Source organism: Pantherophis guttatus, chromosome 8, assembly GCF_059756535.1.
Source record: "Pantherophis guttatus breed Tessera chromosome 8, ASM5975653v1, whole genome shotgun sequence".
Classification (NCBI taxonomy): Eukaryota; Metazoa; Chordata; class Lepidosauria; order Squamata; family Colubridae; genus Pantherophis; species Pantherophis guttatus.
Genome location: NC_142070.1, coordinates 33,855,961 through 34,000,139, shown reverse-complemented (window position 1 = coordinate 34,000,139; position 144,179 = coordinate 33,855,961). Strand labels below are relative to the sequence as shown.

The 144,179-nt window shown below is 35.5% G+C and overlaps 1 long non-coding RNA gene across 2 annotated transcripts; it reads right to left on the bottom strand.

The window, feature by feature from the left end:
- Positions 1-65,070: 65,070 nt before the first annotated feature.
- Positions 65,071-135,016, bottom strand: LOC117680227 (uncharacterized). 2 transcript variants are annotated; one of them, XR_009621107.2, is made up of 3 exons: positions 134,937-135,016; positions 68,111-68,169; positions 65,071-65,322 (listed from the first exon to the last, which is right to left on the bottom strand). It is a non-coding gene; the product is annotated as an uncharacterized LOC117680227 (long non-coding RNA). The 2 variants fall into 2 exon arrangements; XR_009621106.2 differs by having other exon boundaries at positions 68,111-68,214; positions 134,937-134,995.
- Positions 135,017-144,179: the final 9,163 nt, after the last annotated feature.

Below are 144,179 nucleotides of genomic sequence, written 5' to 3'. Positions count from 1 at the left end.
GAGTGAGAGAGAGAGAGAGATTGTTGTGTATGTTCAGATATTTGTAGGAAATTTTATTTAAAGGTCACAGCTCTTATTATATATTTTAATCCTGAAATAACTCTAAGACAGTTAGTTCCTGCATGTGCCAGTCAACATATTGATCTCATGGTATAAGATCAAAAATTGATAAATACGTCTTTGTAAAACAGTTAACAGTATCTTGACTGATTTTCAATTAGTTTTTCAACCACCACTTGCTATCCTAATCATGGGTATCATTATTGAGTGACTCTGAATGAATAGATGTCTTTTCTTTATTGTAAAATTTACCTTTCTTGTATTAAATAAATAGGTACTGGTGTAGCATTCTATGAATAATGTCAGAATCAATGCTCAATCATTCCAAGTCTTTAAGAAAGGCTACTTGCAAAATAAACAGTAAATTTACTTAATATGAAGTATAACATACTGTAGATAAACCAGAATAATTAAAATATTGTCAATACACAAGCCTCACTCCTTTTGTACATGCACTGAAACATCACACAAACATACAGATCCAGTCCACAGTGCTGCTACTTAGCATGAATTTGTACATATTTTCTCAGAAATAAGAACAGTTGATACAAGCCAGACTTGATCACAAATTATTAAAGTTTTATAGCATAGACTTGAAGGAACAAAAAACAGTTTCCAAAATGAAATTTTTCATCGCTGCTGTAATTAAGAAGCTAGGATTTGAGTTAAGGGGGTGAGGTGGAATGTTAGTTCATTAAATAAAAATTTCCAGTAATGATTCTGTGGTGCTCAGAGGAAAAAATATGCTTCAGAACTGGAGGCTGTGATCAATGTATTGAGTTTTACAGCAAAGTAACCTACACCTGCATGATTGTTGATTGAAAACCATTGTCAATGAAGAAAGTAACTCTGTTCATGTTACTGATTAGTGAATCTGTCGATTTCAGTCTTGTTCATTTTCCCTCTCTCTCTTTCTTGGGAATTAGGCTTTTTTTAAAATTATTCAGTTTCTAATTGTTGTAAACATATCATGATTTGGCTTTCTGAATCTTTTTTTTCACAAAGAAGTTTGCATTTTTTTGGAAATTTATTGTATTTTAAAATAGTACATTTTCACATTTTTCTAAAATGTTTTGTTTTGTTTTTCATGTTACCAAACAAATTCAAGTTTTAGAATTTTGAATACAGTGCATGATTGTGTCATTTACTATAGTTATATAATTATTATATACTTATATAATATTTACTAGAATTGTTCTCTAATGCACTTTTTATTGCCAAACTGCCTTGAAAATTTCTATATTAAATTTCAACTGATAGTTATACTTTTAGTTTATATATTATGAAAATACTATTTAAACTAGATAAATTATTTAATTGTTATAATCCTTTATTTCACCAATAGTCTACGGTGTATCTGATATATAAAAGACTACAAAAGACTAAGAAATACTGTAGATGTTTAACTTTCATTTTGACTGTCAAAATTTTTTATCTAAAGCTCTGGGAATTTCTATGAAAGCAGAATCAGGATTGTATTCAAAGTACTTCTATGGGAAGTGATGTCCTAGGAAAAAAATCATTCATTACTCAACTTTAAATAACAGTAAAAATGTATTAGAACAATTAAATCCACTCTTTTCCTCAAATGTCCTGGCTGGTACAATATTGATTTAGTGAAGTTGCTGATGTGCCCATTGGAAAAGAAGAAATTAAAAATGCTTAATTACTCAGTAGAAATGTCAAGGTGGGGCAAAAAACAAACTTATTTCTCATTAAATGTAATGAAAAATAATTCTCTTTTCTTCTGCTGGCGTCCTTTTAAAAATAATGTACAATTCTACACATTTAGAATATTTGTAATGCAGACATGTATAAATGAGCATATACCCAGATAAATTACTCAGGGTTTTTCTGAATAATATCTTGTTAGTGTGTATGAGAGTTCATGACTGGGAAGACATGGTAACAAGGTCAGCCAATGAATAGGCATAGCAACTAAGTCAGCCAATGAGGGCTGTTTGGAAACTGAAACAGTTTGGAGCCTGGGCGTTTAGCTCTGTAATAAGCTCTGAGCTCTGAAGCTGCAAACTAGTCAGCACTCTGACCTGAAACTGTTCTCTTCTCTTCTCTTTTTTGCTTGTAACTACTACCACGTTGAAAGAACCACTCTTGGTATTGTATATATGTCTCATGTGTTATTATGTATATAAAGAAGAATTGAATCCTGATGAATCAGCTACCTGTGTGTGCTTTCTGGATTTCTGCAACAAACTCTGACATATCTAAATAATATCAAGTAACTCTAATACTATCAGTCCAGTGGAAGATCTTTAATTTAAATTCACAGAAGTCTTCAATTGAGTATGGATCTTTTTATAAATTTATTGCCACAAGTAGTAATTGATTTTTTAAAAACTATTAACCATACTTTTAATCTCCTTTGGGATTTCTTTCTGAGAAAGAAATCTTTCTTTATTAAAACTGGATTTAAACATTCTAAATCAACATGTGCATGACCTATACTAGATTGAAATTATATCATGGCTGCCTGAGGGAATTAGAACTTTTGCTCCTGCTCTAATCATACTCTTAGTTTATCCTAGGGGCATCATGACTCTCCTTTCAAGGAGAAAGATTTAATGGGTTTAGTTTATTTCACTAAAATCAACTATTAAACACTCTCAAATGCATGTAGAAGAGGATCAGCTTAACCCTGCATTACTTAAGGACAAATGAGATATGAAGTAAAAGAAAGGAATGCATACAAAAGGTTGATCAGTAAAACTACGTATATGATCTCAATATTTTCCCAGGAAAGAAACAGGAGTGATGTATTCCTGTCATGGGTGGGATCCAGTGGAAACTGCCAATCAGGGAATTTTTAAGTATTGCCTGGACAAAAGATTGTGTCAAGATTGCTCTGTGAGCAAAACAAATGAAGGATTTGAATCTAGAAAGAGATTTCTGAAGCTGGCTTCTCATTTCCAGATGTTTTGCATACAGGAATCAAACTTAAGGTACAGGAAAGCCATTATTCTTCCAATTGAGGGGTTTAATAATTTGTCCCGAAATGTCCTAACCTTGAAATGTCAGATATTTGTCTCTACAATTAGATTTTGTAGTTTTCAAAGTAAAAGAACATTTTCTTCATTAATAAATTTTGGGGTACTCATATTCTCACAGAATTCTCATTTAAATTGCATGCCTAGCTTCTTAATTATACATTCAACCACCACACTAGTGACAAAAGTAAATATTTCCTATAAACACCTACCTAAAATTTCCCAGTAGGACTAAATTACAGATAATGGCTGTATTATTAATGTCCATCAACTATCCACTGCAAGGGAAAAATTCCATTGTCAAACCCACTTATCATCTTTATGCATATATGTGTTCAATATCTCTATCAAAGAATGCATTCATCTTTTAGATAACAAGTATTCTTATAAACATCTCTACATATAATATATTAAAAGTTAGTAGACCGATCTTTATAAAAACGAAGTATTAAGAAATCTGTCTATAGTAAATTTTACCTGTGATTGTCTTCTCACTGTGTGCCTTAAGTAAACTAAATATTACCAGATCCTTCAACAAGTAGCTTGCCAAGGCAATATTTATGTAGATTTAAGAAATTATTTTCAAAAGAGTTTAAAATTTAATGAAGCAGTCCATTTAAAATATATATTGAATGCATATTTATTTTTTAAAAAAGATTATGAAGATAAGAAGATAAGAAAGAAAAAAATTCTGTTCCAAAATGTAACCAATGTTCCTCATTGATCATAGAGGTCAGAGGGTTTTTTTTTTTTAAATTTAATTTAATTTATATGCCGCCCTTCTCCGGAGACTCAGGGCGGCTTACAATGAGCTAAGCAATAGCCTTCATTCTTTTGTATATTTATACAAAGTCAGCTTATTGCGCCCACAACTGGGTCCTCAATTTACCTATCTTAGAAAGGATGGAAGGCTGAGTCAACCTTGAGCCTTGGCGAGATTCGAACCTGCAGTAATTGCAGGCAGCTGGTCTTAATAACCAGCTTAATAACAGGGTGCCTTAGACCACTGTACTACCAAGGCTCATGAAAGTTCTCATGATGTTCTCTGATGAACTCATCAGAGTTCATGAAATAAAGCAGAGTTCATGAAATAAACATTAAAGAAAGATCTCTTATATAGCTATATAACTAAACTTCACCTGTACCTGTTGAAACTTCTGATGAAGTATTATATTGACTGCTTATGTGCATGCTCACATTTGCGAACCAGTAGGGAAGGTAAGTGAATCCCACCTCTGGGCAGGGCCCTCATAGTACATATGAAAAGTCTTCCCCAAATTGCAAAGGGAGAAAAAAGTAAGCCCATAATTTTGTCTCCAAAAGGAATAAAAGCATATTTCTCTTCTTTCAAATCCCAAACAGCAATCCTAGATGCATAAAGCTAAGGAAAAAGTCCAAAACAAATATTAAAAGTCAGCTTAGAGCTCTTGTGAGGTAAAATGACATGTGGTTTTTCCAATTGCTTTTAAAAAGAACTGCACACTTTTGAATTGATCTGAAGGGATTTTATCTGGTTTAACGACACCATTCAGAGCAATAAAACTGAAGTGAAAATATATGCACAGGAGAGTATTGATGCAGTGCTGAGAAGGGTTTATGCCTTTTTCTGTCCTGACATGTTAGCTCAGGTGGTCATTTGTCTTTTAATGCTGTTGAGAGTCTATGTCTATGCTAGAGATTTTTTTTAAAAAAAGGCTGTCTAACGTACATTTCTAAAGGATTATCTGTCAGAGATTATCTATTAGAGATGATTCTTCAGTAGACAGGACTGAAACTAGAAACCAGCCATTCATTTTATGATGCATTGTTTTCTTTTTCATATTTCTCAGTTTTTTTCTTTCTATCATAGGGCTTGGTACTTGAGAAGACACCTGTAACATTAGCCTAGCTAATTCAATTCTGTGGGATTGGCATGTTTCAGGTTCTTTGATTAAATAATAACATCTCTCAGGACCTTTTCAATAGTAATGCTTTCTCTATGGAAAATTTCCCCTGGAATACAGATAACTTTTGAAAGATCCATGGAGACCTGGCTTTTCACTCAGATCTTCCGCAAGGCAAAATGACACTCTTCACTTCATTTTGCTTGCCATCTTTTATTTTTATTTTTACTTCTTTTTTTTGTAAATTGATTGGACAATCTCAAGACTGTTGAGAATTGTACTACATACACATTTAATAAGTTATTTACTTTATTCATTAAACATGAAACTCAGTCAACTGATTATTCAAAAATGCATCACAAATACCATTGACTGGTGCTAATGGTTGATACGGGTTGCTGCCAGCATCCTAGGTATCAACCAAGTACCTTCTTAATAATAAGTTGTTGTTGTTGTTGTTGTTGTTGTTGTTGCTGCTGCTGCTGCTGCTGCTGCTGCTGCTGCTGCTATTATTATTATTATTATTATTATTATTATTATTATTATTATTATTTACTTTATTCATTAAACATGAAACTCAGTCAACTGAACATTCAAAAATGCATCACAAATACTATTGACTGGTTGATACGGGTTACTGCCAGTGTCCTAGGTATCAACTAAGTACCTTCTTAAGATGTATGATGTTCCTAGCACAGTTTTTTGCAGTTCCGCTGGTGTTATTGTAGGAAGCTGCAATTTGTTGATGTATCTTATAAAATTCTTGGACATGGTACCAAGGGCCCCAATGACAGGGTATCACTGTTACATGTTTCATCCATAGCCATGTAGTTTCAAAGGCCAGGTCGCAATATTTGATGATTTTTTTTCCAGTTCTTTTTCTTTGACTCTGGCATCTCCTGGTACCGCGATGTCAATAAATTGTATGTTTTGGTTTTCGACAACTGTGATATCTGGAGTGTTATTATTATTATTATTGGTTAATCTTTAGTGAGATTCACAGCCTTTGAAGCTGGTTAATAGCTCAGCAGCTCGAGCCCTAACCAAGGACCTAGGAACTGTTAAGGTATTGTCGGAGGATGTAAGCTGTTCTGAGTAAGGTGGTTTTTTGTAGAGTCAAAATGTTCAAGTCTAGCAAATTTAGAATTTCTAAATAGCGGGGTAGCCCTTTGGGTATTGCTCCAAGGGCTCCAATTACAATCGGGAGAACACACGATTTCTTTTTCCACAATCGCTCAACTTCAATTTGCAAGTCCCGGTACTTTGTGATCTTGCTGCTTATCTTCAATCCGTGCATCACCAGGTATTGCAATGTCAATGAACCATACTTTTTTCTTTTCAACTATTGTTATGTTAGGTGTGTTGTGGACCAAGTGCCTGTCAGTCTGAATCCTAAAGTCCCACAAGATCTTGAGTTTCTCATTCTCTAAAACTTTCTCAACCTGATGTCCCCCGTGGTTTTTGCTGTACTCAAATCCAAACTTCTGGCACAATTTCCAGTGAATGATTTTAGCAACATAGTCATGGCATTGTAGGTAGTCAGTTTGTGAAATTTTGCTTCATCCACTGATCAGGTGGTCGACTGTCTCATCTTTCTCTTTGCAGAGGCGGCATTTGCTGTTGGTGGTAACATGTTGAATTTTTGCCTTCATGCAGTTTGTGGCTAGGGCTTGTTCTTGAGCTGCCAAAATAAAGCTTTCTGTTTCTTTTTTCAGTACTCCTGATCTTAACCAGTTCCAAGTTAGTTTCTGGTCAGCTTTGCCTGCAATACTTTTCAAGTATTGGCCATGCAGAGCTTTGCTTTTCCAATTTTCAGCTCGCTGCTCAATTACTTCTTTCTTATATTCCACTTTTGTTTTAGTTGTCTTTAAAAAGCCTTCTTTATTTACTTCCTTAATCATTGGTTCTTCATTTTTCTGGATGTAATCATTCAAGCTGCATTTTTCTTCTTCCACAGTCTGCTTTACTTGTAGGAGTCCTCGACCACCCTCTGCTCTTGGTAAATATAATCGGTCAACATCTCTTTTAGGGTGCAAGGCATGATTCATTGTCATAAGCTTCCTTGTTTTTCTGTCTAAATTGTCTAACTCCATCTGGGTCCAGTCAATTATTCTTGCAGAGTATTGAATCACAGGTATAGCCCAGGTATTTATGGCTTTTATGATGTTTCCTCCACTCAATTTGGACATTAATATCTTACGAATTTGCCGAATGAACTTGGCTGAAGTTGATTCCTTGACTTTATTATGCATTAAGTCAAAGGCTTCTAAAATCCCCAAGTACTTGTAGCCTTCTTCTGATTTTACTGCCTTTATCATTTCTTTATTCTCTAGTTCTATTCCATCCTCTTCTATGATCTTGCCTGCTTTGGTTGCTATTGTTGCACATTTGTCAATCCCAAACTGCATACCGATGTCTTGGCTGAATTCTTTTGTGTTTTCAATTAATAAATTCAGTTCAGCTTTTGTTTTACCAAACAGCTTCAAATCATCCATGTACATCAAGTGCGAGATTTTCAGTCCTTTCTTTGCAAATTCGTATCCACAGGTCATCTTCTTCAAAATGATTGTCAGTGGTAGCATTGAGAGTATAAAAAGTAGGGGTGAAAGGGAATCGCTCTGGAAAATGCCTCGTTTAATTTCAACTTTACCCAGTTCTTCTTCATTAGCCATAAGTTTCGTTTTGCAGAGGTTCATTGAAGATTCCATGAATTTTTGTATGTTGCTGCTGATGCCTAAGATTTCTAGGCATTTCTTGATCCAGCTATGGGGAACTGAATCAAACACTTTCTTATAGTCTGTCCAAGCCATGAACAGGTTGCTTCATCTTTTCTTTGAGTTCTTTAGGATTAGCTTGTCAATTAGCAGTTAATCCTTTGTTCCTCTTAAGTTTTTGCAGCATGCTTTCTGTTCTACAGGAAGCAAGTTATTTCTTTCCAGGTATCCATAGATTTGGTTTGCAATGATACCAGTAAGAAGCTTGTATGTTGTTGGCAAACAGGTGATTGGCCTACAGTTTCCAGTGTCCTTTCTTTTTTCTTTATCTTTTTGGATCAAAAATGTCCTTCCAGTTGTCATCCATTCATCATTTTCAGGAGTTTTTAGGATCTGGATCATCTGGGTTGCCAATCTTTTGTGCACACTTGTAAGTGCCTTTAACCAGAAGCCATGCAGCTCATCCGGTCCAGGTGCACTCCAGTTCTTCACTTTTCTTGACTGTCTTTGCACCATTGCTTTTGTTATTTTCACTTCTTCCATTTTATGCACTTTAATAGAATCCTCAACCTGTTTGATCCATTTTGCATTTCTGTTGTGCTTCTTGTTGTTTTCCCACAAATTCTTCCAGAATTTCAGAGCTTTCTCTTTATCAGGCTTTTCATTTGTTGTTACTCCGTCTTCATTCTCTAAGCTCTTATAAAACGTATGCTGATTTGCTCTGAACTGTGAGTTTTCCTTGAACTGAGTTACTCGGTTTTCATACCTTTTAATCTTTATTATTATTATTATTATTATTATTATTATTATTATTATTATTATTATTATCATCATCATCATCATCATCATCATCATCATCATCATTCATCATCTCTTTTATTCATTAAACATGAAACTCAGTCAACTGAACATTTTAAAATGTATCACAAATATTATTGACTGGTGCTGATGGTTGATATAGGTTGCTGCTAGCATCCTAGGTATCACCAGGTATCTTCTTAAAATGTACGATGTTCCAACTACCACAGTTTTTTGCAGTTTCACTGGTGTTATTGCAGGAAATTGAAATTTCTTGATGTATTTTGTAAAATTCTTGGACATGATACCAAATGCCCCGATTGCAATGGGTATCACTGTTACATGTTTCATCCATAATGATGGTAGCTTTAATGGCCAGGTGATATTTTGTGATTTTTTCCAGTTCGTTTTCTTTGACTGTAGCATCTCCTGGTTCAGTGATATCAATAACTTGTATGCTTCAGTTTTCGACAAGTATGACATCTGGTGTGTTGTGTTCCAAATGATGATATGTCTATTATTATTATTATTATTATTATTATTATTATTATTATTATTATTATTATTATTATTACATAAAACTCAGTCAACTGAACATTCAAAAATGCATCACAAATACCATTGACTGGTGCTAATGGTTGATACGGGTTGCTGCCAGCATCCTAGGTATCAACCAAGTACCTTCTTAAGATGTACAATGTTCCAAGTAGTGCAGTTTTTTGCAGTTCCACTGGTGTTATTGCAGGAAGCTGCAATTTGTTGATGTATCTTATAAAATTCTTGGACATGGTACCAAGTGCCCCAATGGCTATGGGTATCACTGTTATATGTTTCATCCATAGCCGTGTAGTTTCGATGGCCAGGTCGCAATATTTCATGATTTTTTCCAGTTCTTTTTCTTTGACTCTGACATCTCCTGGTTCTGCAATATCAATAAATTATATGTTTCAGTTTTCGACAACAGTGATATCTGGCATGTTGTGTTCTAAGTGACGATCCATCTGTATTCGAAAGTCCCACAAGATCTTCACCTTATCATTTTCTATAACTTTTTCCACTTTATGTTCTCATGACTTTTTGGATACAGGAAAGTCGTATTTTTTACATAATGACCAGTGGATTAATTTAGCAACTTGGTTGTGTCTAGCTTTGTAATCAGTTTGTGTGATTTTGCTGCATTCATCTATTAAATGTGAAACAGTTTCAACTGTATCATCGCAAAGACAGCAGTTTGGATTGTTGGTGGATTTTTGTATCTTTGCTTTCATGGCATTAGTTGGTAGTGCTTGTTCTTGAGCAGCGAGTATTAAACCTTCTGTTTTTTTCTTGATGGTTCCCATCTTAAGCCATGCCCATATAAAGTTGTCATCACATTTTCCTTCAATGTTTTTCAAGTGCTGTCCATGTAAAGCTTTTGTTTCCATATATTTAATCTGTCATCCATATTATTATTATTATTATTATTATTATTATTATTATTATTATTATTATTATTATTATTCCTAATCACAGTCACCATGCCCTAGTTACCTACCTCCCTCTGGAATGCCCTAGTTACCTCCCATCTTGATTATTGCAACACAGTCTACATGTTGCAATAATCAAGATGGGACTGCCCTGGAAAAATATCTAGAAGCTCCAGCTGGTGCAAAATGCAGTGGTCCACATGATTTTGTCCAGACCTCGATGTGTACATATGTCACTTCTCCTACTGGAGCTGCATTGGCTTGGGACCAGGTTAACTGAAAGGACCATCTCTTGCCAGTCACATCAACCCGACCTACTAGAGTGGGGAGGCAAGGAACGTTGCAGGTCCCATCCCTAAGGAGATACATCTGGTGGGACCCAGAAGAAGGGCCTTTTCCATGGTGGCTCCCTCCCTCTGGAACATCATCTCTCTGGAAATTAGACTGGCCCCCACTCTGACACTCTTTCCAAAGGCTCTGAAGACATGGTTCTGTCAGTAGGCCTGGGAAACCCAGAGTAGAATGAAACCCATTAAATGGTGGGTATGAATGAATGTTGTCACCAGGATGGGGGTGGGTGGCTATTATTTTATTATTTTATTATTATTATTATTTATTTCTTTTATATTGTATTTTTATTTCCTGTAAGCTAGTTTGAGTCATTGTGACTCAAATATATTTTGTCCAAATAAATAAACAACAACCTTTGCTTTGTGGCGAAGGTTGTTGAGAATGTGGTTGCGCGACAGCTTTCCCAGTACCTGGATGAAACGGTTTATCTGGATCCGTTCCAGTCGGGCTTCAGGCCTGGGCACAGCACAGAAATGGCATTGGTCGTGTTGGTTGATGATCTCTGAGGAGCCAGTGGATCACAGGTTTTCTCATTTTATATATATATATTATTCATAGCATTCTTGAGAATGATAATGGCCTAACCAGAAGATAAATAATGATATGCTTCAATTGAGAATAAAGTCAGTAGAAACATGATATTTTCAAATATATTCCATGCGCATCAGAAGCTTTCAGGGGAATAGAACATTTTATACTCCTTTATACAACTGGAGAGAAAAATTATCAATTAGTAAAAACAAGCAGAAAGTTGTTTAAAAATCAAGGTCTCTAACTGAAATGCTTTAGTAAATAAAACACAGTAATAGTGATGTAGAGAGCCAGTTTTGTGTAGTGATTAAAGGATCAAGCTAAAAACTGGGAGGCCATGATTTCTAGTCTTAGCTAAGCAGTAAGTCACTAGGTGACTTTAAGCAAGTTATCTGTCTCAGAGTAGGAAGGAGGCAATGCCAAACCACTTCTGAAATTTTGCCAAAAAACACCGCTTGTCTATGCAATCACCAAAAATCAGCACTGATTCAAAGGTACATACCTACAGATACACAGAGAGACATATACCTTGATGTAACAATACCAACCAATAACAAAAGAAACAAAGCATGTTGACGGGAAGATAAGTATTCATCAATAACCTTGGAAAGGTAAGAATATTTATGTCACCAGCTTTTTTTCTTAGACATGCCATAATAAAAGTATGCCTTTGTTTAACAGACCTTGTGACAAGATTTATGCTTCTTGTTGATAATATAGACAATATTACATATATAATTTTTTTCTGCATACTTAGAATATGTAGATTTTTCTTTGAATATGTAGATTGGTAGTTAGGTGATAGAAAAGCCACATAGATCAATTTATACCTAATTACAAGTACTTACTATTTGTACTACAAAGATGAAACGAAAAAAGAAATATGGATGAGTACCCAGAATCATTAAGTTAGAAGGACTCTTACAGACAGATATTCACTTCCCTATAATGATTCTAATTTATTCCTAGATTGTTAGTCATTCAGACTCCTTTACAGAAATATTTTCAAATAATCATAGATGACTTTATTTCTTAACTTTTGTCATATAATTTCTAATCTCTATGTCAGGCTGACACTTTGTCATTGTTGGCCATGGTTTTTTTTATCATTATTATTTATTTATAAAAGCTTTGAACATGTTTGCTTATAAAGGAAGCATTGGGTGAGTTTTAAATGCTTAACAGTAGTACTTTAAAATGATCAATTCTTCTCATTAGACTGGCACATTGTTTCTGTATTTTGTAGCAAAAATATTTTTTCTTGGACCTTTTGAAAGATTGAAAGAATCAAAGGTACTTGGTGCTCTCTGAGATCAGTTGTTTTATTTCAGAAGTTTCATTACTCAAACCAGTGATTGTATTACTTAGTTTGGGTAATATAATGTCTGCAAGAAAACAACCAAAATCAGAAAATACCAAAGACCCTTTGTTTCACATTTGAGCTACAAATATTCTCCTTGATAGGTATGTAAAGAAAGTGTATTCCAAGAGATCCCATTTGCTTTCTGTGGCCTTAAGAAGAACTTCCCCAGATTCTATGACTCAGAAAGTCAAAAAGAAAGAGTCCAGGATTTAAAACTTGGAACAAAGATCTATATAAAAATTGTGATTGCTTTGATTGCACTAAGCAGATCTATTGTAGTTGGTTTCATTCTTCTCCATAATAAAAGATTTATACTGTGCCTGAGAGTTGACTGTTGAGTAAGCCAATTCAGAATAAGAGTGAAAAGGGGACGTTGGCTATGCCTGGTGCGCCCCTTCTCGTTGAGTGGAGACAGCAGCCCTAAATTTAAGCATAAGACATACTTTATTCTTTATATAAGTAGTTTCATACATGAACAATGTAATATCAGAACTATGAACAAAGTAAAACTGTGATTCTTCTTCTGTGAAATGAAAATCATAAGCTACTTTTTCCAGTTCAGTGAAGATGAGCTATTTTTCAGTGAAAAATAGCATTTTACAGGAAATGCACTTGAAATTCTATTGCTCTTATAAGAAGACAATTTGCATGACAGCTTATTTGCAAAAAAACCCCAAAAACCCTGTAATAGAATATATTCTGAGAGTCTATTCAAACATGCCGAAATAGCAAGTGTCTCGCTGGAATGTGCCAATATAAACTGCAAATAAAAGAACAGTATATTTGAGTGACATCCCATGGCAAAAGTTCTCTTCGTAAGGTAAGAAAGTAAGTTAGGGTGAAAGTGTTCAGTGTGGCAAAGCTTCAATACGTCAGATGCTTGAATCATGATTCCATGTGTGTGTTTATTTAAGAAGGAGAAAGCGATAAGTATTTTATTTTCTTTATATTGTTAATTAGACACTGTGCAGAAGGAGGTCAAACATCAATCAAATATAGAATTCAGGTAGTCCTGATTTAAATTTCATTAATGGGGGGACAAATTCTTATAATTAAATCTATAAAATTGCTAATACTGATTATATATAAATAGTATTCTGAACGAGCAGATATATGTAAGTCTTTCTTACATTTCTAAATATGAAGTAGATATGTTAGTAAAAACAAAGAAAAACTATTCTATTTGCATGTTTTTTATTTAATTCAGTCAGTCTAAAGTTAGCTTTTCATAATAGTTATTACAGTTAGGAAAATGTCAAGGAGAAGAGAAAGACCATGTAAGTGACTATGAATATAATCTCCTATATTAGAGATAAGCAACATGATGTCTTAAATAGTACACATAAAATTTTTATTTTTTTCCGTGATTACATGTCCTAAATGAATATGCTGAAAAAAATGTGGGTTTAGAACTTTTTTCACGGCAAAGATAATTTTATAGAAATGTTAATGATCACTGCTTTTTCCTACTGAACATTTCAGATAGTATATTCAAAATGCATCCAATAAATGGTACTAGGGGGAGGTATAATACTAGCGATTGTGATTTTGAAAGGAGGAAGGTAAGATTTGTTAAATGAAATTAGTTAAAGTGTTGAAATGGCTATAAATGTATTTTATTGAAAATATTTTTGATTCAGAAATATTTTTATCCTTCTGTTTTCCTGTGACCTTTTTTTTATTATTTTATTTTAATCAGCCTCAGAAAGAAAACATCTGCTTGTCATAGGCACCTGGGAAAACAGGCATGGGAAAGTAAGGCTGTTTAAGAACATAAAGGGATGCTATTCAAACATAAATTGTCCTGTTAACTGCTTGCCAGTTAATAGTGCAAGCTTCTAGTGCAAACTACTTTGTTAACACTAAGCAGGTGGTATGTGAATGCTAATTGTATCAACAAATCTTCCATTAAAGAGCAATGACATGCTACTTTAAGTTTTGTTTCAGTAAAGTTATGCTGAATTCAGAGACATAAGTGATATTATTCATATATAAAGTGTTATAAAAACATTTTGAGAGACACTTAACTTACAGCATTGCAATGAACAATGGTCTTTTCTAAATGACTCTTCAAATCTTTGCATAAGCCAAATCCTTCAAATCTCATCAGCCCTTTTAAAGTATTGAAGGAATATTTCTGATGTTGTTTGAGGGACGATCATTTTCTAGACAGCTAAGACAAAGAATTTCAGCTTACATCTTTTTTTCTAAGCACTTATTGCCCGTAGAAAGAAATATGATTTTTTAAAAACACTTTATTAAACTTTTATTGCATTAAAAACATAAAAAATTATATCACTCATCAACAGCTATTAGTGGTGTTTTTCTTGTGACAGTAATTCGTGCGTTATTTACAAAAATTAAATTGTGCGTATTTACATTCTTATTTTTTCTATTACTTATACTTAATAACTATCTATCTTTAATCTATCTCCGTTCTATCCAATTATACCACTGTTCCCACACATTGTAAAATATTGATGTCTCTTTATCTTTTAAACTCAGCGTTAATTTGTCCATTTCTGCGCAATTCATGACCTTTTGTATGACAAGTTTCTCTGCGGGCGTGCATGGCTGTTTTCAACATTGAGCAAAGGCAATCCTGGCAGTGGTTAGTATGTGTAGTACTAGATGTTTTGTGTTCTTCACATATTTTTTTTTGAAGATCCCCAATAGGAAGGTCCTATTGGGGATCTTCAGGAAATATGATTTTTATCCCAAAAGAACTTTTAGTAATACTAAGATATACTGTATTTTTCAGCATCAGTGCCATCTCTTGAAAGAAGATCTCCCACAAAACTGCTATGTAGCCTTCATGTATGATTGCAGTATATTAACAATTGATTAGTTTCTAAAGCGTTTATGATGTTCTTTGACTCACCATTTGGTTGAATTTTACTTATGAAGACTATTGTTCTAATACTACCCAACTGTAGAAGTTTGTAATTTGTTTCCATTTTGTAATAAGGAAGTGGATTGATGTTTTAAATATAAACAGTATAGTAAAAAAAGGTATGAACCTGCTGTAGATAAACATTTAAACTAGGTTATAAAGGTAAATTAACATCAGCAATAAACTGAATTGCTTTAATGCTTGCATAAATTATATTTAGAATCAAAGGATGATATGCAAACTCATGCTTTGCCAATAGAAATATGTTTGTCAAAACTGATTTTTTACTACAACAAAAAGCTTTAGATACCATACCCTGAACTTTGTTAAATCTTCCTTTTACATCATTTAACAACTTAAGTTCTATTTCAGCTATTTTATGAGATATATATTTTATGAGACTAAAGCACAGTTAAGTAACACCAGCTGCCTCCAATTACTGCAAGTTCAAATCTCACCAGGCTCAAGGTTGACTCAGCCTTCCATCCTTTTGAGGTAGGTAAAATGAGGACCTGGTTTGTGGGGGCAAAAGCTGACTTTGTATAAAAAAGAACACTGCTTGGGGAGGTGGAGGCGACAGCCCTACTAAGCAGGTATATACAAAAGTATGAAGGCTATTGCTTAACGCATTGTAAGCCGCCCTGAGTCTCTGGAAAAGGGCGGCATATAAATAGAACCAATAAATAAATAAATAAATAAATAAATAAATAAATAAATAAATAAATAAATAAATAAATAAATAAATAAATAAGATATTATTTAAAAAATCTTCTTAATGTCTTTGCATGCTTTCCCAGAGAGAATAACATTGTATTAAGTTGCTTGCCAAGAAAATATTTTAACACTTTAGATTGAAATCAGACTTTAATTAACCAAATAATATAAATTGAAAGATTTTAACAATTTGAAATACAACAATTTGCCCTAATTTGCTCATTTGGATGGCATGAATAAGCGAATATACAGTATGTATATAGAATTGACAAATGCTCTCTTAAAGTACCATTCTTATAAGAAACTGGGAATGTTTGTGTGGAGAGTACATACGTTTATAAACGGCAGAGTGAGGCAAAAAAGAGAGAGTGATAACAGAATCATTTTATTAACATCTATCAATCTTTTTTAAAATAACATTGGAAGTTTTTAAATGAAAACAATTTATATTAGTAAAGACAACTGTACGAACATGAGAAGCAATTGCATTTAAATAAGGACTAATAGGCAGAGGTGTTTGTCATGTACAGAATTATTAGTTATTTGCTAAACGTTGTCCATTTAAAACTCAGCATCCATTATTTATTTTCTCAATGAAATTCTGTGATTGTGCAAAAATGCAATTTGGGGACCATATGTGACAAATCAAATGAGTATTGGACATGAAAAGCTTTTCCTAAGTAGAAATGCTTTAAAACATATTGTGGTCAGACTGCCAAGTATTATTTCATATTTTCAACTTAGTGTATCCATTATCTGTTTATTCAGTAATAGAAGCTAGTTAAAGGAATAAATGCCACATAATAATTGAAGGGAAATTTTTATTTTCAAATCCCTCTCCCTCCTCCCTCCCTCCCTCCCTCCCTCCCTTCTTCTTCTCTCTCTCTTTCTCATAGGTGTGGAAATATATATATTTCCAAGCCCTGTCCAAAAGAAACATAGGTAGTAGGGAACCGTATGGCAGCTGAATCATTCTTGCCAAATAATTCAGCAGAGCACTGCAAACAGTTGTGAAAATGCTCCCAAATAGAGAAGCCAGCACCTCAAGCACTATGTAGCAGCTGGCATTACTTGGCATGGACATCCAGAAACCAGGAGGGAAGTGCAGAGCGGACAAGAAATGGACAAAGAATGTAGAGCAATGTAACTAGGCACAGGGAAAGAGAGAGAGAATATAACAAGGAAAAGAAGTTCTAAAATATTTGACAAGAAAATGAGAATATTTCTATATGAGAGGCAGAGATAAACAGGAATTAATAATAATACCAGGTATTATTATTGGGTGCCATAATAATACACATTGGGTGCCCTATCAAAAAACCTTAACATGGAATTTAGAAAATCTGTGGATTGACAAAATTTCCATTTGTCAACCACAAAAGACCACATTTTTTCAATCTACAGATATATTTCACGGATATATGATGACATTTTACATTCTTGGGATTACGGAAGCAGTGGCTCAGTAATTAAAGATATTGAGTTTGTCAGCTGGAGAGTGGACAGCATGGGTTTGAGACCAGAGCTGCACACAATGGGATGAGCTCCTGTTACTTGTCCCAGCTCCTGCCCACCTAGATGTTCAAAAGCATGCAACTGCAAGTAGATTAACAGGTACATGTTTGGTGGGAACTATAAATAAAATTATAAAAAATAAAACAAAAAATAAAAAATAATTTAATGCTGTAATGTTGATGGCTAATGAGAAGTGTTAGAAATTGAAAAGAAGAAAATCTGGTTCATTGATTGGTATACCGGATGATGGCAGAATTGAGGAAAAAATAATATGAAAAAAAAAAATGAAATACCAGAACTTGCAGATCAGAGCTAAATGCTTATGAAAAAAGAAAGACACATTTGTAGCAATCGTGACTGGAATCCTTGGAACAATTCTAAAGGCCACCTCCAAATGTTGAATTTATCAGATCTGAACATCCTGATTTCCTCAGACATTACCTTAATAATTCTTTGGACTTTGGTTAGGACTTGAATTATTCATTTTACCAGACTGTGAATTTAATTGTAAATTACTGATGGTTTGTTGTAGCCAAGGCTTAGATTGGGTTTTGCATTTTTATCCACATATTGTTTCCTTACAAAGAACATGGGATATTGTTATTTGTTGATGTTAAAAGTATTGTTGCAGAATATAAACTGTTCAACTAAAACTGTGTTTTGCAATTGACTGATGGTGATTTTGTCAATGTCAATTGTCTTCAAGAGATGCTCCAGATGTTTTGGGGATTGCATCCAAGGCATCTATTACTATTGGTACTATCTTTGATTTCGTTTACTTCAGTCATTATTAAGGTTCCAAATTTATCTTTCTGCAGCCCCTTCCCTTGGACTCTGTTATCTTTTCCATAATAACTTTTTCTTTCGTTAACTATCTTGCTATCTTCTCTGTGTTTTCAAGGTCTGGAAATCATGAAATCACGTTCTGCATTGTGATTGGAAATCTCTCTTTTGATAGCTTGATAAACCTATGAAGTCTTGACAGAGATACAGACAAACCTGTTTGCATGGTATTTCTTTATGCAGGTTGTACTATTCAAGCATTGAGGGTCTGAATTATTATAAGTTTTCAATATATATCTGCAGTCTATTCAGTATAAAAGCTATATCTTGTGTGTGTGTGTGTTGCCCTATTAGTCAGGACTTTCGTATATAGGCCCATGGTTGTTTTTGATGGCTTGGAAATTCAGAATAAGTCTATGCAAGTTACTCCTGCAGCACACAAAATAACTTGTAAAAGTATCACCATTAACCCCTGTAGGAGGATTGTATGGACTGTATAGCAGTAAATCTGTTTCAAGATCCCAATAAGTGTTATTAGACTGGTTCACAGAATATATCAGAACAAAATGAGAAATCCTTATAAATCACAGACGCTATAATGTTTTTTTGTTTTAGACTTTCTGTCTGTCCACATGTACTTTGTGCTATATATTTGCTTGAAATTATCCAGGAACTACAGCTCAGTCATTGAATTTTGTTAACTTTAGTTTGGAACCTACTGCCTGAGTTAAGAACAAAAGGTTTGATTGCTATACTTTGTGTATGTCCCTATTCGCAATATAATTTCTCAATGGGCAAGAGAAACTTTTTCACTGATTGAGATTTCTCTAGTGTATGGTAGTTTCCTATTGTTTATCTATTTAATAGTTACATATTATAAGTAAATATAAAAATGAAAATTTAAACTAGTTAGTCCAGAATTGTGATGGGGGAAAATTAATCTAATCACGAACCTTTATTATTATTCTACAAGACCTTGAAGTTTGTGATTGCAACAGAGGCACTGAAATACTCGTGATTGCTTCTTTTGTGTTTGCATGCTATCTTTTGTTAAATAGAAGGGTAATCAAGTAAATCACCAAGCAATAGATACAACTTTACCACTTTGCATATCTCACTGGAAAATGATTTATATGAAATTTGTGGTGGTAATAGTTCTATAATAAAGTAACAAATGTAAAAAAGCTCCACTAAACAACAACTTTTAAAAATGCCTTTAATGATTTACATGCAATAAAATATTTTTGTACAATTTCTGAATTAATTTAAATATGGAGGGAGAAGTATATTTTTAATTTATCTCCATATAAATTTGATTTCAACAGAAATTAAAATAATTCATCTAGAGCTGCATTTCATAGATTGAAATCTTTGCACCAATAGAAAGTGGAACACTTATAAAGAAATTCCAGAAAAAATATTTAATTGTTTTGAGTGATTTAATTATTCTTATGAGCATTTTAAAAAGGAACAAATGTGCAGTTGGATGCTATTGTAAACCACCTCTCTTTTTGTTTTAAATTGCATACCTTTCAATTTTATTCACTAAAATGTGCATATTGCTAAAATTTTAGGAAAGTTGGTCTATCAGAAGATATGCTATTCAAATATTTATTAAGTGGATCATTTTATGGTAAAGTTAATAATAGTATTATTGCAGAGACAATTTCTTAAATGGAAATACAATATTCCCTTATTTAACTTGAATTCATACAATGGAGCTGTTCATATGACCTTATATTATTTTAAAAATGATATTATACAGTAAGTTGCACACTGGTTTTATAAAAAATTCATTGTAGGAATTGTTAGCATACGTAAAACATGTATTTATGAGATTCAAGTCAATACTGATTGAAAGAACAATCAGTTATCTTATGCAGTAGGAGCCAAGCACCATCTAATTTGGGAAAGAAATCCAGATTTTTTTTAAAAAAAAATAACAATATTTTCAACATCTTCTTCCATGGTTTCATCTCTAGCCCAAACCTTGATGGAACTATTACTTAGGCAAAGGGGTGAAACATTTGTTTTTCAGTTCAGAAGAATGAGATAACATTCAGAAGCAGCTCGGGCATGCCTCCCTGAGTCACTGAGTATAAAGCATGCTGAAAAAAAGCACAAGTAGACTTCTAACACTTGATTGAGGATGTGCAAGCAAGTTATTTTCAACTCATGGAGTCTCCGCAGACAGATTTTCTACATGCCAATTTATATCTAACCTGATCTTCTAATCTCCTAATAGTGTACTCATCACTAATGTAACTGTCATTATCCACATACTGCTGGTCTGCATCTGCATTTTCTCCTACCTTTTCCAGCATTAGAGCTTTTTTCCAGAGAGCTTGATCTTTACATAATATGTCCAAAGAAGACATGTAATTTGAACCTGGTCATTTTTCCCTTGAATGAGAAGTCTGGATTGAGTTGTTGGATGAACCATTGGTTTGTTTTCTTGGTTGTCCAAGTATTCTCAGGAGTCTTCTGCATCACCAAAGAATCAATATCCTTCCTATCCTTCTTCTTTAAAGTCCAACTTTTGCTTCCATAGAGTATCACAAGAAATACCATAGCTTGTACAAATCTGATCTTTTTAGGAATAGATACATCACAACATTTTCCAAGGCCTTCATGGCTGCTCTACCAAGTGATAGGCTGTGGTGTATTTTTTTTTTTGTTAAATATTTTTTATTTTTTCCATAAACATAAACATAAAATACATCTTTTAAGAACAATGTTTTGATCCGGTCATTGATAGGTACATCGTTTACAATTTCTTTAACAGCTCTTTCCAATATTTCTTCCATTACTTCTTTCAGTATCAAAATCAAAACACAAATTTTTAACAAATATTCTGGCGTCATTATTTAAACATTTTCCATTATTTTATCATCTAATTTCCAGATAACCCCAACACAGTTTTTATATCCATTTACAAATCCCGTTCTATATATCCTCCTTCATCTCTAAACCCATTTCATCAATTCTATTAATTTTAAGCTCCATTATCTAACATCTAGTTTTTTTGTATTTATCATCTGTTACATTTTCTATTTAACACAGAATCATCATATTCATCTCATTTCATATTAAATAAATTTCTCCTCTCTATATTTCCCTTTATTTATTTGGCTAATACCCAGCATATTTTATTTGACTATTTTCCAGCATTTTTTCCTCCCTTCCTCCTACTGTTATTTAACTAATTCCTAGCATCTTTTATTTTGATTTCCAGCATATTCTCCTCCATACCTCCAACTTTTATTTGGCTGATTACCAGCATTTTCCATTTTGGCTGATTTCCAGCATTTCTCCTCCATACCTCCATACCTCCTACTACTGATTCCCAGCTTCCCAGGATATTTGTTTTGGCTGTTTTACAGCATATTCTCCTCCATATCTCTACCTGTTATTTAGTTGGATCCCAGCATATTTTATTTTAGATATCTTCCACCACCATCGCCTCAGTATTTTCACCTATTGTTTGGCTGATTCTCAGCATATCATGTAAAAAAAAAAAGAGAGAGAGAGAGAGAGAGAGAGAAATCAGTAAGAAAGGGGAAAAGAGATAAGAAATAAGTAAGTTGGAGAAAAAGAGAAAAAATAAAAATAAATAAAAAAATAAAACACATCTCCACCATACTCCTTCTCAGTATTTCCCAGAATCTTCTAATAATAATTAATTCTAACATATGTCAGTCTTATTTTACTGCTTAAATCTGTGTTACTTATTTTGCCTTCCACCCATACATTGAACATTTAGTATTAAAACATATTCCATTCTCTATTTTAGCTACAATATAACATTGAGACACTTTACATCAAATATATCATCTTATATTCATTTATGTTCTTATACTTCTATTAGAAATAACATTTTCCCCACCTTAACAATAATTTTAAATCATCTTGTTTTATTTTCCATCTGCATTATTCTATATGTGCCTCCTGTTTGCGTTCAAAATTTATTTAAACATAGTATTTCCATTTTAATCAAACTATTTTATATTATTATTTCACAATCAAGAATATTTTATTTTTTCACTTTCCTTATCTGTTCATAGACACTCCATTTCAAGTTCAATATTACCAGATTTAAAGTTCTATAAATCTTTTTAATTCTTTAGTTGTTTCTATTCCATGCAAATTCATCAGTTTTTTCTTCTTTTGTTGCTACGCCATTTGCCTTCTTTTGTTTCTATGCCACTTCCGATTTTAAAAACTCCACTTTATTTCTTCTTTCTTTCATCAAATAAAACCACCCATAGACAGAATAGAAAGCTCCAAAACTCAAAGAAATCCCTGTAGTTGTTTTCAAAGTAATCCAAACTAAACGACCAATCACTTTGTTTCTTTTTCAAACGAGAAGCAAATCTTCATGATCAACACTTTCACTTAGTCTCAGCATTCTCCATTTTGTTGCAATATGTAGCAGTTTTTAGCCAGTCATTAACTCTTTCCGCTTCTGAATTATAAAGGTGTTAAGTCTTTTTTCCCTCTTTTCCTTTCTTCAAAAGAAAAAAAAAATCATCTGGTTTCAATTTAAAAAGCGTTTCTCCTAATTTCCAGCATGTCCCAATGTTCAATTATTCCAAATCAGTCTTAAGAAAAAAAATCTCTTAATGGGTCTTTGTTCCTGTTATTACTTTGTTAACTCTTCATGCCCCACTAATCCACAGCTGCTATTTAAGGCTAGGGGTCTTACAGGTAATAATCTATGCTCTATTGTTGTTTCATGCCTGGGTTGGTGTCACTCACCCAGCTTCAAGGCACATTGTTCTTGTCTTCTCTCCTCCTGCACATTTCTTTTTTCGGTTTGTCACTGCTTCGTGGCAGCTGCCATGGCTGCCGCCCCCCGCCGCTGACTCACAGAAGGTTCCCTCTGACCTCCGAGGAACTTGCTTGTTCCTCTCGGTCATCCAAGGTACCCGTCTTCTTCCCCCGTACCTGAAGGATGGGTTCGGTCCAAAGACCCATCGGCGGCGGTTCAGCAGCCGGGGTTTTCGCGGGACTCCTCAGAGCCCGCTATTTCCCCAACTGTCTCGACACGACGTCAAACCGGAAGTCCAGGCTGTGGTGTAATTTTTGACTGCTTGTGTCTTCACTGTTGAAGGTTGATGCTACAAGGCAGAAACTATCCACCCTTTCAATATATTCATATCCAATTCTAAGGCTGGTTGTTCTGTTTGTTGTTATTAATTTAACCTTTTGTGTCTTTAATATTAGTCATATTTTTCACTATATTGTGACTTTTTAAATTGGTAGTAGTATTAATACTTTTAATTAATATTTTAGTATTAATACTTTTAATACCAGGGCTTGCAGATCCTTTGAATTTTTGGTTATCAGGGTAACAGCATCAGCATATCACAAGATATTGGTTTTTCTTCCTCCAATTTAAAACCACGCTCATATTTTTCCAGTCCAACTCCCTTAAAATACATTTAGCATCCATGCAACATATTGCCAATTTGTAACCAATTTCAATAGTTTTAGCTTCATGTTGATTGCTTAGTGTCTGCTACTTAGTGTGGCTGACATAAAACAAACAAAACAAAAAGAAGCAAACAAAAAAGACTATGCAATCTTTCCAAACTAAGATTACGTAGATATCTGATTCTAGTCTTCCCATTTACTTTACTGACTGTTTGGTCTTGATGGAACAATGTCATATGTAATGAAGAGATATTTACATAAGATAATGTAGCTAAATCCATTAATTCTTCCTGAGACATTCTTTTGACAAATCAGTGTGGCAGACATCGGATTTTCAATTATTCATCCACTCTTTTCTGCAACCTCTTTTATTGATCAAAGGAACATGAAAAATGTTCCAAGGCCCTCAGATTGTTAAAAACTCTTTTGATCAGTATTTGAGGAAAGCCATTAGCTGAACCTTTCTCCCTTTTTTTGGTGTCTTTCTTACTTATTTTAATAGTTTTGACCATTCTTTGTCCCTCCACCTCCACTGAGATTTGCAAAAATGAGATAGACTAGAGTCCTCATGTCTATTATTTCAATCAATAATTTAAGGCACTCAGAAGAACTGAAGAGATAAACATGTAGTATTAAGCATTCTTTCATTCCATAAAATAAATCTCTTGGAACCATCAGAAACTAGAACAATGTGACTTGAAGAAGCTGTCAAGCTTGTCTACTGAATTTCATTTGCAGTAAAATGTTGCTGAGTTTTACAGTTGAAATCAAACCTTCAGTATGTTGCCGTATTATATTTTAGAAGCAGTGCCTTTCTGCATCCATGAAATTCATTCTGAAGTAGATTTCATAACCCAAAAGAGCCAGATCAGCTAGATCCAGAGTCAGACAAAGGAGATGTATGTCAGTATCTGCCCAATCAAGTAGTCTGAGTGTCAAGTTCAGGAAGAGCATAGCATAGTTTCAAAAAACCTTTGAACCCATTGAACAATCAAGCCAAAGAGTACTGATAAGTAACTATTGATAAGGACATTTATCCTCTCCAAATGTTGAAAAATCTTTCTAACATTGGCTTTGAGAAGCAGAACTGTATACTGAAGCTGTCCAATACTGAAAAAGAAAGGTGATTCATACTCCCCACCTCTTTCCTCGGTTTCATGTGTGCATGTGCATGTCCATATATCCATCATGTTTTATGATGTTTGTGTGTCTATATTTTTCTTGACTGGATACCGCCTTGAGTCCTACGGGAGAAAGAAATATAGAAATATAATAAATAAATAAATAAATAAATAAATAAATAAATATATTATATTGTTAGATTTTAGTCTCTCTTTGCTATAGTAGGATCCTATAAAATTCTGTATGTCTTTGTTGTGTAAGAATTTCTGTTTGTCCTTTTTAACTCTGGACCCTACAGTATGTAACATGATTCACTTCTGCCATTTTCTGAATTTTGAAATTCTGTTTGATCTTTCTCTTATTGAACTAAAAAATATTATATTTTAAAATATAATATGCATTTATTTCATTAAATTGAATAAAGGGCTAAATTGCACCTGATCACAAGCTGTTATTTTTTTGATTGCTTTATGTAGCAGCCTCAAATATAATTTTTGCTAAATTTACCATATATTGCTAGCTGATGAAAATTTTATTACTCTGTAAATAACAAGCTGTAAATAGTATTTAATAAATCATATTGGTTGACTTAATTGTAGTTTTATTTTTGGACATTTGGAATGCATAAACCTCTCTATAAATTGTTTAAATCTTTCTACACCATCCAGATTCACTATTGTGAGATGGGTGACCATATAAACAAGCAAACACTATTGTTATGATTGCAATAGACAATTTGGGAACATCCTCATAATATCAGATATTTGCCTTATATTTGGATAGAAACTAGACCATGAGTCATCTCTGACTTGAAGCAATGGATGGAAACTAATCAAGGAGGGAACCAACCTAGCAAATAAGGAGAGATTTCCTGACATTTTCCAGAACAATTAATCAGTGGAATGGCTTGTCTTCAGAAGTTGTGGGTGCTCTATCACTGGAAGTTTTTAAGAAAAAACTGGACAGCCATTTGTCTGAAACAAATTAGGGTCTCCTGCTTTTAAAGTGCTTCAGGCTGAGATTTTTAGATAGGAGAGAGTTTATGGGACTTAATATTATGGTCCTGCTAAACTTGTTTTCTGATGAGAAGCAACACAAAAAAGCAGAGCCAGGCACTTCTAGCAATAATAGTCTTGGAGGTGTTGATTACAGAAATTTTGAAGCCAGTAACTTCACTCTGACTGAGGCAGATCTAGCAAGTCTCCAGGATTTCTTGCCTGCACCCACTGACAGCCTTTCAGACAGCCAATAAGCAGGCTGGCAGGAGAACAGACTCCAATGAGTAATGTACCTCAGTTATGCATCTGAGTAGTAGCTGAGCATAGGTTATTTATTGGGCTCACTTTCTGAGAGAAAATGCTGAGAACAACATTTTAAGTCTTAAGCTTTGACATGTTTATCTTGTCATACCCTGCTTTGAACTCCAGTTTCCTTTTCACTATGGCTTCTTAGATTTGTCATATGTTTATTGGATTCCTGATCTTAATCATGCCAAATCCTGATTACTTTGTTTTGTTGCCACCTCAAGCAACTGCAAAAAGGATTCTTTGCTTCTACAAGTTCCACATGAGTTTGCATATCTCTGGACTATGGCAAGTTTCCAGCTTTCTATCATGTATCTGGTAGCCAGCAATGCCAACACAGAAAACTTAAAATGCCATTACTTTGCTTATAAAATCTGTTTGGTTTTCAAAAAGTTGAGGTAAACATTCATCAATGTTTAGATAAATATGAAGTTCCATCCAATGCTCAGCTCACAGAAATGTCTCTGATTTAGTAAAAAAGTGACAAAAATGGAAGGGGGAGCAGAAGGAGAAAGAGTATTTTTACATATTTTCTCTTCTTATAGTGCTCTGTATTGCATATTATACTTCTGTAGTATAGAACATATTTACTTGGAAAGAAGGTATGGAAAGAATAGAAAATCAATTTCTCAATTCTACTCAGATAACTGAAAGACAGTTATCCCTCCATTGATTAAAATTGAGATTATTTATCTAATGTACTTATTTTGGAAAGTTCTCATTTAAGTATTTGAATAAGACTGCTAGTGGCTTTCTTTTTCACACGGAACAATTTGTGGAACTGAATCTTAATATGATTATTTTCATTATTGCAATTACATAGCATTTTTTCACTGCAAGGTACAATAAGGTATATAGGAATATAGTATGACAAGTGCAAAGTATTCTAAAATACTTTCTATTTTATTAGGCTGAACTGAATTGTTTCACAAGCTGTTCCTCTCTACTTGATGATTCAGATACCTGTGGTGATAAATGAGAAAAGATAAGAAAAGGACTGAGCAAGTAATGACCTAGTTTTAAATGCATTCACAGAAGAAACCTTTTATTTTTCCAACTGCTAAATGCAGACAAGAATTTATCTGAAGTATCAGTAAGTCAAACAATTCAATGGTTTGTTCAGCTTTCAAGACAAAGAACTATCCAATAGTATGGCATAAGTTTACAATCTTTTATTTAAATTTATCTATTATTTCTTCCCCTACAGAGGGATCTGTGGGTGTTTGGGGTTTTTTTTTTTCCAAATAAAAGAAAACCAAGTAAAAGACCAAGTTATCTCCATGAAGCATTTTATTCTAACAGCATGTATATGTCAATGATTCTAGTTGATTCAAATCATTGCCATAATGACTTGGAAAATAATGTGGGACTATTATCTAATGTATCAAATGTTGACTAGTTATTATCCATTGTTCTATATGCCCCACAAAACGTGTGAAACAACTTATTAGTAGTGCTGAGGTATATTTGTTGAATCTTTCCATCTATTTGTAAAGCAAGTTCAAATTGGTAAGTGCTGTCTACCAAACCGGAATGGCAGTTTAATAACTAGCAATCTCCAAAAATGTTTGGTTGCTGATACATTTTCCTTGTACTTCTGAAGAGAAACATTTTCCTTTCAATAACTGCTACAGTATATGTTAACAATTTGATGTTAACAAATTTTATAATATAAGGGCTTTTTTTCTTGAAAACTCTGGTTGTTTCATATATTTTATATAAAAAATGTAGACTTTTATCTGTATATATAACAAAATAATGGCTGGCAACACTCCAACATGATGACGGAGTGGAAATCACCACTCTTTCCCTGATCCAGATACTCTCTTCAGTATAGCCAGGTTAACTTAATTAAATATTTCATCAAATTGTACACCAATTTAAGCAGGATGTTAAGATAGAAGAATCTTACACAATTGAAGGGGGATCAAATTTTGTTTTGAAGACCCCCCAAGGCAGTTCAAGAGATACTTCTTCCCAACAATGAAAAGAAGAAATGGAGGAAGAAAGCATTGCCCACAGACATAGACATGTGATATGATCAAGGTATCTCCCATGCTAGATCTGATATAGAGGCAGTTGATCAAAAACTTGGAAGTAGACATCTAGAATAGAGGTCCCCAACCTGCAGGCATTGGACTGGTAGTGGTCCATGTTCAATTAGGAACCAGGCCACAAACATTTATCTGTGCATCTGTGGGATCTAGATTGTAGGGGAAACCATCCCCCATCAGTTCATGGAAAAATTTTGTTCCACAAAACCAATCCCTGATGCCATAAAGATTGGGAATCACTGCTATCGAACATCACCGGTGTTCAAACAGGGACAAACTTGTCCAAAAATAAGTTAGATCTGATATTATAACCTACCTTGTGGTGGTAAGGGTTGCCTTATGGTGGTAAGGGCTGTCTTTAGTGCATCTGCATATCTGGCCCCACAGGTATGTTTAGGTGGCACAAGAGGCCCGAGGATCCTTCTGTTGCAGTGTGTGGAGTTATTTGGTCAGCATCTTAAGTGAATTTCATTGTATGGGTATACTATGTATACACGTACAATGAAAATAAAGTTATTATTATTTTATTTTATTTTATCTGTTGGACAGAATTGCTTGGATTTGATCCCAGTTGGATGCCAATTTCACTGCAGAGAAAGTTGAGTAGAGATTCCTGGGGTGAATGTTGCTGAGTCTTGCTTGATCATCTGGAAATGGTTTAAGCCTATGGTATCTGATGAAACAGAGACTGTTTTTAGGACTGTGAGGTCAGCTATCTGCTTTTAACATCCATGCGCTTCCTGAAAGTGATCTGGAGGTTTCATGTGAGTGAGTTTTGGCAGTGGTTAATTCTACAGTGAAAATTGGTTGTTCCTTTACCTCTTAAAGAGGCCTTGGTTTGTTCCCTTCACTATATGCCATCATTAGACCAAACTAATGTGGCAGTGGGGCTAAAGCTGGATGAAGGAAAGTGGGAGGGAGAGAGCAAGAGATGGTGAGAGGGAAGTAGGAAGAGCTCACTTTTTAGCCTGCCATAGTGGGAAAAGTAGCTACATTGAAACAAGGCATGTGATGGTAGTGGTAGATACCGTTGGGTGGGTGCTCTTCATACTATGAATTGCCTGTGGAGAGATGTCCTATGGTGAGTGATTCAGGGAGAGTTGGCCAGGGCAAGCTGACTGGGTTGACCTGGCCGGGCCGAGCCGGCAGCAGCGAGCCAGATGCCGCAAATTCTCCTAGACCCATTTAGATGACTCCACTATTGAGGTGGATGCACTCACTTTCTCTCTGCTTGGGATTTGCATATATGTTTAGTTTTAATCATTCCATTTTTAATGCTTTAATGCATTTTTTCTATTTTTAAATGTATGCTTTTACAAATGTTTTTATTGAAAATTGTATGCCACCCAGAGTCATTTTTGTGAGATGAGCCACTACATACATTTAATAAATAAATAAATGTACAATTAATAAAACAACTTAAAAAAAGAATTGAAGACAGATTGAGATAAACATGCTGTGGGAACAACTAAAGACTTGGCAGCTATGACTTGGCAAATGAATAAACAATTTAAGGAAATGTCACGGCAAATAGCAGATACAGCTTAGGATGCCAGCAATGCTTATGATATGGCTACAAACTATACTTTAGAGATAGGTAAGGTTCCAAACAGTATTTCTGGTGTAAAGATTAAGTTGGCAGATTTACAGTATTGTAGCAGTAGAAATAATCATCAAAGGACTGTCATAGCAAACTGGAACAACAATTTGACAATAAAATTAATGAGCTGAGTTTTGATTTTGATGTAATTGATAAAGATATTGAATATGCTCATCAGGTTCAGTCTTCTGGGAATACAGAGAAAATAGAGAAATTTGGAAAAGATTTGTAAATTCAAATATAAAAGGTAAAATTATAAGAATCATGAACTGGAGGAGATTAAATGGGATGGTGAAATGATACTCTTCTTCCAAGATACCAGCATAGCTACACTGCAGCCAAAAAAGGAATTCAAATCAATGACGAAAACCTTTCTAACCATGCCATCACTCTGCTAAATACATAATTCTCACAGCACTATCTTATGCCTAAGGATATCTAACCAGGTAGTAGGACTGAGTTACCATTATCCTTCTCACCTTTCCTATAGTATTACCTACGCCTATTAGTTTCTTATGACTACCGGTATCACTTGTTGCTTATTATTCTATTCCATTCTGTTCTATTCCATTCCATTCCATTCTGTTCCATTCCATTCCATTCTATTCTGATTATAAAATGTACAATAAACTGCAGGTAAAGTTATTATAGATTAAATTATTAATATGGATCAATCTGGTTTTATTCCAAACCATTATATATTTATGCCTATCAGGAAATTATTACGTATTATACAAATTAGTAGATTTAATGAATCATCATTGGCTATGTATACTTTAGATATATTTAAAGTGTTTTATTTTCTGGAACTACAATTTTTAAAACTAATATTAATTAAATTTATATTTGGGGCTGGTAAGATGATTGAGCATATTTATGAACCAACTAAAACCTAGTTAAGAGCTTAATTGTTATAATTAAGATCCCATCACAATTTTAAGAGGTACCAAGCAGTGTTGTCCTTTATAACCTTAACTATTAAACCTAGCTATAAAGGTTCTGGCAATGAATTTGACAGATAATCAGATTGATTGAAGACATTGGCATATTATATACTCACAAATATATATGTGCACCAACTCTCTCTTATCACAGACACACACAAAGAAAGTAAACTCATCCAAATAAAAGGCAAGAAATGTTCTGTTCAACTACCATACAATAACCTGCATTCCCACAACATGGAAAGTCCTATCCGGCATCATAACTGCCAAGTACAGGACTAAAAATGAACGCATTTATAGTCCTATAGTACAGGCTAGTAAATGAATTCAGCTTAGAAGGGCATTGACAACCACATCAAGAGCTCATATCATAAATTGTGCATACATGGGCAGTCACCTAAGACTCAAGTGCTACATGGACTGATCACAGCCTGGATTTTATTATTTATTTATTTATTCAATTTATATCCCACCCTTCTCCTAGTGGACTCAGGGCAGTGCACAACCAGAACTAAAACATATATCAATACAAAATTTAAAATTATTAAAAGAATTAAATAACTGTGGCCCCAAAATTTAAAACTAAAATTGAAAACTAAAACCCATTTGACAATTTAAAAAGCTAAAAAAGACTAAAAAAAGGGAGGGGGGGTTTCACGCCAGCCCTGCTTGATGGAAAAGAAAAGTTTTTAGGGCACGGCGAAAAACCCGGAGATCCGATATCCTTCGTATCTCCGGGTGCAAATCATTCCAGAGGGCAGGGAACTGCCACAGAGAAGGCCCTCTCTCTGGGGGTCGCCAGCCAACATTGCCTGGCTGATGGCACCCTGAGGAGTCCCTCTCTGTGGGAGTGTACTGTCGGTGGGAGGCTATTGGCGGCAGAAGGCGGTCCTGCTAATACCCAGGTCCCATGCCATGGAGCGCTTTAAAGGTGGTGACCAACACCTTGAAGCGCACCCAGAAGACCACTGGAAGCCAGTGCAGCTCACGCAGGAGAGGTGTCACATGGGAGCGCCCTCTCGCTCCCATAATCCCCTGCACGGTCGCATTCTGCACCAGTTGGAGCCTCCGGGTGCTCCTCAAGGGGAGCCCCATGTAGAGAGCATTGCAGTAGTCCAGGCGGGAAGTGACGAGCGCCTGAATGACTGTGCGTAAGGAGTCCTGATCCAGAAAGGGACGCAACTGGCGAATCAGGCGGACCTGATAAAAAGCCCCCCTGGCCACGGCCGTCATATGCTCTTCTAAAGACAGCCGTGCATCCAGGAGGACACCCAAGTTGTGAGCCCTATCCTTTATATATATGGCCAATTTTATATTTACAGTATCTATCTCTTTATTTATGGAGATTCTCAGTCATCCAGGTCATGGTTGTCCCAAAGGTGCTTTTTCAAGAGGCAACTGGAGTATGAATGGATTTCCAGAAAAAAATTGCAGACTACAGGAACCATTTGCACTTCAGATGCAGACACACAGACTCATCCCCAACAATCTGCACCTATGTTCAATAGTGAAGGGACAGAGGGCAGAATACGTGCTGCAGAAAGCACAACTTCACAGCACAGTCCTTTCAGCAGTTTCAAGAAGGCTCACACACATTTGCATTACTCAAGTGACCCTGAGGACACAGACAAACATCAAAATGGCCTCAACGACTCTCTAAAATAATGCAAATAACAAGCTGTCTGCAAGGAATATAAATCCTTCCATTCCCCACCATCCAGTCAGAACTGAAGAAGTTTCTTGGATGAGAAGTGAAACATCTTCAAAGAAAAACAAGAAATTCCAGTTGCCTCTTGGGAAAATGTACCTTTGGGACTGTCTCTTTATTCTAATTGCAGTACATCTCTTTTTCTTTGTTTTCTTTGTTTTTTTTCTCTATGTATTCTTGGATTTAGGCTAATGTAGTTACCTGATTGGAAGATATGATGATTCTATGATGGAAGATGCTGAGATTGCTATCTGGAAAGCAGACAGCCTGGATTTGAGACCCAAACATTGCATACGGGGTGAGCCCAGTTCTTTACAATTTTCATGTAAAAATGCTGAATTTTAACTATTTAGCATGATTACTTCTATGTAGACATTTTGCTATAGGGATATATTGATGTCTTAATTGGTGGCCATGAAGGGGAAAAAATAGCTAAAATAACAGCAATATTTAAGGTAGTTATTTCATAGTGAAAATAATGAATATGTGAACAATGAACATGACTATCATGAAGAGAGAAAAACATATAATACATAATCACAGAACATTTTTTCCTAATTTGTTTTTAAATCTCACTTCAAAACTAATATATGCTTATGGCTGCAAATCTTGTCATTGAACACATCTGATTTTTCACAAACATACCTTTTCATTCTCACTAGACTTGTATATAAATACAGGAAATCTATACTGACAAGATAAAGCCATATTTATCCTTCTTAGTTAAAGCCTTTATATAATTATGGATACTGATATTATACATGAAAACCATAAAATTGCAATAACTCAACTTGCATATCATATAGAAGATGAAACTATGTTGCTTCAATAGAAAATGTAAACATGGGTTACAAGAGTAAAACTACATTTACTGAAGTATTCAGTAATTTGCAATCATTGAAGGTAATCGAGATATTGATAAGAATTACTAATGCCATACAGTTACAAATGTCATAAAATTATGCTTTCATTAAGATGACATAATCCAGTGAATTAAGTTGCTGTTGGATTCCTGAAGGAATGTTTTCTCTAACTATAAACTGACAACAGATATTCATCAACTGGTATCTATAATATTATTCTGAAAAATTGTCACAATATGTACATATACTCACACATCTGGGGAAAACAAAGTAAAGCAAAACTAAACTAAACAAAAGCTCAGGCAGGTTCCATTTAAAAAAGCAACCCTCCTAAGTACACAGAAGCAAGCAAACAAAGATACACCTATAAACATATAGATAAAAATCCTTAAGAGCAACTGTATTGTTTGACTTTCATGAGAAAGGAAAAAAAAATCAGAAATTGATTAAATACTCCATGGTTAATATCTGAAAGTTGAGCTGAAAGATGAATTCTAGCTTTTTCAAATGAAAATTAAACATACCTTTCGTTAAAATCAAATGCAAATACAACCATTTTATGTTGCTTTTGCAGATACTTTGGACAGGTTTTTAATCAGATCTAAATTCTTTTAACACCCAAAGCCACCTGAAATAAAATATTACATTTTCTGTAATCCACTACCACTTACTGTTTGCAATACAAGGCCTTGCTTTTTCACCAGAATTTCATTCCTTCCTTTCCTTTCCTTTCCTTTCCTTTCCTTTCCTTTCCTTTCCTTTCCTTTCCTTTCCTTTCCTTTCCTTTCCTTTCCTTTCCTTTCTTTTCCTTTCCTTTCCTTTCCTTTCTTTTCCTTTCCTCCAGACAAATATTGCCAGATATCATCTATAGAAGCAAACATTGGCCAAACTATAGATAAAGAAATATGAAAAAAGTAATAGCAATTGTGACATTATCTCTCACTTTAAACATTTTTAAAGAAATACATTTTATTGTTATCCAGGAGAGGGAAACACAATAATTTTGCTAGAAAAGGGAAAATAATACAGGAATTATTATTTCTTCTAGTTCTTTACCTTGCAAATATAGTTCATATTTCTCAATGGCAATGGCGAGAGGAGTGGCTGTCCTATGAACTTATTGCTTGGTAATTCAGATCATATATGACTTTCCTACTCTTCTTGTCTTTAAAAGTTACTTTACGGAAGTCTTATCTGTATATGTGTATGTTTGTGTGTTAGGAAGAACACACACACACACACACACACTTCTGGCTGAAGTTCTCGGTTTGGTTCTTATGGGCAAACTGTGTGATCGTAACTGACATTTTTCTATGAAAAGAGGCAAAGGTGTATTCTGATTGGTTGACAGTGTTGTTGTATTCTGATTGGCTGATGATGTAGCTGTATTTTGACTGGAATCCAAAAAAATTATTTTAGAAAATATTTAAAAAGGCAGAATATTATATTTCCCCTAAAAGAGAAATAGAAATCTTAAGGGTGACAGAAACTCAGAGCCTCAGCTCCCTGCCCTCAAGCAGATACTAAGCTGAGGGCAGCCTTTAGAAATGCAGATTTGGTAATCCATTAGTCCCAGCAGGAAGGTTGGAACAAAATTAGGATTAGCCCTCAGCCCCTTCATTGCATCAACACACTTCAACCAAACTTGACTTCAAGACAAACATGACCCCACATGGCCCCATGGGAGTCTGACTACAGCCAATAGATACATTTCTTGCACAGGAATAGGAAGTGCAAGTGCAAAGCCCAACAGAGGGTATAAATACCTCTCTCTCTCAACTCCATGTGATCAGCTACCCAGAATCATATGTGATTAGTGATTCTGCTTCACCATTAAACCATCTTTCCAATCAGCCTCCATGTTTCCAGTGTCTTTCTCCCACTGAACTGAAGTGGGACAAAGGCACTGAAAGTGGAACTGAACCAAATGGATATTTCTTCCAACAATAAGTTACACTGAAATATAGAGTACACATATATGGAGAACAAGACAGAAATGTTCTTCACAGAATATATAAGTAATATATAGAATTTGATGTCATATCCACTGATTTAGTAGAAAATTAGACAGATACATGTATTTCTAAATTCATGTATCTCTTGATAGTCATTAATCTCAATGATTATATGCTAAGAGTTTAAATTAACTTATACACATGTATATCCACACTCCAGAACAAACATCTCCCCAGCTTTTGATGGAGAATAAAATGTTTATTTTAGAAGCTAAAATTATTTTTATTGGCTGCTTGGTTAGTCATTGTGAACACAACAGTAGAAACTTTGAATTTGATTTAAATTCATACAGGTGAGGAACACTTGAGACCAATCTAGGCGTGAACTCTTTAACAAACTTTTTTTTCATTCCCAGAAACAAGGGAGTCCTATAAAATGTCATATTTACCAAAATCCAAGGTAAAATAGCTATTTCTTTTTATAACTTTGAATTGTAAAGGTGGTGACATGATAGTGGATGAAAATGGTCTATCTAGAAATGTGACATTTATTGAAAGTGAATAGGGGTCAATTAGTTTTTGGTTTCATGGATGCTAATCATGAAATCTAATAATTCTCTTAACTAATCATGAAATATGTGCCTGAAAACTTTATATCTAAATATATATACATAAGATGATGAGAAACTATATTCAGAACAAGCAGATAATTACACAGTATTAAATGCATATCCTTCTTTTCTTCCATTCTGAAGCTCAAGTGATATATGTAGAATTTAATCAGGCACTGAATATACCCAAACTTTGTTGCCTTACCAGAGTGCTGGTTCACATCGGTTGACATCACAACTGGAGCACAACAAAGCATCCAGACACTAAATTATGAAAATTATAAATAGTGTATACAGCATAAATAAGCATAAATGTTTGCATAGTGGTTAAGGCATCAAGCTAGAAACTGGAAAATCTATGTCCACCATAGGCAAAAAATCAGCAGATTGAACTTGGACCATTCATTGAAGGAGACAATTTGAAACCATTTCTGAATAACTTGTGAAAAAAACTTTCAGGGACTTTTTTCTGGCAACCTCCCAGGGTCAACACTGACTCAAAGGTATACCACAAATATCTGTGGGGAACATATTCTTCACTTCATACTTTTTAAAAAAAACAAAACTTATTGCAGGCTAACAGATGATCTGAAGAGTAGTCCTTTCCACCCAAAAATGCAGGTCTATTAATTACTAATGATGTTTATGTTGGTGGAAATTGCTTATTCCATTTGTTCCAAAGTCCATAATAATTTAGCCTGATGTGTCAAGTTTCACACTGAATTGTATTTCAAAGTCTGTTTTCCCTCTTGTCATTTTATACATTGTCTGTCAAGAAATCAGTTATAAATGAAGTAATGGCAGTGGCATCATAATATGTATCTCAGCCTGTAGCTGTGAAATAATGTCATACTGTCTTTTTTTATTGGCAAAAATCACATGCGAGGCAGGGCCGGATTTTTCTATAGGCTAACTAGGCTTCAGCCTAGGGCCTCAAGATCAAGAGGGGCCTACATTCAAATTGTTAGCAAAATTAAAATTACACTTTCACTATAGGTGAAAGGGCCTCATAAGTGGAATAGCCTAGGACCTCTTTTCATCTAAATCCGGCCCTGATGCTAGGATCAATTAAAAGTGGGGAAGGGTGAAGACTAAAGCACAATAAACATCACAATGCCTCATTAATAACAAGAGAGAAACAAAATAAACCTGAAAAAGCAGAGGAAATTGGTTAAACAGAAAGGTGCTAATTGAAGAAGCTCTGAAATGTTTACTCTATGTTAACATGATGAATTAAGGAGTCAATGAGTTCTTGAAAGTTATACCAACTGAGAGACAAAAGAAGACATTGTAGTGTTTTGTTTTTGTGCATACAACAATAGACAAGGAATAAGAGAAATGTGTTTTGAACAGGATTTAAAGGCTACCGGTAAGACAACAATTTTCTTACTAATTATTTAATTTGTTAAATGTATAGTCTGACTTGCTGCCTAGGATTCAAGATTGCCCATATAGGACATTTCTTTTCCAATTTTATACATTTAGAATGCTTGTTTCCACCAAGAAATGAGTACATAGGAAAACAAAACACTATGTTGGTGTTTTCAAAAAGACACAAAGGTTACATTCTCTATCATTTTGGCTGATTTGTGTGTGGGCTGATTTGTGTGTGTGATATCTTGTCTAAACTGGACAAGATATCATATCAAAACTGATCAGAGAATCATACATCTAGGAGATTAGATAAAACACTTGTTCCTGAGAAACACAAATGCAACTATCTTTCACTTCTGGTATTCTTTTAAACGTTAAAGACCTTAACTTGGGTTTCTTAACAGTTCCTAATATCATATTCATGGCCTATAATTTAAAGCATATCTCCATTCATATAACTGCCAGGAACAAATTGATAAATAAAAATTAGATTTTAATAATTTTGATAAGTTTTTCCTATATGTCAATCAGTGGTGGGTTGCCCCGGTTCGGACTAGTTCGCAAGAACCGGTAGTAAAACTGGTGGGAGGCCCGCCCACCACCCTGGATGTCATCATCAGTGATCTGTGCATGCACAGAAGCAAGGCGTGCGTGCTCGCTTTGCTTGCACGTGCGTGCAATCCTGTTGCGAACTGGTAGTAAAGGTAAGTAGAACCCACCCTGATGTCAATATAATATTAAATGCTTTATTGGTGATGAGAAACAAAAATATATGAAAATAAACTATTTCAAGATCAAACTTTTCTGTACAATTTTTTTGAACATGGAATCAATGCATTTATTTTGAGCAATTATGCTTCAAGAGTTTCAAGTGACTAGCCTGAAATGTTGTCTTGTATCTCACAATTTGTTAAGGAGAAATTCAAGACAGAAACTGTCTTGGCCAGTATTGCCTTTTGTTGTATTGGGCTGAGATGCGTGGTGTGATCAGCAGGACAAAACGCTGCTGAAATAGGATAAACATACTGGTTTATTATGCTGTACAGCATGTTACTGATCAATGTTTAGCACATTACTGATACATGGTTTGACCATTTTGTATTTAACTTTTCCATGAAGGAGTAAAAGACAAGGTCCGAGATTTTATTAATTTATGTGTAGTATTTGTACACTAATCAATCATGAAACTTTGGAAAATGTATCAGAAGTTAGTAAACCTCCAAACCATATATATACCATTAAAACATATATACCAACATAGAGTGCCCATAGTCAATCAATTATGGCCCAAAGAATATTTGAATAGAAGTGTTTTAATTACTTTAAAGTAACTCTAGGAAAAACATTTTGAATGGCACAGGTTCTCTCCACTGCGAAGAGGTTGGATACTAGACATTCTAGTAAAGGTTTAGAAAATCCCTAAAGAAAACAACTGCATCTAACTAAATCTCATGTACTACCCATGGAGATAGATTTCACTGCATAACTCTTTAGATCAGTTGAACAGAATGCCTTTTGGTAAGACAATGCTCAAAGATGCTATGCAACATAGGCCTTTGCAAATAATCATTAATATTTTCCATTGCATTTTCCAAGCAATATTACTTAATTATTAATAATCAGTGGCAGTAGCTTCAAAACTATTGCTATTAGACATCACTGGTGCAATATCCCTACCAGGTGTCTGGATGCTGTCTGGATGATGTGTTTAAGACCAATTGTACTTTCTAAGTACTGGCAAAGACTGCTCCATATTGCAGACTTTGGATTGTCATAATAGTGCATTTGGCAGGAATATAGATAATCTATTTTATCTAGAATCCTTGTAACTGGATTCTTACTTCTTTTTTAACAGTTTTCCCACCAAAGGAAAGGTTAGGTGCTGGGCATTAAGTTGGAATATTTAAAGAACGTACTACCTAATTCATGACAGATTACTTTATCTCCTTTCTCAAAGAAATATTAACAATATCACAGATCCTCCTGGCTAACAGAGCAAAGATCAACCCACAAGTGACAGAATTCAAATCATAGAACCCTTGGCTTCTATATGTTCATAAAAATGTCAGATAACAGAAGTTAACCTGCCTTGCTTATTATCTGCCTAACTGGCATCCAATCCAGAATCAATACAGATGATTTTATTCATCAAGAAATATCCAAATTCAGTATTAATGCATGTTTTTTGCCCCATACATATGTTCCCCATAAGAACTGGATAATTCTTAACAGCTCAGAGACAGAAGTATGTGAAGACAGAGGTAGAACTTTGTGAAGACAATAAGTATAGAGAAGAATTGATGCTTCACTACTTTTGTTGCTACTGTATCAGATCAACCATTGTGCAAATAACTTGTTTTCCAAATACTTCATTTTTCTCCAGTCCTTGGTGATTTAAAGAGATTATTTGGATCAAATTGGTCAGTTTATTTGCATGACTGCATTCTAATGATCAGTCAGGAAGAAGGTGGAACTGGAGTTTCAGAAACTGGTGCACTGAGCAGCGGGGTTGATTCTCCTACCAATAAACAACTGACATTGCTGTTAAAGGTGGTTCTTTTAATAGAAATAACTAGAAACAACCCATACAGATTGTCAGATGACCATGTACTTGCCTGGGAAGAAAAATCCAAAGGATTGCATCTCTCAGTAAGAGCAGCTGGAAAATTGGGTCTCCATCTTTTTCTCTCATTTATTTTTTTTTTAGGCATGCCTCTGTTTTAAAATCACATTTTGAATTTTTCTTGTTTTGGCCTACATTTTTAATTGTTTAATGTCTGCCTGAATATTGATTTACCTTATGCCCCTTGTTCGATTAAAAGGTAAGAGTTCCCCTCACACATATGTGCTAGTCGTTCCCAACTCTAGGGGTGGTGCTCATCTCCGTTTCAAAGCCGAAGAGCCAGCACTATCCAAAGACATCTCTGTGGTCATGTGGCTGGCATGACTAAATGCCAAAGGCGCACAGAGCACCAAAGATAGTCCCTATTTTTTTACTTACATTTTTTATGTGCTTTCGAACTGTTAGGTTGGCAGAAGCTGGGACAAGTAACGGGAGCTCATTCCGTTATGTGGCACAAGGGATTCGAACCACTGAACTGCCAACCTTTTGATCGACAAACTCAACGTCTTAGCCACTGAGCTACCACATCCCTCTCTTTGTTGGATTACGAAAGTGAATTTTTCATCCTTTTACTATAGAGCCAAAAGTTAAACGACACTTTCTCTTTTGCTACGTCAGTCAACAGAAGTCAACAGCATGAAGACTTTGGCGGTAAAAGTGATTGGATTGGAAATAAATTTATATGGCCAAAATTTGAATTAGTAATTAAATTATTACATATAATAATTAATAATAAAACATAAATTATACTTCGGTTATCTTCACTGTTCCTACCTTGTACAAATTATTAGTCAAAATTAATCTGTACGCTGATGATACTCAGCTGTACATCTCCACCCCAGACCACCCCAACGATGCCCTTGATGTGATGTCCCGCTGCCTGGAGGCCGTGCGGGTCTGGATGGGGAGGAACAGGCTCGGACTCAACCCCTCCAAGACCGAGCGGCTGTGGTTTCTGGCGCCCCGATATAGTCAGCAGGTGCCATCGCTGACTATTGGGGATGAATCTTTGCCCCCCACGGAGAGGGCTCACAATCTGGGTGTCCTCCTGGACGCGCGGCTGTCTTTAGAAGAGCATATGACGGCCGTGGCCAGGGGGGCTTTTTATCAGGTCCGCCTGATTCGCCAGTTGCGTCCCTTTCTGGATCAGGACTCCTTACGCACAGTCATTCAGGCGCTCGTCACTTCCCGCCTGGACTACTGCAATGCTCTCTACATGGGGCTCCCCTTGAGGAGCACCCGGAGGCTCCAACTGGTGCAGAATGCGACCGTGCAGGGGATTATGGGAGCGAGAGGGCGCTCCCATGTGACACCTCTCCTGCGTGAGCTGCACTGGCTTCCAGTGTTGGTCACCACCTTTAAAGCGCTCCATGGCATGGGACCTGGGTATTAGCAGGACCGCCTTCTGCCGCCAATAGCCTCCCACCGACAGTACACTCCCACAGAGAGGGACTCCTCAGGGTGCCATCAGCCAGGCAATGTTGGCTGGCGACCCCCAGAGAGAGGGCCTTCTCTGTGGCAGTTCTCTGCCCTCTGGAATGATTTGCACCCGGAAATTCGTAAGATCTCCGACCTCCGGGTGTTTCGCTGCGCATTGAAGACCCTGTTGTTCCGCCAGGCCGGACTATCAACACAATAGTTTTAAATTGGGGTATTTAAATTTATTGGGGTTTTAAATTTGAGCCACTTATTTAATTATTTTAAATTTTATATCATTGTTTTGTCTGTGTTTTTAAATAGGCTGTACACCGCCCTGAGTCCTTCGGGAGAAGGGCGGTATAGAAATAAAATTATTATTATTATTATTATTATTATTATTATTATTATTATTATTATTATTATTATTATTATTATTATTATTATTAATAGATCTAGTCCTTTTGCTTCTCCCTGGATTTGCTGTTACCCAAATTCCAGTTAGCCTCAGGAAAAAAAGAAGAAAAAGAAAGAAAAATCAGCATTTCAGTTTTTCTGGCTTTGGTTTTTTTTATTCATTATCTGAATGTACAAGCCGGCTGGTTTTCCTTTATCCTTTAGTGTGTCTGGATTTTTTGATATATTGAAGTAGAGTGGTATACTGCTTGCTACATATATATAAGCAGATACAAAAATATTATGTACAAGGCCTTTTTCCATTTTTAAACAGTTTGTTCAGTAAATCACCAGAATATACACAGAGTCCCTACACATTTATAAAATCAATAAATCAACTTTGTTGATTTTTTTTTTCTAAACCTGTGATGGGAAAGATGTATTTTAAAGTATTTAAATAGTTCTCATACTTCATTATCATCTTCTATTCTAAAAATACTTTCCAAAATTTTGTGTATTACTAGTGCTGGTATAAGAAATGCAATCAAACTTTTTTTATATACCTAGGAATGAGATGAAATAAGGAAGCTGGGAAAATCTTCAAGAAGCTGAACAGAATAGAATGTTCAAGTAAGGATTAAGTGAACATAAGGCATTTGAAGAAGTCATTGATCCAGTGGAAATGGCTTTATTAATTTTAAAGTCTTACATTTTTTATTCCACAAACTATGCATATTTTGCAATTTGATTGTTCTGATTATTATATTTTTAAAATTGATTCCTCAGATTAACAACAATATCAACATTCTAATAATATGGAAATTATACCATTATTTTGATGATATTAGTAATTGCCCAACAGATTTATTAAATAGAATTGTATTTTACCAAATTCTTTTATCTTTGTTACCCATAATATATGTAGCAAATGAAAGCAAGATGTAGCTATATGATACACATTCAGTCTATGAATTAGCTAGTGAATTAGCTAGTCCATTCAATAATTAGAAATGGTAGTATCTATATAGGAGCTCCCTACAGTGTGTTTTTTCATCTTAGTTAATTAACACTTTTTTTACATCTGTCTTGTAATAAATAATTGAAGCTATCATGTAGGATGTGATTCAAAGATTCAAAAGAAATAGAAAGCACTTCATAAACTAGTCTTTCTTCAAAGATATGCTTTATCTTCTTCACATTTTAGTCAGTCTGAATAATGAGAAGAGACACCACTTTCTAACTTCAAAATCTTTGAAATTCTGTTATCATCTAAACAGCACTCAGCGATAGATAGATAGATAGATAGATAGAGAGAGAGACAGACAGACAGACAGACAGACAGAAACAGACAGACAGACAGACAGACAGACAGACAGATATATATAGATCCAAATGAAAATGAATATGATGAGAGATTTAATTCTGTAGTAATTTCGGCTAGATGGTAAACACTATTGAAAAGTTTGATGGAAACCTTTAGTAACTTCTATGATGTTGGAAACTCAGCTTACATCATTTATAATAAACCTAAATTAAATATGTGGTACTAGTAATATTTATATATTCAGTCACAATTTTGAACATTGTACATGTCTGCTAGATAAATATTTCCAATCTATTGAGAAAATTCCAAGCTTTTTTTCACATTGAGCATTTCAACGAGTAGAAGCAATTTTGCTTAGTTCTACTGTGGGCCAGGAGATAATTCTTTCCAACCCACCCCAATCCTTGCTTGCTTGCTTGTTGTTTGTTTGTTTGTTTGTTTGTTTGTTTGTTTGTTTGTTTCCTAATTTTATTAATTTTACAGTTATGTCAAGGCAGCAAACATATCCAACACACATTCCTCCTTTTATTATCTCCATAACAACAATGCTGTGAACTGGGTTGGGGTGAGAGACTGTTACTACAGATGCCAAACTAAGTTTACTTTAACAATTTATGTAACATTTTTAGATGAAGGACTCTGGGGTTTTTTTTTTTTGTTTTGTTTTTTTGTTTGTTTGTTTGTTTTTCTTGCTGTCAATATTACTAAGTTATGCAATATTGTATTAAAGTTTTTCCTTTTTTAGACAGAAACAAGAATATTTCAATGTTAACAAGCATTATAATTCCAAAGACAAAACATATTTACAACCATATAAATTTTATATAAATATATAATTTTTTCTTCAAATAACTCAGCACATAATGAAATTTAGAGGATTTTTTTGATAGTTTTGATATTTCCAGCTGAGCTCTGGGTGAAGTCTTCCAGTTTTTTCCACTGATTTGTTGTCTAAAGATCCAACCTTTTGTGATGCCGAAGCGTCAATGTTCCAAATTGTTGGGGTAAGCAGCAGTTGGCTCATCAGATATAGAAAGCACTACAATACCACTTTCCTCTATTCTTGATCAGATTGAATCTTTCTCAGATGCTTCACATTTCTAATTAAACCAGAATCAACTAGTCATTCTTTGGACTAGTTCAAAGAAAGATTTAGAGATGTTCCAGCGACTAACATAGCAAACACTATATTTTTAAAAATATATTTTTATTAGTTGCTGTTGTACCATCAATAGAACTTCTGATAATAAGAAGTTTGGTACTTCTCATAATATTCTCAAATAGCTAAATCATCCAACTCCAATTCAAGATAGACACTAGGAAGCTTAGTATGAAGTATCTGAGAAAGAAGCAGATGGCAATTATCTCCTTTGAAGCCCAGTGTGAACAATATGTCATTAAAATTCTAGATAATTACTTTTTTTCTTTCTTTACAATGGATAGCCCACTCTTTTCCAAATACTGATCAAAATATTACTTTGGGGACAGAAAAGAAAAATACACTATATTAAAGGTTGCATTAGAAAGAAATTGAAGCAAAATAACCCACAAATTGTTTGGTATTATCAGAAAACATTTCATAAGCATATCCAAAATGAGCATTGTGAGTAGTTACTCACAATCAGCTTTCATAAATAACCTCTTATAATAAGTGGACACATAATTTTATTCCTATTAAACAATTATAAGATGATTAAAATAGGACATGCAATAGGACGATTAACATTATGATAATAACCCATATTCTTTTGTACAATCCTACTTATCCAGCTATTCAAAGTGACTTGGATTTGGTTCAATGAAGAACTTTCATACCATGGAGGCAATGCATTTCTCATCACTGAGGTGAGAGCCGATTTTCTTGAATCGAGTGTTTCATACAGTCACAATGTTTCCTTTTCTGCTCTTAGTTTTTTCAGAACACGCAAAAATTGACCAGAGGATAACTAAAAATGTCAGAAGAATTTCTGCTTAGAAATCTCTTCTGGGTGTTGAAAGTACTTGAGAACACTACAGAGCAGGTTTTCAGTGTTAAGCAGAGAAGCCAAAGTTAAGACATGCCCTTGACAATCTTACTGTATATGCAGAAGTTGTTCATACAGAATTTGTGCAGAAAGAGCAACTGAGTCCTCTTGTACTTTAAGAGTTCCATCCTGATTCTGAAGTAGAAAAACTAGCATCTTTTCATTTTACTTTCCACTATTTTCATTCTACTTTTTGCATTTTCAACTATTTTCAAAGACTTGTATTACCTCCATACTGCCTGAAAGTAGCATAGCTCTTTCTCAGCTTCTTCCTCTCCTAAATAATCAGGTTCTAAATAATTGGTGTATGTAACCTATAACCAGAGTTTATTGTTTATATTCTATAACAGAGGTTTCAAATATGCATTGTCACAGTGTTGTCACGTGATGTATCATGACTTCCGCCCCTTCGCTAAACTGGATGTGGGCACGGCCAGTGGATGAAGCATCTGCCCATGGGCCACAAGTTTGACACCTGTGTTCTATAACTTTCACATGTTTTTAATACCATCTTTGCTTTGATGGACTATCTTTAAGTTGAAAATAATGTTGCACATTCATCTAATGTGATTGCATTCATCATCATCATCATCATCATCATCATCATCATCATCATCATTACCTATATTTATATTTATATTTATATGCCGCCCACTCTCCAAGGACTCTGGGCGGCTTACACCAAAGACAGTATACTAAATAGCATATTGCCCCCTAACAATCTGGGTCCTCATTTTATCCACCTCGGAAGGATAGAAGTCTAAGTCAACCTTGAGCTGGTGAGATTTGATCCGCTGATCTGCTATATAATAGATATAATATTATCTTATATAACTATGTGGTGATCAAAAAATTTTAAATTAGATCTAGGAGGAAAATGTTGAGAACCAATTTTCAGAAGTTTAATCATAAGTACATATAATTTACACTGTTTGTATAAGATATAGTTTTTGCATGCAAATCATTGAGAGTTGTGAACAGTACGATTTTGGTGAACAATACTATTTTAGTCTATTGATTATTGATTTAGTCAATTGATTAGTGTGATCTATAATGAGAGCCTATTGTTTTCCTGCCTGAGACTTTCTTGATGCCACTCTCTCTTCTATAGTGTCCAATGGAAGAAACTGGATGCTGGATGATAACAAGATTCTTTAATATTCTTCATGTTCTTGATTAACAGGAAAAGCTAATTATTTATATGTTTGTGTAGGGTATTCATTAATTTATACTATAGACTTATAAATAAAGCAAACATCTTAAAATAAACCTAATAATTTCTGTTCATATTTTACATTCTGTGTTTGTATATGTATACCTGTCATAAAGAGCAGTACGTATACATTATTGTGTATTCTTCAAAGATACATCCAATATCTTCTTTAGTTGACTTTCAGTTGCTTATAAAAACCTTGTCTTTCTGACAGAAATGATAAAATGGTAACACTGGTAAAATCGTAAAATTCACATCATTAGCATTCAGACATAATTACAGAAAAAGAGTAAAATGAAAAGATTGTTAAAGAAACTAGGGCAACTTGTCTTTCTTCAGATTTGGGAATCCCCAAATTTATGACCTCTTTCTATGATTGTCAAATTTTTAAGTTTTAAGTTTATTTCCACATTAAAAGTACTGATCCTAAAAATTATTTATTCAGTTTAAACATGTCGTGGCTTAATAGTTATTTTGCACTTTGTAAGCAAAACAAATTTATATTTGACTTTCTTTTACACAGCAGCCATTGAATGCTATGGAAAAGAAAATATTGTCTTCTTCCTAACTTGGAACAGTCACAATTTTTATACTATATAAATATAAAAGTAGATGACATAGAGTATGTAAGAAATATATAAAATGAGTATGAATATTAGAAAATAAGATATGGAGAAAGACAGAGACAGAAACAGAGTGAGACTCAGAACTTGCAAACTTGGAATCCATCTGTGATCCCATAACACTATAGTTGATGTGACATTCAATATAGAATCAAGCATATATTGAAAATATAAAAATTCCTTCCCTTGTCAAGACTGGAAACTCCATGTTGACTCTGAGAAAGAAGTACAAAAAAAGGATGAACATTTTAATATGAAATTAAAGTGGTCTGCCCATGAAGGACAAGCTTGACCTTGACTTAAAATGCTCATGGAATGTTAGGACATATAGTAATTATATAGTAATAATATGAAAAGGACAGAATTGTTTAACATTTTCAATGCCTGTCTTCTCAGAAGAGTGGATACTTGAATGAAGTGTAGCTGTAACTGCCTAATACTACAGGTAGCAAGAAAGTCTAGATTTTTTCTGAATATAAGTTAATATACCACATTTTTTGCAATTCTTGGAGGAAGACAGTAATTATACCTGGTTTTGGATATAACTGGTTGTTTCTAACATTTATCAACAGTACAATAGAAAACAAACACTCTTTTATAACATCTTTTAATAGACTCTGTAGTGTTAAAGAGGGGGAAAAATCCTAGTATAATACAGCATAGGTAGGGCAGGGAAAGAGTGATTGTGAATCTCAGTTTAACTCTGGAATCGTGAAGCATTTTAACTAACCAAATCCTCTCTGATAGCAAAAGGCTGTGTATTAAGAAGACATATCATTAGCTGATTTTTCACTCTACAACCAAAACCAAATAAAGCAAGAGGTGAAAACAAACACAAATGTGTTACACTGACAAAAGCTCTCCATTGGGAAATGGAGATAACTAGAAGCAATGATAATAACATTTGTGTCTGCTTCCATTAGATATGCAGTTGGAGATACACTGAACAATTCAGAAATAATTTAAATTGTTGGGTATGTGACATAATTGCTAGTTTAAAAACATTTTTAACATGTTTTAATAGTAAACAGCATTTACTATTCAGACTATTTATATCAGAATAAGTCACTAGATTTAATGCTTTGTATTCTTCTAACCAACTGGCAAACATTCTTTAAAATAGCATTGTTTTCAAATCAGATTAGAATAATCTTTTTTTTTAAAAAAAGATCCCATCCTATTTTGAAATTCCTATGCATTGTAACAACAACAGTACATGGACACAAAATATTTTCTCCCCAAATGCTACTTCATGTTTTGTTTTTGGTTTTTTGGTATGTTTAAGATATAGAGATAAGTGTTTTTATGAAGTGTTTATTGAATTTAACAGCTCTAAACAATATTTAGTAATTCATTACTGTGTTTATCATTGATGAAAAATATAAATGACAAAGTTAGAAAGTGGAATATTGGGAAGAAAGTATTTTTATCAGGAAGAAAAGGTAGAGGATAATTAAATTAATTAATTTAAAGCTGTGAAACATGTCCAGAAACCCATTTGTGGAATCTTTGTTTTTTTTTTTTGTTTTTTTTAAAATTTTTATTATAGTCCAACATACACAGACAAACACAAACATTTAAACAAACTATACATAAACTAACTATACAATGAAATCAAGTCCTGAGACTTGAGCTTTGAAGTGGAGATACTTCGGTAATTGTATATCAATATATCTGTACATATTATAGTTCATCATATATCAATATTTATATAACGGTATTTCATTTTGTTTCTGTATTTGGATATAGTTGGATGGTATTTCCTTAATTCGTGTCCTTTTTTTCTAACCAGTTATACCATTTTTGCCAAATTAGATGATAGTCTGAGTCTTCTTTTCCCTGAATTTCTTTGGTCAGTTTATCCATTTCCGCACATTCCATTGTTTTTTGTATTACTTTTTCCTGTGTTGGCGTATTTTCCAATTTCCACATCTGTGCAAAAGCGATTCTGGCAGCGGTTAGGATGTGTATAATTAAGTATTGTATCTCTTTTTTATAATCTTTTGTGAGTATTCCTAATAAGTATGTTTCCGGTCTAAGGGGTACTTTTTGGGTGGTGATTTCTTCTAATTGACTTTGAATTGTTTTCCAAAATTTTTTAACTTTTGGACATGACCACCACATGTGGTAGTAAGTCCCCTTCTGTGTTTTACATTTCCAGCAATTTTGATTGGTGTTGGGGAACATCTTTGCCAGCCGTGCAGGGGGGAGATGCCATCTGTAAAACATCTTGTATGTATTTTCCTTGTAGGGCACGGACATTGTCAGTTTAGTATTGACTTTCCACATTTTTTCCTATTTTTCTAGATTAATATTATATCCAAAATTTTTAGCCCAAATAATCATATTTTCCTTCACCACTTCTTCTTCCAGTTTGTATTTAAGCAAATAATTGTATATTTTAGTTATTAATTTGTCATCTGATTGCATTATAATTTTGTCTAATTCATTTCTTTCTTTTTGGATTCCAAATTTTTTCATATCACTTTTATATCTTGATTTTATCTGTAAATACGTCCACCAGTCAATGTCCGTGCCCTGTTGTCTCAGTTCCTCTGTTGTTTTTATATCTCCCTCTGTATTCAGCAATTCGTCGTAGGTCTTCATTTTATTCATATCCATTGTATTCGGGTAGATTTGTGCTTCCATGGTTGATATCCATCTTGGAATTTTATCGTAATGTTTCCTTACGAACACCTTACGGGGGAAACAAAAAAAGGAAAGGAAGAAAAGGAGTCTAGGGAAAAGGAGAGGAGTGAAAGAGAAGGGGCTAGGGGGAAAACACAAATGGTAACAAGAAACACAAGTAAACTCAAACTAACAAAGAAAAACTAAAGGAAATGAGACAAGAGTTGAAATTAATTTCAATTAACATAAATGGCCTTAATCTACCAACCAAAAGAACACACACCTTTAAAAAACTTCAAAAATTAGATACAGACATTATCATTTTACAAGAAGTACATATTAAAAAACAACACAAACAATTATTAGAAAACAGAAAACTTGGATCACTATTTACCTCACTATCAGAACAAAAAAAAAGAGGCATTGCAATATACACTAAAAATCATATTCAGGCAAAACAAATTTACACAGACGGAGATGGTAGGATATTAATGGTCAATATTAAGACGGAGGCCCGAAACATGCTACTAGTATCAATATATGCCCCAAACGGGAACCAAAAAGAATACTTCAAAAAGCTACACGACAAAATTAAAGAATTAGACTACGAACACATATGTATAATAGGGGACTATAATGCAATTGTAGATATGGACTATGACTACCAAAGTAACAAAAAAAACAAATCTAAGAAAAAGACACTACCGGATACTTTCAAGGACATGACTCAAGAGTTACAACTGAAAGATGCCTGGAGAGAATTGAATAAAACCAAAAAACAGTATACATATTATTCAAATCCCCATCAGTCTTGGTCCAGACTAGACATGGCCTGGATGACGGCAGAACTAAGAGAAAGCATAAAAGAAATTGAAATCACACCGAACATATGGGCAGACCACAGTCCTATAACAATAGTCTGGAAGGCCGGTCAAAAAGAGGAAGATGGATGATGGATAGAGAAATTACCAAAGATAAAGAATACATAGAGATGATAAAGAAAGAGATGGAGATATTTTTTCAAATAAACAAAAAGCAACATACATCATTACAAATTCTATGGGATGCCACAAAAGCATATATAAGAGGATTAACAATTTCATTCAAGGTGAAGAAAAACAGAGAGAAACAGCAAAGAAGGAATAACCTAATGACTGAACTCGGAAAACAAGAAGTAGAATTACAGAACAGACCAGATGGGAAAGAGATTAAGGAAAAAATAAATCATATCAAACATGAAATAAACTTAATAACAACAACAGAAATAGCTAGAAAGATTAGAATGGCAAAGCAAAACCAATTTGAATTCGCTAATAAAACAGGACGTTGGTTGGCATATAAGCTAAAGAAAGAAAAGGAGAAAAGACTAATACACCAACTACAAGACGAACAAGGGCAACTACAGCATATGAATGAGGCAAAAAAGCGAATTGTAAGAAATTTCTATCAGGAATTATATACGCAGGAAGAAATCCAATTGGAGAAAGTAAAAGAATATATAAACAAAGCCAATATCCAAGAAATAAAAGAAACTCAAAGAGAACTCTTGAACAGACCAATATCGATATTAGAATTAATTGAAGCGAAGAAGAAGCAGAACAACAATAAAACACCAGGCCCAGATGGCATCCCGGCAGAATTCTACAAAATCGAGAATCAGCCAATGGATGACATTCTATTACAAGTCCTGAACGAAGCGATTTTAGAAGCTAAAATTCCCAAATCATGGGTAGAGACAATCATTACACTGATACCTAAAGAAGACTCAGACCTAACTCAAACCAAAAACTACAGACCCATATCACTTCTAAACGCAGACTATAAATTATTTACATCGATCATGGCTCAGAGAATGAAGAGAATTATTGTGAATTATATCCATCCAGACCAAAATGGTTTTATTCCAAATAGGCAAATCAACAAAAACACAAGAACAATAATTAATATACTGGAATACTATGAACAAAAATCAGATGAAAAGATGGCCTTACTCTTCCTCGACGCACAGAAAGCCTTCGACAATCTTAACTGGGGGTTTTTAACATTGCAACTAGAAAAAATGGGAGCTGGCGAGAAATTCCTTAATATGATTAAAACAATATACTCAGATCAAATTGCAAGAATATGGATAAATGGAGAGACAACAGACCAATTTAAAATATCCAAAGGAGTGAGACAAGGATGTCCCCTCTCTCCCATACTATATATACTAGCACTGGAGCCCCTATTGAACGAAATTAGGAATGATAATGAAATAAAAGGATTAAGAACAAAAAACCAGGAATATAAACTTCAAGCATTCGCGGATGACGTAGTATTCATATTAGAGCAACCGAAACAATCAGGACTGAATTTATTAAGGAAGCTAGAACAATATGGCGAAGTGGCAGGTTTGAAAATTAATAGACAAAAAACTAAATTACTAACCAAAAATTTGACAAAACCCCAGGAGGAAGAGCTGGAAGAGGCACTAGGAATACAAACAACAACTAAAATAAAATACTTAGGAATTTGGCTCACCAATAAAGTATCATCATTAAAAGAAGATAACTACATCAAATTGGTTAAACAGATACAGAAGGACTTAGAGGCATGGAGTAAATTAAAACTATCATTATTAGGCAAAATTGCGTCAATTAAAATGACTATTCTACCAAAAATGTTATATTTATTCAGAACAATACCGATAAATCCGGGGAAAACATATTTTAAAGACCTCGACAAAATGATATCCAAATATATATGGCAGGGGAAGAGAGCCAGGATTAAATTGAAACACTTGCAAGATACCAAAGAAAGAGGTGGCCTGGGATTACCAGATTGGCAAACCTATTACATTGCAACAGCCCTAACCTGGATTAAGGATTGGATGACACTCAAAGATAAACGAATATTAGCTCTAGAAGGATTCGATCTGTTCAAAGGTTGGCACGCATTCCTATGGGAGGAAAAGCCCAGACAGCATGAACACTTTAGGAGACACTACATTAGAGGAGCACTGGCAAAAATTTGGATTGAAATAAGAAGGAAACATGTGGAATCTTTGTTTTAATTATTATTATTGGTACTGCACATATTGGGTTTGAAAAGATTTTGACACTTGTTATTTGGTCTGTGTGTTGGAAGCTTTTTTTTAAAAAAGAAATGATGCCGAAGCCAGACTGATAGACTTATGGTCAAATAATATGGTGATCCTATCTTTAAGTCCAATGGGGAGTTAGAATCAGAAGGACATGCCTGCCATTGGTTACATATTTACAATTGAAAGAAAGATTTAAATCAGACAAAGAGAGTTATGGGTTTGGTTTTGTAAAAAACAAATTGGAAATCCTACTATGTGGTAAGGTAAAGGTTTCCCCCTACATGCATGCTAATCGTTCCCGACTCTAGGGAAGAGGCTCATCTCCATTTCTAAGCCGAAGAGCCAGTGCTGTCCGAAGATGTCTCCATGGTCATGTCTCCGGCATGACTAAATGCCAAAGGAGCACAGAACGCTGTTACCTTCCCACCAAAGAAGGTACCTTCCCTGTTTTTCTACTTGCATTTTTTACGTGCTTTCGAACTGCTAGGTTGGCAGAAGCTGGGACAAGTAACAGGAGCTCACTCAGTTATGCGGCGCTAGGGATTCAAACCACTGAACTGCCAACCTTCTGATCGACAAGCTCAGCATCTTTGCCATTGATCCACCATGTCCCTACCACTATGTGGTAGACATGAACTTATTATTGTTGTTAAGGATATTGTTGTGTTAACAACCAGCAGAGCAAAGGTTCATTAATAAATGACCAACGTGCAACACCCTCTCCAGCTACTTTCATTTTCCAACCATTGGCTAATTTAACATGTTGGTTACCCTTATTCAATTCCACAAAATTATTTCTATTCCTAGTGATAGATTGAGAAGCACCACTATCAACCACCCACCAATCATAATTCATATTTGTAGAACTGGATATAGCTAAATTACAACTCTTTTTGGTTCTATTATTATCCCCAACAGACATTTTCTTCTTCATACAATACTTAGCTATATGCCCTTTAGCCCCACAAACAAAACATTGTTTTACAAAATAGGCAGTTGAATACATTTTTTCTTCTTTTGGTTGTTTCACTCTCAATTGATCTCTTTCTTGTCTTCTTCTGGATTCTTCCAACAACCTACTGGTTAAGCCAGTCAATGTGAGTTCATCTCTGGTCAAAACCTCCAGTGAAGAAACATAGTCATCATAACTATCGTCCAAAGAAGAAAGGATTATATAAACTTGTTGTAGTTCTGAGAAAATAAGTTCCTTTTCATGTAGCTCTTGGAAAATTCTGGTCATGGATTCCAAATGAACCATCATGTCTCCTCCTTTAAGAAAATGTTGTTTAAACAATTTCCGTATGAGATATTTATGAGCACCCACACTATCACGAACATATAAGCTCTTCAATTTGGTCCAACACTAGCAGCAGAATCTTCGCCACGAATGTGGACAAGCTGCTGGTCACTCAGTGTCAGTCCAATTATGCAAAGAGCTCGTTCATTATCTCGGTTAAACTTGGCTAATTTCTTTGCATCTTCATCATCATCAGGATTCCATGCTGTTACATCCGGTGGATTATTAACTACATCCCATAGTCCTTCTCTGTGCAAAAGTAGGTTGCATTTCGTAGACAAGGAAACATAGTTTGTTCCATCCAACCGGATTATCATGGAAATATTTGATGACTGTTCTTGTGCCATCTTCACTTGAATTATATATTATATACAGAAAACTATATTATTCACATTAACTCTCAGTTCACAAGATAACTATATTTACCTCTGAGCAATTCTAGTTGTTCCAGTTAACCTGGCTATTCTGATTATTCTGGGCCCATAACCAATGTTAAGGATATTGTTGTGTTAACAACCAGCAGAGCATAGAGCACATGGAAATGGTGCTGAGAGCAACAATGAATAAAATATATATAAACTGGTTTATCAAAGTTTTTACTTTTAATGAAAAACAATCTCATAGTCTTTAATCAATCCAAGTCTTAGCCAGGCATAATCAGCCCAGAGATACAATATTCTTCTTACCAGTTTGTAGTAAAAGGATCAAACAGGAACAATTTAAATAGTTCTTAAAAACAGAAGAAATAAACCATGATCACATAAGACCATGTAAGAGATCAAGTAGAAATTACAAAACAGAAGTAGGTAATAAATAGTAGCAAGTTGTTGTTTTTTTTAAAATTTGATTTATATGCCGCCCTTCTCCGGAGACTCAGGGCGACTTACAGTGCGTTAAGCAATAGTGCGTTAAGCAATAGCCTTCATACTTTTGTATATTTATATAAAGTCATCTTATTGCCCCCACAAACTGGGTCCTCAATTTACCTACCTTAGAAAGGATGGAAGGCTGAGTCAACCTTGAGCCTGGCGAGATTTGATCTTACTTTAATTGCAGACAGCTGGTGTTAAATTACAGTGCTTCTGTCTGTTGAGCTAAACCAGGCTAGCACTTACATCTTAATACAGAAGATCCTCAGAGTGAATATAAAGATAAAACCAGAAACTTTCTTTTGGGTTTAATGGAAAAAGACTTGGAAAAAAAATTGGAACTTTGATATTATATATGTTGATGGCAGCAAGATTACTGTATGCACAAAAATGGAAGGCACTTTGATTGCCACAATGGATGCATGGTGGTAGAAGTTGATGGAGTTAGCAGAGACGGCTAAACTGACTGGTTTGATTACAGACAAAAACACAATTACTTTTGTTTCTACTTGGAAGCCACTTCTGGCTTGTGCTCAAGGTAGAAAAAAAATGAAACTTTGATTTTGGGTTTTACCAATTAGATAAGTTTGTTGTTATAGAAATGGCTAGTTTATACTATTATGTAAAAGTAAAAAAGTTGAGGTTTGATGTTATTATCTTATTCTACTGCACCAAAAGGAGTCGGAAGTCAACACCTTTTCTTTCTTTTTACCCCCTTTTTTCTACAGTTTCCCCTTCCCTTTCCCCCCCTTCATCTACCATTTTCTTTTGTATTCTTATATCTTATAGTATTAATAAATAAATAAACTAAAAAATAATAATAAAAAAGAAAAAGAGGCTATAACAGGAACTTTCCATATTGAAGTGAGTCAATTGGCACATAATGAAAAGTATTGATCAGCCTGATCAACAAGATGTCTCCAGGTGGTATGTTTCTAACAATATCACTCACAAATTTAATTAAAAATTTAGCTTCAGTATTTCTTTTCCAGAATAACCTTAATTTTCACTTGAAATTTGTAACCTTTCAAGAGAGGACAGGTTTATTTTATTTACTGTACTTATTATTACACACACACACATACACACACACACTATGAACCACAACTCCCAAAGTAATAAAGACATCCAAAAAACTCAAACAACCATAGCAAGAACTACTGATGTCCCAGAGGAAGACATAACCATAGGGTATGTATGCTTCCTAGATCAGGCCACAACTTTCATCTTCTACTCAGACAGAAATTACAGATCCGTAAGGATTTCCAAGTTGTGCACCAGCTCTTTCCAGGCAAATGCTTCTTCCACAAGAGTAAAAGATAACAGTTCATCAGGCAAGTGGGTGTAGGAGGGAAAGAGGGAAATTCTGAGGTTGAACTGAAGCTCATTCTTCCCTAGCCAAACTTTTACACTCTCCAGCCATTGGACCAACTCTGGAACAGCATTGCTTGACTGGCCCAGGATGGAGATGCATAGCTGGGTATTATCAAAATATTGTTGATATTCCACCCCATGTTATGGATAACTTCTCCCAGTGATCTCATGTAGATATTAAAGAAGGGGGGGGGACTATCTGTTCTGCCCTTCCAACACAGGAGGCTTTAATCAGGATGGACATGGGTCCAGAACACACATATAGACCAAGTATCTGTACATATAATTAGACTGGAGAAGTAAGGTGACTTTACTGTTCTTATTATAATGTACATCCTAACAAAGGAGCTCACTATTGTTTAATCATCCTTGCCTTTTGTTTTTCACCAGCAGTACTTTAGGTGTCTCTTCCATTATTCCATCTTCTTCACTTCCTCAAGCAAACTGAGAACAGCTAAAACAAATTAAGAAAATATACCTTTGGACATCTTGAGAGCAAAAAATTGTTAGATCTTTATACATCTAAATCTAAGAGATTTAAAAATTCAAAGGTGAATTTATCATCCTGCTAGACAAAATACATAATCAGCTCTTTAGAATTGATGAATATCAGAGAATTGTGTTGTTTAAGAAAAAAAAATCAGAAGAAATATAGAAAATTATTGACTTGTCATATTAATGACTTGCAGGCAAATTATTAGAAACAGGATCAAAGAAAAAACATTAAGCACATAGCTCACTAAGTCATCTTTAGAGAAAATTATCATACATTCTGCAAAGATAAAGACCAACTAAACAAAATTGCATAGTGCTCTGAGAGTGTCAACAGGCAGCTGAATAAAACTTACCCACTCAATATTGTACCCTTGGATTTTCAAGTAATGTTTGTCACGTTTCCTTATCATAAGCTATTGATAAACATATTGCTTATGAAATAAGTGATCCTATGTTTTATGGATCACTGCCTCATTTATGACAGTCAGTTTGGTGTAGTGGTTAGGGCTAAAAACCAGGGGAGTTTGAGTTCTAGTCCCATTTTAAGCACAAATCTCCATTGATGATCTTGGGCCAGGCACTGTTTTCAGCCCTAGAAGGCAGACAATGGCAAATCACTTCTGAAAAAAAAAATTCCCAAGAAAACTGCAGGGACTTGTCCAGGCAGTCACCAAGAATCAGACATGCTTAACAGAAGGAAAACAAAACCTTCATTTAAATAAATGGAAACTACAAATTAGGAATAAATGGGCAATTTTCTCAGCAGGAAAAAGTAAGTTCATAAATGATCATGGCTTAGGGATAAGCAGTGAGCTGGTTACACCATGCATAATTAACCTGAAGAATTCATTATCACTAGATGTGATAATGGCCACTAGTTGGATGGCTTTAAAAGGGATTGGATCAATTCCTGAACTGTCAAGGATCATTAGTTTAGGAAATGCAATGTTATTTCTGCTTTGGAAGAAACATGCTTCCAAAAACAGCTAGAGGAAAAGAGCAGCAGGAGGGAAGTATGTGTCCATCTCTGACTACAAGGATACCAGAGGCATGTGGTTGGCCACTGTGAAAAACAAAATGCTTAACTGGCCCTTAGATTTATCCAGTAAAACTATTCTTATGCCCTAAGAAGTCAGATTATCCTATGTAGTCAGATTACTTATGTAGAAATATGGAACATTTATTACTTTCTGAATTTCTACTGTTAATAAACGGCAGTCAAACTTTAAAATTACAGAAGTACATTTTACGATTTTTGTATTTCATTGGCATTAGTCAGAAATCCATTAAGTTTTAATTCTTGAAGGTTAATGTGGTTAATGGAACTGTTAAATTTTTGAATGCACAAATGGTATAATTGAAGGAATTGCTTAAAGTAGTGAGAAGTCAATCAACAAAACTCAAGCATAAATACGTAAGATGTACTGTATTTCTAGAAAAGGATTATGGAAGGATTGTCAATCATTTGAATTTCTGTCTGCACTATATTAGGTGGATGTATGCTTGCTATGCAGGAATCAGACATCATTTTGCATTTTGGAAAAATGTAAACAAAAGCAAAACATATTTGTTTTTCATGTATTATCTTCAGTCCACTTGCACAAACAGCAAAATACATTCTCCAATTTGTAGTTCTCTTTGGATGTCCTGAGAAATATTTGTAGTCTAGGGCAATTTCTGATATGAATGCACAATATTTGCTTTTTTGGAAAATGGAAAATATGGATATATGTTACAATGAGAAAAAAATAAGGTGACTTTTGTCACCAGTTTAAATTATACTTGACTAAGACCTAAATAAACAAGAATCTCATTCAAGAGGGGTTTAGTAAAATGTAAGGTTTACTATTTCACTACCATTTGTTAATAAGTTTGAAGGAACAGCTGTTGTGCACTGTTATGCAAAAACCACAGTTCTCAAAGGAGAACTTCATAAAAGTTATGGACTTCCTTTATGTTGACTTTTATAAAGTATATTTTCTTTCAGATGTTGCAAAATGTAGTTCCAGATGTCAGTTTTGACAATACATTCTCCATCACAATACAATCCTTAATTCCTGAGGTATTTATTTTTATTTAATATGAGATTTATAACTTGAATTTACCTATACATTTTGAATTACTTTTTCAGACTTTGTCAAATCTTATTTAATCAAGGAAATAACTGTACAAATCTCTGTGAACGATTTATTTATTTATTTATTTTATCATATTTATATACCGCCCTACTCCCAGGGGGACTCAGGGTGGTGAACAGCCAAGATAAAAATACAGTAACATATAAAAGTTAAAAACTATTAAAAATAGATTAAATAATTTGGGCTCAAGAACAAATCTAAAAACATCCAATTATACAAAACATTTAAAACCCAATTTAAAAGGGAGAGTTAGGCCAGGCCAGCCTGTTGGAATAGGGCACGGCGGAAAGTGCGTAAATCTTGGATCCTCTGTATCTCCGGGGGGAGCTCATTCCAGATGGCAGGTGCTCCCAAAGAGAAGGCTCTCCCCCTGGGGGCCGCCAGTCGATATTGTTTGGCCGACGGCACCCTGAGAAGCCCCTCTCTATGGGAGCAAACTCGTCGGTGAGAGGCTACTGGCGGCAGAAGGCAGTCTCGTAAGTACCCTGGTCCTGAGCTATGGAGCGCTCTAACGGTGGTAACCAAAACCTTGAAGTGCACCCGGAAGACCACTGGGAGCCAGTGCAGCTCGCGCAGGAGGGGAGTCACATGGGAGCACCACGTCGCTCCCATCACCACCCGTGCAGCTGCATTCTGGACCAGTTGGAGCCTCTGGGTGCTCCTCAAGGGGAGCCCCCATGTAGAGAGCATTACAGTAGTCCAGGTGTGAGGTGACAAGGATGTGAGTGACCATGTGTAACGAGTCCTGATCCAGAAAGGGATGCAACTGGTGAATCAGGCAAACCTGATAAAAAGTCATCCCGGCCACGGCCGTCATATGCTCTTCTAAAGACAGCCGTAAGTCCAGGAGGATGCCCAAGTTGCGAACCCAATCTGTGGGGGCCAACAACTTGCCCCCAATAGTCAGTGATGGCACCAGCTGACTATATCAGGACATCAGAAACCACAGCCACTCGGTCTTGGATGGGTTGAGCCTGAGTCTGTTCCTCCCCATCCAGATCCGTACGGCCTCCAGGCACCGGGACATCACTTCGAGGGCATCATTGGGGTGGTCTGGGGTGGAGATGTACAGCTGGGTGTCATCAGCATACTGGTGGTACTTCACCCCAAAACCATGGATGATCTCGCCCAGTGGCTTCACATAAATGTTGAACAGAAAAGGCGAGGGGACCGATCCTTGTGGCACCCCACATACAAGGGGCCTCGGGGTCGACCTCTGCCCCCCTGTCAACACAGACTGCGACCAGTTGGAGAGAAAGGAGGAGAACCACCATAAAACAGTGACCCCCACCCCCAACCCTTCCAACCGGTGCAGCATGATACCATGGTCGATGGTATCAAAAGCCACTGAGAGGTCTAATAGGACCAGGACAGAGGAGCAACCCCTGTCCTGAGCCCTCCAGAAATCATCAACCAATGCGACCAATGCCATCTCCATGTTGTACCCGGCCTGAAGCCCGACTGGAACGGATCTAGATAGGTCGATTCATCCAGGTACTGAGGCAGCTGTCACGCAACCACACTCTCAACAACCTTCGCAACAAAGCAAAGGTTGGAGACAGGACGATAATTTGCTAACACAGCCGGGTCCAGAGAAGGCTTCTTGAGGAGGGGCCTCACCACCGCGGGAAAGACACCCTCACTCAGAGAAGCATTTATAATCCCCTGGAGCCAGCCTCGTGTAACCTCCTGGGAGGCCAGCACCAACCAGGAGGGACACGGGTCCAATAAACACGTGGCCGCATGTATACCAATCTATACCAATTCCATCTCTACTGGAACTTCTCAGTTATCTAAATAAATAACAGAGAAATCATGTTTCTTTTCACTTTTGTGAAGGAACGGTTCTAATATCTAAGTAAAGGAAAACAACATTGAGCCACTGTCCTAGCATTATTTCCAATCACCAAGTTTCATTGAATTTGCAGCATAGGGAGTACTTAACAAATTCCCACTGATATCTAATCCTTTTCTTAGCTGATCAAGGCTTTAAAGTTTAGTTTTGTCTGGCTAAAGCAATTACAGGTAGTTCTTGATTTATGAATGAAATGGACCCTACCATTCCATTCTGAACCTGAAGATTTGTAGGAGTGAATCTCATACCTTGAACGGGATCACTCCCTCCTTTTGCCCATACATTCGCTAATCGAATGTGAGGCTTGTTATGTGTACATGAGATATTTCAGGATGGGGAAGGCTATGGGGAGACCTAGTTATGGAACAGGCTACCTGACTAAGACCACCCAAGATCTCCATGACCCACTGAAATACCTCATGCTCCTCACAATTGCTTTCTCCCCCACCCAACCTGCCATGCCGGGTCACTTACCTTGTGAAGATCTAGCAAGCAGTATCCAGCCTCTCAGACATGTGCATCCCTCTGAAGTTCCGTTCGGGCCTCTGCAGGCCTCACCTGGCACATTGCCAGTCAAAGTGGAGTTTCCAATGGCTGGATCTGCCCCTCTAATGTTCTGTTTGGGCCTCCGTAGGCCCAATGTGCAGGATGAATGTTGCAGAGCCTCTGCACAGGACAAAAACCCAATACTGGGAGGCAAAAATGCGACCCGCAGAGGCGGCAATGGGCTCTGGCAATCCCTGCAGCTTGGAACAGCTGATTGGCAGTATTCCAGGAAGCTGATCCAACGACCAATCAGCTGTTCATGCTAAATCAGATAATGTGTTGAAGCTGACCAGGCAGTTTGCTGTTTGCTGCAAGGATACTAGCCAGATGAGTACCAATGGATGCTGTTAGGAAGAGGTGGAATTTTTTTCTTGTTTTGCTCCCCAAAAATTATTGTGTCTTATACTTGAGAGCATCTTATACTCCCAAAAATAGGTAAATAAATAAATAAATGTCAGTTAAAGAAGTAAACCAATCAGCCAGCATTTAAAGGGCTTATAAAAGATTCAATCATTTTCTACTATTTTACAAAGTGATTGAATTTATTTTATTTTGAGAGCCATACAAGACAAAGTTCTTTTCTACATATCTCATATAATTCCAGGACATTCTTTCATTCTACAACCAATATGAACGAAAAAAGTAAACACCATCTGCTATCCTGTCAATGATATCTTATATATAGACATAACTTGTTGCTGATTGATTAAATCTGAAGAAATCGTTGAGAGAAGCAGGAGACCATTAGATTTTTCTGGCATAGTGTCTGCCCTTTGGAATACCACTGAATCTGAGTTTCAGGAAGTCCTAAATCTACTATCTTTTAAAAGTGCCTTGAAGATCAGGTTCTAGGCTAAAATGGCTTTTGCATCTATTGTACTGTAGATGATGTTTTATACTATGTACATAAATAGGCAAGAGGGTTTTTAAATGCTAAACACATTTTCACTTTGATTAATATATTCATACACTGTTTTTATGGCTCTTCTGCTTACCTGTGCATTAAAGATTAGAGTATGGATTTTCCAGCTTTCTGCATGTATCACACAACTGAGGTCTGTTGTGTGAATGCCAGAGTTTGAACAAGGTATAAAACATATGATGGGAAGAAGGAAAAATAGTGATAGATTATACACAATTCATCATCTAAGAGTGGGTAATAGTTGCTAAATGTTCATTTAAATGTGAGACCTGGTCCATGTTTGAATGGAAATTACACTAGTATTGTCAAATAACTGTTAGGTGATTACATGTCCAAATAGGATAGTTAAAGACTTGCCCAAATAATTATCTTTCAGCCTATCCAATCAGGATTGCAATAAGATACACATTTTAAGTTCCAGATTCTAAACTAGGCTACCTGGTTGAAGATTTTAAGATCTAATATACTAATTTGAACAGTGTGGTAAGACTCATCAATTGATTTTTCACATTTCTACTCCATCGCCACCTACAGGTTCCAGCAGTTTATATGGATTATAAAAGCCAAGGAAAACATCAACAATATAACATCCATAAAATCAGTAAGGTAAAGGTAAAGGTTCCCCTCGCACATATGTGCCAGTCGTTCCTGACTCTAGGGGGCGGTGCTCATCTCTGTTTCAAAGTAAAAAAACCAGTGCTGTCCACAGACGTATCCATGGTCATGTTGACCGGAATGAATAAACACCAAAGGCACACGGAATGCTGTTACCTTCCCAGCAAAGGTGATCCCATTTTTTTCTACTTACATGTTTTAGGTGCTTTTAAATTGCTAGGTTGGCAGAAGCTGGGACAAGTAACGGGAGCTCACCCCATTACACGCCACTAGGGATTCGACCCGCTGAACTGCCTACCTTTTGATCAACAAGTTCAACATCTTAGCCACTGAGCCACCGCGTCCCTTTAATAAAAGCAGTAAAACATTACTGCTCAAACAATTCAAAAGTCAAACTAGAAGCAATAACAATAGAAAGTTGAGGAAGACTGCTCTATGAAAGGTTTCCCTCAAATATTTATAAATCAATCACAAAATGGAAAATGGACCTAAAGTCATCCATCCATATACAGTACATGGAATATAGACTAATATATTGGCTTATTGTGCACAGTCACTCATGCCCTCGTCACCTCTTGCCTTGACTACTGCAATGCTGTCTACATGGGGCTCCCCTTGAAGAGCACCCGGAGGCTCCAACTGGTCCAGAATGCAGCAGCGCGGGTAGTGATGGGAGCAACATGGCGCTCCCATGTAACACCGCTCCTGTGCGAGCTGCACTGGCTCCCGGTGGTCTTTTGGGTGCACTTCAAGGTGTTGGTCATCATCTTTAAAGCGCTCCATGGCATAGGGCCTAGCTATCTGCGAGACCGCCTGCTGCTACCGACGACCTCCCATCGACCCGTGCGCTCCCAAGAGAGGGCCTCCTCAGGGTGGCATCAGCCAAACAATGTAGGCTGGTGACCCCCAGGGGGAGGGCCTTCTCTGTGGGGGCTCCTACCCTCTGGAATCAGTTGCCCCCTGAGATAAGGAGAATCTATGAACTCAGTGTCTTCTGTCGTGCCCTTAAAACCCATCTTTTCCAGCAAGCCGGGCTGGCTTAAGAAGAAATTTTTTAAATTCTTTTAATCGGTTTGTGATTTCTTAAATTTTGGGCCAAATTTATATATATATATTTTAACTGTTTTTTAATATTTATATTCTATGTTCTTATTTTGGTCTGTACACCGCCCTGAGTCCTCAGGGAGAAGGGCGGTATATAAATTGGAAATTAAATTAAATTAAATTAAATTAAATTAAATTAAATTAAATTAAATTAAATTAAATTAAATTAAATTAAATTAAATTAAATTAAATTAAATTAAATTAAATTAAATTAAATTAAATTAAATTAAATTAAATTATTCGTGTCTTATTCTAATGTGTGTCCTTCTTTATTGTGTGCATATGGTATATTTGTATGATAACATTTCCCTTTTTTTCATGATGTCACAACAGGAACTGAAGCATGGCTTTTACTTGAGTTGAAACACATCTGCTAACAGCCACATCACAGAAGTATTCAATTATACAAAAGGGAATTAGTTTTAAATAATGCCAGAAGTGAGTCTGCAGGCTTGTTTAAATCTGAAGCCAACATCATGTCTTAATTGGCCCAGTTTAAAATGTTAGTACACAGTATTGTGATGTATGTTGCATAAACAGAGGGCTTCCTCACCTCTTTTTTACATGCACTAATGACCTTAATAGCTTTTACTAATTGTGGCCTTAGGCTGAATGGAACCCAAGATTTTTGAATCCTGAAAGTTTCTCCTTTGAAGAAAAGTCTACAGCTGTTTAATAACAGTGGAACAACCACTGGGCAGTTAGAGAATCTAACATACTATAGAAAAGATTTCTTTTCCTAGCAGTAAGTGCTTGGGAAATTAAATAGCTAGCCTGTCATTATTCACTTGGAATTTGGCCACCTACATTTCCAAAGCTTATAGATAAGTTTTAATCATTGTTCCAGCTCAAACAAAATTGAAATAATAGTACTGATACAGTGGAAATATAACATTGGCTAAAGTGGGCATGAGTTAAGGTAAATGTCCAACTGCATCATTTATCAAGGAATAAAGCTTTATCACTTCTTTCAATAAAAGTACCAACTTCCACTTAAAAATAGGTTTGTATTGCTTTTCTATGACAGAAGATACCGTAATAAAACTAATCCATTGTAGAACATGGCTAATAAAAGATATTATTAAAAATAACTTAAGGCAATATTTTTCATTAGAAAAAAGGTATAAAAGTAAAAGTGAAGCAGTGATTTGATTTATATATAAATGCCATGACATTTTATTCATTATAATGTGTTGTTTCCTTGGCAGATATATTAATATTTTGAGGTAATGCATCTTGGAGCTTGGTTTGGGGTATTTTGATTACTGAGAAATTAGGGGAAAAACAATTTATTCTTAATTTGTTTCAAGCAAGGAATAATCTGGTCTCCCCCTTCCAACTTGGGACTTTTCTGAACTGCAGACTTAAACAGCTTGATTCCACGCATTATATCAGCAGGAAAAAATAGCAGTCTTAAGAGGAAAGTGGCCAATGACCACAGTGTAGGAGGCATTTCCTATAATAACTCACAAAAGCAAATAGAGGTGGAAGTGTTTATTTACAATGAAATGAACTATAACAGGCAAGCCCTACAGTATAGGATATGCTGCCATAAGTCAGAAAATACTATTTTTGGTGCATAGTAGGAAAAAGCAGGAGGAAGTGTAAATATAGGACAAAGTCTTTTTATCCATTCAGGATCCAGTAATATTCCAGCATTAACTCTCAATTGCGTGGCACTTCTCCTCTGAAGTCTTGTTGTCAACGGAAGGTTTCTTGGACAATCAGCTCCTGTTAAAAGAGCAAGTGACAGCTGTGGGATTTTGCAAAAACAAAACACCTCAGGATTAGATTATTTTAATAGGATCTGTGTGAGTCTGCATTTAAAGTTCATGTGGAAGATACAGTTGATCTACAATGCAACAGTATGGGCAGATGCCGGCATCCTGGGATCTGGAGGTTCCATCCTTAATGATCGGAGGTGAAACCCTTGGTCCCTCCGATAGGGTCCGCAACTTGGGTGTCCTCCTGGATTCTCGGCTGTCTTTAGATGACCATCTGACGGCCGTAACCAGGGGGGCCTTCACACAGGTCCATCTTGTGTGCCAGTTGCGCCCGTTCCTAGACCGGGATGCCCTCGCCACGGTCACTCACGCCCTTGTTACCTCTAGGTTGGACTACTGTAACACCCTCTACATGGGGCTGCCCTTGGGATGTGTCCGGAGGCTTCAGCTAGTCCAAAATGCAGCTGCGCGGGTAGTTACTGGGGCGTCTAGATACTCCCATGTAACACCTCTCCTGCGTGAGCTGCACTGGCTACCGGTGGCACTCCGGATACGTTTCAAGGTGCTGGTGCTCACTTATAAAGCCCTTCATGGCTTAGGCCCGGGGTACTTGCAGGACCATCTCCAGCCGTTCTCCCATCGTCCTGTGCGCTCTCACAGAGTCGGCCTCCTCAGGGTGCCGTCGGCCAAACAATGTCGGCTGATGACCCCCAGGGGGAGGGCATTCTCTGTGGGAGCCCCGACTCTCTGGAATGGATTGCCCACTGAGCTCAGGACAGCCCCCGACCTTCTTTCCTTCCGTCGCGAGCTGAAGACGTGGCTCTTCCACCAATTAAACTGATCCGTTTGGGGGTACACTGGTATAATTTTAAATCATTTTTTAATTGGGTTACTGATTTTAATTTGGTATTGTATTGTGATTTGTATTGAAGTTGTCATTTTGTAAGCCGCCTTGAGTCCCTAGGGAGAAAGGCGGCATATAAATCGCAATAAATAAATAAATAAATAAATAAATAAATAAATAAATAAATAAATAAATAAATTGGGGCCAAAAATATTTAATTATTTTAAATTGCTTTTAAATTTTGTTTGTCCTTTTTTTATTTTGGCTGTTCACTGCCCTGAGTCATATTGGAGAAGGGCGGTATACAAATTGAAACAAACAAACAACAAACAAACAAACAACAAACAAACAAATGCATTATGCTCCAATGACCCTGTTGCTTTATGAGCATTGGTGACCAGTTAGCTTTGAGCTACATTTCAAATGTTGGTTATCTCTGTTAAAGTCTTGTATGGCATTGGGGCTGGTAATCCGTAGTACCACTTATCTCCAGTTGCTTCCCCAATCTGGGGAGATCAAGCAGAGTGAGCACACTTTAGATCTCGTCCATCAAATGGCATAATTTACTGGAGTTGGTTTGTTCTCCTGGTTTACCCTTTGAAGGTAAGCAGAAATAAAAATGACAATTTGGGGAAGGAGTAGTAACATTATGGAAAATGTTTGTTTTGGGAGGAGGTGGTTTGCATCAAATATTTTTCTTCAGAGTCTTCTCATTAGCTGGCTGTCTAGTTACTTTTTGTTTCCAGGCACAAGTTCAGACCAAACATGTCATTTATCTTGAAAACATGCTCTGGTTAGACTTTGTTACCCACATAGAGGAAAAACAATATGCAAATTGGTACTGTCTAAATTGTGCAGCTAGTAGTTAATAAACAACTATAAAAATGTCCTTAATTAGAACTGTTGTGTAATGTACTGTAAAAATGTGGAACCTCTATAAAGATGAAATTCCATTGTAGACTAGATCCCAGAAAAGTGCTATAAAATTCGCCAGCTTTGGAGTACCTCCACTGTCACTCATGTTTGAGAAAGGAGTTCTTGAAGCAAAATACTTTATCTATTTATTAATGAGATTTATATGCCGCCCTATCTCCAGCCGGACTCAGGGCAGCTCACAACAGTTACGAAATATCTAATAAAAAGTTAAAAAATTAAATACAAATTTCATAATTTAACAGTTAAAAGTACAATTAAGACTAATAAATTAAAATTAAATTAGAATTAAAATCCCATCAGTCCAGGCTGGCCAAATGAAACAGCCATATTTTCAGGTCGCGGCGGAAAGAGCGGAGATCGGGGGCCACCCGGAGCTCCAGGGGCAGTTGATTCCAAAGGGTAGGTGCACCCACAGAGAAAGCCCTCCCCCTGGGGGTCGCCAGCCAACACTGTCTGGCCAACGGCACCCTGAGGAGGCCCTCTCTGTGGGAACGCACCGGGCGATGGGAAGCTGTTGCTGGCTGCAGATGATCCCCTAAATATCCCAGGCCTAAGCCATGTAGGGCCTTATAGGTAATCACCAGCACCTTGAATCTCACTCAGAGGGCAACCAGCAACCAATGCAAGTCACGTAGGAGAGGTGTAACATGGGAGTGTCAGGATATTTCCATCATAACCCGCGCAGCCGCATTCAGCGTATCAGTAAAGTTATTTTATCTTTATATTTTTCCTTCAACACATTATTTAATTGATCATTATTACTTTTGCCTTTGTTTATTAAATAAATGCCTTTGGCTTTCATCTCATTTATGCTGCCACCAAATTGAAAATTTACAACTGATAGTCCTCATGGCAAAACAGGATTTGGAGAATGGAAAAGCTGAAGGTTATGATTATAAAACAGAGCTTATTTGTTGTGTGTGAAATATAACATGTTTTGTCCTGAGCTGTGAATGGTGCTTGGTCATCCTAGAAGAATGGGATGAACATGTACTCTCATAACTCTAGCACTTACTTTATTCTGTTTGCTCCAGTGAAGAATATTAAGTGTTGGGTAGAATGAGTAATGCAGCACTGGTAAAAGAGATAAAATTGGTTGATTGATTGGAATAGCAAACACTGGGATGGAGAAAGAAGAAACCAGAAGAAAGAACATTAGTCTATTAAGAAGCAGTTTATAATCTACCTGTAAATGTTGTATATTGTATGCATTAATCCTACACTCATTAGAGAGAAATAATCCAATTGAACTTTTCGTATACATGTAAAGAACTTTTCGTATACATGTAAAGAGCCTTGGTACTACAGTGGTTTAAAGCACCCTGTTATTAACACAGCTGCCTGCAATTTACTGCTGGTTCGAATCTCTCCAAGGCTCAAGGTTGACTCAGCCTTCCATCCTTTCTAAGGTAGGTTAAATGAGGACCCAGTTTGTGGGGGCAATAAGCTGACTTTGTATAAATATACAAAAGTATGAAGGCTATTGCTTAACGCACTGTAAGCCGCCCTGAGTCTCCGGAGAAGGGCGGCATATAAATCAAATTAAAAAAAAAAAAAAAAAAAAAGTCAATAGAGCTATGGAGTTTAATTCACTGAGTTTAATATCTGAGTAAATATGTTTCATAATATATATGGATGCTGAAATGAACTCCAAGTCTCAGTCATAATGCAAATGCAGAATAAAGAAGTAAAACTTGATTCCTATCACTGGTGATATAGATAGATCAATCTTAGATAAGAAAATGAAATTTTACAAGGAAAATTATAGTAGAATTGCTACTGCAAATTATTGAGAAACAACATAAGATTTTGTGCCATCACTCAAATTTACAAGGCTGCATAGCTATAGGCACTATTGATTTGTACATATTGCTGTCTTTCAATTTATGAACATTTGTATAAATCAGCAGAGATCTTTCTAAAAATGGAATCTCTAGAGATGGTTTTGAAGGAGTTGTATTTAGAGTCAAAACTCATATTGTTCATTTTCTCATCTTTTACAGATTCTCACAATTTAATTAGAATGCTCAAATATTGGGAAAAAGACCTTGCTAATCTACATGTGTAAAATGTGTACATATGGTTTGCTTTAGTTTATAATACAAACTCTTAAGCACATCTGCACTACCATCTACTGGAAAGGTGAGTAATTATATAGAAGCAGTCTGTTTTCCTTCATTTTGCCTATGTTATGATGAATATCAAGAAAAATGTCTTGTATGTCTAAAAAATATAGAGCTTTATTTTTACCTTTATTATTAAAAGTTTATTTCCAGACCATTCATAAATAAAGTTTTGGTAAGACTTTATTTGTTTTCACACATATATTTTATGAATAAAATAATTCTTACACAACCACTAATCTATTTGCTTTGCCACTCTTTGTTTCTGAAGATCTTTAGAACTCCTTCTCAATTTATGACAATAAAAGAAGCCATTATATCTTTGTTAAACTATATGGGACTTACTTCTAATATATTAGATGTATTCTTGCCAAAAGCATTAAATTGGAGCTAGGCAAGGCAGAATGCCTACTTTTGATTATTCTTAATTGTAACTGGAAACATTCTGAGTTAAAAGCTTCAGGAATTCACATTTCTGGTATTGTCTTCTAAAGTACTTTAGAAAGTATCTTTATCCTCAACAGTTCAAACAATTCCAAATAGACTCTATTTCAATTTTTGAAAGGTAATTCTATGAATCGTCCATAATCTCTATGTTTTTAAGATAGATTTAATATTAGCGAGAACATATGGTTTGATCTGTGTTTTCATTTTTTATTAGTAAAATGTTTTAAAAAATAATGTTGCTTACATGTATTTGTATACTTCTTTGGCTAAAATGTGTTAGATTGTGACAAAAGTTTACATACATGAAAATCCGAATGTAACAGCAAGGTTACTGATATTGTTAAGGTTGAAATAAAAATAAAATACTGATATCAAACTGAATTTATCATTACAATATAAAACTTTTTAAAAAAAAATTTAGTGAATTAATTCAATTTGTGCCCAGCACTATCCATATGATTCTCATATGGATTCTAAATGGTTGGTTCTAAACCCAAAAAAATTCAGTAACCACTCTTTTTTCCATGATTTATAGAAACATATAAAATACATCATATATTATGTGGGTCTAGATAGCACAAAGTAATGCAAGACAACCAAACTAAATCCGTAAAAGCGGGGTGTGCAACCTGAAACTCCAGGACCACAAAACAACATAGAAAGCTTTGTTTAAGATCACACTAAGAACAACAATGTGTTGCAAACAAATTGTAATTATTAATTCTATGGAAGGTAATCATATTAATTATATAAATTTTTATTTGAATTATATTGAATCGGATCAAGATTTAATTTTGACCTAGCTCTGCTTACTTTTTCTTAAGTTTACCTACTTTGTGAAAGTAGGGACTCTTGTAGCCTTTCAAAGTCTAAATGTTGCACTTGACCATGGAACATAAAATTTCAGAATCAATATCAAACATCCTTAAAACTATATTCTTCTAACCAGTCTCAGCTTTTGTTGATTACAATGGTCTGCCCATGAAGTTTTATTTACTGACTCCCAGACATAGACATGTCTTATATGCAGAGGTGAAATGTAAAATTTGTTACTACCGGTTCTGTGGGCATGGCTTGATGGTGGTGGGGTAATGTGACTGGGTGGGCGTGGCCAACTTTTTTAAAAAAAAAACTTTTCAAAGCATTTTTTCTGCAAATGCAAAAAAATACTTTGAAAAGGCTCTGGCAATCAGGTAACACAGCTGGGATCGTCAGAGCCTTTTCAAAGCATTTTTTTAACCACCTCTTCCACTGAAGAGGTTGCAGAAAAAAATTGCTTTAAAAGTCTCTCTGATGATCCCAGCTGAGTTGCTTGATTGTCAGAGAGACTTATAAAGCATTTTTTCCTGCAACCTCTTCTGGGGAAGAGGTGGTTAAAAAAATGCTTTGAAAAGGCTCTGCTGATCAGGCAACACAGCTGGGATCGTCAGAGAGACTTTTAAAGCATTTTTTTCTGCAACCTCTTCTGGGGAAGAGGTGGTTAAAAAATGCTTAGAAAAGGCTCTGATGATCCCAGCTGTGTTGCCTGATTGGCAGAGCCTTTTTAAAGCATTTTTTTAACCACCTCTTCCCCAGAAGAGGTTGCAGGAAAAAATGCTCTGAAAAGCTTCTGACGATCCCAGCTGAGTCGGGCGATCATCAGAGGCTTTTTTTTTTTTACTTTTAAAAGCATTTTTTCAGTGGAAGAAGTTATCGAAAAAATGCTTTTAAAAGTAAAAAAAAAAAGCCTCTGATGATCTTGCGGCTCAGCTGGGCATGGTGGGGTGGGGGCGCACAGGGATTTCTGCTACTGGTTCTCCAAATCACCCACCGCCAGCATTACCGAATTGGGCGATCCAGTCCGAAGCTGAAGCATTTCATCCCTGCTTATAGGGCTATTTTTTAAAAAGTGGGTGGGGGAACAAAAGCAAAGAGTGCAGAAACAGATTGTCATCATCTTTGCTTTCCACTCCTTAGTCTTGTTTTTAAACTTCTAAATCCAAATTCCAATTCTGTACTGCCAAATTGTCTCTAATCCAAATATTGACCAACCCAACCCTACTTAATTTCCAAGCTCACCCAAGTTAAGCAATGTTGTGCCACTTGCCTGGTCAAAATAAATCAATAGGAAAAAAATCATATATAATGCCTATTTTATACCAAAGACATATTCCTTGTGTGTCCAATCACACTTGGCCAATAAAGAATTCTATCCTATCCTATCCTATCCTATCCTATCCTATCCTATCCTATCCTATCCTATCCTATCCTATCCTATCCTATTCTTAGCTGATTCTGTCATAGTATAATAGATGTAAAATGTATTCTGCCATCTCTATTATTCTACAAGATTCATCCAAAACATTAGAACAAGGTTGTTGTTTTTTCTTTATTACAGGTAGCAACCTTGTCAGTTAATTTTATTAGATAAGAAATTTGAAAAGCAGTTTTCTCTAATAATGCTCTAATAACAAATCAAGGATGAGTAAAGATACAGAACAAGCAAATTTGTAGATTCAGGTTCAGTGTTCTGCTATGTGCTTAGCTTCACACTCTGTGGATTTAACCCATGGACTAAGATACCTGTCTTGGATTCTTTAGCAGTTGCAAATCTGTAAAAAAATATTACTGTTCTTAGGAAGAATGCCTTTCTACATGTTGAGGCATAGATTCCACAGAAGTCAGTTATATATCTCTTACAGCTGAAGTAATAGACACAGCACAGTTACCATATGCTCCTTCAGATTATTTTTAAAAGCTGGGTAGAACATAAGGAGCTGCATGAATCACTTCCAGCTCTGACAAATGGATATCAGTGTGTGCCTGGCGGAAGCAAATGTCAGTAAGAGCAACGTGCATAAATTCAGCACACTAAGTTCATGATTTGTAATAGAAGAACTATATTGTTGCTTTCCTTTCACTAGAAACCTTTTCAGAGGTTACTAAATCAGCAACCCAGTGAGTTCTCAGACTCTAGCAAATTATACAGAATTAAGTGAGGTTTGTGTGATGTGTTAATGGTACTTCTGACTTAAAAGGCTGCTATCATTTCCATATTTATTGGAAGTAAGTTTCGCTGGACCTCTCTAAACATGAATAAAACTGTGCCTTTATAATAAATTTCAGTGGTTAAACAGTGTATCGTGTTGCAGTGTCTAACCAAATTGCTCATATTTTCAAAATTGTGCTTCAGACTTTGTCCAAGTACAGCAGCTCTCTGTTTTTAGAATTACTTAACTTTTTAAGATTACCATCCAAGTCTGAAAAATAATGTCATTGGTTTAAAGAATTCCCCAATTAAAGATGATGAAACTATAAATTTGTCTTTTTTAGATGACCAATTGTCCAAAACTTGATCAGCTTTAATTATCAGGACCAGTAGTGGGTTTCAAATCCCGGCGCTACTGGTTTGCTATCGGTAGTACGGGGGCATGCTCGCTTGCTTTGCGCAGAGTGCAAAGCTTGTATGCGCAGAGTGTTTTTGATGATGTCCGAGTGAGTGAGCGGAGCCTCCCACCACCGCTACCAGTTTGTCCGAACCTGGGCGAACCAGGAGCAACCCACCACTGATCAGGACTGCCACTCAGTTTTATCTAAAACAAAATCTGGAATAACTCATGGCAATTTAATTTTTTTACTTGATATTTCCAAAGAATTTCAGAGAAATAGAAATAATTTTAATCAAATAAATACCAAATGTATTTCCCTCTGAAAATTGCTCTGTTTAAACATTAAAAAAAATATAACTGTGAAAGAAGTATGTATCCTATTGGTTCTGCTATGTCTTTTCTCAATTTCTACATGTTAACAGGAATGGGAAGGACAGAAATGAAACTAATCATGTGAAAATCAATTACAGTTCAGGAATTCTAATAGAAATCAAGGCTATTTTTCACATAAAACACTAACTGCATTCACTGCACACTAATCCAGTTTGATTTTTCCAGTCTTCATGAAAAAAAAAAACTGAGAGAAATGGAGATATTTCCCTTTACTACTTGAAATATCTGCCTCTCAGTTATAATTCAAGTGACTGTATATTTATCTAATTTATCCATCTTAATAGTATGCTCATTCTTAGAATATACATATGTTTCAAAAATTGTTAAATAGCAACTAACTTGAATTAGGAGTATAGTTTTTCCTTAAAAATCATTTTAAAATGATTTTCTCTGACCGGGTTAAAGCCAGAGTCATTCCTAAAATGTCAAATTCTATACTTTAGGACTTTAATACTTCATATCATAGTTAAGCTATGGTTCCTGGAAGGTTTAAGTTTAGCCTTAGCAACAGATGTTTAATGACATACGTGAGGCTAGACACATTTTCTCCCAGCTTCATCTACCTCACAGATTCTTATTGTGAGGAAAAAATAGTAATGGTGTATCAATTTAAACTAATTAAAGGAATTTAGGTATTTTAAGTAATAATTATCTAAAACTGTTGGTTTCAGGGATAGCCTATTCAGGAGGGGTGCACCAGTGCCTCATTTCAAAGCAGAGGATACCACTCTCTCCCTCAGAGATGCTAACCCACACAATAGATCCAATCACAGTTTACATCCCTATCTGCTCTCATGACTCAAGAGATGCCCTGGATCCAATTAACATGTGATTGAACTTATAGTACAAATGAACATAAATAATGGATTTTCTTCATGATAAGGACCTTGAAACATGCTTATTTTACTTCTTTTATGGCATCTTCCAAGTGTTGGCATTGACCTTGCTTAGGATAAACTCTTCCTTCTTAGGTAAGTAGGAACTACAGAATTCCTTACAAGCCACTGTGAAGAATACATTCAGCATTGGATGGACAAAGTTACATGGTTTCATTTGGAGTTGAATTTATGACCTTATACTGTTACCTGGGAGAAGTTTAAACATGTTAGTCCTGAAAAAATGGATAAGATCCTTGGTACTGTTTTGGTTAACAAGTCCTCTGGAAGATTTAGGATGGGAGAATTGCATATATTCTGACTCTACTTCTCTCTCACTGTCCGCCAATACTCCCAACTATAGTAACATTGGGGATTCACTTAGAAGTGGGAAACATTGTGCTATGGTGGTTTTCTTTGTTTCAGGGCTGGTTGCAATCAGTGCTGTTGATCTCAAGAATCAATCTAACCCTATATTCCAGCTTGGATGGGTACCTTCAGAGCTCTACTCTCTCCTCATTCCTTTTAACATCTACAGGATGGCAGTGGCAGAGATAATTCAGTGACATAGGATGTTGTATTATTAATAATTTCTCCTCTAAAAGAACAAGTGAAGCTATTTTATTCCAGTGCCTGGACGCTGTGAATGTCTGGATGGGGGGTGGGGCTGCTTTAATTCAACCCTATCAAGAGTTAATGCTGTAAGCTTGAAGTTTCCTGGATCACAGAATTGGATATTTTCCATTCTTGGTTCTGTATGGAATGCACTTTCTCACACAGACCTAGGGTACAATCTGGGGATTCTCTCAAGTCTTGCTCAAAGAGCAGGTGGTCATAGATATTAGGTTTTGTACAATTTTGTATTGTGCATTATTTCGCTGGATTAGGACATCTTGCTTGTTGTGATTCATGTACTCATCACCTCTTAATACACTCTACATGGAACTGCCTTGAACCTCATGAAAACTACAACTTGATCTGAATGCAATAGTGCAGGTAATTACAAGTGCACCTCAGCTAATATAACATTGCTACTTTGCAAGCTATACATTCCAAGTGTAATTCAAGTTGATATATCCTTCATAGAACAGGACTGGATTATTTGCATGGCTTCATCTCTGTAAGGACTTTTGTTGTCCTACCCTAATAAGATGAGCATGGTTTGGGTTCCATATCTGAAACAGTGACATCTAATGGGACTCATGTAGTGTTCCTTCTCAGTGTCAGTACCAGTGCCTTTCTTTCAGAATGCTCTCTAGCCCATTCCTATCCTATCTACCAATATTGACTTAGCTCCAACCTTCCTGGCTTTTAAGAAGACTATAAAAATGTGGCAATTTCCACAGGCATTGGAACCAAGATGAGTAATATTGTAAGCCACCCGGAGTTATCTTATGTAAGATGAGCAGCTAATAAATTTTACAAATAAATAAATATCCATCAGATAACAGGGGAGATATATATATATATATATATATATATATATATATATATATATATATATATATATATATATATATATATATATATATATATATATATATATATATATTATATATTATATTAATATATATATTATTAGTAATTGTTGCTATTACTCTTTCTGGTGACTTAATTTGCATTGTTTTTAAGCCTTCCACCACCACATAGTTTGAGATGGGTAGTCATGTAAATAAATAAATTTATGTTTGTGAATTAAATAGAAAAAAAGTCTATATAGACATAGACTTCTAATTCTAGATAACAAGATATATTGAATCAATTAAAATAAATTTTATTCTTTGATATTAATTAAAAGTCCATTTTTATCCAGTTCTTCTTAAGAGTGTTCTCTCTTTACTCAGAAAACAACACAACCTGTCTTTTAATACAACATGCATTGTTATTTCAACTATTGAAGGTCTTACTGACCTTTTCCTCTTAGAAGCACAGACTGATAATATGCAAACAGACAGGATGGAACATTTTTTAAAATTTCTATGTGCTTGGATGAACATGTCCTATGCAGGTCTATTAGGAAAACAATGGGAATGGAGGAGGGATTTCTCCAGATAATAATGTGAAGGGACACAAACAGAGGAACAAGAAAACTCAATATGAAAAAAGTAGAGAGAGGTAAGTCAAATGAATATTACGTCCAAGAAAATTTTTAAAAAGTCCTGGTTTTATAGAGTTATATACTAATACATGCACAGGATTAATCTCCACCCCAGGCCCCCCCAACGATGCCCTTGAAGTTATGTCCCAGTACCTGGAGGCTGTGCGGATCTGGATGGGGAGGAACAGGCTCAAGCTCAACCTTTCCAAGACTGAGTGGCTGTGGCTCCCGGCATCCTGATATAGTCAGTTGACTCCATCACTGACTATTGGGGCGAGTCGTTGGCCCCCACAGAGAAGGCTCACAATCTGGGAGTCCTCCTGGATATGCAGCTGTCCTTGGAGGAACATCTGACGGCTGTAACCAGGGGGACCTTATGTCAGGTTCGCCTGATTCGCCAGTTGCGGCCCTTTCTTGATCGGGATTCCCTGTGCACAGTCACTCATGCCCTCGTCACCTCTCGCCTTGACTACTGCAACGCTCTCTACATGGGGCTCCCCTTGAGGAGCACCCAGAGGCTCCAGCTGGTCCAGAATGCAGCAGCGCGGGTAGTGATGGGAGCAACATTGCGCTCCCATGTAACACCGCTCCTGCATGAGCTGCACTGGCTTCCGGTGGTCTTCCGGGTGCGCTTCAAGGTGTTGGTTATCACCTTTAAAGCGCTCCATGGCATAGGTCCTAGCTATCTTCGAGACCGCCTGCTGCTACCGATGACCTCCCATCGACCCGTGCGCTCCCACAGAGAGGGCCTCCTCAGGGTGCCATCAGCCAAACAGTGCAGGCTGGTGACCCCCAGGGGGAGGGCCTTCTCTGTGGGGGCACCTACCCTCTGGAATCAGCTGCCCCCAGAGATAAGGAGAATCCAAGACCTCAGTGCCTTCCGTCGTGCCCTTAAAACCCATTTTTTCAAGCAAGCCAGGCTGGATTAAGAAGAAATTTTTAAATGTTTTAATTAGTAGTGAGTTTTAATTGGGCCAAATTTATATATCTTTTAATTGTTTTAAATATTTGTACTGCATGTTTTTTAATTTTGGCTGTACACCGCCCGGAGTCCTCAGGGAGAAGGGCGGTATAGAAATTTAAAAATAAATAAATAAATAAATAAATAAATAAATAAATAAATAAATAAATAAATAAATAAATGGGATTGTAGACATACACCATGCAATAGGTTCAGTTCCCTCAGCTGTACAGCTACTTGGAAAGATGTTTGATTTATTATAGTTCTAAGTTGTATAATTTATTATAGTTCTAAGCACAACTGGAAACCTTTGCCTTATCAAGATCTCCAACCATGAGTAAAATAGTAAATCAAAATCAAAACAAATCAAACCTTTATTGTCAATGCAGAACATGTGTACAATGAAATTGAATTTTATATCAATTGGTTAATATCTTTGGTTGATAAAAGCACACAACTGGATAATTAGCCTTAGCTAATTATTTTACTTAGGATATTTTACTACTTATCAAAACTATGGAAATCCTTTAGAGCAGGGCTGTAAAACTCCCGGCTGTGGGCCAGATGTGTCACGCGCTGGTCATGCCCATGTCCGGTTTAGTGAAGGGGGAAAAGTCCCGATATGTCATATGACGCCATCATGATAATGAGAGTTTGGCACCCCTGCTTTAGAGAGCCTGGCAACACACAGCAGCACAGCTGAAGCAGTTGCCTTTGAATCATTAAAATAACAATGTCTTTTCCAAATTTATTTCTTAAACTGTGCTCAGTTGCATTTGCCTGTGTTGTAAATGTATGCACTACTAATGCAGTACCTTTTATTAGGAAACCTATAAAAACAGCACAGTTGCACCTTATGAAGCACTGCATGAGTCTGGAAAAAGATAAGTATACTTTAATCATTCATAGAGAAATATATGTGATGCACTTTTTGAAGGATTTATACACATCTTATTTTTTTTTCCTTCTGAAACTCAACTTGTGTTATAAAAAAAAAACCTATGATATAGTGCTGCATAATACACAGAACGGATGATGTGACTTTGAATCACGCTATCAAAGCAGATTCATAAAAGTTGATTAGGAATGGGAGCTGCTTCAAAGTAATGAATTGAACCAGTTGACACCAAATCCCTTTGGAGATGTGATGACTTTCCTGTTGCTTGTAAAATTTTTGCAAACAATTTTTCGATATTGCAATTTCAATCCTAAAGAATAAAATCATGGGGGTAGGGATATTGAGTGGGTTCTCTGACATTGGCATGAGAAGCCAATCATGAGATTTATCACCTTCTTAAATATTCTAGAAGAATTGTTTGAGGTTAAAATTAGTTTAGTATTTATCTACTTTTCCAGCTCTTACTTTTTTCATGTGGCCTCATATAAACACTGAGTTTATTCTCTCTTATGCTAATGCAACATTTTCATGCTGCTCCTTCAGATACAGCTGGAGTTTTAGTTCTCAATATTCTAAATACAGGTTCAAGGTTGAGCTTTGTAATTCATTATAATGGGGCAGGTTGAATACTCTTGGCAATGAATGGATGCCAGGCTAATATCTTCAGACACTGATCAAAACTTTTACAGCTCTAAAAACTGAAGTGGGCTGCTAAGGCTATAAGTGTTATTATAAGTGTTATTTTTACTGTATCAATCTTTTTATCAAAGATAATTTGTGCAACTTCAGAATAAAATATGGCTTTTAAATGTTTGACTAAATATAAAGAAGATATTCTCCTTTTCCCTTTGCCAGCTTACATTCAAGCTCTCTTCTGAAAATTGTCTTTCATAAGGAGAGACTTAAAGAAGCTTAAATGCTTCTCATTTCTATGTGTTTATAAATATCTAAGAGAGGGAAAATAAGTCTCAATATTTGAGAGTTATAGGTTTGCAGGTCTGTCATCAGCCTTTTTGAAACTACAGAAAGCCACCTAGTTACAAGATACTGTCCTTTAAAGCAGAGTTCCCCAACCTTTCTGGCTTTGTGGATTGATGGGATGGGAAGAGTAGATAGTTCTGCATGAGTGGCGGGCAAGCACACACAGGTGCTCAGCTTCATTTGCATGAGTGGTGGTCACGGAGTCCAGCTGCTTGTGCAAATGGAGCATGCATGCATGTGTTTGCCCATTGCTTGCACAATTGCGATGTGAGCCAGTGATGGGTTTTTACTGGTTCACCCCATTTCGGGTGAATCGGTAGTTGCAGCAGCAGGAGACTCCGCCCACCCACCCGGACGTCATCACAGACACTCTGTGCATGCGCAGAAGATACTGTGCATGTGCAGAAGCGCCGCACGCAAGCAAAGCAAACGCACACACGCTCCCAGTTCTGAACTGGTTGTGAAGGTAAGTGAAAACCACTACTGATGTGAACCTGTGTGCATGCATTGACCCAACATTTTGGTGGCTTGCTTCCGACTTGTTCAAGGCTGGGTAGTGAGTCACGACCAGGGGGTTGGTGACCCCTGCTTTAAAAGGTACAAAAATGTTTGTTTTAGCATTTGTTTTTAAAATTAGGGAGAGAAGGGAGAAAGTGGGGATAGGAATAATATATATTCCACAAGATTCCTCTGATTCTAGCCATAAAACCCAGTAAGTGGGGCAACTACAAACGGGGTGCTCTACAAACTTGTGTGAACTGGGTGGACACCCGAGTTTAAACTTAAAAGTTTAATGTAGGGCAGGCTTCCCTAGTGTAAGGAATAGTTCAGATATATTGAACTAGGACTCATTATACCAATCAAGCAAAATCAAATAAGCAGGAGGAACACCACACAGGGCAACAGAAAAGTACAGTTTGTCAAAATCAACCAGATCCCAAAAGGCAACCATAGAGAAAACTTTTCTTCCCTGCTTATTAGTAAGTGCAAGTACTATGGAACAATTCAGTATTATTTTCATAATAAATTCATACATTTTTATTTACCTGAAAAATTACAGGAAATGTTCTCTTGCAAACATATTTGTCATTAAATATTTAAAAAGGAGATTCATTTTAAAAACACCATTAGCTTGCCATCCCCTCATTTTAATTAAAATTGATTCTGAAAACAATATTAAGTTTTACTGCCCATTTTAATCATGCTTTCTTTTATATTTATTTCTACCAAGACTAATATGCTTACATGATATAATCGCTATACTCAAATGTAAAAGGCTGCCCTCTCCTTTCTCGCTGCACTTTGTCTCTTAAATTGTTTCTAAATATCTCAAGAGACGCATGTTGTGCAAGATTATAACACTGGATGTTTTTTTTGTAAGGTAATTATATTTCTTTGAAGGAACGTTAACGGGAACCTTTTTGAAGGTTACATCCTAAAAAGCTTAAGGAAGAAAAGGCATTTCAAAGTCTTTCAGCTTAAACATGAGGAACATAAGCCTGTCAAACATAAACTAGGATGCTAGCCTCCCTTTGTGAACCGCAAATCAATTTTTCACTTAATATATTTGCTTTTGGTTGACTAAAAGATGTCTCTACCAGAAGCATTAACAACTCTGCAATTTGCTGGCGTCAGCCAGGTCTATAGCCTAGTGAGTCTGGGCCTCCTTAAATTATGCTATCAGCTTTCAAAACCTTATTAGGCAGAGCCCATTTAGGTGCCACTAGTTTCTCGGAACTACCAATATATCTCTAATCAGAAAACCGCAGAGCAGCCAACCTGCCACTATCAGAAACCTCAATATGAGTTTGTATATTAATATTTTAGAAAGCATGTGGGAACACATCTCCCTGCTGAGCACTACAACCAGCCAAGAAACAGAAACAGCAGAAGCCAGTCACCAGTAAAAACCAGCCAGATATACTTAGTGCCATCTCTTGTCTGGTTTAGAACCTGGTAACCAAAGATGACAACATGCAATGACTTCTCCTATTTGAGCTGTGATGAATAAATTTATAATGAGATGACATTCCAGGATTATAAATAAAGTTATAGGAACAAAGAAATTCCTAGACTTTTAAATGTATCTTTTTTGTCTTCACATTTGATAGGTTTCTTTATACAATGCAAGAATATACAGAGAAGATTCTCCCCCCGCCTTTATTTTCATAAATAACAAAGATTCATCAAATCTATTTCAAACTAAAATAAAATGATAGCAAACTGAAAGTACTGACAGTAGATTTGGGAATCAGGCATTCTGTTTTTGTTCTGATTGCCTGTATCTTCATACATTTTTTGGGAGGAAAGAATGAAACAAAACAGATATCCAGCAAAGCAGAGCACATGAGCACAATCAAATATGGCTATCAATGAAAAATTCTGGAATGTATCAGGAATGCTAATGTATGAGGCAGCAAAAGCTTTTGCTCATTGAACAGGCAAATTAATGAATGTCAGCATATCATCAAGAAAAGAATTAAACATAATCCTTTCAGTGAAATCAAACAGAGTTTCCTCAGATGAAATTGTTTCACCAGGAGAAGCTGGTAACAAGTTATTGTCCTACTCCTACTCTCTTTTGGGAAGCAAATTTACTTGCTAAGGAAAATATTAAATTTCTTTTATGCCATTATTTGAATGTAACCCCGAAAAGACCCAGTGCCTTCCTCCTTAGCATCCTAAGTAGATGGTGATGATGATGATGATGATGATGATGATGATTAATCGCACAGTCAGTTTGGCATTTTTGTCTACCTATCGAGTCCTGGGATAGGCAAATCTGGATGTTTAAAGGTGTTACAGATATCATCGCAGGATGGAAGCTGTTCCAAATGAAGCCGCCTTCTGCAATTGACTGATGGCAAATTTGTCAATCCCTATGGTGTTCAAGTGGTGCTGCAGTTGTTTTGGGACTGCACCCAAGGGACATATTGCTATTGGTACTCTTGCTTGCCTTTGCCATAGTCTTTCTATTTCTATTTCTATTATTTCTATTATTCTTATTATTATCTCTTTATTATCTCTTTTATTCATTAAACATGAAACTCAGTCAACTGGACATTTAAAAATGTGTCACAAATATCATTGACTGGTGCTAATGGTTGCTGCAAGTGTCCTAGGTATCAACCAAGTATTTTCTTAAAATATATGATGTTCCGAGTTCCACAAGACCTTCACCATCTCATTTTTGGTAACTTTTTCCACTTTATGTTCCCATGACTTTTAGGATACAGGTAGCCTGTATTTTTGACATAATGACCAGTGAACTAATTTAGCAATTTGATCATGTCTAGCTTTGTAATCAGTTCCACGATTTTGCTGCATTCACATATTAAATGTGAAAGTTTCAACTTTGTTGTTGCAAAGTCAGCAGTTTGGATTGTCAGTGGATTTTTGTATCTTCACTTTCATGGCATTAATTTGTAGTGCTTGTTCTTAAGCAGCAAGTATTAAACCTTCCATTTCTTTCTTGATGGTTCCCACCATTGTTGTTGTTGTTGTTGTTGTTGTTGTTGTTGTTGTTGTTGTTGTAAGACCATTGGATGTACTATGCTAGATCAAATATCAACCTAAATAGCCCTTCATTCTATTCAAGCAATATAAATCTAGATGTTTAGGGAAAATCAACAAGCATATTTTCTTCAGTATGTAAAATATGTTTCATTCAATATTAGTCATATATAGTTGTTGCAACTGGTAACCATTTATAGCCTTAATCATCACTATATTTGTCCCTCATCCACTTAACTGTTTGTGTGTAGGCAAACATCCATTTATACCCTACAAGCCAGGGGTGAAATGCTACCAGTTCAGACCGGTTCAGCCAAACTGGTAGTGATGGCGGCGGGTGGTTTGGAGAACCGGTAGTGACAATAGTGCGAGGCTCCAGCCAATCGCCCGGTCATCATTACTTCCTGGTTTTAACCAGAAAATAACCTGTTTTTTACCCTCTGCACTTACGTAGAAGGGTTGTGCATGTGCAGAGGGTACAGGCGCATGTGGAGCGTGCACTTCCAAACTGGTGGGAAAAGTTAGTAAATTTCACCCCTGCTACAAGCTGAATCTAATAGATTTCTATCATTAGTGGTTCTCAGTCACTTTGAAAGCATAAGAGAGCAGGAATATCCCATGCTTGTAACCTAATTCAAAAAAGAAGCAAACTCATAGAACAAACTTTTATTTTTGTGTTTTTAAAACTGAAGAACACATTAGTCTCCACTTTCTCATCAATACAAGTACAATTTGGTCTTGTTCTGTTTATTCTCATAAATCATAATAATCTATTTATCTTATTCTAGTTTTATCTGGGATTATTTGCCTGGTCAATCTGCATTCTATGTTTACTAAGCATGAAAAGTTATGTTTTGCAAATTTCTTGTATTTTTTACTATTTTGAGACTTTGTTTATTTATAAGTGATGTTACTGTTTAATATTTTGGTACATAGGAATCAATACTGGAAGAGAAAGAAGGGAAGGAGGAGGAAGATTCATTTATTGGTTTATATATAAATCCAACCATATTATTTTCTGTCTTTAAATATTAATTTTATTTAAATCCCCCAAAACAACAGCAATACAAGACATGATAATAAGAATGACAGTTCTTTACTGGATTAAGTCATCTTTACACTGCAGGATAAAGATTTTTGGTTGGAACAAAACTCTTTTTTGAGATATTGTCATATAACAAGAATAATATATAATGGTGAAACTTATCTGGGTTAAATATTAACTTTAAAAAAATATTGTTGTAAAGCAAGAGGGCAGTCTTTTTCCCTTTCTCCCAAAAGACATACTTGGTGTTTGAGTAGAAAGCCTAGAGTGTTATTCCAACACCTTGTGCACCTTGTGCACCTTGAAGATATGCCAATTAAATTACCAAAGAGTGGGTTTGGAATGAAATGAAACATGGGTATGGGTGTCTTAGAAACTGTAAATTATACCATCTAACCTTACTGAAGAAAAAAATGCTTTCTGAAGTATGCTTCCTATGAGAGAGATAATATATGGTGAAGAAGGTACAGACTAGGCATTCCCTATGGGTCTCACCTGTTGTGCATCAACTTACTTCCTGAGACAAAATTAGCCCTTTTTAATGACCTTGCAGAGAATGGTTCAAATCTGGCTTTTTTTTTTTTTTAAATTAAGCAGATAAATAAGTATGTGTTGCCTGGCTTTGATAATTAGGCTGAAGTGGAAAAACTCTGCTATCGTTGTTTGTTCGTGTTTAATTGTTCAATTGTTTTCATTATATTATTTCTTGTTTGTGTTTTGATTTTGTATACCACCTAGGCTAGAGCCTCTGGAATGAGGTAGTTTACAATCTTATAAGTAAACAAACATATACAGATAATCTTGGGTTAAGTGTTGCCATTGCTGAAATAAAATGTTAAAGCAATATGTTGTTGTTGTTGTTGTTGTTGTTGTTGTTGTTGTTGTTGTTGTTGTTGTTATTATTATTATTATTATTATTATTATTATTATTATTATTATTATTATTATTATTTGAATTTCTATACCCCCCTTCTCCCGAAGGACTCAGCACGGTGAACAGAATAAGATTTCATATACATACATATATATATACATACATGTACGTACGTACGTACGTATATATATATACGTACGTATATATATACATACATATACGTACGTACGTACATATATATATATATATATATATATATATATATATATATATAAAGAATTGTCCTAAAGATGCGAGTTCCAGGTATAGTTGTAGAAGAAGCAATAGACATCACGATCTCCGGAACGTTTAAAAGTTTTAAAAAATTTTATTTTAAAACTTGTGCTAAGCTTTTGTCGGCTCCTACCGACTTCGTCAGAGTGTAAAATCACCATTGAAGAGCTGCTTGCTTTTATGTAATGCTGATCAATTTGGTCATTGCGCATGTAACAGGCCCACACCCTTGCCTTCCCCCTGTAATTATCTTATTTTTGGCCTTAGTCATGCTGACAGATGACAATGCACTTTCCTCTGCCTCCTGCCCCATTGTGTGTTGCCTCTTTCTCTCCCCGGGGGGTAACGCAGGGTTATCAGGCTTTGCTTTGAAGGTATTACTCCTGGCTCCCTCTCCCTCATTGTTATGCCTTTCCCTTTTAGGTGCACACGTTGCTTCCTCTAAACCCATTTGTTTTACCCATGATCTTGTGATGGGTCTGCGTTGTTCCTCCTTACCCCCCCCCATCTCCCTCATTCTGCTGTTTCCCTAACCTACTCTCTTGCCCTCTGTCAGGGTTTGCATCCAAATCTGGAAACATCAAAATGATTGAAAACGAGGGTGCATGAGCACAAACTAGTGGTCAGACGTAAGGAACAGTGCTCCCAGATTTGAATGCATATGGAGGAGCATGGTCACGAGTTCAACTTCCAAGAGACCGAAGTTGTTGCCCATGATGAAACAAAAGGAGGGCGCCTCTTGAAAGAAGCCTGTTTCTCTAACAACAACTCCCTCAATAGACATATTGACATACCACCGGCATACCAGGCTTTACGGCACCAGGAAAGACTTAAGGAGGACCGATCACTAAGACTGAATGGAGATCGGGGACAAATTTCCTCCTCTAGGCATAGAGATTGGCCCAATGGAGGGGTGACAAACCCTGACAGAGGGAAAGAGAGTAGGGAGAGGGAGCCGGGAGTAATACCTTCAAAGCAATGCCTGATAACCCTGCGTTACCCCCCGGGGAGAGAAAGAGGCAACACACAATGGGGCAGGAGGCAGGGGAAAGTGCATCGTCATCTGTCAGCATGACTAAGGCCGAAAATAAGATAATTACAGGGGGAAGGCAAGGGTGTGGGCCTGTTACATGCGCAATGACCAAATTGATCAGCATTACATAAAAGCAAGCAGCTCTTCAATGGTGATTTTCACTCTGACGAAGTCGGTAGGGACCGACGAAAACTTAGCACAAGTTTTAAAATAAATTTTTTTTAAACTTTTAAACGTTCCAGAGATCGTGATGTCTATCGCTTCTTCTACATATATATTTATAAACAGTAAATAATAAATTGAGTCAACTTAGTGTATCTGCTAAAACCTTGGCATAGAATTTAGATGTTTATGCTAGCCCTGCTTGTTGAAACAGAAAGGTCTTCAGGGTACGTCGGAAAGTGCGAAGATCTGGGATTATTCATATTCCAGGGCGTATTTATAGACTTGTTAACATCTAAAAGTTTGTTTGAATTATTTCTTATATTTGTCCAGTTAAAATTATGATGAACTATGTCATATAGTTCAAACCTAAATGGCATTTGTGGTAGAGTGCTTCTATTCATTATTCATAGTACTGATACTGAGCCCCTAATACATTGAGCATTTATTTTAATAACAAATTGGAGGTGAAGAATTTAGGTAATAATTTATAATCTCTAATTACATTTTAGCTTCCCACGAACACTTCTGCAGGGATAAGTCAGAAATGCATACTTCTGTTTCCAACATTGTTGGCAAACACAGCATCGTCTTACTGGATATTAAGTGAAAGCTGAAGCAAAATATCAAACAGAAGCTAAAGCTAAATCATGCAAATACATCTTTTGCCATGCTTTATAGCACCATGTTGCCTCATTTCCAAACAGAGTCATTGACAAAACTGTCAGAAAAACATTTGTAGAGACAAGGAACACAGAGATAGAGAAGAGTTGCTTTGTAATGAGAAATGTGCGAAAGGGACCACCTTGAACATTTTAGAGAGTTGAAGCTGTCACATTTCTATGTAAATGCTACATTAAAGAAACTAAATGTGACCTACTTGTACCATCTTTCTGATAAGATGTAAATGTAAACCTGAAACTTTGATAAGATAACGAGAAGGATTATCTTTAAATCCTTAGCGATTCTGACTATTGCGAAGATTATTCAATGCATCAATTTGATAAGACAACATATAAATCCATTTTATTGCATCTTGTGTGCCTTACTGAACAATTACAGTCTAAAAGCATCCTTATTAATAAAACTGATCTATCTTTTAATCTCCGATACAAAGATTTGCATGACAAGATTACAGAAATCCAACTCTAGAATATGAAACTGTAGTACATTTCTTTTTTTAAAAAAAACCTAAATAATCTAAAATGTAGACAGTATTATAACCTCTGATTATTTTCATACAAACAATGCCAAAGGTTTTCCTTCCTTAGGAGATTAACTGATACCCTGTATTTGCAACTGGTACAGCACAAAAAGGGTATTAATTGCCATGGTATATATACTATTTTCTTCTGAACCTTTACCCTCACCCACATCCCTACAAAATATCGTAAGCTTTTTTTTTTTAATGATAACTTTCTAACGTTGACTTTCTGAAAGAAGAGACTCTGCTTAAGTAATCATCTGAAAGGCCTGTGCATTCTTCTACATGCTGTATGCAGTATGCTTTTGTATTAACAGTGCAAATATATTGCTCTTTGACCTAAGCACCAACACTTTGACCATCTTTTATTTTACTTTGTCAATATTAGGTAACATAAATGTTTGGGTAATGGCATATATGGGCTTTTCTCAGTGGTGAAATGTAAAATTTGTTACTACCGGTTCTGTGGGCATGGCGTAGTGGTGATAATGTGACTGGGTGGGCATGGCCAACTTTTTTTTTTAACTTTTAAAAGCATTTTTTCTACAAATTCTTCGGCCGAAGAGGTTGTAGAAAAAAGTGCTTTAAAAGCCTCTGACGATCAGGTAACTCAGCTGGGATCACTAGTGTCTTTTAAAAGCATTTTTTTTTTCTACAACCTCTTCGGCCAAAGAGGTTGCAGAAAAAAATGCTTTTAAAAGCCTCTGACGATCAGGTAACTCAGCTGGGATCGTTAGAGTCTTTTAAAAGCATTTTTTTCTACAACCTCTTTCGCCGAGGAGGCTGTAGAAAAATGCTTTTAAAAAAGTCCGACGATCCCAGCTGGGCCACACGATCATCAGAGGCTTTTTTTTTTTTTTGTACTTTTAAAAGCATTTTTTCAGCCAAAGAGATTGTAGAAAAAATGCTTTTAAAAATAAAAAAAACAGCCTCTGATGATCGCGCAGCTCAGCTGGGCATGGAGGTGTGTGTGCAGGAATTTTTGCTACTGGTTCTCCAAACCACCCGCAGCCATCGTTATCGGATTGTGCGATTCCATTGGAACTGGGAGCATTTCACCCCTGGCTTTTCTCCTTTTAATTTATACATCTTTGTACTGAAAGATAACATTATTTTTTAAGGCCAATTCCATCTTGTCTTCACTATGCCTACACCAATAATCCAGGTAATTTGAATAAGAAAGATAAAATCCCAATCTGTAACTCAGAATATATTTTGCAAAAAAAACTAGGAGTAATACTATAGAGATAATTGCTATGCAGTTGTAAATGTATAACTATGAATAAATATAATTCATGATTATGACAGCAAAAATCAATGGGGTTTGAGTTAAATCAACAATAAATTTGTCTTATATATATTTAAGAATTATAAATCATGACCTCAATAGGAAAGCAATAAAAGATAATCTTTGCACTGTAATTATATACAAGGAAGACTTTTCTACATTGTTAATGTTGTAAATTAAAAGAAACTGGAAAAATAAGAACTATATTTATTTTTCTAAAAATATAAATGTATTTTTATCCAATTCTGTCTTATTTAGAGACTAGAGCAGTGGTGAAATCTAAAATTTGTTACTATCGGTTCTGTGGGCGTGGCTTGGTGGGCGGGGGGTAATGTGACTGGATGGGCGTGGCCAATTTTTTTTTACTTTTAAAACCATTTTTTACATGTAAAACCATGTAAAAAAATGCTTTCAAAAGGCTCTGATGATCCCAGCTGAGTTGCCTGATCATCAGAGGGTTTTTAAAAAACCCTCTGCCAATCAGGCAACTCAGCTGGGATCGTCAGAGCTTGGATCATCAGAGCCATTTAAAAGAAAAAACTTTTTTTCTTTTAAATGGCTCTGATGATCCCAGCAGAGTTGCCTGATTAGCAGGCAACTCAGCTGGGATCGTCAGAGCTTGGATCGTCAGAGCCTGGCTTGTCAGAGCCATTTAAAAGAAAAAAAAAAAACCTCTGATGATCGCCTGGCTCAGTGGGCATGGGGGGTGGGGCAGGGATTTTTGATACCGGTTCTCCGAACTGCCCCCCGCCATTGCTACCTACTCACCCGAGCCGGTCCGAACCGGGAGCATTTCACCCCTGGACTAGAGATATGCCATGCTCAAATAGCAACATGTAATTGAATTAAAACAAAAAATGTTTTAAAAAATGATCAAAATTTTATACAATAACCTTTCGAGTTTTTATGAAGTTCGTTGAAAACAGAACTCAGGGGTTCCCAACCCCTGGGCTGTGGCCCATTACCAGGCCACAGCCATTCAGAACCGGGCTGTGGGAGTGGCTGGTGACCATGTGTGCTTGTACGCAGCTTCATTTGCACACACACAAGCTTGCCCATCGCTCGCACAGAACCATCCACTCTTCCCCACTGACAGTCCTCAAAAATAGAAACGTTGGAGACCACTGACATAACTAAGTGGTCCAATTGAAGCTATGTATTGCCAAAAAATATTTTGAACTCCTGATTGTCATATTTAGATTTAGACAATATGTTTGGATTCTGACGATAGCTTACAAAGTAAATAAAATAAAGCCAAAACATAGGAACTTGGTTTTTTATGTAAGTGTATAACCTCTTAACCTCTCACCTTTACTAATGTAATAAAGATGTGGCAGCTCAGTGGCTTATAGACACTGGAAGAATCTGTGCTCCAACGGTTCAAGTCCTAGCAAAAATTATTTTCTTTGCAACATTAGAAGATCTTCTGATCGTAGGAACACTTTTTCATGGAGCATAGGATTGTAGAGAAATCCAGTTTTATTTTACCTCTAGATCTCATATTTATCCTATATACCTAATCAAAAGTAACTTTTGGTGTAACTTTTGATTTAATTTTGGTTTGAGAAAAAAAATGAATAAAAGATAATACCTGAATTGCCTTAAGAAACTAGGTCCTGGTGTGTATAGCTGGATTTGTGTACAGCTTAACTAGCTACCTTCAAATAACTTCCTATTGAGTTTACAATTAAAACTGCTTCACCTTCTGCATATGAAGCCACATATGTCTTACCTGGGCAATATTATCTCAGTGGATCCATTATGTGTCTTCATATGACATACACTGTAGCCTTGTAACAATGATACTGAATATTTCAAGCAGATCATAAAATGGAAACCAAGAAACTGACTATTTTTTATCATATGCTTCCATCCATGGTTGTGTGTGTATATTAGATTGTCCCATCGAAATGTTTTGAACAGAGCAGTTTGCAGAGTCAAATTATGAGAGAGAGAGAGAGAGAGAGAGAGAGAAAGAGAGAGAGAGAGAGAGAGAGAGAGAGAGAGAGAGAGAGATCTGTCTATCTAAATTGTTAATGCAAACAAATTAATTATTATTATTAATAAAATGTACATACATATGCTGTTATGCTAATATTATGCTAATATGTTAATTTTAATATCAGATCTTATACCAAAGATGATTTTCCTGTAATTATTGCTATTACTATTCTTAATCTCAGTTTTCAAATTGCAGGGTTAAAATATTTTGTGAGCTGCCCTGGGAAAGAATCTCATCAGATTAGAAGAATCAGCTTAAAAATGGCAAATGTAATTTAGTGTAGTTTCTGCAAAGTGATACAGTACATGCAAGTTGTAAATACACAAACTTTAGGTCTACAGTACATTAATATAGACATTGATGATATCTCAGCTGACAGTGATTGATGAGGAAAAGGATCTTGAAGTTATAGCTGATCGTGAAAATGTCAGCTCTGTGTCTAGTTACTGTAAAGAGGTGGATTTTGTGATAAAAGCATCAGGGAGAAAACTAAAATAAAATTACCTATATAGCAATTCCCTAATGGTGAGATTGTGCTTGGTATACTGTGTTCAATTCTGATATACACATATATTTCAGAAAAAAAATATTGTGAAAAATGTACAAAAATAGATGACCAAATTATAAGCGTTGGAGGATTAGTCTTTTAAGGACAAATTGCTGCCCTTTAGGGTTTTTGTTTTTTTTTTTTTTTTTTAGATTTCAGTTAAATGTTTAAAGAAGAAACAGAAGTTGCAAAAGTTGATAAAAAACATCTAAATAGGTTTTCTTCATGCTAGCACTAGGAATATTTACTGATATTAAACAATAGGATTCAGAATCGTTTTATGCATAAATCAGTACCATTAGTTGTGATGATGATTGCAAAAATACTCATTTTTAAAAGGTTAGTGATCGAGTTAATCAGTTAATAATAATCAGTTAATGATCGAGAAGACTACTATATAAATTTAACTAGCACATGATTCACTTATTCACCAGAAAAAGAAAGTTATAAAATTGGGTCTAGGGCTGCTTGATGACTGCATTACTTAGTGACCAAAATTCTGGTCCCAATTGTGGTTGTAAGTCAAGGTCTACATGCATAAATATATCTACATTAGCTGGTATTAGTTTCAACCCCGTAGCAATAAAAAGCTGCTGCTCCTACTTCAGTTCCTAGAAATTGTTCTCTGTACTTGAATCTTTTTTTGTTACCACTTGAGTCATTACTGTGTATATTTTCCTCTGCATTAAAGAAGTGGATTATTTCTTCATAACATACTTTAAAACTATTCTGTGGCCATCAAGTGGTACAATGCTGTTTACCTAGATAGATAGATAATCTTTATTGTAGTCACTGACTAAGTTAAACAGTCAGCTAAGAAAAGAATAGAAAAATAGAGTACAAAGATCTATGACTTTATGCAAAGAGAACAATAAATTGCATGCAGGTCTGATTTTACCACAGTTTGATCATAATACACTGCTGCTGCATGTTATAGCAATAGCAATAGCACTTAGACTTATATACCACTTTGCAGTGCTTCACAGCCCTCTCTAAGTGGTTTACAGAACCAGTATATTGCCCCCAATAATTAGGGTCCTCATTTTACCCACCTCAGAAGGATGGAAGGTTGAGTCAACCATGAGCCTGGTGAGATTTGAACTGCCAAATTGCAGGCAGCTGGCAGTCAGCAGAGGTAGCCTGCAGTACTGCACTCTAACCACTGCGCCACTGTGGCTCATGAACATACTAGCTTACAGCTTCTTTCTAGATGCTCTTCCATGTGCTGGTTATCACCTTAAAAGTCTACATGGGATGGGGCTATGTCACTTGTGGGACCACTTGTGCTGAGGATATTTCTTTGTTCCACCAGAGCACACTCCAAGTCCCTTCCATTTTAGGTTATCATGTGATAGGACGACATCAACTGATGAGAAGCACATCTTCTCCATACTGGCCTCTGCCCTGTAAAGTAAATTTCCCCTGGAGATCTGGTTGGCCCTTGCCCTCATAGCTTAGAAAGAAAAATAAAAGGCTTTGCTGTGTGATGCACACAGGAGATGCACAGGAGATATCGTATTCTAACAAGAAATATATCCTGGTCATTTATAACCAATTTCAGGGGCTTAATATACTTTCCTCCTGAACAGCTATGTCAAACTCTGCTGCCAAATTACAGGTAGTCTTCGACTTACAACAGTTCATTTAGTGACCATTCAAAGTTACAACAGCACTGAAAAAAGTGGCTTATTATCGTTTTTCACATTTACGACCATTGCAGCATTCCCGTGGTCATATTATCAAAATTCAGATGCTTGGAAACTGGTTAATATTCATGATGGTTGCAGCGTCCTGGGGTCATGTGATCAGCTTTTGGGACCTTCTGACAAAGTCAATGAGAAATCCACTTAACAACCATGTTACTAACTTAACAACTGCAGTGATTCTCTTAACAACTGTTGCAAGGAAAGTCATAAAATAGGCCAATCTCACTGAACAAATGTTTCATTTAGCAACATAAATTTTAAGCTCAATTGTGGTCATAACTTGAGGATTACCTGTACAGATTTCACTTAGGGGAATACCAAGCTAAGAAACAATTATTTGAGAAAACACATTTGTGTAAGTTACTTTGGATCCTGACTTTCCAAGAAGATGATGAACCATTAAAAAAATATCACCACAGCAGGAATGGCTGGAAAAGTTAACCTTAAGTGAAAAGTCAAGCCAACATAGATGGACCCTAAAATCCAAGGGAATCAATTCAGCTTCTGAATAAAGTGCAGCATTTGAAATCCAATGAAGTATTCAATTTAGTGCTCTTAAGAATATGGACTATGTTGTATCCACGGTTATTTTTTATGCATACCGGAAACCCATAGAGCATAAGGGAGATGGATTTATCTTTCAAAAGTATAGTTTTAGCACTACTATTGGCCTTATTGGAAAAGATTTAATTTATTGCTGACAGATTCCTGAGTGTTAAAATACTATACCAAGCTATTTAAAGGTTGAAACTTGTTCTATATTATTATTATTTATTTTAAAACACATAGGACATTGTAAAATATGTTATAAAGGCTACCTTGCATTGAGGTTTTCTGGGCAATGATTCAAAACAGTTTTTCCTTGACTTACCACTGGCATAAATAATGTTCAACACTCTTTGTCAATTTCTCTCATTCTCACTCTCCTATTTCTCTGTAAGTGCTTTTTATACCCATTTAGAGACCATTGTGTTTCCAGCACTTTATATAACATATATAACCAAAAATTGTCCATTGAGTAAGGAGAAAGTTAGCCATTGTTTTTGAGAAAAAAACTGCAACCATCCAATCTGAACGTATTTGGAGCTAATGGAAATGTAACTGTAAATTAAAGAAGGAAGCTTGGTTTGTTTAACATTCTGAAGATTTTAACTGCAAATACTATGAAGTAAACTGGTCCAGCTGAACTGTTTTAGAAACACTATATTTATTATGTTCCTTTTGGTAGAATAAGGCAAAAAGAGGCACGAGAATATATTCTAGTTTATATTAAAATGCTGAATAATGGGAATTATGAATAATTATTTCTACCCAAGTAAATATATTAACAGACTTTGAATAACATACAGGTAGCCCTTGACTTATGACCACTCGTTCAGCAAGTATTTGAAATTGATAGGGCTATAACCAGTCTTTGGAATTCCAGCCATCCCAGCATTCCTATGGTCACATGATTATGCGTGTACTTGGCAACTTTCAAATAGCTGTCCCACAATCACATGCTCACTATTTGCGACCTTCCCTGCCGCTATCCTCAAAAGGCCAATGGGAAAACCAGCAGGGAAGGTAGTAAGTTGCACAACCTTCTCCAGCCCTTTTGCGCTCACAACATATTGATGGCTCGTGCACCCACATACAAAATACAGAACAACAGAGTTAGAAGGCACCTTGCAAGTCTTCTAGTTCCACCCCTCCTCATGGCAGAAGACCCTATACCATTCTGTAAAAATGGTTGTCCAATCTCTTCTTAAAAACCTCCAGTGATAGAGCTCCAAGTTGAATCCCCCTTTTTTAGTGATGAAAGTTTCCATCCATTACTTCTTGTCTTGCACTCAGTGACAGTCCATCAAATATTGAAAGATTGCGATCATGTCAACTCCTGTTCTTTTTCTTAGTTAGACTAGACCCGTGATGGCAAACCTATGGCACGCATGCCACAGGTGGTACACAGCGCCATCTCTATGGGCATATGAGCTGTCCCCCAGTTCAGCTCTGTCATGCATGCATACATGCCTCCTGCCAGCAAGCTGGTTGTCAGGTCTCTGCCACACATGCATGGGCGGGGTAACGCATGTGGGAGAAGCACGTGCATGCATGGTGGGGTGCATGCAGGGGGCCACATGTGCATATGTGGGGGCGGGGCATGTGCAGGGGGGCTTGGGCACGCACATGCATTCCTGCACGCACACTTTGGGCACTCGGTCTGGAAAATGTTTGCCATCACTGGACCAGACATTCCCAGTTTCTGCAACCATTCATTATACAGTTGACTCATATTTAAGTATTTGTCCACTTGGACTCAAAGATCCATCTCACAGTTACTGGCATTAAGTCAGGTTTCACCTACTCTGTACCTGTGCAGTTGATTTTTCTTGCCTACATATAATCTACACTGAATTTCATTTTCATACATAGGGCCCAGTCTGTCAAGCTTCTTTTGGATCTTGAGCCTATTTTCTGGGATGTTGGCTATTCCTGTCAGCTTAGTGTCATTTGCAAATTTAATGAGTTCTCCTTCTATTCCATTATCTAGATCGATTATGAAGATATTGAAGAGTACAGGGCCTAAAACAGAATCTTAGAGTACCCCACTGATAGGCATCAGCCATTCCCTTGCCTATCAACCTCCTTGCAAGCTGCCTGGGGTTTGAAACTTCCTGCAGTTTCCTCACTGACTTAGTTGTGCAAAGCTAGCAGGACATTGCCTAGGGCTGGCCATAGGATTTGGTTAATGACAGCAATGTGAACTACAAGGATTGTGCTTTATGCTTTATGATCATATAGCTTAGTGACAAAAATTCTAGTCTCACTTACAGTGATAAGTTGGAGACTACCTGTGATTCAGTTTTAAATGTATTGTTTTCTTAGGGGAAAAATGGCTTTTTTCATTTTTATATTATAAAATATTTTCCAGAATAAGAAAATAATGATTTAGTTATAACATAGAAATCAGAATGATGATGGATTCACATTTTTAAAAAAAGAATAAAAATGTGAATGATATAATACAGTGATTCTGAAACAACCAAGACAGGAATTGGAACTATAGCACAATATTTTATAAACTTCATATTTATTTAATCATAATTTTGAATTGGGAGAAACATCTTCTTCCATATTCTTTTTACTGAAATGCCTATCAAGCTACTGGAGATCAAAATCTAGCAAGCATCTATTACATTTCAGAAATATCAAAGAGATCAAAAGTTTTAAAAAGTATATATTTTGATTGATGAAAAACATATGCATTAAATCAACTTTTTAAACAGCTTTAGCACTTATGAGCACATAGTCAATGTGGCTGAGATGTTGTATGTGACATCTCTTTCAATGGAGAAATTCTGGCTGTTCCCCAAAAACAGCATCTGTCATTTGGAAGCTTGTTCTCTTTGTTTCGTTATAAGCCAAAAACAATCTATATATGGAGATATATATTTATACCACTACAATCCTGATAGACTACAACATAAAATCATCAACCAGAACCACATAATAACTTTTAAAGCATGTATAATTAAAAGCATAATTATAATTCTTCAGATGTTTGTCAAAGAACCATGATCTTCAATTTTGGGAAGAAAAAAAATGCCTAAACAATTCTGTTCTTATCACCTCGCTAAACAGAAAGAGGGGGATGCCATGCAAATCTCTAGGTGAAAGCACTGATTTCTGGCTCATTCCCCCAATCTGCTACAAATTTTCTTTATACCCACATGGCTCTGTGAAATGGACAATAGCTCCTATTTGAAAAGACATCCTGTAGTTTTGACATAGCAGCTCTCACCTTTTAACAAGCAGGCTGCTTGTTTTGTACTTATAAATAGTCATCAAAGGGAGCTGCTTGTAGCATGCTATATGACAGATGACAAGGATATGAGTTATATTCTTGCCTGGGTTACTTTCTTTGGGAAGGATCACAATTAGTCCACCAATTGGATAGTTGTTCACCCCCCAGTTGCTATTTTAATTTGTTTTATTATTTATAAGAATATGTTAAATCAAAAGTAAGATGTGGGTTCTATGGACTAAGGAATAAAGTATGGTGGCTGTCATTTATTTGTGTCAGTTTCAGCTTATTTCATGGAAAATTGGGACTCCTCCACTTTGGGAAAAAGTGGAGGAGTCCTAATGATAGGGGCTGTATATAAATACTCTCATTACTTCAAAACAATACTTCAAATATTCAAAACCATATTTAAGATATTGTCTCTTTCATAAATCACAATTTCTTGGGCTTTAGCAAAATTAATTACACTGAAATAATGATGCATCTTTATCTGAAGAATTTCCCCATTCCTAGTATGGAGGATCATAGGTTGATTCTTTCCCGCATACACAGTAGTGATAAATATAGGGCTGAATCAAGGAATCAGGTGGAGATAGACTTGAGTAATATAAAAAGACAGTAGGATAAGAAGGTATTTTTAGAAGTAGAATGGTAAAAAGTGTTGTGACTGAAAGGCTGATGAACCAGAATATCATAAAAAATATGTGTAGGGACATAAAAAAGCCAGTGGAAGAAAAAATGACTGAAGGAAAATAAAGAAAATATAAGGTCAGCAAAAGAAAAGACTGCAGAAATCTAAATCAAAATAAGGCCAAGAAATAAAAAAAAAAGTTAGTTGAAAGCACAAAGAAAAAGGGTCAACGCTGAAGGAAATGGCTGGATTTAGGAAGGAGCCAACATATGACTTCATACTCTCTATTATAGAATGGTTGACTCATACATAGTTATGAACCAATCTGTTCTTAACCGTGGCACAAATATCCCCTGATATTATTTTTCTTTTGCAATGCCTTCTGTCACATTGTCATCATCTTATTCCCAGTTTGTCCCCAGCCTGATTCTTCAGTCTTACAGCTGGTAAATTGGTTTTCTCTTTAAGATATTGCAGCACTGTGGAGTTACCTTTGTGGAGAATTCTTATCTCATCATGGTTCTTGATTCCTAGAAGACAATTACTCTAGTGCACTGATGTCAAACTTGCCACATCACGTTACTGTCATGTGACATTTTGCAGTGTTTTTTCCCTTCATGGAACTGGGGTAGGTGTGGCCTGCACATGATGCATCCAGCCCATGGGCCACCAGTTTGACACCTCTGCTCTAGGGAATCTTTTAGTAGAAAAGGTAACTTGATGGAAGTGCAACTCTCTCTATAAGAACAACCAGATGCTTGTGTTTTGTTTTTTTGCATGTGGCCATATTTGGAGTCAATAGATTGTAGTACATGAAATTTCAAGAAAAGTCCCCTTTCTTGAACACCTAGTGGAGCTAGAGCAGGTAGTGACTTTTTTTAGGTCAGTGTAAGAGGAGACAGATGTGAATTATCATTAAATTTGCACAACATCTTGCACAAAAGTGACACTACAAATATCAGTGGTATAGATTGAATATTGTGAAGAGTTGAGTAGCCTAGAAAGTAATATAGTTTATTTTATTATTATTCTCCGCCGTTCAAAAAGAATGTCTTAAATTTCCCAGCATACGTACACAAATATTAATAATATATATAATATATATAATATCTATTAACAACCTGGGAACTATAAAATAGGAACCAACCTATGAAATGTTGAATCACAGACTTTTGTTTTCATCCAATTCTACATAATAATATACTAATCCGCATACATACAGGAAGTTGAACAACTAGCCTCGTGGTATGACCAGAACAGTCTGGAACTGAACACACACAAAATCGTAGAAATGGTGGTAGACTTTAGGAGAAACCCTTCCATACTTTCACCTCTCACAATACTAGACAACACAGTATCAAAAGTAGAGACCTTCAAATTTCTAGGTTCTACCATATTGCAAGATCTAAAATGGACAGCTAGCATCAAAAACATCATCAAAAAAGCACAACAAAGAATGTTCTTTCTGTGCCAACTCAGAAAGCTCAAACTGCCCAAGAGCTGCTGATACAGTTCTACAGAGGAATTATTGAGTCTATCATCTGCTCTCTGCATTGAGGGCTGTGAAAATATTTACAGACCTCACATCCTGGACATAAACTGTTTCAACTCCTACCCTCAAAAGGACACTATAGAGCACTGCACACCAGAACAACTAGACACAAGAACAGTTTTTTCCCGAATGCCATCACTCGCTAAACAAATAATTTCCTCAACATTGTCAAACTATTTACTAAGTCTGCACTACTATTAATCTTCTCATCGTTCCTATCACTTATCTCCTTCTATTTATGACTGTATGACTGTAATTTTGTTGCTTATATCCTTACATTTTATATTAATATTGTTTCCTGATTGCTTATTTGTACCCTATGACTATCATTAAGTGTTCTGCCATATGATTCTTGTTGAATGTATCTTTTCTTTTATGTACATGAGAGCATGAGAGCATATGCACCAAGACAAATTCCTTTTGTGTCCAATCACACTTGGCCAATAAAAAATTCTATTCTATTCTATTCTATCCATCAGAATGTATATATACTTTCTTTTTTAATATGCTTATATGTAAGGAAGTTGAAGTTAATTGTAATTTTGTTTGTTCTCCTTCAAATGTGAAATATTTTTAAGAACTTCACAGAATGCCAAGAGAAATAATTTTTTTTGCAGATGCCAAGAAAAGAATTAGAGTAGAGTTCAGTGCCTTGCCTGTGCTACCACTGGCAAGACTGTGCAAAAAATATTTATTTTAGTACTGAGCTATTGCCAAAGCCATGGCTTGCTGGACAGCCCTGTATAATCTACATCTGAATATTTTATATATATACATTGCTCAAAAAAATAAAGTGAACACAAGCAGAAGACATCCGAGATCTGAATGATTGAAATAGCCTTATTAAATACTTTGTTCATTACATACAGTAGTTTTGTGTTCCCTTTAGTTGTTTGAGCAGTGTATAAACTCCTGTATGTAAAGAACAAAGTATTTAATAAGGTTATTTCATTCATTCAGATCTCAGATGACTTCTGCTTGTGTTGACTTTATTTTTTTGAGAAGTATATAATTCAGAATATATATAATTTTAACACCCAATTTCATTATTATGGATAAAAATTAGGTTTTTGCAAATTGGATTAATTTTGGAAAGAGAAGATAAGATAAAGATTTAAAATTGGTAAAATAATACTTTTAAATATTGTTATGCCTGGGAAATATACTTTAAGAACTCTGAATTCCTGCTTAACAATATAATTACAATGTACTTATAATGTAAATGTAAAAGTGTAAAACTTATAACTCTTATAAGAGTTTTGAGGTTTTCTACTACCTTCATAGTAGAAATTCATGCCTAATATTTTGACACGTGTGAATGCTTACTCATGTGACACACACACACATGTGTGTTTCTGTGTATCTGTGTCTCTCTGAGTGTCCATCCTCATTTCCCAGTGACATGGCAATTATTTTTTTACTAGAGCATCAAATGACAGCTTTCCAAAGTGCAAATATTTGAATATTTGAGTCCCGGTGATTTCACATATTGTATAAGTTTTTAAAGCAACTATGCAGAACTGGTTTGCCATTGACTCTTTCTCCTTCCCAGAATTAGCAATGGTCTCCAAAATGGTTCTGGTACATATTAGTGTAATCCAGGCTTACTTCATCTATCTGATAACATCTCAACAGCTAATCACTTTTGGTTAAAGGCATGGGTAATAAAACAACTCCTAGTCACTGAACCTGGGAAAATTATTTTAACCAGAGTCATCTAACCCAAGGACATGCTGATTGTATAGTTCTCGTCATTACCAACTGTGTCTTTGAAATTGAGCAATTATTTCTAATAATGTAGGATAATGTCAACCTACAAGGTAGACCAGTTCATGGAATCAGCATCCCAGTATGACTAGAACTACATATATATATATTGTAATATAAATATAGTTACAGAGAATTACAAGTCTGCTTTCATTTTATCTTCTTCTTATACCTCATTGACTCTTCCTATCGCTATCTCCTTTCACAGCGCTTAAGAAATGCTTTTGCCCTTGTTTATCAATGGCTTCTGAATATTCCCTTCAAGGCCATATCCATGGCTCTTAACAGATAAGTTGAAGTTAGCTCCCAAGAACCCTAGTGTATTCATCTACATGCTGTGACAACCTAATTAAAGCCTTCCATTAACCTTAAGTTCTAAAGCAAACATAAAAAGGCAGTAAAGAATGGATTAAAAGCAACCTTGAGCAAGAGCCAAGCATTTACTGAAGAAAAAAAAATCCTTATTTAGCAACTTAACCACCAAGAAAAGGAAAGGAAAAGGAAAGTGGATGGAACATACTCTCTTTTTCTTCTACTAATAATATAAAGATAGATTCCACACAATTCCAGTGAAACTACTTTCCAGAATTTACTTTTCAGTTGATATACAGTGTATGCCTGTCTTTGGATTTTCCATTCAGCTATCACACGTCTGTTCCCAATATCTCTTAGAGATGCAATGTTTTTATATCTCACTCCTAAAAAGGTAAAGTAAAAGTAAAAGAAAAGTGAAAAAAAAGTGCTGCCCTTCAACTATCCTTTCTTTGGTAGAGGCACTCAAGTGCTTGTGGCCACATACAATGATTCTTTCTATACTGCTAAAATCCATTCTTATTTTTTTCCCCTTTCGCCCTGCGTTTTCTGAAAAGTAGGAAGGCACAGAATTGAGCATTGAAGAAAACTGCTTTCATCTTTTCTCACTTTCCTGTATGTGAATGAATGTATGTATGTTTGAACTAAAAGGGATGGTAGCATGGCAGTGACTTTCATTAGCTGTATTCTGTTAAGAACTACATAGTTTGATATAGTAAAGGCACCATGCTGGAAACAAGGACACTGTAAGTTTTAAAAGATAAAGGTTTCCTTCACACATGTGCTTCTTGTTCCCAACTCTAGGCGGCAGTGCTCATCTCCATTTCAAAGCCGAAGAGCCAGCACTGTCCAAAGATGTCTCCGTGGTAATGTGGCCGGCCAAAGGTGCATGGAACGCTGTTACCTGCCCACCAAAGGTGGTTCCTATTTTTCTACTTGCATTTTTTACGTGCTTTCAAACTTCTAGGTTGGGACAAGTAACGGGAGCTCACCCCATTATGCGGCACTAGGGATTCGAACTGCTGAACTGCCAACCTTTCGATCGACAAGCTCAGCATCTTAGCCTTCTAGGTGACCTTGTTCCAGTCATACTCTTTCATCCCTAGGAAGCAGGCAATGGTAAATCACTGAAAAAATGTAATTTTAATAAAGGAAAAACAATGCACAGCACTAACATAGAATTCTGAGAAAAGTATGTGTACTTTGCTCCAGCCGTGTCTGATTCTATATCCACATTTATACACTAAAGATCAATGTGTTCTTCCTGGGCATGTCTTTAATGTATCAAATCCACTAACATATCAAATTTTATTGACATTTCAGACATGGCACTGGCTGAAATATTAATCATACAATAGGGAAAAGAAATATTTGATTAGTAACAAAAAAAATGTTATTTTTTCCTCCTCCTTCCCTGCTGCATAAGAAAATGAAAATATTTTGAGTAATATGGTCAAAAAAATTTACCTATTCCACCTATGAGTTTTCCAGGCCCTTCAATCTTTCCTATTCTACAATACTGTTATTATAATAATTAAATTTGTAGTCCATTATATTATTAATTTTGTTGTGTGCTTATATTTTTTTTTAGTTAGTTTGAAATAAATCAGTAAAATTTTAGTAGCCCTGCATGCATGCAGTGTACTATAGTCAGTAAAAAAAGAGTATGTATATAAAAACAGACATTCAAATAGAAAAAGCAGCATTAAAATGGAGATAATTAAAACTAAAAATATAGGTTTCTTCTAAATAGAAAAATATACAACATTTTAAAACAATATATTATTCACTTCTCTGGTTCCTCCTAACTGTATGTATTTATTTTCAAATCATATAACTTATGTCATTAAATTACAGACAGGTCTGTGCAAAACTGCCTGGCAAGAAATCAGTTCTACTGCTTCTAGCTATATCATAACTCCTCATAACCGTGATGACAGTTTTATTGTCAGAAAGAATATTCATCTAAGCAAATTCAGACTGTTGATAGAGGATGGTGAACGGCAAGCAGAGACAACTCCCTGGAAATTCATATTGTATTAAGTGTGTATTTTAATTCCTTCAGAATTTCAAGTACTTGACTAATGCTAGTTATATTTTCTATTTCCTGAGAATGTTACAGAACATGATTTATTCTAGTTCTTGCTTGCAAAAACATTTAATATAAGTATCTATTATTTATATAGTCTCCAGCTTTGGGGACAAAGTTACAGGACAAATCCTTATACCTGTAATATCTAATCTTGCCTCTCGACAACCTTTATTGGTTTAAAAATAACAAACTGGAAGAGCAATGCCCAAAGCTGCATACAGTAGAACAACCTTTTTCAAAATGGAAAATGTATTTCAATCTTTTCCCATAAACAATTAAAATTTAATTTAATTTTGCTATTAGCAACCTAGAGTAATTTCAATGAATATTGCGTAAATATGCTGTTGATTTTCTGGGTCTGGAATTAATAGTAATCAGAAGTTGTCAAGAAAAATATAGCAAAAATTGTTCCCTGTATTGTGTAGAAAAACAAGAATGTAAGATAAAACTAGAAGAGCATTCTAAACAAGAGGATATTTTTATTTTTAAAAAATCTTTTTTATTTAAAAAATCTATATTACTTTAAAGAACTAATCTTGTGCTCTCCTTTCTTTCCTGTTATTTATGTCATCTTGAGCACAAAGGTAAATAGAAGTTCTTCACCCTGCAATGCAGAAAGTTCTACCATGCACCTTTTCTTGAGGTTTCCCGGAGAGCTAATAGATTTCAAAAATTGGCATGAGATGACAGCTTTTGCACAAATACATTTATGTTTTCAACATTGCCTGCCTGTCAAAGTGGTAGGATATTTTTTTTTCTTGTGATGATCTATTATTGTATCAATTGAAAAAGAAGCAATCATGAGGGAACAGCACCTTTAAACATGTTCAAACTATCTTCAGATGAGAAGTACACCAACACTGTAAATGCCAGGAAAGGTGGGTTAATTTCTTTTGAAGTTCTAAAGCACTTCAGTACAAGTAGAGGCCTTGAATTAAATGTTAAATAGAATGTCAATGAACCTTTTCAGAGTAATGTCACACCAAATCTTCTAATCTCTAGACTCTTATAAAAAAAAGTATTTTAATCAGTTTTTTTTAATCTTTCTAGAAACATGCTGCCCCATCAAAATTTCTTCTGAAAAAATTATTTAAAAAATAAGTTTCCTTTCTCTTAATACTAGAACCTAGGAAGTTATCTGTAAGGGACAACCAATGAAATGTATAGGTTCTGAGTTCAGAAGTTTTAAGTAATTTCTATAATGCACATGCTTCAAAGTAAAATGACACAGGTTTAAAAAGTTTTCAAATGGAATCAGATGACAAATTAATGATATTGCTATATTAAGAGCCAGTGTGCTTCTCATATGAGTTTTTTGGTATCAGGGAAGAACTATTATCTTAATAAATGTCTTGAAATTCCAAGAAAATATGGCTGGTTGTTACTATGAAAAGGATTTCATGGGCTGACTCATTCAAATTTCTTTACAAGTACAAAGATATTTTGTTAGATGGTAAGCATATAAGGCTCAATTACTCAGACAAGATACATTTGATTTTAAATTTTGTTTTATATATAAGGCATCCAGACTTAGATCTTCCAGTGTACCATTCCAAAAGGTGATGAATCAATTCTTTTTTTTTCAAATGAATAATAGAAAGTCTTTATCCATCCTATGTTTATGAATACCTTCTAAACATTGATAGATATTAAAATATAAAAATTCAAATGAAATAATTTGGAAACGTTATATCACAATTCTGCATAACTATCAAAGTGTAAAAAGGACTGAGCATTGTTTCTAAGGTCTTTTTCTCAACTCAAACTCCAAATACATTTGCTCCACTTTGATCAAAAATATTTGTCACTAGGCAAATGATTAGTTGTGGATCCATTCTAATAAACATAAAAATTTCAATGTGTTTTCCCTTTCCAAATAACATTGTAGTGCTCAAAATAAATCCCAATTTAACCAAACATATACAGTATATACATTTAATATATACTCCCATTCTAGACTCATACTAGTACCATCAATATGCAGTACTGGTTAAAGTTGAACAATTAAAGACTAAAATATTCATAGCTATTTGGATTGTTTTGTTTATTTGAGCTTCTTACAGTAATCAGAAAAAATAGTAACATACTCGCCAGAGATTCTGAAAAAGTATTCCTTCTCTATTTGTGTATATGAATTCTATCAAAGAGGCTAGAGCAGTAGTTATGTTTTTTTGTAATTTTCAGGACAATTAGTAGCAGAAGGAGAAAACCAACAATAGAATTTATATGGGACATATTTTGAACTCCCTAAGAATTAAGACATACTATCCCCTAATCTATAATTTAGCATTCTGAAGGAATGTAATAGTCAACCAATGTACTAATCATCTTTTTAAAAATCTCGTAAAATACACATTTAAGAAATTAAATGCCTAGAGAGTGAAACATGGGAATGAAATTAATGTACTTCCTCCTGTCTTTAGATGTAACTCCAAATGCTTATCAGTTTTACATATTTGTTTAATTTATTCTATATGAAGCATTACTAAATACACAATAAACCAACTTTTAAAAACCAAAACCTTTGTTGCTCTCCCTACTTCTGATCAGAAAAATGCTTTCTTGGCTGCATAATATATCTTTGTATATAAAGTTAAAAAAATTATAGGTTTGTAATCATTATCTTTAAAGTACCTAATTATAGAGCCTTAATTATCTCTCTTTTTAATCAAGTAATTCTCTTCTTTTTAGCCTTCTCTCTGATAAACACATTAGTGAATCACTCAACTTCATTTTCATATAAAAATGAGGCCAAAGGTCTAGTTTGCAGACCCCTCATGAAATATCTGGTGTTCTGAATTGTCTTGGGTTATGGTGATTTAATAGTGAGGACTCTTTGCTTCATGGTGGTGTTCAGATTACTTTTAACTAGCAATGTGAATCTGCTAATCTTCCCAGCAATTTCCACATACAGAAGCAGATGACAATTCATTTCTGAAAATTGTTCCAAAGTAGGACAAAGGTTCATGTCTGTTTAATCACTCAAATTGCTGATTTTCAGAGCTGCATTTATTTCTTGTCATATAGCACAAAAATTCACAGCCAGTATAAAAGAGTGACTAGAAAAAGTCACTGCCAATGGCTTATTTCATCTTTTTAATTATAATCTACATTATGGAATGCCACCATTTTGAGAAAACGATTTCTCAAAACACTTTATTCAAATAAACACTTAATTCCAAAGATATAGCATGAAAACTATAAGAACAACTAATAAAACATGTGAACTAAATAAAGATACAATTTGTTTAAATATTGATTTAATATTAATATTTAAATATTGATTAAATATAATTTGTTAACATATAAAATTAAATATAATTTGTTAACTCTTTAACATAAAATACATAATTTTCACAACTGTCAAAGCATGTGATTATAATAAGTTGATGTTGTGTGCCGAGTATTTCAGTGGTTACTTTCATCCTTTATGTTAGGAACACAAAAAGTTTTCATAAAATAAATGAACCCAACTTCAATGCCTCAGCACAAGGTTGACTCACTAGTCAAGTCTGAGGGATAGTATGAGGATGACTTTTGGTGCTCCAGAAACATTTTCCCCCCCCCCCTTACTTTTGCTTTCACACATTGTTTCTAGGTGCATAAGACACTGGGGAGAAATGACATTTTCCTCTTACTTCTCTATTCTTTTTTGATTATGAGAGACAAACTTTAAGACAGTATGGTTTTCTACTGGCTTCATAATGAGAAGTTTTTACAGAAAAAGTATGTTCTTAGCATTAAAGAAGATAAAAGAGATATAGTGATAAACTCATGGAGGGTGGAACTTTGAAGACAAAAGGATTCAGCACTTAAGAAAGAAGAAAAATAAATGTACATGTGTTTTATTTATGCAATTTAAAGAAAAGAAACAAATATGTTTGAAATACATGATCCATTGACTATGAAGTAAGTTGTCTTACTTGGAAGTACAGAACAAAGACATAGTAAAATAGTTGCCTTAACTTATAAAGGCCACTAAAGTCATCAATCCTTTATGTTCATTCACAATTGAATAAAAGATACTGTTAAAATACTTTATCATCTTGAAGTAGAATCTGAAGACTCTGAAGATTCAGATTTTGTTTCAATCTACTACTACTATAGAAAAGGACTGAAAAAGGAAATAATACTGCAGGAAATAATACTTAAATGACTAAAAGCACAAATGGTATTTACAGAAGATATTTGTTTTCTGGGACAAGGTTATAAATTATCTGGACAATGGACTGCTGGTGTTATATTAACTTCATTTCACAAAGACTGGGAAACATTACAAGAAGGATGCTGAGGAGCTGGAAAGGGTACAAATAAAAGCAACTAGGATGGTAAGAGTCTTGAGGTTCAGTCCTATGAAGAATAAATAAAAAGACTGGGAATATTTAGCCTAACAAACAGAAAGGTAAGGAATGACATGGTAACAGCCTTTAAATGTTTGAAGGGCTGTCACAGAGAAAAGACTATGGATTTATTCTTCGTAATACCTGAGAGTAGACAAGAACCAATAGATGAAAGCTTTACAAAGACAGATCAAAAGTTGAAATAAAGAAAATCCCCTCACCAGGAGAATCATTAAGCAGTGGAAAAGTATGCCTCCTAGAGTTATGGGTGTTTCATTACTGGACACTTGAATGGGATAATTAGAAAATTCCTGTCCTGGACAAGAGATTAAATTAAAAGACTTCCAAGGTACTTTCCAACTCTATGATTCTATGATTCCAAATAAAAATCTAAGATCAAGAATTGTGTGCTACAGGAATAAGAAATAGAGTGATTATTTTGGAACCTATTGTCATTAATTGAAAAAGCAGAAAGACAATTACTTCATAATGTTATTGAGCTTTCTGATGCTCAGAATATAGAATGTTATAATTATTAGGGCATATAAAATATACATCATGAATTTGAATTGTTTTTGAATAGGGAATATGATTTAATAGACATAACTTAAATCTGGCTGGAATATCAGAATTGAAGGATATTGAAAAGAAACAAGAGACGTTGGTTTGCTAAACATATCTACATCTGTACAAAATTTAAATAGAATGAAGCTGGTGTTCTGCTGAAATCATGTGGATTAAAATAACACAGAGGAGGAATTAAACCACATCACTATTAATATCAATCACTTTAGTAAGACCTTGGCAAAATTGACACTTAACTTGATTAGGCTTTAGTCTTATACCAGTCCTGACAGTATTGAGTAACTTTCATCCACTATCCAATCTTTCTTTTTAGGAAAATTTATTGAGAGGACAGTGGACTGTCGGATTTAAAAGGCTGAAGCTTTTTAGTCAAGGATCAGGTCTGATTACAGTATTGAGACAGCAGTAATTGGACTTCTGAAAGGGAAGAATAGGTAATGATGTAAATGATCTGGCCCTCCTTGAACTCCCAATTGTTTTTGATATCATCACTGATGGCATTCTTTTGGAATGCCTTCAGGGGTTGGAGTAGGGAGAACAGTTTTGCATTGATTCTACACTTTCCTCCATGTCTAGTTCCACTTGTTAATTGGAGAAGCGAAGAGCTCTAGCCCTAATCCCTTGCTGTGTGGGCCATCTCAGGGCTTTGGTTTCTACTGCTTCTCTTTAATATGTCCTGCTAAGGGAAGTTCATGCACTGACAAGGGATGTAGTAACTATCAGTAAACTAAAAATACCCAGCTTTTCATCTCCACCCCTGGCCTACTAGGCAATGCATACTTCATAATCCTCCTCTTGTAGATGCTGATGTTGCAGAAGCTTTTCTGGTGAGTCAAAGGATAGCAAATAATAAATGAAACATTGCACTATTATAGTACAAGCTCTTCCACTTTTCTATATTCATTGCTATTCTGTAATGTATATACAAATGAGAGCACCAGAGATAGTGTTACAATGATACAGGGCTGCTTTTGTCATTTTGTTCAAAGCATCAGATAACTTGAGATACCTCTAAGTGAGAGAGACATATTTTGTGGGATGCCAAAGAGTTTGAACCTGAAGACAGTCCTCTTCATTTTTTCTTCTTTGAGTTTTGAAAGAAAAAGTAATGGATGCATTAATGCATAACTTGGGAGCGGGAGGTTACTGTGGTATGGGATTACTAAAAATATAAATAAAAAGCAACACCAAACAGAAAAAGAAGTATGATGAAAGGGATGTTATGAAAATACGAGGACAGGAAAGGGAAGGGATAAAGACTGATAAAGAAAAGTCTTTATTGAGAAAGAAAGATGGATGGATGGATGGATGGATGGATGGATGGATGGAAGGAGAGAGGGAGGGAGGGAGGAAGGAAAGAAGGAAAGAAGGAAAGAAGGATTTAATAGGTAAAGGGAAAAAGAAGTTGGCAATCTTAAACTTCTATGAGTTAGAGTATGCATGTTTACATATTTCTATTTCTGTGTACCATTCCTCTATGACTCAAATTGAAAACAGCACAATTTAAGAGATTAATAGAAAATGAAACAAGTGCAGAAAAAGGCAAAAACATGAACAGCAGTTTTTCCCCGCTGATGAGTGGAAGTGTTATCTATTTATCAACAACAACAACAGAAAAAAAAATACAGTGACATTTGATGTGTTGTCCCCATTGTCAATTCATATTCTTTTCTGTTACCTCTATTTTAAATCACTGCAACCACCCAAGTAAAAGGTAAAAATACCTTACATATTTTATATATTTTGAATCAGTCCTTGGGAAAAGAAAGGGAGGGACACAATTTTAATAGTGGCACAGATGACATAACCTAGTCTCATTTATGGCTGGCTACAGATAAAGGGAATAAAGGGAATGAGCCGAGGTGGCACAGTGGTTAGAGTGCAGTACTGCAGCTAGTTCAGCTGACTGCTAGTTCAGCAGGTCAGCAGATCAAATCTCACCGGCTCAAGGTGTACTCAGCCTTCCAACCTTCCGAGGTGGGTAAAATGAGGACCCAGATTGTTGGGGGCAATATGCTAATGCTAATGCAACATGCTAATATGCAATATGCTATATGCTAACTTTGTAAACTTTGTAAACCGCTTAGAGAGGGCTGTAAAGCACTATGAAGTAGTATAGAAGTCTAAACAATAATAATAATATGACTCATAAAAGTTGTTGCAGTAGAAGGGACTTCCAGCTGATGTCATGGCAAGATCGGATGCGAGGAGCGGTTGTCCACGCTCACACACTGAGTTTTCCCCATTGGAGAACTCCAAAAGAATCTAAAGCCACCCTGTAGGGATAGTGAAGGAAAGAGGGGCACCCTCAGGTTGCGGGGCAGTCGTAACTCTCCTGCTTGATCCAGGGTTCTTCCCTCTTATTCTCGATGAGGAGAGGCAGCCATCATGGCTGCCTTGAAGCTGGGACAGCCGAGGCAACAAAGAAAGTGCAGGAGCAGTGTAAATGAATAGTGATTGGAACAGGGTGATATGACTTTTTTGCTACCTAAAATTTAACCCTAAAAGGAAAAAATATCCAGGAAAGAGACTCTTAGAATTATTTGTTAAAGTGGTAAACAATTATTCAGAGAAAAATCTCAGACCTGAAAGAAAGAAACTAAGGGGAGAAAAGCAAAAAGTTTTAAAAATAAAATAAAATATAGAAAATTGGACTTCTAAGCTGGGTAGGTGCTGTTTTGGAAAGGCATTTTAAAATGCTGGAACTTTTTACTTAAATAACTGACTTTGCTTCTATAAATCGAATTAAAATTGGATTAAATACTCGTTAGAATTGAGACAATGTTGAAACCTAAGCTGAGGGTGCCACCTACTGTTGAATGCAAAATATAACATACCCCTACAAGCCTGGGAAAATTTCTGATAAGAGAAATAAACAACATCTATCTGAAGACCTGTAGTGATAATTATTGTTTTATATTTATCTACCCTATGACAACCCCTTCATGGATTACTGCCTTGTTATGGTGAAGGGGCTTACATAGCTCAATGAGCTATGCTGTGCAGGGCCACCCAAGACAGACAGGTCATAGCAGAGAGTTCTGACAAAACGTTATCCACTGGAGAAGGAAATGGCAACCCACTCCTGTATCTTTGCCATGAAAACCCGATGGATAGTACCAAAAGGAAAAGAGATATGATGCTGGAAGATGAGCCCCTCAGGTCGGAAGGTGTCTAATATGCTACTGGGAAAGAGCAGAGGGCTAGTACTAGTAGCGCCAGAAAGAGTGAAGCGACTGGGCCAAAGCTGAAAGGATGCTCAGCGGTGGATGCATCTGGTGGTGAAAGAAAAGTCCAATGCTGTAAAGATTTTTTCTCCATATGAACCTGGAATGTAAGATCCATGAATCAAGGAAAGCTGGACATGGTGAAACAAGAGATGACAAGACTGAACATTGACATTTTAGGAATCAGAGAACTAAAACAGACAGGAATGGGTGAATTTAATTCAGATGACCATCAGGTATACTACAGCGGGCAAGAATCCCTCAGAAGAAATTGAGTAGCTTTATGTCTTTATCATCATGGGGGGTTGGAATGCTAAATTAGGAAGCCATAGGATAACTGGAATAACAGGCAAGTTTGGCCTTGGAGTACAAAATGAAGCAGGGCATAGGCTGATAGAATTCTGTCAAGATAATAGGATGATCATAGCAAACACTCTTTTCCAACAACCCTAGAGACGACTCTGCACATGGACATAACCAGAGGGTCAACACAGAAATCAGATTGACTATGTGCTCTGCAGCCAAAGATGGAGAAGTTCTATACAGTCAGTAAAAACAAGACCAGGAGCTGACTGTGGCTCAGATCATGAGCTTCTCATTGCAAAATTTAGACTTAAATTGAAGAAAGTAGGGAAAAGCACTAGGCCATTCAGTTATGAACTAAATCATATCCCTGATGAATATACAGTAGAGTTGACAAATAGATTTAAGGAATTAGATCTGATAGAGTGCCTGAAGAACTATGGACGGGGGTTCACAACATTGGAGAAGAAGTAGCAACTAAAACCATCCCAAAGAAAAAGAAAGGCAAGAAAGCAAAATGGTTGTCTGAGGAAGTTTTGCAAATAGCTGAGGAAAGAAGGGAAGCAAAAGGGAAGGGAGAAAGAGAAAGATACACCCAGTTGAATGCAGAATTCCAGAGAATAGCTGGAAGAGATAAGAATGCCTTCTTAAATGAACAGTGCAAAGAAATAGAAGAAAACAATAGAATAGGGAGGATCAGCGATCACTTCAAGAAAATTGGAGATATGAAGGGAATGTTTCATGCAAAGATGGGCATGATAAAGGACCAAAATGGCAGGGACCTAACAGAGGCAGAAGAGATTAAGAAGAGGTGGCAAAATTACACAGAAGAACTATACAAAAACAATCTTAACATCCGATAACTATGATGGGGTGGTCACTGAGCTCAAGACATCCTAGAATGTGAAGTCAAATGGGCTTTAGGAAATCTGAGCAACAACAAAGCTAGTGGAGGAGACAGTATTCCAGCTGAGCTATTCAAAATCTTAAAAGTCAATACACTCACTTAAAAGTGCTACACTCACTGCAAATTTGGAAAACTCAACAGTGGCCACAGGATTGGAAAAGGTCAGTTTACATTCCAATTCCAAAGAAAGGCAATGCCAAAGAATGTTCAAACAATTGCACCATTGCACTCATTTCACATGTTAATAAGGTTATGCTTAAAATCCTACAAGCTAGGCTCCAGCAGTATGTGGATTGAGAACTACCAGATGTATAGGCAGGATTTCAAAGAAGCAGAGGAACTAGAGATCAAATTGCCAACAGCAAGGCTGCATACTGTTGCCCTGCCTATTTAACTTATATGCAGAGCACATCATGAGAAAGGCGGGGCTAGATGAATCAAAAGTTGTTATTAAGATTGCCGGGAGAAATATAAACAACCTCAGATATGTAGATGATATCACTCTAATGGCAGAAAGCGAAGAGGAACTAAAGAGCCTCTTGATGCGGGTGAAGAAGGAGAGTGCAAAAGTTGGCTTGAAACTCAACATTAGGAAAACTAAGATCATGGCATCCGGCCCTCTCAATTCCTGGCAAATAGATGGGGAAGAAAAGGAAGTAGTGACAGATTTTATTTTCCAGGGCTCCAAGATCACTGCAGATGGGGATTGCAGCCAAGAAATTAAAAGATGCTTGCTCCTGGGGAGGAAAGCTATGGCAAATCTAGACAGCATACTAAAAAGCAGAGACATCACCCTGCCCACAAAAGTGCGTATAGTCAAGGCTATGTTTTCCCAGTTGCAATATATGGCTATGAAAGTTTGACCATGAGAAAGGCTGAACGCCAAAGAATTGAGGCCATTGAACTATGGTGCTGGAGAAGACTCCTGCTAGTCCCTTGGACTGCAAGGCGATCAAACCAGTCAGTCCTAGAGGAGATCAACCCTGACTGCTCTTTAGAAGGCCTGATCCTGAAGATTTTGGCCACCTAATGAGAAGGAAGGACTCACTGGGAAGAGCCTAATGCTGGGAAAGATTGAGGGCAAAAGAAGAAGGGGACGACAGAGAATGAGGTGGCTGGATGGAGTCATTGAAGCAGTAGGCATGAGCTTAAATGGACTCCAGAGAAAGGTAGAGGACAGGAAGGCCTGGAGGAATGTTGTCCATGGAGTCGCGATGGGTTGGACACGACTTCGCAACTAACAACAACAACTTTATGGCCATTGGAGACTCAACTGCAATACCAAGGAAGAGATCTAATTAAAGCGACTTTTTAATATTAAGACATTTGACTAAACTTATAAAGTGGATTTAAAGAGACACTTGGACAGCTTTCTGGACTGCTTAAATGAACCTGATTGATTAACTATGGGTTATAAAGAATGATAACTACTGTACTCTCTGAATAACAGCATTAGGCCTGAATATATGGTTTTTGGACTATTGAGCAAAAATGGAAATGAGAGGATGGAAGAAATTTTTTGGAAGAAATTGCATTGATGTTTCAAAACATTAAGGACATTATGACAAAGAACTCTAGAGAGATAAAGAACCTTATGCATGGCACAGATGGGAAAATAGAAAGCATTCAACAAGGGACAATGAATAAAGATCACCATGTGACAGATAGGAGCTTGGGCCGACATTCTAGAGGCCTGGCAGTATAAGATGGGAGAGATGGAAGAAATATATAGACTGAATAGTAAAGATGTAGAGGTCGATAGATACAAAGATCCAAGAAAGAAGTATGGGAGCAACCCAAAAAATGAATAAGAATTGAAGCATTAAAAGGGCAAGAGATGATGGATAGAAAGGAAAGGTCTTTTAATATAATGATGGACTGACTGAGGCCTGTCTAAAAGTTAGAAAAGAGGTAGAAATAAGAGATAAAGGGAATATTAGTATACACATTTTTATATAACAGAATAAAAGTAATAAATAGATGAGAAGATTAGAGGTTGGAAGAGGATATTACTAAATGACTGGCATTAGAATGGCACATTGAAACAGTAAACAACTAAATAATGAAGGATTATATCTTAATACAAATATGTGTATTAATACTAAAATTATATAAGTTTGATTAATGTGATAAATATTAATATTATTATTGTTATTATGTTAATAATGTTATTATTAACATTATTATTTGTTATCTAGCTGTGTCAAAGCTGTGAAGTTTTTTAACACAAACATGCTACCACAACAATATATGTGTGTGTGTGTGTGTGTGTGTGTGTGTGTGTGTGTGTGTGTGTTTCTTCTAGCCAGGTTTTTCCTACGTAACCAAGGTTTTTCTGCAGCCCTAGCTCAGTAGAATCACATCCACTCGATTCTGGGCTTTTTTCTTTTCTGGCAACCAGCAAGTTCCAGTTGCCAGGTGGGAGACTTATATAGTTCTATTTCCAGCTCGTTTGCTTTCATCATAATTATAATACATAAGATGTGGATGTGGCCTACTGATGAAAGCAAATGAGCTGGAAATAGATCTATATAGGTCTCCCACCTAGCAGGAAGAGCTTGCTGGCTGCTAGAAAGGAAAAAAGCCCAGAATCAAGTGGATGTGATTCTACTGAGCTGGGGCTGCAGAAAAACCTTGGTTACGTAGGGAAACCTGGCTAGAAGAAAAACACACATAAACCCTATGAAGAAGTAAGAATATATATATTTGGAAACCTGCTCTCATAGATAGACGAATCTTAACACCAAATATAAAACATAGATCAAGTACTAATCAAAAGACATGTTTTGTCACAAGTCCCAACCAAATCATATTCAAACCAGCCACAAAGATGAAGCCCTGCCACCTGGTGGAGAAAAACCAACCATACACCCGAAGCCAAGCCAATAAACACAAACTAGGACTCCCAACCAATCAGAATGAAAAGGTGGAGCCATCCCAGACTACCAGCACCAGATTTGAAATAGTAACGGCAGTTACAGCAAAAGACCCTTCACATAAGCCTGATGATGGCAGATGAGATTCTGTCGAAACGTCGCTTCTACCCTTTTAGGGATATATCCACAATTACACGGGAAGAAACCCGAAATATTAACTATACACACACACACACACACCCCTCCCTCCCTCCCTCCCTCTCTCTCTCTCTCTCTCTCTCTCTCTCTCTCTCTAATATATATATATATATATATATATATATATATATATATATATATATATATATATATATATATATATATTTGTTTATGTAAGTTTTCACGGGTATGTATGTGTGTATAGTTAATATTTCGGGTTTCTTCCCGTGTAATTGTGGATATATCCCTAAAAGGGTAGAAGCGACGTTTCGGCAGAATCCCATCTGCCATCATCAGGCTTATGTCAGCAGTCATTTTGCACTAACTGCCATTGGCATTTCAAAATCCTTTACAAAATCTAGCCAGATATTTAGCAAAACATCTTCAACCTTATGCAGAATCTGCTGCTTCATATGTACAGAACTCATACCATTTCATACAAATAATAAAAAAGCAACACATAAAAGAAAGTGACCTTCTTGTAAGCTTTGATGTTGTATCACTATTCACACAAATACCTGTCAAAGAAGCCCTGTCATCAATTAAAAACAAATATCAACTACCAAAACATATCACAAACTTAACAGAACATTGTTTATCCAACACATATTTCATACACAGACGACAGAGATATAAACAAGTAGAAGGTGCACCAATGGGATCACCATTATCACCAGTCATCGCTAATCTTTTCATGGAAGAATTCGAATCCAATGCCTTAGAAAAAACTGTTAACAAACCAAAATTATGGCTCAGATACGTTGATGACACCTTTGTGATCTGGCCACATGGAAGAGATAAATTGGAAAACTTCTTAGTATATTTGAACAGCCTCCATCCCAAAATAAAGTTCACCATGGAGATAGAATCAGAAAACCAGTTACCTTTCCTCGATGTATTAATTTATAAACAATCTGATGGCACCTTAGGACATACTATCTATCAAAAGAAGACACATACGAACCGCTATCTCAACGCCAAATCACACCACCATCCAGCACAAATAAACTCTGTTGCCAAAACATTAACCACAAGAACTAAACGTCTGGCTGATGAAGCACATTTACAAACAGAATTATATACACTAACTAATGTACTGACATCAAATGGATTCTGTAGAAATAAAGTCATCAATATGATCAAACATACAACACCAAAACAGAATAAAAAACAACAAGAGGAACAAAACAATGGGAAAGCCATCTTGCCCTATATAAGGGGAACAACAGATAAAATTAGCAAAGTACTACATAAACACAACATCAAAACCATATTTTGCACAGATAGAAAGATATCGTCCATTCTGAGAAACCCCAAAGACAAAATAGAATTAGAAGATCAAGGCATATACGAAATCCCGTGTGCTTCCTGCCCATCAACATACATTGGACAGACCAACAGAAGAATGAGTGTGCGCATTGAGGAACACAGAAACTCAATACAAAAGCAAGAACACACATCATCATTAGTTCAACATATAAATACAACAGGACACAACATTAATTTTAATAAAACAAAAACAGTTGCAAAAATAGAACATCTCAATGGCAGGATAATCAGAGAAGCAATAGAAATGGAAAAAGGACCATATTGCATGAATAAACGGGATGACACTTCACGTCTGCCTACTATTAGATAACGAATCTTGACACCATATATGGGACATGGACCAAGCATTAAACAAAAAAATCCCAACCAAATCATATTCAAACCAGCCACAAAGATGAAGCCCTGCCACCTAGTGGAGAAAAACCGACCATACACCCGAAGCCAAGCCAATAAACACATACTGGGACTCCCAACCAATCAGAATGAAAAGGTGGAGCCATCCCAGAATACCAGCACCAGATTTGAAATGCCAACGGCAGTTAGTGCAAAATGACTGCTGACATAAGCCTGATGATGGCAGATGGGATTCTGCCGAAACGTCGCTTCTACCCTTTTAGGGATATATCCACAATTACACGGGAAGAAACCCGAAATATTAACTACACACACACACACACACACACACACACACACACACACACACACACACATATATATATATATATATATATATATATATATATATATATATATATATATACACACATACATATTAGAGAGAGAGAGAGAGAGAGAGAGAGGGAGGGAGGGAGGGAGGGGTCAAATAGATACATACATGGATAGACAAACAGACATTCCAGCATGAGAGAGTGCAACACATATTAAAAAGGTGCTGAAGATTGATGACCTGTGCACCAAATTATTTAGTGTTTAAACAGATACTTTGTCACTTCCTTCATCCCTTATAGATCTTCTGCATCTTTGTATGTCTCCTATGGAGGATTAGCAAAATAGACTGATGCAGAGGTCTGTAGCTGAATAAGAACAAAGAAAACTTGAGTTTGTTCTTTCTTGTTTTGCTGATAGAAGCCACCATGAGATAAAAGGATATTTGATTTTCAGTGACACTAACTGGATTCACGCAATGATAGTTTGAACCAAGTTTGACTAGAGATTTAAATACTTATTTGTAATCTTTTTAATGAAATAGTTGTTGCTACTTTCTTTTACTGTGTGCTATCCTGATTGGCTAGTGCTTATTTGTTACTTTTCATTCAGCACTGTTCTCAATTTACCATCCTTGTATGCTTTTTAAAAGATTCTGGGTTGAAATTAGGTAATGAAGTAGTATGAGAACCAAATGTTTATTTCTAAATATTTATACAAACTGGTACACAGCCACAGACACTGGCTGACTGATGAAGAAAAAGGACAAGGAAGAGAGAAGAAAGAGGAGGAGGAGGAGGAGGAGGAGGAGGAGGAAGAAAAAGAAGAAGAAGAAGAAGAAGAAGAAGAAGAAGAAGAAGAAGAAGAAGAAGAAGAAGAAGAAGAAGAAGAAGAAGAAGAAGAAGAAGAAGAAGAAGAAGACTCCAAATTAAAAAAAAATGGAAAGATTAATTAAACATACGAATGGGGCATATGCTAGAGGGAAGGCAGCAAGTTGCAAGCATTTAAGAACTACCTGCACATTCTGTCAGGTATTTTCAAGGGAAATGGTTTATGCAGTCATATTTTCATGTTTATTGAGTTAGTAATTACACATTCTGAATCATTGCAAAGTGAATTAAAATGCAGTATTTAAACTACCATGAATTTCTCACTTGTACACCAGGTGTTTGGCAGTTGCTTGAGGACTCTTTTGATATGTATTAGAGAGCTTTAAATATGATACATCTGTGTATCTCTTTTAAAATACACATTCTAGTAGGTTTTTATGATCTGTTTTACAAACACCACAATTACATGTTAGGAATAATAAAATACATCACAACTGTCTCAAGCTGTTAAATAACATGCTCTACGTCACCAGATTCAAAGTTTGCACATTAAATGTGGAAGATTCAGTATTGTAACCTTGTTCTATTGAGCAATATCAGCATATGGCTTTGTTCTTAGGGTCTGATATTACCTAACAAAATTAATGCAGGCTCAAAGAGCATGAACAGCCTCCCCAATAAAAGTGTGTGTGTTTGTGTGTAACTAACTAAATGGGAAAGGTGTGTTCCATAATGAAATTATAAAGACCAGGAAGATGGGGCAGGATTAAAATCTAATAATTGTATTCTAAATGCAACATAATTATCATTTTAAAAAAAAAGCGGGAGCCTTTATTTAAGTTTGTTAAGCATCATTGTTCAGCTATTTTAATGTGTGTGTGTGTGTGTGTGTGAAATCTATAACTTTTTAAATTAATGTTTAATTCCAAAGAAATAGCTGATCCAAATACACAGTAAGCATTCTATTCTGCTTTCAGAATGATCCACTTGCTTTAAAGTACTTTATCTGAAAATGCTAGTGATCTTGCTCTAGAGTGCAATATACAACCTGTACTGTGGTCTATAATATATTGTCATCTCAAAGCAGGAGTTTGATCACTATTGTGATGTAAAGCATGTTTCCTTCCTTTAGAGGAATTTTTCCCTCCTCTAGGCAGTTTAAGCATCTAAGTACTGCTATAACTCTACTAACCAAGGTGGAACAGAGCCATAGTGCTGGAAATCAGGCAAAATTTAAGCAAGCATCCCAAAATGGTAGTGAACAGAAGTTCGCATCAGAGCTTGTATGTGGTAAGAACACTGCCCAAGGGGTCCCTCTTGCTCTTGACACAGAACAACATCAGAGTTAAGAACGTGCCAGCTTTCTATAATGAAAATCTCATGTTCTGTCACAAAGGCTTGCTTACTTCAATATAATACCAGTTCTTTTCTGCTCCAGGCACAGTTCCATATAACTTTATGGGACACTAAGAGAGTTAAATCATTACAATGATGAAAGGAGCAATGAAGCTTCTAGCTAGAAGGCAAAGAAATGGCTCTTGGAAGTTGTATACTAGAAACCGAGTTGTAGCACAGCGGTACTGGGAATTTTGCTCCTGGAAGCACTTGTTCTTGGGATGTAGAGCTGTACAAATTGTAACTTCAGAAAATATGCCAGAAAAATAGATACCTGACTGAAAGGCACAATTGTCTGGTTGCAAGGATAAAGGATTAAATCATTCTTTACAAACACCCTTTACCTACAGCCAGAAACAGATGTTATAATTTTAAACACAGCAATTCTTACTTTGTGGAAATAAAGTTCTAGATCATAGTGAAGAAAGTCCCACATTAAACTTCTGCCCCTCCTCCCATTCTACTGTAAGTCTATAACAATCATAATAAATATTTGATTTATTGTTACTGCAATCTTTAGTATGTGTTCCTAGCATCCTACATTCAGGAATATTATTTTGCTGGTGAAGTGGGCAAACTAAATATTAGTATATAGACAGACACTTTCTATAAATGGCATAAAATATTAGTTATCAGCTTTTGAAAGCTGTAACATATTCCTTGCAATGCCTAAAAAGATAAAATAAATTTTGTTATAAATGCTTTAATTTAGGAATTATCAGCTACAGTCACTGGCTAGATACTTACATTAAAACTACATTAAAACAACAGGAACTGCACCCCCAAAAGTTAAGAAGTAGTACCAAGACAAAATTATATTTAATTTGATTTATTTAATGTGTTAAACAATTTGGAAGTTGCTGAGATCAACACCCAAAGCGTTCAGTTTCTACATGAATCCCTGGAGTCTTAGGTTATCTACATTCTGATTATTTTGTGATTAGCTCCTTTTGTATGTAAGCTTATCTAAACACATTATTTTAGTTACCAAACACAATCTTACAGAGAGTGTATAAAGCTAAATGTACTTTCTTGGCTGTCCACATAATAAATATTCATCCTAGCCAGGACTCTAATGGAAAACAGAGCCTTTTTGAGGCTATATGTTTCCTACCTTCATCCCATTCTTCTTGTGGGTCTGGAATTAAGAGTCTGGAATTAAGTGGCGACTGATTAGGAATATTGATAGCACAATCTTAGTTGTGATGCGTGGTGGTGGAAGAATGGCAATCATTCTTCTGATTGTCTGAAAGCTCAGGAAAAAGGAGTACAGATCCATCCCTTAGGTCTGACAGACCATACATAGCTGGCTACAGGGATAGGATGGAGCTGTGAAATGTTCCCATTTTCTAGTATTTTCTAGTATTATGTTGAAAGTATCAATTTTTAGCTGGTTTAGTCTGCAGCTTACCACTATGATGGAATTACTTGAGGGGGAAATAGATGGAAACCTATTGCAAAATATGTCTAGTATATTCATCCTACTGATATTAGGGTCTCTCTCTGTGTGTGAATCTTTATCAGTTATATTGCCTTGTGTTTTCTTACATGAGAAAAGACATTCATTAATATAAATATTTCAAATTCTGTACAGTGCAGCATTGTATTTGATTGTTTATTAGTTTTATCTCCTTCTATAATACTTTTATGGATTGGTGTCTGTTTTGGAAAAATATTTTCAGAGTCATTAAAATGGAGGCCTAAAATTATTTCCAGAAAAAGGTTCCCCCCCCCCGCCCAATCTTAGCACCTTTTCTTTTTCCTCCCTCCCCCCAAATGTTCTTTCTCTATCTGTCTTAGCTCGTTCTCAGTGCAATCAGGGTGCTATTCATAGTTTTCTGTTCTTACATTTTCTAAGCCTTTTACCAGAGGCTTACAAAATTTCTCAGTGTATAAAGGGACTTGCTTTGGAAAGTGTAGGCAGTTTGCAAATGGAGGGCTGCATGTATCCATTAACCTATTTTCTATAAGGGCTGAAGCTGGCAGGATGGAACTAAGGCCAGTCAGAACCATTGAGTAAACATAAAACACATATAAACTTTAAAGGCTGAGAAAAAAAACTAAAAAAAATCTGTTAATTTGGGGAACATAACAGAAAAGCCTACAATCTATAACCAATATCTGACACATACACATTCAAGACTTGATTGCTGTATTCCACAATAAGATGAATTTCTGCAGTTAGCTACAGACTATCTGGTGAAATTTCCTGAGAGAGGTGATTTGGTGTTAAATATATTCTAAACTCACAAGTTTTTCTTTAATAGATCAACTATGACTTCAAAAGGAAGACTGATCATATAGTTTTACTGCATGTTCATTATTAGATATAATATGTATTTAGATTTATATAAGCACACTAATAATATATCTTAAAAACAGTGATTAAGAGTGGAATATATAGTTACAATATAAAAACTACATACTTTGGAAAAATATATCAAAATATAGGGGTTTTTTTATAACAGAAGAATGTGACATAGAACTGAAAGCATATATGCAGGAAGATCACTGACATAATAATTTTAATTATCTTCAATCCAGACTTAAAACAAATATAGCTAATCATTTGAATTAAAATCCTTTAATACAGTACCATAAAAATATTTTTAATTAAAAAGCACTATCACAGTGAAATTACTTTTCACATTGTGTTAAACTTTCAAGGAAATTATAGCTGTAAAAGTCTTTAGCCAAGTGGCCTTTATGTGAAAATAGGTTTGAAATGTTGGACACTGAAGTCAACTGAAAATTGGTCTTCATGGTTTGTATATTACCTAGGGGAAATTGAATTATTGTCTTGGCTCAGGAAAAATATATTGCAGTTGTAAATCACTGTTTAGTTGAATATAGTTGGACAGTTGCCCAGGCTTCAGTATGAGATCTTTTTGAACTACAGATAGTCCTCAACTTACAACCATTTGTTTAGTGACCATTAGAAATTATAAAAGCACTGAAAAATGCTATTTACAACTGGTTTTCACACTCAGATTATTGCAGTGTTGCATTCAGGCACTTCGGCAACCGGCATGTATTTATGAAGGTTACAGTATGCCAGGGTCACATCAGTGGTGGGTTCTAATCGGCTTTACTACCGATTCTCTTCGTGCACGTGCAAGCGCGTTGGGAATCTACTAAGATGAGGTGCGGCAATCTACTCTGCTGCACCTATCAGCTGGGCTAAAAAAGAAGAAAAAAAAGGTAGGAATAACGTGAAGGCGGGTGGGCAGGTGCAGCTCCCGGAAAAAGAGAACCGGTTCGCTGACATCATATCATCACCGCTACCGGCTCAGCCAAATCGGGCCGAATCGGGAGGAACCCAGAGCTCCAGAAGCAAAGTCAGAGGAAAAAGCCTGACTGACTTAATGACCATGTGATTCACTGAATAACTATTGCTTAGCAATGGAAGTTCCAGTCCTAATTGTGGTTATAAGTTGAAAACTACCTGTAAATAGTTTGATAAATGTAAAATATTAGAAGTTTTATCTAAAAGCGATTCTATATAAATATGGAACCTTAATCATACCATTCAATATCCAAAATTGGTTTCCATTATGTTTCACATCATTTTTAATAAGGCTGTTCAACTTTCACAGGTACAAATTGATTAAATAAGGAGAGACATAGAGAAGTGTTATAAGACTTTGGAAGTCCTAGATTAGAATGTATTGAAGGAACTCTTTCCCCAGGAACTTTCTTATCCCCTTCTACCAGTGGTGAAATCTAAAATTTGTTACTACCGATTCTGTGGGCGTGGCTTGGTGGGGGGTAATGTGACTGGGTGGGCGTGGCCAATTTTTTTTTTACTTTTAAAACCATTTTTTCTACAACTTCTTTGGCGAAGAGGTTGTAAAGAAATGCTTTCAAAAGGCTCTGCCGATCAGGCAACTCAGCTTGGATCGTCAGAGGCATTTAAAAGAAAAGAATGGGTTTTTTCTTTTAAATGCCTCTGATGATCCAAGCTGAATTTTTTAAAAACCCTCTGCTGATCAGGCAACTCAGCTTGGATTGTCAGAGGCATTTAAAAGAGAAGAAGGGTTTTTTTTCTTTTAAATGCCTCTGACGATCCAAGCTGAATTTTTTAAAAAGCCTCTGCCGATCAGGCAACTCAGCTTGGATCGTCAGAGGCATTTAAAAGAAAAAAAAAGGTTTTTTTTATTTTAAAAGCCTTTGAAGATTCCAGCTGAGCCACGCAATCATCAGAGGCTTTTTTTTTTACTTTTAAAAGTAAAAGTTTTTTTGGCCGAAGAAGTTGTAGAAAAAATGCTTTAAAAAAAAAAAGGGCTCTGATGATTTTGCGGCTCAGCTGGGATGGGGGGGGCAGGGATTTTTGCTACCGGTTCTCCAAACGACCTGCCTCCATCACTACTGGATCGTGTGATCCGGTTGAACCGGGAGCATTTCACCCCTGCCTTCTACTCTTCTTTTTAGCTGGAAGTAGTATTAATTGCTGATATTTCTGCTTTCTATATCCTTCTGATATTCTACTCCCTCTATCAATATTATTATGCAACAATAGTTATTTGTTATTGGTGGTTTTGATATATATAAAAGGCCATACCAACTAACAATGGGAGTTGCACATGCTACATCATTTTAAGAGCAATATATATTTCTACCTATAAGTGAGAGGCATGAGGATTCCTACCATTGGGATGCACAGCTAATTGTAACACTGACATGATAGGAAATATCTCCTTTGTTTCATTGGCACCACAACAATCCACAAAATAAGCTTGTTGTTGGCTTATATCAAGGTATGATTTCCTTAAAATAACATACATTTAACCATCTTAGCTGCATGACTAGAAGATCAGTATAGGGCTCATGATCAATAACTCCCCAGCTGAACTTTACAGGGACAGTATTAACAGATTTCAAGGACTTGAAATTAGCTGTCTTTTCTACTAGTATCAATATCACCCCTGAATACAACCCTGTATACTAGAACAAGATGGAATCACTGCAAATCAGTAATTCTATTGTCAGACAATAGAATGCCCCAGGCCTGTAGAAAGACTGTAGAAAGACTGAGTTCAGAAGTTTGGGATACCCTCTCCAAAAATAATAGGAAATATATCTGATATTTTTAAACATGCAGGTGGTTATAATAAAATGTAGTGGGTATGTTTACCATCTTTAAGCTACAGAACTGTCAAATATAATGCACAAGCCATATAAAACAAATAGTATTCAAAGCTGAAAAAAGAGTTATGACTTAATAGAAAAAGAGCTAATTAACTATGAAAATTAATATTTTGTGTTCAATATTCAGGTTTAGCAATCTAATGTAAAATGTATAAAGAACACCTGTTAGGGGTATTTTTTTTTTTTTTTAGATTTGTTAGATTTTAAATGTTAGATTTTAAAAAAATAGTTTTGGTTCCATGAATAATATTAAAATATGGAATTATAGCATCTTATATAATGACTTTTCACAGAGTCTACAAAAATTAAATGAGTAACTAAGTCTATTAACAAAGCAAAGTAGTTATAAAATTGAATGAATGTAACTAATGCTGAATTGAACCATTGGGATAAAGTACACTTGCAGGTTTTTATTATAAAAAATGAAGACATAAATAAACAAAGAAGCAAGCAATTCCACCCTGTGTATAGTATAATAAAATAGCTGTTACATTAATTCCTACAAAATTCAACAAAATGCATATACGTAAGCCATTTAAGATAGTGAAGTTAATGAAATTCAGCTGCCATTATTTGAAGAATTATTGCCCAGCTGGATTTGCGTTAGATTGAATGATATTTTGTAAATGTTGAATTTATGTAAATTTATAAGTACATCTATAGAAAGATATTATCTGAAACATGTGTGTGTAAGTGTAGGGGAATATGTTATACACCAGGAAGCATATAATCTGGTAGTCTTCCTGCAATTTTGCTGCCTGATCATTATTTTTATATATTTGGGGAAGATATTAAGGTAACTATTGATCTGGTACATAGATTATCATTTTTTAAAAAGGAAAAGCAACTTTATTAAGTATTTTTTAAAGAAAAGACAAAATGTAATTAACAAAAAGGAAAAAAGTCTAAAAATAGGAAGGGGGAAAAAGGAAGAAAAAAATTAAAAAGTAACAAGACAAAAGAATGAAAAAGGAAAAGAAATGTTAAAAAGAATAACTTCTGATTTTTTCCAGTACAGGTACAAATATATAATAATATACAAACCAAAGAATGGAAAAATACTCTCCTAAAACTATGTAGCAATATCACTTAGACTTATATACTGCTTCATAATGCTTTACAACCTTGTCTAAACAGTTTACAGAGTTAGTGTATTGCCCCCAACAATCTGGATCCTCATTTTACCCACCTTGGAAGGCTGGGAGACTGACTCAACCTTGAGCCGGTCAGGATCAAACTGCTGAATCAGTCAGCAGAATTATCTGCAATACTGCATTTTAACCACAGCACCACCATGGCTCTTAATATAACAAAATAATCACTTATTCTAAATTTAAGCATAAACCTTAAGAATATGCAAAACATATATCTCTAATAATAACAATGAAACATACATTTATATAATCATAACAAATCTAATTATCAAATCCTAAAACCAGAGATTCATTTTTATCTTTTTAAAGCAAGGTCTAAAAATGGTTCCCATGTAGAATTAAAATTAGATAAAAGTTTATATTTCATCAAAATAGTCTATTTTGCCATCTCTGCCAGTTCCATTATTAGTTTCACAATTATCTCTTCATTTGTTAGCATTTGTATATCTTTTTACCTGTGTGCATATAAATATCTCACCAATGTTGTCATAAATAGGACACAGCAGGAGTGCTATTCAGCAGGTTCTGGAGAAGTGGTAGAGGAAATTTTGAGTAGTTCAGAGAACTGGCAAATACCACCTCTGGCTGGCCCCAGAGTAGGGTGGGAATAGAAATTTTGCAATATCCTTCCCTCAGGAGTGGGGTGGGAATTGGGATTTTGCAGTATCCTTCCACTGCCATGCCCACCAAGCTTATCCAGCTTCTAGTTTTACTTATTTCTTAGGAGTTAAATAACAACAATGCATCATTTTATAACAAAATTATTTCAAATTATAATCCAGTGAAAATTTCAATCCTTAGTCCACATATTTTACCACTTCTCCAGAGCACTATTATATCCAAAAACAATTTCCCATTTGATAACTCATGTCTTAACTAAAAACTAAATTGAAAAGCTTTATCATTTATTCCTTATTAGCAAATATCCATTAAATGATGCCCTATTTAATTATCCATTAAATGATGCCCTATAGCAATAGCACTTAGACTGATATACCACTTCATGGTGCTTTAAATCCCTCTCTAAGTGGTTTACAGTCAGCTTATTGCCCTAACAATATGGGTCTTCATAACTATTTATATATTTTAGCCTTGATGTAATAAGCCAACCCTATATTAATTCCTTCTACTTTTATCAATCTTAATTTTAACCCCTATGAATAAAATCCTGAAGTTTCATTGTTCATTATTTTTTCCCAAAAATCTTTGAAACCTTTAGCAGATTTATTTTGTATATTACATGCTGTAAGTAAAGGTTTTCTGTTACTTCTTAGTAAATTGCTTAAAACATTACTGCTTCTCTATTCTATGTCTAATAAAAGGCAGTTATCCAGATCACTTTTCTGATTTAATAATTGTACATCTTTTTTAGGTAATGAAATATTGACTTGTTTGGTTTGTAAATCTAGTACATCTTTTTCCACATCATTCTTGTTGTTTGGCACCTTTAAGTCTACATTCAGATTTCAAATTTATCCATTATATATTCTTCTTCTTCTGTAGCTTTATTAATATATTATCCACTATGATATCAAATGATTTCAAAGATTAATAATCAAAAATGTCCATGATTTTTTTTCTCTGTTCAAGACAAATTTATTATTCTCTAGCTCCCATTGGTATCAAACTTTATCTTAAAGGTCCATTATCATGTTTTTGCTTTAATAAAAACCCCAAACAATTGCCATTTTTCACAGGAATGGTTTTTCTAATTAACTCAAACTTATTATAGTCCCAAATCCATCTGGACCCTGAATTCATCATTTCTTTTCAAAAATCAATACTCTAAGCACACTTTTGCTATTTAATCCAAAAATTGTATTTAAAGATTCTTTCTCCAAGGAAAAGGTGATTCACCTCATGAATATTGTATAGCTTGCATTAACAAGAGTTTTAATATTTCCAAGTCAATAAAATATCACATCTAAACTAAGAAGTGAAGCTAAATTGAGATTTATGTCCTTAAAAATAAATTTTAAAAAATGGTTGCATTCAGATTGTGAGTAAAGATAATTCCTTCCTCCATTCCCAGCCATTTAATTCATAAACTGACCACACACACACACACACACATACACACCAGGGGTGGGTTCTACTTACCTTTACTACTGGTTTGCAATGGGATTGCTCGTGCATGCGCCTTGCTTCTGCACATGTGAGAAACTTCTGCGCATGCGTAGATCGCCAATGATGACATCCGGGGTAGTGACCTCTCCCTGGTTTTACTACAGGTTCTTGCAAACCGGTCCAAATCAGGGGCAACCCACCTCTGATACACACACACACACACACATACGAACACACACAAAGAGATTCTCGTGATCCATTTACAGGAAGTGTTGCCCTGATCCTTCATCCAGCACCAAACAGTGTCCTACTTCAAAAGAGATGCCTAGCTTGTTGTGGCTTTTATCTAGAATTCTTTCCAGAGTCTTCCTTTTAGAACATTATTCCTCCTGATGTCATCCTGCCTGGGGATGCAATAGTGGAATGAAACATTTGAGCTGACTGTATTGTATGGATTGTGCTGTTTTGCAGATTTAAGTTTTAATCTCTTAATTTTTTCTTGTTTTTTATTTTAATTGTTTATTGGTAACTACTTACTGGATTTTTTAAAAAATTGTGTTAACTTCCCAGAGTCAAATATGTGAGATGGGCAGCTATAAAAATTTCTAAATTTAATGACTGAAGGAATAACTACATAAACCTATATTTATCAATTAGAATCAAAATAGGATACAAAGCTATGAAAATACTGTATGAATGTTAGATAGGAAATAAAGTATAATTACAACTCTATTATGCAACGTAATTACACTATTCACAATTTTACACCACTAAAGCAAAAGAAAACAACATAGAGGTACATTAATCATTTAGTTGCAGGGAGGGTAATTGTTAAAAAAGGGAAATCCAAATAACCATAAATGTAAATGTATGATATGTTATCAAGAAGGGAGGGAGGGAGGGAGGAATAGATGCAATGGATGCACAAGGTGAATTTGTGCAAATGCTTTCCCACCCATTGCAAGAATCAAAAGGGAGCCTGTTCGTACATCAGTACTTTTTGAGGAAATGTGATTCTATGTATGACTAAGGATAAAATGCCTCCAGAAGTGAATGGTCCAAAATCCACATCCATTGAGTCTGAACTCAAGCAGAGAGACTGAGTAGAAGAAACAGCAGAAACAATTCCATCAAAACTAGAATCTCACACTGGATAAAGTACCATCAGGATAGTAGCAATATCTAGCTATATATTTTTGTCCCTGAGGCATTGCTGTTGAGGTTCTTTCTTGCTACCTGGACAGTGTGAGTTGGATGGGGAACAACAATCAGGTTTTAGATAAACCCTGGCAAAACCAAATTGGCTGCCAGTTTGCTTCCAGCAACCCTGGCATTGGCTGCCAGTTTGCTTCCAGACCCAATGCAAGGTAAAAAGTACCTTTAAAGCCATCCATGGCATGATGCCAGGTTATCTGAAGGACTGCCTCACCCCCATTTACATCTACCCATCCCACCAGATCTGTCAGGAAGGGCATGCTGGAACCCTTGTTAGTCAAAGGATTTGTTTGGCAGGCCCCCAAAGGAGAGCATTTTCTTGTGCCCTCTGGTGTATTATTACTGCTGTAGTAAGGTTGGCCCCAACCATGCTGGTCTTCTGGAAGCCCTCAAAACTTGATTTTGCCATTGGGCCTGAGGATACTATGGAAGAGTAGAACCCATAACATGGTTGGTTAAATTAACTGCCCTATTTTTGTTATTACAGTTTTAATTGTTTTTATTTGTTTTAATGGATACACTATATTGATTAACTTTTGTTTTAATTGTGTACACTATTCAGAGTCATATGCAAATGAGATAGACAACTACCTAAATTCAATAAAAAACAAACAAACAACAAATAAATAAACTTTACCCAATAACCTATGAAATAGCACCTGTGGATATCAGACAATACTAAATTTCTAGCGGTGGCTTGATATTTTTTGATTTAGTCTTGTTTATAATTCTGCCCTGGGTACTTATGAATTAGAATAATGTCTAATAATAAGATTTTTATTCCTTTTACCTTCTCTGGATAATCTTGAAAAATGAAGGAACAAAGAAAACAATTCTGGATCTTTCCCCCAGACACAACATACTCCTCACCCCATTAGCAGAATCTTCTATTTCAACTTGCTATGTAAACTTCTCTTTTTGTTGGCAGTCCTCATTATGCATTTTTGTAGAAGTTTCAGAATCTTGGTATAAAATTCTGTTATCCCTTCACTTCTTGATAGGTTTTAGCTTATAATTCAGTTGCTCTGCTTATAGGACTGTCTCATATTTGAAGTTCTCAGCTAAAATAATTTATGAGCACAATTTCAAGAAAGTCGTGTTATATTTTAATTAAAAATGATAAACCACAAATCTGCATTCCTATGTGCTACATTAAGCTGTAAATGAAAGGCTGTGTCAAGACATCCTAGAAGACTGAACACGCTGAACTAAAGAAAAGAAAGACATATTTCTGTCTTTTGAAAAAAAGAGAAATTGTTATTCATGGTCAAAATCTTTTATTCTCATTTTTATCACGGTTTCATTTGCATGTAAAGGAGAAAGACCTTTATCACTTGATGATTACTATAAACTGTTTTTAAACAGAATATCCTTCCTCCGTTTATGAGATTAGGAGTTGGTGAGCAAGACTAATGGCAGCATGCCAGTAGTGACCTTCATCTGCAAAATGAATCATATAGGGCCACAACTTCAAAAACCTATGAAATTTATTAGATGAATTTATATTATTTCCCTTAGAAATGGAAAATATACTGTAGATCCTGGTTAAGAAGATATATTTAGTCTTATTTAGAGAAATAAGCCTTTATTATTTAGTATTACAAAATATCAATATAAATAAACCCAGAAATAGAAAAATCCTTGAATGAAGTTTAACTTCTATAAAACTTTTCATGCATAAATAATTTTTCAAAAGAAACTTCTCACAGAATACCTGTCAGGAACAAACAACCAGAACAGTTCCAAGAAATGGTCAAAGAAGTGTATTCATTGATGAACAACACTGTACAGGAATCTTGCCAGATTGTCTGCCTTCCCTTGGGAAAGGACAAATACATTCCTAATATCTCCACTTCAAATACTTCCCTCCCAGAGTCTAAGCTGAAATGTTTTTTAACTCCTCCTCAGGGCTAATGGTTTAACTCCTTTCTTTCAGCTAGTGGTTCCACCACAATACCAGTTTAATAAACCATCACATTTAGTCTCCTATTCTTCTTGTTCCTCATTCTTATTTTTTAAAAAATCAAAATATCAATTCAGTCTCTCTTCTGCTTCCAGTAAATATTCTCAACTTATTCTAGAATATAAATATTATGTAATGATTGAACAGGAAAGGTTTTGACAATTTAGGTTTCGTTAAGCCCATAAAATGGCCTTTTACCAACATTGTTGAGAAAAGACAGGACCCTGAGATTAAAGCATTTCATGGTTAGTGCAATCCATTGTTAATCATAACGTTCATTCCATTTACTTTAACTTCTATATCTGTTCTCACCAGTAGTGTTAGGTCAGGACTCTAACATGATACAATATGAGATTTGTTTTTTGTAAACTAGTTATCTAGTAAATTATAAATTATAATATTGTTGACATTACAGAAACTTGATGAGATAAAACCCATGAATAGAATATACAGCTAGAGGGATTTACATTGTTTAAAAGAAACGTATCTAATAAAAGAAGAGGTAGACTTGCACTATATATAAGGAAGTAGTTTCTTATATAGTAGTTCCCATCTTCAAAAAAAATGGATCCAGGAAACTACATATCTATCAGCCTGACATCAATAACTGGGAAGATTTTTAAAAAGATAATCAAGCGATGAATCTGCAAAAGCCTAGAGGCAACCAAAGTCATAACAGAAGCTAACATGGGCTTGTCAAAAATAGATCATGTCAGACAAATCTGCATTTTTTGGTAATATGACAAAATTAGTCACATTTAATGTGATCCACTAGTTAAATTAGTGGATCAGAGAAATTGTGAATATAATTTACTTGGATTCAGTAAGGCATTTGATATAGTAAACCACAGTCTACTAGTTGACAAGATAATAAAAATGTGAGATAGACAGCATCACCACCAGATGGATTTGTAACTGGCTGACATCCATACTCATTAGTCCTTAATGGAACTGCGTCTATATGAAGGGAAGTATGCAGTGGGATATCCAAGGCTCTGTCTTAGGTCCAGTGTTCTTCAATATCTTCTTCAATAATTTAAACAAACAGGATAAAAGGGGAACTCAACAAATTTACAGATGACACCAAGTTGGCAGGAATAGCCAACACTCCAGAAGAAAGGCTCAAGATACAGAAGGATCTTCACAGACTTGAACACTGTGCATATCTAACAAAATGAAATTCAATGGTGATAAAAGATTCTACATTTAGGCAAGAAAAACAAAATGCACAGGTATAGAGTAGGTAGTATCTGGCACAATAATAACAAATTTAAGAGAATCTTGGAATCCTAGTGGATAATCACATATGAGCCAATAGTGTGCTGCATCTGCCAAAAACAAAAAAACAAAACAAAAAAACATCACAGTCCTAAACTGCAAAAACTGAGAGTTAGAATCAAGACCATGTGATGTAATAGTACCACTTTCTAATGGTTTGATAAAACCACACTTAAATAGTGCATCCAGTTTTGGTTGCCACAATATGAAAATAAATATTGAGACTCTGGAAAAAGTACAGAGAAAAGCAACAAAGATGATTGGGGGGCTGGTGGCTAAAACATACAAAGAACAGTTGCAGGAAATGGGTATCTCTAGTTTAATGAAAAGAAGGACTTGGGGTGATATAGCAGTGTTCCAATATCTAAGGGGTTGCCACAAAGAAGAGGGGATCAAGTTATTCTCCAAAGTACCTGAAAGCAGGACAAGAAGCAATGGATGGAAACTGATAAAGGAGAGAACCAACCTAGAACTAAAGAGTAATTTCTTGACAGTTAGAACAAAAAAAAAAAAATCAGTAGAATGAGTTGTCTCCAGAAGTTGTGGGTCCTCCAACACTGGAGATTTTTAAGAAGAGACTGGACAACCATTTGTTTGAAATGTTATAGGATTTCCTGCTTGTGCAGGGGGTTGGACTAGAAGACCTCCAAGGTCCCTTCCAACTCTCTTATTCCGGATATATGCGAGACAGAAGAAAAAAAATATTTTGCTAGAAAACATAAACAGATTGGTGATTATGAATGAAATGAGGGAACTCGGAATAAATAATCATGCCATTTGAAAATCCAAAAGGAATGAGAATGGTGACTCTTTGGGGTATAATTGTTTGGAAAAAGAGTTGTTTTACCCCCTACTCCCATATGTGATTGAAGCATAAATCGATTCATACAGACATATGGAACAGAATTGAATTTAAAAAGTATGATTGATTTGTTACCATTGTGATTCTACTCTGTATTCACACAAATGACAGCTGGCTTCTCAGATTGGGAATGCACATTCCTTTGTCTCAAGCAGAACCTCACTAGGAAAAAAAACATTACTTCTGACACAGATGTCCCAGCCTCTTTGTCTCTGAGGTAGGAAACAGTGATGGGCTGCTAAAATCAGAGACATTGTTCCAGGGAAACAGAGCAAAAATTTGCTATATATTTGCTATATTGGGGATGAATTCCCAACAGCTATGAGAAGTGTTCAAAATTTCACCAGATATTGACTCTTGTGGCACCTCACTTGATATCTTCTTCCACTTTTACAAGAAACCATTAATGAACATTTTTTAAGGATGGTTTTCAGGTATTAAACATTTAGTTAGCTCTCATGCTGTTTATCACATACTTAAGTGACATGTTAATCAAAATATCATGGGATACCTAGACAAATGTTGTAAGGTGAAGTTAAGATATATACTTTCACGGCATTCCTATAATCTGATAAAAATTAGAAGTATGCAATAAGATTTAGTTATTTACTTACTATATGATACCACTCTGAAAAGATTAATGGTGGTATAAAAAAAAAAAAGTCATAAGATGCATAACTGTCACCCCCACAGGGCAGATCACAGCAAGAAACAGAGTCCAGGGAAATCTAAAACTACTTTTATTAAGATTGATTATTGCAGTAGAATATTGAAAGTCTAAATGTGCTTTACTTCCACCTTCCTCTAATATTCTTGTGAAAACACAAAGCTGTCCATCTGAACAATTTTCCTCTCCACGTTTTGGTTTCAAGTTCCACTTGTCTCCCTGTTGGTCTGAGAATAGATTTGCTTTATCTCCATCAAATTTCATCTTTTCTTTCCAGGTTGATAACAGAAAAAAGTATAGTACAGAGATAATATCAAAAACTGTAGTATAATTATGTTATAATTATTATAACAATAATAATGATAACTTATTGATGGTAGAACATTAATGGTCTTCTGATTAGTTCAGAAATAGTGTTAAGTCGCAAAGGTGCTTTTCCAAAAGGCAATTGGACTTTCTCGGTCTTTTTCCTTGAAAATATTTTGCTTCTCATTCAAATTTTGACCTTCAGTTGTGACTTCATAACTAAAAAAGCTTCTTGGATGAGAAGCAAAACATTTTCAAAGGAAAAAACTAAGAAAGTCTAGTTGCCTTTTGGAAAAGCAACTTTAGGAAAACCATGACCTGGATGATTAATAATTTCCATAGACAATTAGTGTAAAGGCTTTTTTTTAAAGTGATGGAACTATTACATTTATGGGAGACTATACAAAGTGCTTGAATGTTCCAAAGTGATACAGGCATATTCATTGTTATTACTTTGGTTCTATTGATTTTAAAATCCATGCTTTATCTATACTTATATGGCTATTTGTTTCTCTTTAAAACCTAATAAACCAGAAATATTGCCTTTAACTGGCAGCTGGTCTCCTAGCTGTTTCTCTTTCTCCAATTCTTACCGCATATCTTCCTGTAATCCCAGTATATTTTTGGTAGTTTCCTGGAGAATTCCCACCATATTTTTTTTTTTTTTTTTTTTTGCGACATCCAGGCACTCATCAGCATTTCCTGTTTGGACATATAATAAAAATAATATGACAGTTGAATTTCAATTACTGGTATTGGGAGACTACATGTACTTTTGAAGGATCACTTGTTTTATCATAGCATTGATTGAAATCTCCATTGAGGTTAAACATGATAAGACCATAAGGGAAAGGCAGAAATTGTGCAGAAGAGGTTAAGGAAGAAATTAGAAAAATCAACTCAACTGAGAGAAGGAATTATGAAATAAATCTACAAAAGGCAATGACAAACTATTTCTGTTTCATGCAAAAAACAAAAAAAAAACACTCTTACAGCATGTATAGTTTTCAAACTGCATTTGGAAGTTAGAAGGTTGACCTTAGATCTTGACTGATTATCCATCATGTTGATATTCCAGTTTAACTTTGCAGAGACTACATCTGGTGGTTTTTAAATATTTTACATACTCATGTGACAAATATTTCAATTATCTGACCTAGTTCTTTGCATGATTAATTCAGTGTAACTCAGTCACTGGAGAGTTTCATCTTTGCATACTCCTGTTTTACCTAATATTCACAACTATTTCATCTTTGTACCTGCCTATTCAAACAAGAAGGGTTTTTTTTCTTGTTTGAGGTCTAGCAGTGTGGTTGATTATGTATACAGGTAATGTTTTAATTTGTCAATTTAAAACACACACCAAGTTTTAACACTTACTAGTTATAATCCTAAATGCTTATATTCATATTTATCATGAATTTATTTTGTCCTTATATATTCTGGAACATATACAGATTTTAGATTATACACATTAATCATTTGTTTTGTACTAGCATTTTGAATTGCTTTGAAACCGTGTGTGTGTGTGTGTGTGTGTGTGTGTGTGTGTGTGTGTGTGTAAAAATAAGGGTAATTGACAAGGACCAAAAGACAGCCATTATGATAGATGTATCAGCAGTGACAGCAACATCAGGAAGAATGAGTATAAGAAGCTGCATAAGTACCAGGGCCTGAAGGAGAAACTGGAAAGAATGTGGAAATTAAAAGCCAAAGTGGTCCTGGTACTGGTAGAAGTACTGGGGGCTCTGATTCCTAAGCTGAGAGAATAACCCCAACAGATCCAGGAACAACATTACAGCCCTTTGTCCAGAAGATTGCAGTGCTCGAATAGTTAAGATATTTCCAGAACCTTCAAACTTCCAGGCCTCTGGTGGAGGACCCAACATAGAAACCAGATAACATGTACATTCCAAGGATAGCTGAATCAGAGGCCCTAGCAAAGAAACAGAAGAGGTTCCAATATGGTCTATTGGTGAATGGGTAAAAAGTGGTATTCTAAGGAGGATCTGAATAGCATGTACATAATATGCTGCAAGAAGAAGGGTCCCTTGCAGTCATCCACCTAGCAGCTTGTTTTTCTTGGAAGAACAATAAAGGATATAATTTCATGCAACCGCCTGCTGTCTTCTTGATCCCAGTTCAGAAACAAACTTTGTAAGAAATAAAAGGAATTCCTTCAAACGTAAGAAAGGCTCATAAATTTGAAACTTTGCAAAGCCAGAAAATCCATATAAAATCTAAATCAAGTTTGAATTTCCCAGGAAGGATTTGAAGGTATCTAATTCTAATTCTATCTAATTGCTTCAAAGCAATTCAAAGATTCAACTCAGAAATATAATTCTATCAAATCTATTTTGAATTGAAACATCATCTGAACCTTCATGCAACCTCATTGATACTTTGGAAAAGTGCAGTATTCTAAAGTAATCCAAATAAATAATAATCTTATATATTTTGAAATCAGTGACATTTATACTCTTGAGCACTTGACTCACACTGAAAATAATCCTTTTCTCTGAAATGAATCAGAGAATCACCTTAACAACAAGTGAATGTTACAAGAATTTCAGCAACTGAACTATTTTCCATTATCAATTTATGTCCTAAAACATAAGACCACAGCCTTTCATAATTTTTTATCCTATCTTTTCCATGACCTGGCAAAGAAACAGATATTTTTAGTGACAATTCATGAGCCTGCATACATCGATTTGCATCTTCTGATTCCTTCTCCACCTAAGAAGTGACCTTAACATTTATTTGGATTTGGATATTGAAGGGAAAAAATTGAACCATTTTGCTCTTGCCTTCTAAATTAAATAAATGGATCATGCTATGGCACTAAGACTGAAAATTTGTCTGCCCTAGCCTTAAGAGAGCTATAGAATAAAGGAAAGGATTACTATTAGCTAATTTTCATGGTGTTCTGAATCAATGCCAGGCAGCATATGATTAGTTTAAGAGACTAAATATGACTATGTTCTATGTATGAGAAAAAGAGAAAAAAAAGAGAGAAAATGACAGAGAAATATTTGTAGTTAGTACATCACTGATTGGAGTCATAATTTATTACTTAGGAATCTTGGTAACAGCTTCATTCACTTTTCTGATTACCTTAACTTTTCTTGTAGTTGCTGTTGTATATTCTGCCATGCTGGAGCAGAGTAATAAGGAAACACCTCCTATTGGCTGAAGCATGACAGTTCTGCCGGCGGGAAAATGGACGCCTGCTATTGGTTGGCCCGTTTGACAGTTGCTATATAAATAGCATCTGCCCGTTCTGTTGTTGTTGCCGGTTTCCCTGTTTCCTGTTAGCATACTGCTGTTACTGATTAAATGGTTTAAGTTTTATCCGTCTGTGCCTCACATCTATCCACCCTTGTTCTCCTGAGTCAGAACAAATTGGCGGCGACGAAGGGGGATTAAATTGAGGAGACGGTTCAGAGCTAGTCATGTACAAAGAGCTGAATCCTGTCCTTTTAAGGATGGCAACCCCGGGCATTTCGAATGGACAACCAAAACTTGGGATGCATATATGGAGCGATTTGAGTGCCCCCTTCAAGCTAACGAATATGCAAGGCTCTCCAGTGATCAGAAACGAGCCCATTTCCTCAACATGTGTGATCCTCAAATCTTCACAATGGCAAGAGCTTTACTGGCCCCTCAGCCAGTATCCACAATACCTTGAGACACCCTGCTGGCCAAGCTGAGAGCACATTATGCACCAGCCCCTTCCCGCATAGCGCGGCACTATGCTTTTCGTCAGATACTTCAGAAGGAAGGCGAGTCCATAAATCAATATATGGCATCCCTCAGGACAGCTGCCATTGACTGTGAGTTCACTGACTTGGATGATTCCTTCCTGGAGCAGCTGGTGTAGAGTGAGGGACATTCGATTGCAGAGACGCCTTTTAGCAAAGAGCAATATTAACCTCCAGTTTGCATTAGAAGAAGCCTGTGCATCTGAAATGTCAAATAAATCAACTGCTGAGATGCACAGGTCTTCAATTGCCACCCCCATGGGCCGCTCCGCTGCTGTACACCATGATGAGGAGTCCTCTGACAACGCCTCAGACAAGGAAGCTGACATAAGCCTCATAAAACCAACCCTGCAAGGCAGGCGGCCAGCTGACAGGAAACTCCAGCCATTGACCTGCATTGACTGAAGGGAAAATCACCACAGATCTGTCTGCCGGTTTAAATCCACCATCTGCCGGAGATGTGGGGAAAAGGTGCACCTCACTAGTCTGTAGGGCTACCTTACAAAACACAAATTTCCCCATAGACCCACGTCCTGTTAGGAGATTCAACAGGCCCCTTGTAAGATCCAAAAAAGACTGTTTTATCATCTTCTGGGAGGGCAGTTACCCTGAGGTGTCAATTAGCCATTCCTCATCAGGTTCTAGCACTGTTAGGCTGGAAGGGGTTCACTGCAGAATGGAGGTGGATAGGGGCTCCTCTAAATCCATAATATCCTGGCACACCTTGCAAACACTAGTCCCTAATATTCAGACACCTGAATGCCTGTAACACCAGGCTCTATGACTACCAAGGCAACCATATTCCCATTATGGGATGGGCCCATTTCAGAGTAGAAAGGGCAAATTTTCAGGCCATCTACCACTGGTCATAGTTAAAGGGAAACGTCCTAGTTTGTTCTGTCTCCTGAGTCAGAACAGTTGCAGTCTGCTTGTCTTTGTATTTGATTATCCTTCTTGAGAGTAAATACATTATTTTATATTCTAGGTTTGCTTAGATAACCTGTGTCTCTATCTGGGAAACAGCTCTTCTTTAGTTATGTTTTCTGCAGCAATGGATATTTGGCTTATAATAATTTTCAGAATCTGCTCCACTTTCCTCTTATCCTATATCAGAATTCTGATGGGTGTGTTTTAAGTCCGTTGAGCTCAGTGTGCTTACAATGCTTAGTAGAACACACACAATGCCATATATGATGAAAAAATACATAATTTAATAGGAAAAAATAGAAATGGGAAGGAAGAATAATAATTACATTTTAACAAATGATATCTCTATATTTCATAGCATTTAGCCCATAAAATATTTTAGTAATATATATTTAGTCTTATTAACTTGAAATGGAAAATATAATATTCTCATCTGTCCATATCACAAAATTATTTTTCAGCTTCTTTCCAGAAATGTTTGTTATATGATATAGGACACTAGTGTGGCTCTTTTTGACAAATGGAATTCAGAGCTTTCTTTGGCATGAATTGCAAATTGTGCCATATTTCATATTCAGGCCTTTGCATCTTGAAAGAAATTCTTAGTCAACACAACACAACACAAAACAACACAAACATAAGCACAAGTGACCTTACAAAAACAAAACTCACGAAGGCCCTTAAAGCCAAACGTGCTGATTATTAAAGAAACAAAGAAGATGCTGAAAGTAAATGCAAAAAGACAATTTTTTTCAGGCTGGTTGAGTGATAGGTATCACAACCTGGCAATCACTGCACAATCATCTTTCCAGCCAGATTACCAAAACATAATATATTCACCTAAGAATTATTTTTATGGGTTTTATGCCAATTTAGAAAGCTTCGGATGTGATTTGTTGAATAAGATACTCATACAGGAAATTCACCAAAAACCTTTGTTTTTCTGAATGTTAAAAAGTTTAGCATCATCAGGGCATCACCAGACATATACCACATTTTAACTTCTAGCCCTTTTAAAACTATAATGTGAACATTTGAAGAGAAAGAGAAGGAGAAGGAGAAGGAGAAGGAGAAGGAGAAGGAGAAGGAGAAGGAAGGAGAAGGCCATAACTGGGTAACTGTTCTTATTGTTCATCAAATTGTCCAATATCTGCACAAATACTTCATGGGAAATGTAGACGTTGACAAAAAATATAATCATTCTTAGCTTCTCTAACATAATCTTGTTTTAATAGTTTTAAAGAGTTTTAATCCCTGCTTTCAACAGTGTCTAGATCTTTGTTCATTTAGCATGGAAAACAGTCTTATCCCCAAAATCAATGTTACCCTACTCATAATTTCTCACTTATTTTATTTATTTATTAAATTTGTTTGCTGCCCATGTCACCAAACACATTTCAAAATGCAAAAAATAAAAATAAAAAATTGAGACATTCAAGGCAATATTAAAAAATAGTTGGAAAGCTTTTAAAATAAATGATGTAAAGCTTGCAAATTTGAATGGTAGATTTCAACATTTGTAAAATGTTTTGTCTCTGAATACATGTACATACATATAGGAAAAAATGCTTGCTTGAAAAAAAATTCATTCCATCACTGTCTTACCCATGCAAAATTAATTATTACAGAAATTAGTAAAACAGGAATTTGTCTATGTATATGCTTACATGTTTTGTGTGAATATAGTTCTATCATCTCTATTTCTATCAATGCTGAATCAGTCAGAATGTGAATATTATTTTTAATCAAGGTGCCCTTGAATCTTGCATGAGTTCTAACCCAAATAAAATGCAATCAGACAGAAACAATCTGCATATTGATTTACCTGATCAAAGGTTGAAAGAACTTCTTCAAAATGGACGATTGAAATACAAACAAATTATTGTTTTATACTACTTGTTCTTCTCCACTAAGTCATTAAGCATGTGATCCACTCACTAGTTAGCTCATGCTTGTTTACCCAGTTATATATACCCATTCTTTGGAAATGAATCAAATGAGTTCTGCTAGGTTCTGCTAGTTCTGCCATAGCTAAGTTGAAAAGTCCATACTGAATTTGAACGTTCATTTGTGCCCGCAATGGTCATTTAATACAGTTAGGCTTATTTTAATAAACAAAGAAGGCATTTTATTAAAAAAGGGAAACCTAAACTTACAAGTCCTCTATTTCTACTTTTTTTGGCTTCTACTATATTGGGGTAAATGATTGGAAGTTATGTATATACATTTCTGATAAATATAGAAATAGACAAAGAAACAAAGATATTGAAAATGTCTGGCTCTGTGTGAATTTTATAATATATCTTGCTACAGCACCTTTAATTCAGATTTACTAGAGTTGGTTAAATACTACCTTTTATTATAATCAGATTTATTCATTGGTATTGAAACCAGTGGGAAATTTATATTCATTTTGGGAAGATTACTTTATAATTATACTCTGTGAATGCTTTATTTTTTCACTCTCAGATTTTGACCCACAGAAAATGGCAGGAAATTGAAGCTGGAACGTTTCTATTTAAATATTTGAATTTCATCCAACAATTCTAATCAGTAACAGATTCTTCTGTAACATATTTTTATTTCTTGCCACTAAATTCTTGATCGAATTTAGTGGTTGAATATACATGACTACCCTAATTATTATTTTCTATTTTCTCCAGTTAAGAATACCACCAAAATATCATGTACTAAAACTGATATAAGTAGTTGGAAGCAATTTTCTATTCTCTTCCATGTTGTAATTGATCATAAAAGCTAATTTTAAATTCCTACAATGTAAAAACCATTAATTTTCCATATTTGAAACAATATGATAAAGCTTGAGATTGCTAATAATATTAGAATAATTGATCTGTTTTCTTCTAAATTTTTGGAGGAACCCTCCACTGACACACACACACACACACACACTGTAGCGTACTAGCCAGGGGATTATTATTTTCTGCCTAGAATCCATTTAAAACAGTTTTGTTTTGATTGTTGTCCTATTCAGCCATTTAGCAGCTTCCTGTGGTGCCATCATTTGTAGATGAAAGAGCTGGAAGAGGAACAGAGAGTGAGGACATTTCTGCCTAATGAAAATGTCTGGCACCAACAATGATCCTGGCTGTGTTCACCACAAAGGCCAGAGGGCCATATATAAATCTTAAAAAGGACAGCATCTGTTACTACTACCAGCAAGTTATATCCTTAATGGTATTTAAGTGCCTTTGGGGTGTAAACTGCCAAGTAATATAGGGCTAAAGGATTATGAAATTGTTTTTTTGTAATTATAAAAATTGACCATTTTATTGAAGGAAATACATAAGTAAAGTTTTCACATTACAGAAAATCTCTGTTAACAAGAAGATATCCTGCCTTCAATACTTATAGATATAAACATAAAACATGCAAAAATTTGTTTACTATAAGCTAATCATGATCATTGGTATTAAGGCAGATACTGTTATGATACTGCTTTTAATCTATAGGTGTTATATTTCCTTTAAATAAATTTTAGTACTTTCAAGCATTTGAATCTAGCCATGGATGTGTTTTAGAATTTTTTTCTTCTACATCTGGAGAAAATAATAATGAAGTTTTCTAACTAAAAATAACAGGAACTTAAAGAATAACTGACCATTTAGAACAGCACACACACATTCATACACAAACATACACAGAAAAAGCAGTAAGTTGCCTAAACTGGAACCTGAAAATTATCTAGAACAAATATTAAAAGATGTTAATACAGTAATATCAAATATAAGCACCAATTTATTGAAAGAAGTAATGTATAGTATGGCTGCAGTTATAATTGAAAATCTTGGATGCAAAATCAAGAAGAAAAATGCCAAACAGTACATCACCATAAAGGAAAATTAGGCTGGAAAATAAGATCAGCAAGATAAGATCAGGTGCAAGCAAACTGGAACAGATAAAAGCTGAAGTACAAGGAAATGAAAGAAAACCTGATTTAAAAAAGTAAGTTGAAGGAAATATTAAAAATAATAAAACCGTAAATAACAACTATAGCCAAGAAAATCAAATGCAAAGCTTAAGGCAGAATGTCAAATTTCAGTTGAATCAGAAATCATCAATGGAGAAACTTAGTAGTGGGTTTCAAATCCCAGCACTACCGGTTCGCTATTGGTAGTGCGCAGGTGTTCACATCGCTTTGCGAGCATGTGGTGCTTCTGTGGATGTGCAGAAACTTCTGTGCATGCGCAGAGTGTTTTTGATGATGTCTGGGTGGGTGGGCGGAGCCTTCTGCCCAAATCGGCCGAACTGGGAGCAACCCACTACTGGAGAGACTGTGGCCAGTCAACATCTGATAAAGAAGACCCAGCAAAATTCTGGGTGCTGCTAAGAGACAAGTGAAAGAAATAGAAGAATGCAGCTTGAGTAAAGGAAATGGATAAGAATAAAAATAAACTAAAATGAAAGAACTTGTGATAACAGCAGAAATGGTGGAGAAAAGATTAAATACCCTTTATTATAATTTTCTTTTTGTCAAAGGGCAAAGAAAATCAAGAATTGGGCAGCACTAGGTGAAAATGAACTGGATGGTTTTGGTTGAAACATCAGACTGGCTTATATCACTCATTACTAAGCAGTTTAGCAACATCTGCAAGGAGTTGAAATTGATAATTGGTTAATATCTGGCAGAACCTACCTGATAATGAAAAACTCAAAAAAAATTGGAATTAAGATTTCATTTCAAATCATGTGAAATGAAACTTTGCAAGATTCTATTAATGTAACTTTACAATAAAAAGAGAATTAGTACTCCTGCTTGTGCTTCATATTTAGACAACTTTGTTAGGCTATCATCAGTCTTGTAAGTCTCAAAGTAATCCTGCCTTCTTTCACTTTTGTTATCCTCAAAATTAGGGAGATGAGTTTTCCACTTTCTTTTGAGATGAGTTTTCCACTTTCTTTTGAACTCAAATTTAATTTATCAGGCCATTGTCTAAACTGTGGCTCTTTGTCCTTTTTTTTCAAGGTCATTCTCCCATACCATTAAAGCAAGGTATTTTTCAATCTTACCTTTGATGGTTCCATTAAATTGTTCTTCAATCCATTTTATATCCATTGCTCCTAAATGCAGGACCAGAACCAATGGATTAAAAATACAAAGAAGGAGAATCAGGTTATCAGTCT